The 121,896-nt window shown below is 67.7% G+C and overlaps 6 protein-coding genes across 7 annotated transcripts; 2 read left to right on the top strand and 4 right to left on the bottom strand.

Annotated features, from left to right (window-relative positions):
• The first annotated feature begins 6,175 nt into the window (after positions 1 to 6,175).
• On the top strand, positions 6,176 to 21,859 carry PEAR1 (platelet endothelial aggregation receptor 1). Its single transcript, XM_075724401.1, is given in 24 exon segments — positions 6,176 to 6,267; positions 6,356 to 6,460; positions 7,385 to 7,485; positions 7,565 to 7,657; positions 8,672 to 8,918; positions 9,002 to 9,116; positions 9,197 to 9,292; positions 9,294 to 9,334; positions 10,850 to 11,062; positions 12,984 to 13,158; positions 14,246 to 14,366; positions 14,439 to 14,602; positions 14,681 to 14,783; positions 14,859 to 15,005; positions 15,122 to 15,192; positions 15,194 to 15,251; positions 17,230 to 17,279; positions 17,281 to 17,359; positions 17,439 to 17,654; positions 17,728 to 17,843; positions 19,000 to 19,105; positions 19,244 to 19,297; positions 20,073 to 20,258; positions 21,708 to 21,859. Coding segments are annotated over 24 exon segments (2,901 nt in total).
• Positions 21,860 to 23,843: 1,984 nt separating this feature from the next.
• LRRC71 (leucine rich repeat containing 71) lies at positions 23,844 to 27,372 on the top strand. Its single transcript, XM_075724545.1, has 14 exons — positions 23,844 to 23,946; positions 24,020 to 24,136; positions 24,244 to 24,375; positions 24,598 to 24,673; positions 24,767 to 24,841; positions 24,938 to 25,006; positions 25,122 to 25,281; positions 25,360 to 25,443; positions 25,526 to 25,615; positions 25,708 to 25,818; positions 26,131 to 26,170; positions 26,262 to 26,513; positions 26,591 to 26,703; positions 27,259 to 27,372. Exons 1-14 carry the CDS (start codon positions 23,844 to 23,846, stop codon positions 27,370 to 27,372), a joined length of 1,536 nt encoding a protein of 511 aa, XP_075580660.1.
• A 694-nt stretch (positions 27,373 to 28,066) lies between these two features.
• On the bottom strand, positions 28,067 to 54,309 carry ARHGEF11 (Rho guanine nucleotide exchange factor 11). Its single transcript, XM_075724626.1, has 42 exons — positions 54,278 to 54,309; positions 47,092 to 47,127; positions 45,754 to 45,845; positions 45,124 to 45,222; positions 43,802 to 43,851; positions 43,646 to 43,703; positions 42,904 to 43,082; positions 42,716 to 42,787; positions 42,371 to 42,490; positions 42,070 to 42,124; positions 41,914 to 41,990; positions 41,304 to 41,441; positions 41,052 to 41,126; positions 40,667 to 40,768; positions 40,114 to 40,212; positions 39,502 to 39,544; positions 38,791 to 38,887; positions 38,588 to 38,710; positions 38,254 to 38,277; positions 37,673 to 37,817; positions 37,300 to 37,420; positions 36,780 to 36,809; positions 36,242 to 36,371; positions 35,923 to 36,102; positions 35,444 to 35,491; positions 34,747 to 34,934; positions 34,492 to 34,638; positions 33,938 to 34,017; positions 33,612 to 33,737; positions 33,408 to 33,525; positions 32,879 to 33,057; positions 32,714 to 32,789; positions 32,313 to 32,480; positions 32,061 to 32,148; positions 31,844 to 31,945; positions 31,489 to 31,571; positions 31,167 to 31,400; positions 30,787 to 31,056; positions 29,860 to 29,952; positions 28,562 to 28,776; positions 28,228 to 28,414; positions 28,067 to 28,116 (listed from the first exon to the last, which is right to left on the bottom strand). Exons 1-42 carry the CDS (start codon positions 54,307 to 54,309, stop codon positions 28,067 to 28,069), a joined length of 4,629 nt encoding a protein of 1,542 aa, XP_075580741.1.
• Positions 54,310 to 73,701: 19,392 nt separating this feature from the next.
• Positions 73,702 to 81,044, bottom strand: LOC104027177 (ETS variant transcription factor 3). Of its 2 annotated transcripts, none has more exons than XM_009477837.2 (4): positions 80,968 to 81,044; positions 79,735 to 79,972; positions 77,414 to 77,529; positions 73,702 to 74,885 (listed from the first exon to the last, which is right to left on the bottom strand). In XM_009477837.2, the coding sequence occupies exons 1-4, from the start codon at positions 81,011 to 81,013 to the stop codon at positions 73,702 to 73,704; spliced, it is 1,584 nt and encodes a 527-aa protein (XP_009476112.2). In that variant the 5' UTR covers positions 81,014 to 81,044. The 2 variants fall into 2 exon arrangements, with proteins under 2 accessions (XP_009476112.2, XP_075580563.1); XM_075724448.1 differs by lacking the exon at positions 73,702 to 74,885 and adding an exon at positions 75,115 to 75,568 and having other exon boundaries at positions 80,968 to 81,028.
• Positions 81,045 to 90,347: 9,303 nt separating this feature from the next.
• LOC142595738 (SLAM family member 8-like) lies at positions 90,348 to 95,221 on the bottom strand. The gene is made up of 6 exons (XM_075724572.1): positions 95,149 to 95,221; positions 91,963 to 92,304; positions 91,345 to 91,659; positions 91,111 to 91,230; positions 90,912 to 91,003; positions 90,348 to 90,464 (listed from the first exon to the last, which is right to left on the bottom strand). Exons 1-6 carry the CDS (start codon positions 95,219 to 95,221, stop codon positions 90,348 to 90,350), a joined length of 1,059 nt encoding a protein of 352 aa, XP_075580687.1.
• Positions 95,222 to 105,567: 10,346 nt separating this feature from the next.
• Positions 105,568 to 112,735, bottom strand: KIRREL1 (kirre like nephrin family adhesion molecule 1). Its single transcript, XM_075724625.1, has 14 exons — positions 112,501 to 112,735; positions 111,318 to 111,467; positions 109,761 to 109,918; positions 109,501 to 109,651; positions 108,181 to 108,288; positions 107,896 to 108,042; positions 107,669 to 107,796; positions 107,453 to 107,579; positions 107,203 to 107,303; positions 106,900 to 107,098; positions 106,687 to 106,794; positions 106,407 to 106,546; positions 106,218 to 106,295; positions 105,568 to 106,038 (listed from the first exon to the last, which is right to left on the bottom strand). Exons 1-14 carry the CDS (start codon positions 112,733 to 112,735, stop codon positions 105,568 to 105,570), a joined length of 2,301 nt encoding a protein of 766 aa, XP_075580740.1.
• Between the last annotated feature and the right edge of the window lie 9,161 nt (positions 112,736 to 121,896).

Here is a 121,896-nt window from a genome sequence, read left to right as displayed (position 1 = left end):
TGCCTTGGTAATGGTTGAGCCCTGGATCCGACCGTAATGGAGCTGAATTGATTTCATCTGGCTAATTAGGCAGCGCACGCAGGGCCCTGCAGCTCCTTTGTTACCCACCCTGACCTGAGATAAGCAGGGGGAACGCGGGGTCGCGGGGGAAACTGAGGCACAGGGCAAGGTGGGAGCGGCCGGGGGTCCGCGGCGGGTGCCGAGGGGCTCGGGGCCGGCACGGCGCGTGGCTGGGCCAGGAGCCCGGGGCTGGATGCGGCACGCCGAGAGCTGGAGGAAACCGGAGCCGTCCCCAGCGCCCTGCGGCTCCCAGCCTGTAACCCATCCCCAGACCCCACGGTGGGGCCGGACGCAGCCCGGGGCTCCGGTCCCTCCGCCTGGCCCCAAATCTCTGCCAAGGGCCCAGCCTCAGGATGCGGGGAGCTGGGGTGGGCAGGATCCGGCCCCGCTCGAGTGCAGCCCGGCTGGCAGAGCCTCCTTGGGGTCTCTCTAATCGCTGCCCGCGCTGATTTATGGCCTTTTTCCCTCTTATCTAATTTGAGGAAGGAACAAGATTACAACCTTGAGCTTTTCCAGCCCCGCGCCGCAGATTGCCGCAGAGCAAAGCCCCAGAAGGGACCGCGTGCGGCGGTGACACCCCCCGAGCAGGGTGGGCATCTCCGCAGCCGTGCCTCAGTTTCCCCCACGGGGCGGCCGTGCCTCGGGTTCCCCCGTAGGGTGGTCAGGGAAGGGTTAAGCCCCCCCCCCAGCCCCTCTCCCTGAAGAGTTCAGCCCTGATTGATTTTATCCCCCCGCTCCTGCCGCGGTTTCTCCATTTCACCCGCTCCGGTGGGAGCCGTAATGGACTCTGGCAATGAGGTAATTAACGGCTCCGCTCCCCGGCAAAGCTGCGCGCCCCAGCGGCACCGCGGCCGGGCCCCGCTCACAAGGGTTAATGAGGGGTGGGGGTCCCGGGCCTGACTCTGCTTCCCGCATCCTATGGTGCTGGTGCATCCCGCTGGTGGTCCGCAGCCGCCCCCTGCACCGGGGGGTCCCGCCCCGGCCGAGCCGCCCTCCTGCTCCCCAGTGCGGCCAGCTCAGACCCCGGCGGGGCTGCGGCGGCTCCCTGGGGGTCCCAGCCCACCCCAGCCGTCCCTAAGGGACCCCAGGTCCCCCCTAAGGGGACCAGCCGTGTGTTTTGGGGGTCCCCCCCCAAGGACGGCGTGGATGGTTTGGGGGGCATTGGGGCTGGGGGTGAGCTGCGTCCTGGCACCGTGGCTCCCGGTGGGGCTGAGCGCCGGCCGGAGCCTACGCAGCCCCCGGCCCCTAACTGCGCTTGGGGGTCCCCGTCCCCTCCGGCCGGAGCCTACGCGGCCCCCGGCCCCTAACTGCGCTTGGGGGTCCCCGTCCCCTCCGGCCGGAGCCTACGCGGCCCCCGGCCCCTAACTGCGCTTGGGGGTCCCCGTCCCCTCCGGCCGGAGCCTACGCGGCCCCCGGCCCCTAACTGCGCTTGGGGGTCCCCGTCCCCTCCGGCGCTGGGAGCCCCGGGGGGGCTGCAGAGGCATCTCGGCGCTGAGGCGCAGCTGACGTGCCGCGGAAGGGTCCCCGAGCAATATTTCCCCGCCACCCTGGGGACGCCTTATCTAAGAGCAGCGGCGTGGCGGGCGTCACTTCCACACCGGGTCCCCGGCTCCCGATGTCCCCGGCTTGTCCCGATGTCCCCAGCTCCCGATGTCCCCAGCTCCCGATGTCCCCAGCTCCTGATGTCCCCAGCTCCTGATGTCCCCGGCTCCCGATGTCCCCAGCTCCTGATGTCCCCAGCTCCCGATGTCCCCAGCTCCCGATGTCCCCGGCTCCCAATGTCCCCGGCCGGGACCCTCCGCGCCCTCGGTGCCCAGCCCTGCTCCGGGAAGCGCCGTTTTGGGGCGGCCACAGCAGACCCCTGGCTGCGGGTGGGCTGGATCCTAATGGAGCCCCCGGAGCAGGGGGGGCAGCCGAGCCACCCTGGGACGTGAAAATCGTTAGGAGTGATTAGCGCTGTTACTGTAACGAGGAGAGGCAATTAACGGTGCCTTGACATCAGTCCAGTCGGCTAATGCACGTGTGCGCGCTGGGAGCGGGGTCGGCCGGGCGGGGGGGCAACGTGGGGCTGAGCTGCCTGGCCCGCAGTCCCGGGATAGGGGTGGCACATGGCTGGGGATGCCGGGATGAAGGTGGGATGCATGGTCAGGAGCCCGGGATGCAGGTTGGTAGTGTGATATATGGCTGGGGATCCCGGGATGAAGGTGGGATGCATGGTCAGGAGCCCGGGATGCAGGTTGGTAGTGTGATATATGGCTGGGGATGCCGGGATGAAGGTGGGATGCATGGTCAGGAGCCCGGGATGCAGGTTGGTAGTGTGATATATGGCTGGGGATGCCGGGATGAAGGTGGGATATAGGGTCAGGAGCCCGGGATGCAGGCTGGTAGTGTGATATATGGCTGGGGATGCCGGGATGAAGGTGGGATGCATGGTCAGGAGCCCGGGATGCAGGCCGGTAGTGTGATATATGGCTGGGGATGCCGGGATGAAGGTGGGATGCATGGTCAGGAGCCCGGGATGCAGGTTGGTAGTGTGATATATGGCTGGGGATCCCGGGATGAAGGTGGGATATAGGGTCAGGAGCCCGGGATGCAGGCCGGTAGTGTGATATATGGCTGGGGATGCCGGGATGAAGGTGGGATATAGGGTCAGGAGCCCGGGATGCAGGTTGGTAGTGTGATATATGGCTGGGGATCCCGGGATGAAGGTGGGATATAGGGTCAGGAGCCCGGGATGCAGGTTGGTAGGTGTGATATATGGCTGGGGATCCCAGGATGAAGGGACAATATGTGGCCAGGATCGCAGGGGGGTAGGGGTGATGGATGGCTGGGGATCCCAGGATACAGGGGCGATGCAAGGCCAGGGATCCCAGGATATGGGAATGATGTATGGCCGAGGATCCTGGGACGTAGGGTTGGCGTGTCTGGGATGCCGAGAGGCAGGGACAATGTGTGCCTGGGATGCAGGGATGATGTGTGCCCGGATTCCTGGGATGCAGAGACTATGTGTGCCTGGGATCCCAGGATGCAGGGATGATGTGTGCCTGGGATCCCGGGATGCAGGGATGATGTGTGCCCAGGATCCTGGGACCCTGCGATGCAGGAATGATGTGTGTCCAGGATCCTGGGATGCAGGGACCATGGGATGACGTGTGCCCGGGATGCCGGGATGCAGGGATCATGGGATGATGTGTGTCTGGGATCCCGGGATGCCGGGACCATGGGATGACGTGTGCCTGGGATGCCGGGATGCAGAGATCATGGGATGACGTGTGCCTGGGATGCAGGGATCATGGGATGACGTGTGTCCGGGATCCCGGGATGCAGGGATCATGGGATGACGTGTGCCCAGGATGCTGGGATGCAGGGATCATGGGATGATGTGTGCCCAGGATTCCGGGATGCAGGGATCATGGGATGCCGTGTGTCCGGGATCCTGGGATGCAGGGATCATGGGATGACGTGTGCCTGGGATGCCGGGATGCAGAGATCATGGGATGACGTGTGCCCGGGATGCAGGGATCATGGGATGACGTGTGCCCGGGATGCTGGGATGCAGGGATCATGGGATGACGTGTGCCCAGGATCCCGGGATGCAGGGATCATGGGATGACGTGTGCCCGGGATGCTGGGATGCAGGGATCATGGGATGACGTGTGTCCGGGATCCTGGGATGCAGGGATCATGGGATGACGTGTGCCCAGGATCCCGGGATGCAGGGATCATGGGATGACGTGTGCCCAGGATTCCGGGATGCCGGGACCATGGGATGCCGTGTGCCCGGGATGCCGGGCACCGGGTCCCGTCTCCGCTCCGCGCTGCCACCAGACGCTGCCGTTAAGCCGAAGGAAGCCCCCGTCCCCGCTGCCCCTCAGCACGGAGCAGCATCCCCTCGGGATCGAGCCGGGATCGAGGCCTGCACCCAGGGGTGCCAGCGCTGGCGGGACCTGCAGGGAGGGGAGGCCGGGGTGGGCACGGAGCCGCCTGCCCGCAGCGGAGCCACGCGCTCCGTCCGCTCCGGCGCAGTCCCGCGGCCACCGGCCGTGGTGCGGGCAGGGCTGGCGCCGTGGGTGCCCGCAGAGCCCTCGGGGGCCAGGGACTGCGCTGCCAGGACGCGGGGCCACGCCAGGGCGTCCCCACGGACCCCTCCCCACCCAGCGCCGCGTGCGAGCCGCCCCGGCGATGTTCTTCCAACACCCGCTAGTTTCTGGCCAGAAAAAAAAAATAAATAAAACTAAGGGGTTTTTTTTATTTTTTTCCCTTTTCCGTAGTCGTCTCAGCATCCAAACTTCCTGACAGCGGCTCTGGCCCTCCCTCCGCTTCCGACGGCCGCGCTGCGCCGTCCCGGCCCCGAGCCCGCCGGCCAGCCAGCCCCCCGGGGCCGTCGCACCCCGAGCCTGCCGGCCGCCGCGGCCCCGGCCAGGTGAGCGCCGCCATCGCCGGCCCGGGCACCCCGCGGCCTGGCAGCGGGTCTGGGGGCTGCGCCGTGCCCCGACGGGGAGCAGCCGGAGGGGACGGTGCCCAGCGCCGTGGTGGGGGGCTTAGGGGCGCCGCGGGTTCCCGCGGGCGAGGCGAGGGCGGCGGGGGCACAGCGCGTGGGGCGGGGACGGTGCTGCGACGCCCCGGGGCGACCCCGCTGCTGACCCTAACCCCGACCCTGACCCTGACCTTCACCCGCGCCTCCCCCAGCCCCGTCCCTGTGGGTTCGCGGCCCCCGGAGGAAACGCGTCGGCCCCGGGGCTGCGGCAGAGGAAGCGCGGGGGCAGAGATAGCGGCTCCGGGGGGGCCCCGGCACCACGTCCCCCACGGGCACGGGGCAGGGCGGCCCCCCTGCCCTCACCGCAGCCACCACCCCTCCCGCTCTGTGCCTTGTCACCGGTGGGCGATGCTCCCTGTCCCGCTCGGGGGGTGCTCGGGGCACCCGTGGGGTGGGGAGCGCCCGTTCTTGGCGGGGGTCTTCGCCGCTATAGCAGCTTTGGGGGGGGGGGGGCTCTTCCCCGCGGCCGGGCCTTCCAGCAAGGAGCAGATGGGGCCCGCCGGCGTGTTTTGATGACTCCTCGCTTTTCCTGCCAGCATCTCCCAGCGATTCCTGTTGTTCACAGCAGCGCTGGGACCCCCCAGCCCCCCCCCCATTGCTGGAGCAGGGGATGGGGCCGGCAGCGGGGCCATGGGGAGGGCTGGGGGGGTCCCTGTGGCTCTACCTCCCGCTCCAGGGGAGGGAATTTCTCCTGTGGATGAGCAATTAATTTCTCCCCGCCGGGAGCCGAAGGGAAACGGGGGGCGGGAAACTTTCCCACTAAACGGTTTTTCCACCCGAAAGCGGCTGCTCCAGGACGAGAGGGGGTCGCTTCCTCCCTCCGCCCCCTTGTTTGGCCCCAAATCGCAGCACGGACCCGGGCGAGGGGAAGGACAGACTTGGGGGGCTGCCGGGGACGGCACCTTTGGGGTGTCCGTGGCTGGAGCAGCACGGAAGCGGCCGTAAATCCAGCTGTGCCAACCAGGAAACCTCTGTTTCCTCCCCCGGCACATGGGTGTTTAGCCGTAAAATACGTGTCCCGGTAAACACGGCACCGCGGGCTCGGGGGGCTTGCCGTCCCCCCGCCCCGGCCCCCAGGCTGGCGGTGATCCTGGAGCCGTCCCGGCAAAGCCAGACCCTCGCTGGGTTGAGCAAGAAGCCAACGGATCCAGGAAACGCAACTGGGAATAAACACGAAGCGGGTTGAAACGGGGCCACGCGGCGCCGTGCCAGGGCCAGGAGCTGCTGTGCCGAGCTCCCCCCCGGCACCCCGGGTACCCCCCGGCAGCATCCCGCACCGGGACGGGGCGCGGCGGGAGAGGGCGCGGCGACGGCAGCGCGCAGCCCCGGGGTGCCTCGGGATGTTGGGATGAGGCTGCGCGTGGCCACCGCGGCGGCCGTGCCTCAGTTTCCCCTTGGCACAGGCCGGTGCTGGGGGAGCAGCGGGGGCCGGGGCTGGGGCTGTTCCTCCGGACGGAGGAATGCAAACTCAGCCCCGCGGGGAGGCCGGATCCTGCGCCGAAGCCGGGGCCGGGGGCGGTGGGTGGGGAGCGGGAATGCGGCGAGGCGGAGGGCGAAGCCGTCGTCTCCCCGTGCAGGATGGTGCTGCGGGCTGCGGCGCTGGCGATGCACGCCTGCCTCCTGGCCGCCCTCCGCCCCAGCGACCCCAACGTCTGCAGCTACTGGGAGAGGTAGGACTGGGGGGGCTGGGGGGGTGGCTCGTGCGTGGCGGCGGGCCCCCCCGGACCTGCCGTCACCCCGCGTCCCCTCCTTCGGCAGCTTCACGGCGGTGGTGAAGGAGTCCTACACCAAACCCCACGTCGTGTCCTCCACCGAGCCCTGCCCCGGCGCGCTGGGCTCCCCCCTGCCCTGTCTGCAGCAGAGGTGGGAGCAGCCCCGGCCCCCCGCAGCGACTGCAGGGTGTCCCCAGGGGCATGGGGGGCTGCCCCACTGCAGGGTGTCCCCAGGGGCATGGGGGGCTGGAGAGGGGCTGCCCCACTGCAGGCTGTCCCCAGGGGCATGGGGGGCTGGAGAGGGGCTGCCCCACTGCAGGGTGTCCCCAGGGGCATGGGGGGCCAGAGCGGGGCTGCCCCACTGCAGGGTGTCCCCAGGGGCATGGGGGGCCAGAGCGGGGCTGCCCCACTGCAGGGTGTCCCCAGGGGCATGGGGGGCTGCCCCACTGCAGGGTGTCCCCAGGGGCATGGGGGGCTGGAGCGGGGCTGCCCCACTGCAGGGTGTCCCCAGGGGCATGGGGGGCTGCCCCACTGCAGGGTGTCCCCAGGGGCATGGGGGGCTGGAGCGGTGCTGCCCCACTGCAGGGTGTCCCCAGGGGCATGGGGGGCTGCCCCACTGCAGGGTGTCCCCACGGCCATGGGGGGCTGGAGAGGGGCTGCCCCACTGCAGGGTGTCCCCAGGGGCATGGGGGGCCGGAGCAGGGCTGCCCCACTGCAGGGTGTCCCCAGGGGGATGGGGGGCTGGAGAGGGGCTGCCCCACTGCAGGGTGTCCCCAGGGGCATGGGGGGCCGGAGCAGGGCTGCCCCACTGCAGGGTGTCCCCAGGGGGATGGGGGGCTGGAGAGGGGCTGCCCCACTGCAGGCTGTCCCCAGGGGCATGGGGGTCGGAGCGGGGCTGCCCCACTGCAGGCTGTCCCCACGGCCATGGGGGGCCGGAGCGGGGCTGCCCCACTGCAGGGTGTCCCCAGGGGCATGGGGGGCTGGAGCGGGGCTGCCCCACTGCAGGCTGTCCCCACGGCCATGGGGGGCCGGAGTGGGGCTGGCCCCATCCTGACTGCGCTGGTGCGGGGCGCAGGATCGTGTACCGCACCGAGTACCGGCAGGCGGTCCGGACGGACTACCGGAGGCGCTACCAGTGCTGCCTGGGCTACTACGAGAGCCGGGATGCCTGCGTCCGTGAGTGGGGCGAGCGGGGGAGCGGGGTGGCCCCGGGAGCCGCACCCGGCTCAGCCCCCGCCCCGGCCGTGCCCCGCAGCTCACTGCACCCAGGAGTGCGTCCATGGCCGGTGCGTGGCTCCCGACCGCTGCCAGTGCGAGCCGGGCTGGCGCGGCTCCGACTGCTCCAGCGGTGAGGGACGGGTGTGGGGGTGCTGGGGGGCACGGAGCTAGGGACCCCCAGCTGGGGGTGGCGGGGGGCAGCCGGCGGTGGGATGGCCCAGCGGTTAATTGGGAGGGGGACGGGGATGAAGACTGGGATGGGACGGGGATGGGGATGGGATATAGGTGAGGTTCGGGATGGGGATGGAGAATAGAATGGGGACAGAGAATGGGATTGGGATGGAATACGCATGGGATGGGGATGGAGATTGGGATTGGGACGGGACATGCATGGGATGGGGATGGAGATTGGGATGGGATGGGATATGCATGGGGCGGGGATGGAGATTGGGATGGGGATGGAATTGCGATGGAATTGGGATGGACATAAAATGGTGATGGAGACGGTGGGGATGGACAGGGATGGGGATGGACGGACGGGGATGGATGGACCGGGATGGATGGACGGGGATGGGGATGGACAGGGATGGGGATGGGGGGGGGATGGATGGGGATGGGGATGGATGGACCGGGATGGGGATGGATGGATGGGGATGGATGGATGGGGATGGGGATGGATGGATGGAGATGGATGGATGGGGATGGGGATGGGGATGGATGGACAGGGATGGGGGTGGATGGGGATGGACGGGGATGGGGGCGGATGGGGATGGACGGGGATGGGGGTGGATGGATGGGGATGGATGGATGGAGATGGATGGATGGGGATGGGGGTGGATGGACGGGGATGGGGGTGGATGGATGGGGATGGATGGATGGAGATGGATGGATGGGGATGGGGGTGGATGGACGGGGATGGGGGTGGATGGGGATGGACGCGGATGGGGGTGGATGGATGGGGATGGGGATGGGGGTGGATGGACGGGGATGGGGGTGGATGGGGATGGACGGGGATGGGGGTGGATGGACGGGGATGGGGATGGGGGTGGATGGATGGGGATGGGGATGGGGGTGGATGGATGGGGATGGGGATGGGGGTGGATGGATGGGGATGGGGGGGGTACCGGCTGTTTCCCCCGTACAGCGTGTGACGAGCAGTCGTGGGGGCCGGGCTGTGAGCGCCGCTGTGACTGCCACCACGGGGCCCCCTGCGACCCCCTGAGCGGGGCCTGCTCCTGCCCCCCCGGCTTTGCCGACCAGCTGTGCCGCCAGCCGTGCCCGCCCAGCACCTACGGCCAGGGCTGCCGCCTGCCCTGCCCCTGCCAGCACCGGGCCCCCTGCAACGCCTCCACGGGCGCCTGCCTCTGCCCCCCGGGGCTGGCCGGCCCCCTGTGAGTAGGGGCTCCTCGCCCTGCACCCCCCACCCCAGCCCCCCAAGGTGGGGGGTCCCGCTCACCCCTGCTCCCCCCCGCAGCTGCGAGGTGCCCTGCCCCGAGGGGACGCCCTGTGGCAGCCCCTGCCCCTGCCAGAACGGGGGCATCTGCCACCCCCCCGGCACCAGCACCTGTGTCTGCCCCCACGGATGGATGGTAGGTGGGCTGCGACCCCCCCCCCCCCCAACACAGTCCCTGCCTCAGTTTCCCCTGCCGACCCCTGCGCTCCTTCACAGGGGGAGATCTGCTCCGTGCCGTGCCCCCCCGGCCGCTTCGGCCCCGGCTGCCAGGGCGAGTGCCGCTGCCACAACGGGGGCCGCTGCGACCCCCGGGGGGGGGCAGTGCCAGTGTGCCCCCGGCTTCACCGGAGAGCAGTGAGGAGGGCACGGGGGGGCGGGGGGATGTGGCACATGGGGACAGGGGACTTTGGGGTGGGGGTGCATGGGGCTGGGGGCACGGGGAGGGGGCACGGGGAGGGGGCACAGCGGGCTGGGGGCTGGGTTAGGGGTTGGGGCTGGGGTTGGGGATAGGGTTAGGCTGGGGGCAAACGGGGCTGGGGTGCGCAGGGATGGGGCACACAGGGCTGGGGGCTGGGTTAGGGTTAGGGCTGGGGTTAGGGTTAGGCTGGGGGCAGACGGGGCTGGGGGTGCGCAGGGAGGGGGCACATGGGGCTGGGTTAGGGGTTGGGGTTGGGGTTAGGGTTAGGCTGGGAGCAGACGGGGCTGGGGGTGCGCAGGGAGGGGGCACAGGGGGCTGGGGGCTGGGTTAGGGTTAGGGCTGGGGTTAGGGTTAGGCTGGGAGCAGACGGGGCTGGGGGTGCGCAGGGAGGGGGCACATGGGGCTGGGGGCTGGGTTAGGGATTGGGTTGGGGTTGGGGTTAGGGTTGGGGTTATGGTTAGGGTTGGGGGCAGATGGGGCTGGGGTTGCACAGGGAGGGGGCACAGGGGGCTGGGGGCTGGGTTAGGGGTTGGGGTTGGGGTTAGGGTTGGGGTTAGGGTTAGGCTGGGGGCAAACGGGGCTGGGGTTGCGCAGGGAGGGGGCACATGGGTCTGGGGGCTGGGTTAGGGGTTGGGGTTGGGGTTAGGGTTAGGGTTAGGGTTAGGCTGGGGGCAGACGGGGCTGGGGGTGCGCAGGGAGAGGGCACAGGGGGCTGGGGGCTGGGTTAGGGGTTGGGGTTGGGGTTAGGGTTAGGGTTAGGCTGGGGGCAGACGGGGCTGGGGGTGTGCAGGGAGGGGGCACAGGGGGCTGGGGGCTGGGTTAGGGGTTAGGGTTGGGGTTAGGGTTAGGCTGGGGGTGCGCAGGGAGGGGGCACAGGGGGCTGGGGGCTGGGTTAGGGGTTAGGGTTAGGGTTGGGGTTAGGGTTAGGCTGGGGGTGCGCAGGGAGGGGGCACAGGGGGCTGGGGGCTGGGTTAGGGGTTGGGGTTGGGGTTAGGGTTAGGGTTAGGGTTAGGCTGGGGGTGCGCAGGGAGGGGGAACAGGGGGCTGGGGGCTGGGTTAGGGGTTAGGGTTAGGGTTGGGGTTAGGGTTAGGCTGGGGGTGCGCAGGGAGGGGGCACATGGGTCTGGGGGCTGGGTTAGGGGTTGGGGTTGGGGTTAGGGTTAGGGTTAAGTTGGGGGCAGACGGGGCTGGGGGTGTGCAGGGAGGGGGCACAGGGGGCTGGGGGCTGGGTTAGGGGTTAGGGTTAGGGTTGGGGTTAGGGTTAGGCTGGGGGTGCGCAGGGAGGGGGCACAGGGGGACCGGGCGCCGGGGCACGATGGATGGCTGGGGGTGCAGGGGGGCGAGGCAGACGGGGACGGCGCCCGGTCTGGCATGCAATGAGCCGGGCGGCCTCAGCCCGGGGCGGCGGGAGCGGGGCCGGTGGGGCCGTGTCACCCCCCTGGCCCCCGCAGGTGCCGGGAGAGGTGCCCGGTGGGCCGCTACGGGCAGGACTGCCAGGAGCGCTGCGACTGCGCCAACGGGGGCCAGTGCTTCCACGTGGACGGGGGCTGCCTGTGCGAGGCCGGCTTCCAGGGCAGCCGCTGCGAGGAGCGCCAGTGCCTGCCCGGCCTCTACGGCCTGCGCTGCCAGAGCCGCTGCCTCTGCCACCCCCAGCACAGCCAGAGGTAGCACCCCCCGCCCCGGCTCCCCGCAGCAGCCCCCCTCCGCACGGCACCCGCGCCCCTGCCCAGCGTCCCTGCCTGCACCCCAGCACCCTCACCCCTCCACGGCACCCCCACCTCCCCCCAGCACCCTCCCCTCCGCCCAATGCCCAGCGTCCCTGGCTGCACCCCCCCAGCACCCTCCCCTGCACCCAAATGTCCCTGTCTCCCCCAGCACCCTCCCCTCTGCCCAATGTCCAATGTCCCTGCCTGCACCCCAGCACCCTCGCCCCTCCACGGCACCCCCACCTCCCCCCAGCACCCTCGCCTCCACCCAATGTCCCTGTCTGCACCCCCCCAGCACCCTTCCCTCCACCCAAATGTCCCTGTCTCCCCCAGCACCCTCACCTCTGCCCAATGTCCCTGCCTGCACCCCAGCACCCTCACCCCTCCACGGCACCCCCACCTCCCACCAGCACCTTCCCCTCTACCAAATGTCCCTGTCTGCACCCCAGCACCCTCACCCCTCCACGGCACCCCCACCTCGCCCCAGCACCCTCGCCTCCACCCAATGTCCCTGTCTGCACCCCCCCAGCACCCTTGCCTCCCCCCAGCACCCTCCCCTCCACCAAATGTCCCTGTCTCCCCCCCAGCACCCTCCCCTCCGCCCAATGCCCAATGTCCCTGTCTGCACCCCCCCAGCACCCTCCCCTCCACCCAAATGTCCCTGTCTCCCCCAGCACCCTCACCTCTGCCCAATGTCCCTGCCTGCACCCCAGCACCCTCGCCCCTCCGTGGCACCCCCACCTCTCCCCAGCACCCTCCCCTCCGCCCAATGCCCAATGTCCCTGTCTCCACCCCCCAGCACCCTTGCCTGCCCCCAGCACCCTCCCCTCCGCCCAAATGTCCCTGTCTCCCCCTGCCCCCCAGCACCCCCACCCCTCCATGGCACCCCCACCTCTCCCCAGCACCCTCCCCTCCACCCAAATGTCCCTGTCACCCCCCCCCCAGCACCCCTACCTCCCCCCAGCACCCTCCCCTCCGCCCAAATGTCCCTGTCTCCCCCTGCCCCCCAGCACCCTCGCCCCTCCATGGCACCCCCACCTCCCCCCAGCACCCTCGCCCCTGCCCAATGTCCCTGTCACCCCCCCCAGCACCCTCGCCTCCCCCCTGCATCCTCCCCTCCTCCCAATGTCCCTGTCACCCCCCCCCAGCACCCTCGCCTCCCCCCCAGCACCCTCACCCCCCCCATGGCACCCCTGCCTCCCCCCGCACCCTCGCCCCCACCCCACCTCCTTGCCAACGAGCTGGGATGCTGGCTGCATGGCCAGGAGCAGGTTAACCCCCCCGCCCCCCCGCCCCGGGGCAGGTGGTCTGTGCCCCCCCCCCCCCGTCTGCAAAGCGCCCTCCCGGCAGGCCCAGTGCCCCCCCCGGAGCGCTGGGTGCTGAGCGGGTGCCCCCAGCTGCCACCCCCTGCTCGGGGGGTGCTCGTGCCCCCCGGGAGCCCCCAGCTGCCACCCCCTGCTCGGGGGGTGCTCGTGCCCCCCAGGAGCCCCCAGCTGCCACCCCCTGCTTGGGGGGTGCTCGTGCCCCCCGGGTGCCCCCAGCTGCCACCCCCTGCTCGGGGGGTGCTCGTGCCCCCCCTGGGAGCGCTGGGTGCTGAGCGGGTGCCCCCAGCTGCCACCCCCTGCTCGGGGGGTGCTCGTGCCCCCCCTGGGAGCGCTGGGTGCTGAGCGGGTGCCCCCAGCTGCCACCCCCTGCCACCCCCTGCTCGGGGGGTGCTCGTGCCCCCCGGGAGCCCCCAGCTGCCACCCCCTGCTCGGGGGGTGCTCATGCCCCCCCCGGGAGCGCTGGGTGCTGAGCAGGTGCCCCCAGCTGCCACCCCCTGCTCGGGGGGTGCTCGTGCCCCCCCTGGGAGCGCTGGGTGCTGAGCGGGTGCCCCCAGCTGCCACCCCCTGCTCGGGGGGTGCTCCTGCCGCCCCGGCTGGGCCGGGCTCTTCTGCAACGAGAGCTGCACCCCGGGCACCTTCGGGCCCGGCTGCCTCCAGCGCTGCCTCTGCCTGCACGGGGGGGCCTGCGACGGGACCACCGGCCACTGCCGCTGCCCGCCCGGCTACACGGTGCGCGGGCACGGGGGCACGGGGAGTATGGGGGTATGGGGGGTATGGTGGGCACGGGGGGTATGGGGAGCATGGGGGGCATGGGGGGTATGGGGAGCATGGGGGGCATGGGGGGTATGGTGTGCACGGGGGGCACGGGGGGCACGGGGGGCATGGGGGGTATGGGGAGCATGGGGGGCATGGGGGGTATGGTGTGCACGGGGGGCATGGGGGGCATGGGGGGCATGGGGGGCATGGAGGGCACGGGGGGCACGGGGGCCGTGGTGTGCACGGGGGGCTGGTGGTCCTGGAGCAGCATGTGGAGGGGGTCTGGGCATCCTTAGGGGCAGCGTGGGGGTCTGGGTGGTCCTGGGGGGAGCGTGGGGGTCTGGGTGGTCCTGGGGGGAGTGTGGGGGTCTGGGTGGTCCTGGGGGGAGCATGGGGGTGTGGGTGGTCCTGGGGGGAGCATGGGGGTCTGGGTGGTCCTGGGGGGAGCGTGGGGGTCAGGGTGGTCCTGGGGGGGGAGCGTGGGGGTCTGGGTGGTCCTGGGGGGAGCGTGGGGGTGTGGGGGCATCCTTAGGGGGAGCGTGGGGGTCTGGGTGGTCCTGGGGGGGAGTGTGGGGGTCTGGGTGGTCCTGGGGGGAGCATGGGGGTCTGGGTGGTCGTGGGGGGAGCGTGGGGGTCTGAGTGGTCGTGGGGGGAGCGTGGGGGTGTGGGGGCATCCTTAGGGGGAACATGGGAGTCTGGGTGGTCCTGGGGGGAGTGTGGGGGTCTGGGTGGTCCTGGGGGGGGAGCGTGGGGGCTCAGCATCCCTGCGGGAAGCACAGGGGCCTGGGCATCCTTAGGCATGGGTCAGGGCTCTTGCTCTGGGGGCAGTTTTGGGGTCTGGGCATTCCTGGGCCGGGGGGGGCACGGGCATGTGGGCATCCCTGGGGGGCAGCTCGGGGGTCCCGGCAACCCTGGGGGCAGCGGGGGGTTCCCAGGGGAGGAAGGGGTTTTGGGGCTGCCCACTCTCCCACCGGGGAGGGCCAGGGCGTTCCCCAGGCCCCTGGGGCCTTTCCCCAGCCCGGGCGGGGGTCCCGGCTGCTCTGAAGTCTCCCCCCCCCAGGACGAGCACTGCTCCTCCCTGTGCCCCCCCGACACTTTCGGGGTGAACTGCTCGGGGCGCTGCTCCTGCCAGCACGCCCTGGCCTGCTCCCCCCTCGACGGCTCCTGCCTCTGCAAGGAAGGTGGGTGAACGCCGGGGCGGGGGTCCCGCTCCCCATCCCCGCGCCCACCGCGCCGCCCCCCTCGTCCCGCAGGCTGGCACGGGCCCGACTGCTCGACGCCGTGTCCCGCCGGCACGTGGGGTCCCGGCTGCAACCGGAGCTGCGAGTGCGCCCAGGGGGCCGCCTGCGACCCCCAGAGCGGGACCTGCCGCTGCCCGCCGGGCTGGCGGGACCCCCGCTGCCTGCAGCCCTGCCCGGTGAGTGCCGGCCGTGCCTGCGCCGGGGGGCCGTGCCCCGGCCCCCGCGCTGACCCCCGACCTGTGCCCGTACCCCAGAACGGGACGTTCGGGGCGGGCTGCGGGCAGCGGTGCGACTGCGCCCACGCCGACGGCTGCGACCCGCTGACGGGAGAGTGCCGCTGCCTGCCCGGCTGGACAGGTGAGGGCGGACCGGGGGGGCGCAGACCCCGCTGCCCGCCCGGCCCTCGGCCTTCATCGCTCATCCTCCTCGCAGGGCCGCAGTGCAAGCAGGCCTGCGCCCGCGGCTTCTGGGGCCGGGGCTGCCGCGCGCCCTGCTCCTGCCGCAACGGGGCCGCGTGCTCGCCCCAGGATGGATCCTGCACCTGCGCCCCAGGCTTCCGCGGCCCCACCTGCCAGCGCCGTGAGTGCCACCCCCCCCCCCCAAAAAAAAAACCCAAAAAACCAACATTTGCGGGGCGCTCTTAACGCGCCCCGCCGACCCCCAAGCTGAGACCGGGCGCGCTCGTCTCACCCCAGCCTGCCCGCCCGGCCGCTACGGCAAGCGCTGCTCCCTGAGCTGCCCCTGCGCCAGCGGCTCCTCCTGCCACCCCCGCCAACGGCTCCTGCCTCTGCGCCCCGGGCTGGCGCGGGCCCCGCTGCTCCCAGCGTGAGTGGGGGGCCGGGGGGGCCGGGGGGGCAGCGGGGAGCGGGGCTGACCCCTGTCCCTCGCCCCCCCCCCCCTCCAGCCTGCGCCCCCGGCTCCTGGGGGGACGCCTGCGCCCAGCCCTGCCTGTGCCGCCACGGGGGGACGTGCCACCCCGCCGAGGGGACCTGCCGCTGCCCCGCCGGCTGGACCGGGACGCTCTGCGGAGAAGGTAGAGCCTGGCACGGAGCCCCCCGCCCGGGGTCTGCGCCCCCCGCCCGGGGTCTGCGCCCCCCGGGCCCGGCCGGGGGTCCCACGGGTGGGCAGGAGAGGGAACGGCCGGGGCCGTAGGGGCCCCCCCAGCTCCCTCCTGGGCGGCGTGGGGGGCCCCGCGCGGAGCTGTGCGGTCGCGGGCAGCGGGGCTGTACGGACCCCAGTGCGGAGCTGCAACTGCGTAGGGGGCCGTACGGGCCCGGGCCGTATGGGGCTATACGGTCCTGGTATGGAGCCATAGGGCCCGGGCGGTATGGTGCTATACGGTCCTGGTATGGAGCCATAGGGCCCGGGCGGTATGGTGCTATACGGTCCTGGTATGGAGCCATAGGGCCCGGGCCATATGGGGCTATACGGTCCTGGTATGGAGCCATAGGGCCCTGGGCGGTATGGGGCTATATGGTCCTGGTATGGAGCCATAGGGCCTGGGCGGTATGGGGCTATATGGTCCTGGTATGGAGCCATAGGGCCTGGGCGGTATGGGGCTATATGGTCCTGGTATGGAGCCATAGGGCCCTGCGCAGTATGGGGTTATATGGTCCTGGTACGGAGCCATAGGGCCCAGGCGGTATGAGGCTATACAGTCCTGGTATGGAGCCATAGGGCCCCGGGCGGTATGGGGCTATACGATCCTGGTATGGAGCCATAGGGCCCCGGGCGGTATGGGGCTATATGGTCCTAGCATGGAGCTATACGGTCCCGGGCACTATGGGGCTATACGGCCCGCTATGGAGCAATATGGTCCCCATATGGAGCCATATGGCCGCAGGCAGTATGGAGCTATATGGTCCTGCTATGGAGCTATATTGTCCTGGACAGTATGGAGCTCTATGGTCCCCATACAGAGCCACACAGCCCCGGGCAGTATGGAGCTATATGGACCCCATATGGAGCTGTACAGCCCTGGGCAGTATGGAGCTATATGGTCCCCATACGGAGCTATATGGTCCTGGGTAGTATGGAGCTCTATGGTCCCCATACGGAGCCGTACGGCCCCAGGCAGTATGGAGCTCTATGGTCCCCATATGGAGCTCTATGGCCCCGGGCAGTACGGAGCTCTATGGTCCCCATATGGAGCCGTACGGCCCCAGGCAGTATGGAGCTCTATGGTCCCCATACGGAGCCGTACGGCCCCAGGCAGTACGGAGCTCTATGGTCCCCATACGGAGCCGTACGGCCCCAGGCAGTACGGAGCTCTATGGTCCCCATACGGAGCCGTACGGCCCCAGGCAGTACGGAGCTCTATGGTCCCCATACGGAGCCGTACGGCCCCAGGCAGTACGGAGCTCTATGGTCCCCATACGGAGCCGTACGGCCCCGGGCAGTACGGAGCTCTATGGTCCCCATACGGAGCCGTACGGCCCCGGGCAGTACGGAGCTCTATGGACCACATATGGAGCTCTATGGCCCCGGGCAGTACGGAGCTCTATGGTCCCCATATGGAGCCGTACGGCCCCGGGCAGTACGGAGCTCTATGGACCACATATGGAGCTCTATGGCCCCGGGCAGTACGGAGCTCTATGGTCCCCATATGGAGCCGTACGGCCCCGGGCAGTACGGAGCTCTATGGACCACATATGGAGCTCTATGGCCCCGGGCAGTACGGAGCTCTATGGACCACATATGGAGCTCTATGGCCCCGGGCAGTACGGAGCTCTATGGTCCCCATATGGAGCCGTACGGCCCCGGGCAGTACGGAGCTCTATGGCTGCCCCCCCCGTGCCCCCAGCCTGCCCCCCCGGGACCTTCGGGCTCCAGTGCCAGCAGCTCTGCCGCTGCCCCCCGCAACGCCACCTGCCACCCGGCCAGCGGGACGTGCCCCTGCGCCCCGGGCAGCATCGGGCTCCACTGCGAGGCCGGTGAGTGGGCGCAGAGCGGGGGGGGCCCCGCCGGGGTCCTGGCCCCCCACTAAGGACCCCCTGCCCCCCCACCCCATAGGGACCCCCGAGCAGCCCTACACCATCGTGCCGGCCGCCCCCGCAGCCTACGGCTCCCTGGGCGTGGTGCTCAGCCTGGTGGCCCTGGTGGCATTGCTGGCGGCCGTGGCGGCCGCGGCCCTGTGCTACCGCCACCGGCAGAAGGGCAAGGAGAGCCGGCACCTGGCCGTGGCCTACACGGCGGCACAGACGGACACCTCCGACTACGTGGTGCCAGGTGAGCCCGGCGCCGGGGACGTGGCCACGGCCCCGCTGGCCCCGCTGCGCCCGGCTGACTCCTGTCCCCCCAGACGTGCCGCCGAGCCACCACGCGCACTACTACTCCAACCCCAGCTACCACACGCTGTCCCAGTGCACGCTGCCGGCCCCCGGCCCCGGCGCCCAGGACAGAGCCAGCTTCCTCAAGGTACGGCACGGCACAGTGCAGCACGGCACGGCGCGGCACGGCACGGTGCATCATGGCACGGTGCATCACAGCACGGTGCGGCATGGCACGGTGCATCACGGCACGGTGCGGCACGGCACAGTGCGGCATGGCACGGTGTGGCACGGCACGGTGCATCACAGCACGGTGTGGCACAGCACGGTGCATCACGGCATGGTGCATCATGGCATGGTGCATCACAGCATGGTGCATCACGGCACAGTGTGGCACGGTGCATCACGGCACGGTGCATCACAGCACGGTGTGGCACGGCACGGTGCATCACGGCATGGTGCATCATGGCATGGTGCATCACGGCATGGTGCATCACAGCACGGTGCATCACGGCACGGTGCGGCACGGCACGGTGCATCATGGCATGGTGCATCACGGCATGGTGCATCACGGCACAGTGTGGCACGGTGCATCACAGCACGGTGCATCATGGCACAGTGCGGCACGGCATGGTGCATCATGGCACGGTGCATCACAGCATGGTGCGGCACGGCACAGTGCGGCATGGCACAGTGTGGCACGGCACGGTGCATCACAGCACGGTGTGGTATGGCACGGTGCATCACGGCATGGTGCATCATGGCATGGTGCATCACGGCATGGTGCATCACGGCACGGTGCATCACGGCACAGTGTGGCACGGTGCATCACGGCACGGTGCATCACGGCACGGTGCGGCACGGCACGGTGCATCATGGCATGGTGCATCACAGCACGGTGCATCATGGCACGGTGCATCACGGCACGGTGTGGCACGGCATGGTGCGGCATGGCACGGTGCAGCACAGTGTTGAATGGCGCACCATGGTGTTGCACAGTGCACTGTGGCATTGCATGGTGCAGCACGGTGTTGCGTGGCGCAGTGTGGTGTTGCGTGATGCACTGTGGTGTTGCACGGTGCAGCACAGTGTTGCATGCTGCAGCACGGTGTTGCACGGTGCAGCACGGTGTGCCATGCTGCAGCATGGTGTTCCATGGTGCAGCACGGTGTTGCATGGTGCACCGTGGCGTTGCATGCTGCACCGGTGTTTCACGGTGCGCTGTGGTGTTGCGCGGCGCAGCACGGCACGGCATGGTGCTGCTGCTGGGAGTTTGTGGCCAACCCATCCCTTTTTGGGTGCAGGTGCCCGGCACCCAGCTCTTCCCCGGCGTGGAGAGACCCCACGGCCCCGACGGCAACGCCACGCTGCCCCCCGACTGGAGGCACCTGGGGGCCCCGGGCCCCAGGGGTAAGGGGGGGGCAGCACCGGGGGGCCTCGGCCAGAGCGGGGTGGACACGCGGGTCCCCTCCCGGCTCAGGATCCACAGGGAAGGTGCTGGGGGGGGTTGGGCGGAGCAGGGGGGACCCCAAACCTGTCCCCTTGCAGGGGGGCAGCTGGACCGGAGCTACAGCTGCAGCCTGGGGAAGTCCTACGGGAAAGGTACGGGGTGGGATGGGATGGGATGGGAATGGGATGGGGAAAGGACAGGGATGGGATGGGATGGGATGGGATGGGATGGGATGGGATGGGATGGGATGGGATGGGATGGGATGGGAATGGGGTGGGGAAAGGACAGGGATGGGATGGGATGGGATGGGATGGGATGGGATGGGATGGGATGGGATGGGATGGGATGGGAATGGGGTGGGGAAAGGACAGGGATGGGATGGGATGGGATGGGATGGGATGGGATGGGATGGGAATGGGGTGGGGAAAGGACAGGGATGGGATGGGATGGGATGGGATGGGAATGGGGTGGGGAAAGGACAGGGATGGGATGGGATGGGATGGGATGGGATGGGATGGGATGGGATGGGAATGGAGTGGGGAAAGGACAGGGATGGGATGGGATGGGATGGGAATGGGGTGGAGAAAGGAGAGGGATGGGATGGGAGTGGGAAGACACAGGGATGATGTGGGGAAGGGATGGGGATGGGACAGGGGTGGGATGGGGAAGGGCTGGGCTGGGATGGAAAAAGGATGGGGGTGGGATGGGATAGGGCTGGAATGGGGTGTGGATGGGAATGGGGAAAAGAGAGGGATGGGGTGGGGAAGGGACAGGGAGGGGATGGGATGGGATGGGAAAGGTCTGGGATGAGATGGGGATGAGATGTGGCTGGGCTGGGGCTGGGACTTGCCTGGGACGCAGCCGGACACGGCGCTCCCTCTCCCCTGCCCTCCCTGCTGTGGGGACCCCCCAACTCCTTCCCCCCAGATGAGCCCCCGGAGGGGCTGGGAGCCAGCGCCAGCTCCCTGGCCAGCGAGAACCCCTATGCCACCATCAAGGAGCCGCCCCCGGCCCCCGCCAAGGCCCCCGAGGGCAGCTACATGGAGATGAAATCCCCGGTCCGGCGGGAGATGGCCGCCGAGATCGGGCTCCTGGAGGAGCCGCCCCAGGACGGTACGGCTGGGGGGTCCCCTGGCCCCGGTGAGCCTGGCTGGGGGGGCACGGCCCCGGTGATGGGGTCTGCACGGCCCTGGGGGGGGGGGGGGGGAACACAGCCCTGGGGATGGGGTCTGCATGGCCCTGGGGGGGTCACGGCACTGGGGATGGGGTCTGCATGGCCCTGGGGGGGCACGGCACTGGGGATGGGGTCTGCATGGCCCTGGGGGGGGGTCACGGCACTGGGGATGGGGTCTGCACGGCCTGGGGGGGGGTCACAGCACTGGGGATGGGGTCTGCATGGCCCTGGGGGGGCACGGCCCTGGGGATGGGGTCTGCACGGCCTGGGGGGGGGTCACGGCACTGGGGATGGGGTCTGCATGGCCCTGGGGGGGTCACGGCACTGGGGATGGGGTCTGCATGGCCCCGGGGGGGCACGGCACTGGGGATGGGGTCTGCACGGCCTGGGGGGGGGTCACGGCCCTGGGAATGGGGTCTGCATGGCCCCGGGGGGGTCACGGCCCTGGGGATGGGGTCTGCACGGCCTGGGGGGGGGACACGGCACTGGGGATGGGGTCTGCACGGCCCTGGGGGGGACACAGCCCTGGGGATGGGGTCTGCATGGCCCCGGGGGGTCACAGCACTGGGGATGGGGTCTGCATGGCCCTGGGGGGGCACGGCCCTGGGGATGGGGTCTGCATGGCCCTGGGGGGGCACGGCCCTGGGGATGGGGTCTGCACGGCCTGGGGGGGGGACACGGCCCTGGGGATGGGGTCTGCATGGCCCCGGGGGGGACACAGCCCTGGGGATGGGGTCTGCACGGCCCCGGGGGGGACACAGCCCTGGGGATGGGGTCTGCATGGCCCCGGGGGGTCACGGCACTGGGGATGGGGTCTGCATGGCCCTGGGGGGGCACGGCCCTGGGGATGGGGTCTGCATGGCCCTGGGGGGGCACGGCCCTGGGGATGGGGTCTGCATGGCCCTGGGGGGGTCACGGCCCTGGGGATGGGGTCTGCACGGCCTGGGGGGGGGTCACGGCACTGGGGATGGGGTCTGCATGGCCCTGGGGGGGTCACGGCACTGGGGATGGGGTCTGCATGGCCCCGGGGGGGCACGGCACTGGGGATGGGGTCTGCACGGCCTGGGGGGGGGGTCACGGCCCTGGGGATGGGGTCTGCATGGCCCTGGGGGGGCACGGCCCTGGGGATGGGGTCTGCATGGCCCTGGGGGGGGTCACGGCCCTGGGGATGGGGTCTGCATGGCCCTGGGGGGTCACGGCCCTGGGGATGGGGTCTGCATGGCCCTGGGGGGGTCACGGCCCTGGGGATGGGGTCTGCACGGCCTGGGGGGGGGACACAGCCCTGGGGATGGGGTCTGCATGGCCCCGGGGGGGTCATGGCCCTGGGGATGGGGTCTGCATGGCCCCGGGGGGGTCACGGCCCCTTGCAGCCTCCCCTTTCCCCGCAGAGAGCTGCCCCAGAGGGGCCGAAGGCCTCACCCCCGCGGCCCCCCCCAGCCATTACGACTCCCCCAAGAACAGCCACATCCCCAGCCACTACGACGTGCCCCCCGCCCGCCACTACCCGCCGTCCCCGCCGCTGCGCAGGAAGGACCGCTGAGGGACGGGCACCGGCGCGGGGGGCACCGGGGTGCGACGGGCACCGGGGCGGGGGGCACCGGGGTGGGGGGGCCCGGCGGGTGCCCCGGAGCGGCCCCGTCCCAGGCGCGGGCGCTGAATAAAGGGGTCGGTGCCGTGCGAGCCAGGGCTGCCTGTGGCCGCGGGCCCGGGGGGCTGGCGCCGGGGAGCGGGACGGGCCCCATGGCACCGGGGGCAGGCGTGGGGCCGGGCGTGGGGCCGGGCGTGGGGCTGGTACAGCAATGGGAGAAGAAATGGACCAGCAAGGGCCCAGTGGTGCTCCAGTAAGGGCCCAGTGAAGGGCTAATGGTGGCCCCAGTAAAGGCCCAGTAAAGGCCCAGTGGTGGCCCCAGTAAGGGCCCAGTAAAGGGCTAATGCTGGCCCCAGTGAAGGGCTAATGCTGGCCCCAGTAAGGGCCCAGTGAAGGGCCCAGTGGTGGCCCCAGTAAGGGCCCAGTGGTGGCCCCAGTAAGGGCCCAGTGAAGGGCTAATGCTGGCCCCAGTAAGGGCCCAGTGGTGCCCCAGTAAGGGCCCAGTGAAGGGCTAATGCTAGCCCCAGTAAGGGCCCAGTGGTGCCCCAGTAAGGGCCCAGTGAAGGGCTAATGCTGGCCCCAGTAAGGGCCCAGTGAAGGCCCAGTGAAGGCCCAGTGGTGGTTCCAGTAAGGGCCCAGTGAAGGCCCAGTGGTGGCCCCAGTAAGGACCCAGTAAAGGGCTAGTGCTGGCCCCAGTAAGGACCCAGTAAAGGGCTAGTGCTGGCCCCAGTAAGGGCCCAGTGAAGGGCTAGTGCTGGCCCCCGCGATGGTCCGGTGGGGCCCCAGTAAAGACCCGGTGATGGTCGCAGGGCAGGCCCAGCGCTGGGCCCAGTAAGGGCCCAGTCACGGCCCAGTGCTCCCAGTGCCGCTGCCCAGCGCCCGGCCCCTCCGGCGGCCCCGCCCCTTTCCGCACTGACCCCGCCCCTCCTGCACCGGCCCCGCCCCCAGCCCTGGCCCCGCCCCCTCGGGCCGGCCCCGCCCCGCGCAGGCGCCGCAGCGCCCGAGGCCCCGCCCCTCGCGGCCGGCAGCGGCAGAGGCCGCGGAGCGAGGTTACAGCGGGCCCGGGCCCGGGCCCCCGCCCCCACCGGGCCCCGCCCCCACCGGGCCCCCGGGGAGACCCCCATGGGGCCCCCCCCCAGCCTTGGGACCCCCCAGCCCTGGGCCCCCCGGGGGAGGCCGCCGTAGGGACCCACCTGGGGCCCACCCAACCCTGGGGCCTTCCCCCACCCTCCACAGAGCCCCCTGCCACTGGGACCCCCCCTTTCCCCTTGCAGGGACCCCCATAGGGACCCCACAGCCAAGAGACACCCCCCCCATAGGGCCCCTTGTCCCTGGGACCCCCCCTCACCCGCACAGGGACCCCCATAGCCACCCCCCGCTCTGAGATCCCCCCAGGGAGTCCTCCATAGGGTCCTGGGACCCCCCTGCCCCCCTGTAGAGCCAACAGACCTGGGACCCCCCCCCAGGGTGGCCTCCACAGGGACCCCCAAGGGACCCACCCGACCCTACAAAGACCTCCATGGAGACCCCCACAGGGCCCCCTGTCCCTGGGACCCCCCTCACCCACATAGAGACCCCCATAGGGCCCTGGGACCCCCCTCACCTACACAGGGACCCCCACAGGGCCCTGGGACCCCCCTCCCCCACATAGGGACCCCCATAGGGCCCTGGGACCCCCCTCACCTACACAGGGACCACCATAGGGCCCTGGGACCCCCCCCCCACCCACATAGGGACCCCCACAGGGCCCTGGGACCCCCCTCCCCCACATAAGGACCCCCACAGGGCCCTGGGACCCCCCTCCCCCACACAGGGACCCCACTGGGACCCCCTGGCTCCGGGATGTGGGGGGTGCGGGTGCCAGGCAGGGCCAGCCCCGGGGCCGGTGGGTGCCAGGGGCCGCTGAGCCCCCCCCGGTGCCCCCCAGCTGTGGGCCATGAGGCGGCGGGGGGAGCGGGCGCCCAGGGAGAAGGCGGCGGCGGCAGCGGCCGCGGAGGAGGAGACGAAGAGCGCAGGGAGGAAGGCCGAGCAGGGCGCAGGTGAGCCCCCGGCCCTGGCAGGGGTGGGGGGGCCGCAGGGGTCCCCCTCATGTGCCCCGCGCCCTGCCCGCAGAGGGGTACCAGTGCACCGGGCTGCTGGAGCAGGACTTGCCCGAGCTCTGCGCCCGGGCTGGCATCGCCGGCGTCCCCAGAGTCACCCCCCGGCCGGCCCCGAGCTTCCCCGCCGAAGGTGAGCGGGGCCGGGGGCCGGCGAGGGGCCGCGTGTCCGCAGGGTCCCTGCCCGGGGAGCGGGGGGCTGCTGGCGGCACCCCCACCCGCCCCCTCGCCGTCCCGCAGAGGAGCCCACCCAGCCGACGCTGGCCGAGGTCCTTGCCCGCATCGAGCGCAAGTACGGCTACTTCCAGCCCTGCGTCCAGGTGGAGAGGGACCACGAGGACCCCCGGAGCGTCCACGCCGTCTTCCTGCGGGGTGGGTCCTGGGGACCCCCGCGGTGCCCCCCGGCACCCAGGGATGAGGAGCTCCTGGAAATCAGCCTGCGGGATCCCCCCAGCCGTGCCAGCGCCTCCCGGGCACTCGGGAGGGGAACAGCCGCATTTGGGGGCTCTTCCCCCCATCCCATCCCATCCCATCCCATCCCATCCCATCCCATCCCATCCCATCCCGCGGCCTTGACCTCCCTGTCTCCGGCAGGCTGGAAGATCGAGGAGGACATGCTGGGGGTCCTGAGCCAGTGCCTGCCCGCCGTGGCCGGGCTGCGGGCAGTGCAGTGAGTGCGGGCAGGGAGGGGGGTCCCGGCAGCCCCCGCGAGACGCCGGGGGTCCCCATCAGCGGCTCCTGATGCCACTTTGTCCTCCCGCAGCCTCTGGAAGGTCGGGCTGACGGAGCGGCTGCTCCCGGCGCTGGCGGCGCTGCTGGCGCGCTGCCCCTGCCTCCGGTACGTGGCCGGTCGCGGGGCGCTCCCTCGTTAGGGGTAACGGAGCGGGGGTCCCGGGGAGGATCGCTCACACCGGCCGGGGGGGCTCCTCCACAGGACGCTCAGCCTGGAGGGGAACCCCCTGCCCGAGCCCGCCTTCCACACGCTGATGGGGAGCGACAGCACGTGAGTCGGAGCCGGATCGAGCCGCGCTCGTCCCCCCCGCCCCGCTCGGCTGGGACCCCCGCGGGACCCCTCCCCGCTGGCAGCAATGCCCAGGCCGCCGCTGCCCGCCCCGCAGGCTGGCCCACCTCTCGCTGCGCAACAACGGCATCGGCGACGCGGCCGCCCGGCTCATCGGGCAGAGCCTTTCCACCCCGAGCTCCGCCAACCGCAGCCTGCTCTCGCTCGTCCTCAGCTTCAACCGCATCTCGGACCGGGGAGCCGGCTACATCGCCACGGTGGGCAGCGGGAGGGCGCGGGGGGCAGCCGGGCGCCCCGGCGCACCCGGCACCGACCCCGTCCCTTGGCTCTGCCAGGGCTTGCGCTTGAACCGCTCCCTGCTGTCCCTGTCCCTGGCGAACAACGACATCGGCGACGCGGGGGCCGTCAGGCTCGCCGAGGTGGGTGCCCCCCGACTCCACGGGATCGGGGCACGCGGCTCGGGCCGGACCCTGCCCCGACCCCGGCCCCGCTGCCTGCCAGGTGCTGGGGCCGTTCGCGCTGACGCACGCCGAAGCAGTGGAGCGGAGGAGGCTGCTCTTGGCAGAGGTGCAGCGAGACCCCCGCCCCCCTGTTTTGCGGGGGGGCACGTTCCCTCCCCGGCTCCGGGAAAGGCTGGAGGCTCCCGGGGGGCTGCTGGCCCCCTGAGCATCCCTCTCCCCCAGACCCCAAGAGAGACCGAGGGCCAGAGCGAGTGCTCCTCCAACCTGCGCGGCAGCGCGGCCCCTGACAAGGTGCCCCCGGCCAAGCCCGGCAAAACCCCCGCCAAGAAGAAGGTGAGGAGGCGGTGGGCGGCGTGGGGAGGCGGTGGGCAGCGTGGGGAGGCGGTGGGCGGCGTGGGGATGGGGGTGGGCGGCGGGGGGCTCATCGGGGCGGGCGGCGGGGGGATGGGGGTGGGTGGCAGGGGGCTCATCAGGGCGGGCAGGGGAAGCCCAGCAGGCAGCTGCCAGGTATCCCCCGTCTCCCCCAGCTTTGGGGGCAGGCGCTGCCCCAGCTGTGCCTCAGTTTCCCCGCTTCCAGCTCTGCGGGGCAAGGGCAGGGGGAGGTGGGGGCTGCCCAAGCTGCTGCCCGCTGCCCCGTCGTTGCAGGAGCCGCTGCGGAAGGAGGAGGCCAGGCAGCCCAAGAGGCGTGAGTGAGGGTGCAGGGGGCCGGGGGGGCCGGGGGAGCACCGGGGGGGCCGCGCCTGCCTCAGCTCCCTCCCCGCTCTCCCTCCCGGCAGCGCCGGAGCCCAGAGCCGCCCGCGGCAGAGACGCGAAACCGAGCGGCCAGGAGAAGCTGAGCCCGGAGGTGGGGGACGCCGGGGGGACGGGGTGGGGAGGGGGTGCCCGACCCTGGGGTCCCACACTCCCTCACGGCCCCCGCCACGTCCAGGTGCCGGAGCGGGCTGAACCGCTGCTGGAGGAGGCCAGGCAGCAGCAGGGCAGCGTCGTGCTGCCGGGGAACCGGGCGCTCCTCAACCTCAACCTGACCCGTGAGTGAGGCCGGGGGGGCGGCGGGTCCCCAGCGAGCCCCCCGCCGCCCGTCCCCGACCCCCCTCTCCCTCTGCAGACAACCGCGTCACCGAGCGCGGCCTCGGCGCCTTCCTGGCAGCGCTGGAGGAGCAGCAGCGGGAGAAGCCAAAGGTGCCGGGGCAGCAGGGGCTGCTCTGCTTGTCCCTGGAGGTGAGCAGGGTGGGCGGCTGGCACCGCCGTGGGGCTGGCACCACCATGGGGCCGGCATCACCACGGAGCCAGCACCGCCATGGGGCTGGCACCACCATGGGGCTGGCACCGCCATGGGGCCGGCATCACCACGGAGCCGGTACTGCCATGGGGCTGGCACCACCATGGGGCTGGCATCACCATGGAGCCAGCATCGGCATGGGGCTGGCACTGCCGTGGGGCCAGCACTGCTGTGGGGCCGGCATCGCCATGGGGCTGGCATCACCATGGAGCCAGCACCGTTGTGGGGCTGGCACCACCGTGGGGCTGGCATCGCCGTGGAGCTGGCATCGGCGTGGGGCTGGCACCGCTGTGGGGCCAGCATCACCATGGAGACGGTACTGCCGTGGGGCCGGCTTCACCATGGAGCTGGCATCGCCACGGAGCCAGCATCGCCATGGGGCTGGCATCACCATGGAGCCAGCACCGCCGTGGGGCTGGCATCACCACGGAGCCGGCATCGCCATGGGGCCGGCACTGCCGCGGGGCAGGGCCTGACGCCGCGTTTCCCCGCAGAGGAACCGCATCCCTGCCACCAGCCCGGCCTTTGCGCGGCTGCAGGAGCTGCTGCCGCAGGACCCCCTCCCCAAAGCCCGGGGCCAGGAGGAGGAGCAGGAACGGGGCGCCTAGGCCGGCCCCGAGGAGCCGCGCGCCCACCTGCGGGCGAACAGAGTTCGCTTCTTGCCTTTTCTTTAAAAAAACCAAAAGAAATCAAAACCTTTACGATGGAAAGGAAGAAAATAAACCAGATTATAGAGCGCTGAACAGCAACTGGTCAATCGTGGCTCTATTATATATAATATATATATCGGACACCCCCAGCGCTGGCCTCGCCGCGGCACCTGGGAGGGGGAGAAGGGATGGGGGCAGCGGAGGTGGGACGCGCCCCGGCCCCCCCGGCCGCCCCGTGGGTCACCGATTGTCACCGGCGGCAGCCGGGGAAGCGCCCGGTGCTCGGGGCCTCCCCGCTGTCCCCCGGCTGCCGGCTGGGGGGGCTGGTGGTGGTTATTTACAGAGGGGAGCACGTACGTACATATTTATAGGCGGCGGGGAGCGGGCGGGGGGCCGCAGCACGGAGAGGAACAGAACAAAGTGCATTTATACAGACCAGATCCAGCTCTCACGGCCGGGGGGGCGCAGGGGGGCCGAGCCGGGGCTGCCATGCGAGGGGGTGAGGGGGGCCCGGCCGCCGGCCCCGCCGGATCGCGCTCCCTCCCTCGGGCCGAAGCCCCCGGCAGTCTGGGGGGAGGCGCGGGGGGGGCTGTCAGGCAGCGCCCCAGCTTTCAGCGACTCTGGGGGGGTAGACCCCCCCTCCCCACTGCGGCTAAAGGCCGGTGTTGCGAGCGGGGTCCTCGGCGAGGGGGGCTCTGGAGCCTGGAAGAGATGGGGAAAAGGGGGTGAGGGGACGGGGGGTGAGGGGCCAGGGGGGGTGAGGGGACGGGGGGGTGGGGCCGGGGGCGAGCACGGCGCGGCGCTGGCTCTTACCTGGGGCGTTGGCGCCAGGGCCCTGCAGGCTCCGGAGGGCGAGGGACAGGGGGCTGTCGCCGTCGGGGCTGGGGGGCTGCTGGGACCACCCCTCGCCCTCTGGGGCTGAGCCCCCCGGGGGGGTGGCGTCGGCTGAGGAGCCGCGCCCCAGCGACCGCAGCAGCTCCCGGTGCGCTGCTTCGACAGCCTGGAGGGTGCCCGGGAGGGAGGGTGCCAGGTCAGAGGGGTGGGCGCCGCTTTGGGGCCCAGTCCCCCCATGACACCCCCCCCCCCCCGCACTCCCCCACCCCACCGGGACCCCCCGCCCCAGCTCTCCCCACTTCGGGGGGCTCACTTTCAGCCTGTTGAGCTTCAGCGTCAGCTGCTCGATGGTGCGGAAGATGAGGTCCACGTCACGGAGGGGAGCCGGGGGGTCCGGGGACCCCTCGGCGGGGCTGGGACGGGTGGGTGCCTCCGGTGGGGACCCCCGCGGGGGGCTGGGGGGCGGCGCGGGGTGCGGGGCGGCAGGCTGGGGGAGGCCGGTGGGCATGCTGACGTAGAAGTAGTTGCCTGAAGAGGGGACGAGCGGCGTCAGGGGCCTGCGCGGGCGGGGGGCCGCCGGCCGCCGGCGGGTTTGGCGCTGGTGGGCCCGCGAGCGAGGGGCGGGCGCAGCCATGGCGCTACCGCACAGGTCACGCGTGCACGTGAAACTGCACGCAAGCAAGCCAAGCGGCTCGAGCCCCTCGGGCTGTTATTACTGTATTGCTGTTATTACTACTATTTTCCTTCATTTTATCTCAATTATTGAACTGTGCCTATCTCAGCCCAGGAGTTTTCTCACTCTCACGCCTCCCGCTCCCCCACCCCGCCGGGGCAGGGGCAGCGAGCGAGCGGCCGCGCGGTGCGGAGCTGCCGGCCGGGGTGAAAGCGCGACGGGCCTGGGGGTGCGGAGCTGCCGGCCAGGGTGAAAGCGCGACGGGCCTGGGGGTGCGGAGCTGCCGGCCGGGGTGAAAGCGCGACGGGCCTGGGGGTGCGGAGCTGCCGGCCGGGGTGAAAGCGCGACGGGCCTGGGGGTGCGGAGCTGCCGGCCGGGGTGAAAGCGCGACGGGCCTGGGGGTGCCCAGCGTGGGGCCGAAATCGCCCCCTCGCAGCAGGAGCGGCCACAGACCCGTCCCCAGCTGGGTCACGGCGTCCGGGCTGGGGCTGCGATGGCACCGGCTGCGCTGGGCACGGGGCTCAGGGACGTGGGGGGTGTCCCCCGGGACAGGGGGTGCCCCCCCCCGGGACACGGTGTCCCCCCACCAGGGACACGGGGTGCCCCCCCCGAGGGACACAGGGTGTCCCCCCCCAGGACACGGTGCCCCCCCCCAGGGACACAGGGTGTCCCCTCCCAGGACACAGTGTCCCCCCCGGGACAGGAGGTGTCCCCCCCAAGGACACAGTGTCCCCCCAGGACAGGGGGTGTCCCCCCCAGGGACACGGTGTCCCCCCCGGCACACGTCCTCCCGAGTGACACCGGCTGGGACACGGCTCCCCGCGGGGACGCGGGGGGGTCCCCTTCGTGGGGGAAGGGGACGTGGCCCTCCTGGGGACACGGGGACAACGGGGGGCTCTGGGGAGGGGACGGGGGGGGTCTGGGGGGGGTCTCTTTACCATCTACATTAGCTCCGCCTCCTTCCTGCAGCTCAGTTTCTGATTGGCTGCCGCCTGGCGAGGGCGTGGCCTCCTTAGCACCCCCTGCCTGGGCTGCGCACCCCGAAAGAGCGCGGGGAGGGAGAGGGAAGGGGTGAGCAGGACCCGCCACCGGCACCCGGCACCGGCACCCGGCACCGGCACCCACCACCAGCACCCACCACCAGCACCCCAATACCAGCACCCACCGGCACCCACCACCAGCACCCACCACCAGCACCCCAATACCAGCACCCACCGGCACCCCAATATTGGCACCCACCACCAGCACCCCAATACCGGCACCCATCACCAGCACCCACCAGCACCCACCACCAGCACCCCAATACCAGCATCCACCGGCACCCACCACCAGCACCCACCACCGGCACCACCGGCACCCACCACCAGCACCCCAATACCAGTACCCATCACCAACACCCACCAGCACCCACCACCAGCACCCCAATACCAGCATCCACCAGCACCCCAGCACTGGCACCCAGCACCAGCACCCCAATACCGGCATCCATCAGCACCCATCACCAGTGCCCACCACCAGCACCAACCAGCACCCACCACCGGCACCCCAATACTGGCACCCATCAGCACCCAGCACCCCAATACCAGCATCCACCAGCACCCACCACCGGCACCCACCACCAGCACCCCAAAACCGGCACCCATCGGAGCCCCCACACCCCTGGGGTGCGTGCAGGAGAAGGGGGGTTCACCCGCACCCCCCGTCCCCCCGTGCGAGCCCCCAGCTCCGCTCCAGCGAAGCTCGCGCAGCCAAGCAGGGAGGGAGACCCCAAATCCCAGCGAGGGGCCGGGCAGGGAGAGGAGAGGGGTCCCCGGCGCCCGCCTCCCGCCCCGCGCGGCCGAGGGCCCTCGCCGCCACCCCTCTACCTTTCCGGACGACTTTGTAGCCGCTCGGCTCCTCGGCGGCCGGACCCGTCTCGTTCGTCTCCTCCCGGCTCGACCGCGGCTTGGCGTCCTCGGCGGCGCGCGGGGGCTCTGCCAGCACCTCCTGCGAGGCCGAATCCTGGCCGGAGAGCACCGAGTCCCAGGCCTGGCCGGCACCCCCCATGACCGACGGCGTGGGCGTCAGGTCGTCCTCGGGCTCCGCGTACCGGCTGGGCAGGAGCCTCCGCAGGATCAGCAGCCGCAGGTTCTCCACTGGTACGGGGCGCGGGGAGGGGGGAAGAGGCGGTTTTGGACTGCGGCTCCCCGGGGGGACGCTGGCACCGGGGGGAGGCCTCCCCGCCGCAGCCCCCCGCGCCACTCACCATCCTCCAGCGCCGCCTCGGCCAGACCCTCCGCGCCGACGGGTCCCGGCAGCGGCAGGCATGCGGGGGGCCCCGGCCGCTCGGCCGGGAGGGTCTCGGCCGCCTCCACGCCGGCCCCCGCGGGCAGGGAGGCTGCGGGCAGCTCTTCCTCCCCTTCCTCCACCTCGCTGCTCACCGGCTCCTCCAGCAGCGCCGGGGGCTTCTCCCTGCCCAGGAGCGCTGCGGGGCTGTCGTCTGCCGCGGGGAGAAGGGGAGAGCTCAGCCCCGCGTCCCGTCCCTGAAAGACGGGCAGGGAGCGGCGGGAGGGCCGGGGGGAACTCACCTGAGGAACAGTCCCCTGCCCCTGCCCCGGAGCCGGCGCCTCGGGACAGGACGGGCGAGACGTCGGGGTCCGGCAACACCAGGCTGCGGGGACGCAGAAGGGGCATTAGCCAAGGGGCAGGAGCCAGCGGCTCCGGCGCGGCACTGACGCCGGGGCCGACGCTGCCGAAGCCCCCACACAAGGAGCCAGGAGCCCTGGCAGCCACCCCCAGCTCCCCAGTGACCAGGGAGGACCCCCGCCCCCATCCCAACCGCCCTGCGGAGAGAGCCGGCAGCGGGCCGGCCTCACGCCCCCGCGCCCGCCAGCACGGGACCACGCCAGGACCCCGCGTCCCCGCACGGGCCGGGCTGCTCACCCGGAGGGTGCTGCGCGGGTGGGCTCCGGCGTCCGGCGCTTGGGGGGGAAGGTGGCGTTCCTCGTGGCACTCTGCACCGCCTCCTCCAGCAGCTCCATCCACCTGCCCAGCCCAGAGCCCCTTCTCAGCTCCCCGGGGGGCTGCTGCCCCCGGGAGAAGCCCCCGGCCCGGGCAAGCTCTGCCCATCGCCGCCGGGACCCGTCCCCGCCGGCCTTACGTGTTTTTCTCGGAGGACGTCAGCGCCACCAGCTCGTAGATCTGGGGTCCCAGTTCTGACGTGCAGATGATGAAGAGGGCTCGTTTATCTGCGCGGGGCGACCGGGAGCGATGAGGAAGGCCGGAGCACAGCGAGGGCTTTAACCCGAGCCGCTGGCACGGCTGTCACCAGCACGGCCGCAGCGGGACACGGCTGGGGGACACGGTGGTCCTTGCCGCCAGCCCCCACGGCTTCTCCCTGGCCTCTCCCCACCTGTGGCCACGGAGCGGATGAGCACCGAGTTGAGCTTGAGGACGGGGCTGAAGGTCTGCTTGTTGTCCGAAGAGCCCAGCGCTGTCTTGCTGTGGCACTTCAGCACCAGTTTCTCGTCCTGCTTCTGCAGCAGCACCAAGAGGTCCTCGAGGAGCAGCACGTGCAGGTCTGGGCGGGAGAGAAGACCGAGAGCGGAGGCTCAGCCAGGGATGCGCTCGCAAACCGGGTGGGAATTGCAGCCAGGGGGGATGATGGCCCGGCGGGCACGGCAAAGGGGGGCTAAGGGGATCCCTGTCATGCTGTTGGGGCTGGAGGTAAAACGCCCAAGTCCTGGGAATGCCGAGGGTGCGGGGGGAGGTCTCCCCGCGCTCCCGGTACCAGGCGGCGGGGCAGGTCCGTACCCACGGTCTTGTCCTTGCCGATGCGCCAGGTGAGCGGCCCTTCGTGGATCATGCGCCGGGAGGTGAGGTCCAGGCTCTGCGGGAAGCCGAGGGTGGTGGGTGAGCGCGGGCCAGGCCCAGGCGGCCCCCGGCAGCCCCCCGCTGCCGCCCGGGAGCTGGAGCTACCTTGAACTCGGCAGCCAGCGGGTTGCTGGTCCTCTCCAGCGAGGTGGCATCCAGGCGTTTCTGGTAGCCTTCCAGCCGGTGCCGGTTCTCCGCTCGCTTCACCGCCTCGTTGACGTACTTGAGGATGTCCCGGCACTGGTCCCGGGCTCGGCACAGCTTGTCGTGCTCCGAGGTGCCCGCTGGCAGGGCAGAGAGGTGAGAGCGGGCAGCAGCACCCAGACGGGGCCGTCCCCGTCCCGCTGCGACAGGCTCCCAGCCGCATCCCCGGCACAGAACGCTGCTGGCCCAGAGCTCCCCGCTGACAAGAGGGGGACTCTCCCACCCCCCGGACCCCCCGGCCCGGCTCTTTCTGCTGGGAAGGCAGCATGCGCTCCCCACCACCCTGGGATTTTGCTCTGGATGGTAACAGAGAGGCACAAACCCCGCAGCAGAAAGCGATCGCCTCCGGCCGGCCGAAGGACGTGCTGGAGACGGGAGCACGCAGCCGAGCGACCCTGGGGACGAGCCCCCGGTGCCCCCCAGCCCCTACCCTCGGTGTGCTTGATGATGTTCTCCAGCAGCAGCGGGTACTTGGTCAGGCGCTGCATTTCAGAGATGATCAAGTCCTTGAGCTGCAGGCGCCGGCACTGCGGATTGCTTTCTGCTTCCTAGGGCGGAGGGAAGAGGGTGGAGGCGCCGAGGTGGGATCAGGGGAAGCCAGGGGAGCACGGAACGGCCCGGGAGAGGGACAAACCTGCATGAAGATCTGGAAGCGGGTCTCCTTGCGCTGCTTCGTTTTGATCAGCTCCAGGGCGATGGATTGGTAAGAGCAGAAGTCAGCAGCGACCTGCTGGATCTCCTCTTTGGCCAGGCCGTCAAACTGGGGGGGTGCAGGGGAAAAGCGGGCTCAGGCACCCCCAGACTTGGCCCCGAGCCCCGAGCCTGTCGGCTCCGAGCGCAGGCAGGGCCAGAGGACAGCGTGACGGTGGGGTCACCTCCACCTCCCCTTCACGATGCCAACCCCTCCAGGCTGGAGGACAAGGTGTCCCCGGGGGCTCTACCACCCCTGTCCCCCCTTACCCGAGACAGCATGAGATCCCCAATTTCTTTGATGATTGGTCCTTCTTCCCGGAGCTTCTTCATGGATTCGGAGAGAGAATCTGGACGAGGATGCGAGAGACGGGACTGAAATGAGCGGGGTGCCGGGGCCGCCCACCACTCGTCTGTGCAAGCACCCACCGCGCTGCCTGCCCCAGGGGGTCCCTGCCGGTTCTCCGGCATGGGTGCAGGCAGGAGGGGCCGGGAGCCGAAGGGGCTGCCGTCAGGGACGCAGCGCGTCAAGGAGCGTGACACCGAAAGTGTGTCCTGAAAGCGTGCTACGCCAAGGGCTGGGTACAGACCAGGCATCCCAGACACGGGCATCGGCAGAGCCCGGAAAAAACACAGGCTCCGCTTCGCTCCCAGGGGAGGGAAAGGAGAGGCCGGAGCGGTGAGACGGCACGATGCCGTCAGCAGGGCCGGTCCGAACGGTGGGTGACAACACCGGAGCACCGGGCAGCTGTGGGCCACCCCCTGCTCCCACTGCAGGGGGGCGTTTCCAGGGGAGAGCGGGATCCAAGCGCGGAGAGGCTTACTGTGGATTTCTATCAGGTCGGGGAGGTTGGGGAAGAGGAGTGCCAGCTCTTCCCGGGACAGCAGGCTCTCCTTCTTCATTCGCTGGTAGAAGAGGAGGTCAAGGACTCGGAGGATGCGGAGGTGAGACCCTTCGGTGGCGAAGAGCTCTGTGCGAAAGGCACGACGGGGGTGGAGAAGTGCCCGGGGGAGCCCCGCGGTGCTGGGGTGCGCTGCTGGGGGTCCCTCGCGTCCCCGGGGTGCCCGGTGCTCCTTACCATTGATGACCTCTTGCCGGTCAATCTCCTTCTGCGGCAGGTTGGCCACCAGCTCCCGGCTGACCGTGTGCTGCCAGTTCTGGGAGTCCAGCTCGGGCTCCAGGTCGGAGAGCTGGCCCTGCTCATCCTCCAGCAGATGAGGCAGGAAGGGGTCCACGCCGAAACCCAGGTTGGGCGACTCGATGCTCCTGGGAGGGTGAAAGGCGGCGGTGGGAGTACTCTGCAGCCACCTGCATCCAGCCAGCCCACCCCGCAGCGCTCCCAGTACAGCCAATATCTACCTGGGCCCTATTTCGGCTTGAACCCGGGGCCTTCAGCACAAGAAGTACAAGCCTCTGACTCTTGAGCTAAAAGACTAGGTCCCCCAGCAGACATCTACATAGGTCCTTTAAGCTCCTGCGTGAGACACAAGGGAACAGAGGTGCCCCCTCGCCCCAGGAGGATGGAGAACTAACGGGGGACTCCCTCCCGGGGCAGCCCTGGCCATCACCTCCCCTTGTGCTCTGTCAAGGCTCGCTTACGGGGAGGGAGAAGCTAGGAAGGCACGGATGGAGCCCCCCTGGCCCCCAACACGGGGGCACAGCCCCGGCACACCCCTACAGTGACCCTCCTGCTCTGAAGGAAAACTGGCCCCGGGGACCCCGGCTGGCTCGGGGCGCGCGGTACAGGCGGCAGAGGCCGAGGCTGGGCCACTCACCTGCGTCCCATCTTTGGCGTGTACGGCGGGGTGGGGTTTTCCAGCGACCTGGGGAGGAATGGGAGAGTCACCCTCGTGTCCTGACATCCCAGCCCCTCTCCTCCCATTGCTGCGCCCCGTGGGGCAGCAACCAGCGGCGTTTCCGTAAGCCCCTCCGGGCGTGCGTCCGGTGCTACCGGCTGCGAGAGGCGTTTGGGGCACAAATGGGAATTAAAGCCCAATTCTCTCTCTTTTCCCCTGGCAAACGTCGGCCAGGAGGCCCTGGAGACAGCTGGGCGCTGCGGGGCCGGGGCCGCCCCGTCTGCATGGCTGGGGCTCGGCCTTGACCCGAGGCTTAGCAAAAGCCTTCCCAAGAGACAGCGTCTCAGCCCGAGGCGTTCAGCTTTCAGACCCCCGGCCATCCCAGCTCCCCTTTGAAGCCAAACATGCCCGGGGGAGCCCACGTCCTCCCTGCCCGGGGCTCCGACAGCGTCTCCCACCTTGTGGACAGGCTGGAAGCGGAAGACGACGCCGACTGGTGAAGCCTCGTGGCCTCGGCTGCGGCATCCATGTCCACATCGCTACGGGACCGAGGCACGTTTTCTGCTTTCCGTGATTTCTTCATCTCCTCCCGGCCTTTCAAGCTCTCCGAGCGGCCCAGCTTGACCTCGGTGCGGGAACTGCAGCGGGGAGACAAAGCCGAGAACAGGCTGAGCCGGGTGGGACAGGCAGGGACGTCCCCGCGCACGCAAACCGGCCAAAATCTGCCGTGGGACCCCCGAGAGCACTGGCTGCCCCGCACGCATCCCCCTGCCCTACCCGTCCGACTCCAGCAGGTCCTCGGGGAAGCTGCCGGTGGAGAGACGCTGGCTGCCGGGCTCCTGGCTCTCGTAATGCTGGTTGTTCTCAAAGTGCTGGATGATGTTCCTCACATTGCCGGGTTTGACTGCTGGGGCGAAAGCAAGGAAGCGACCCCGGTGAGAGCGGGCTGCGCGCGGCTGGGCAGGAGATGCCCGTGCTGCCGCCCACCCCTCGGCACCGCGGCCTCGGCCGTCTGTGCGGCGGAGCCCCGTCCAGCTCGGGCTGCGGAGGCACCGATGGCACCGCGACTGCTCTCCCGGGGGCTTCCCTGAGGCCGGCTGCCAGCTTCCTCGGGGAGACGTGCCGAGCGGGCGGCCGGCACGCCCGAGCGCTGGATGGGAACAGCCGGCCGCCGCGGGCAGCCCTCCTCCCGGACCCCACGGCATCTGTCCAAGCCCACCCCAATGCCCGGTGCAACGATGCTGAGGTACCTCGGGGGGAGAAAATAAAACTAAGCACATGAGGTGAATGGCAAACAAAAGAAGAGGCCTTTTACCTTCAACAGGGGACAAAGGGACATGAAATGCTGAAAGGAAAAACAAAAATGAGATGTCAAATCAATCCCGCATTTCAGCAACGAAGGAGGCAAAGAGGGAACACGTGAGCTAACAACATGAGAACTCAAAGCAGAAGGGGAGGAACACAGGCACGCATGCGTGTGCGCACACGTTTACACGCACGCACACGTGCACACACTTGCTCTCCACCACCTCAGCCCCCCCAGGAGCTGTGGCACTTCCAAGACACAGCGAGCAGCCTGCAGGATGGGTACGTAAGATAAATCTGGGGGGAGAGCTCGGCTCTGCTCCCTTCCCGCTCCCTCAGAGCCAGGTGGGAGCACGGACAGTTGAGACAACGGGTTTCCCATGAGGAGGGCAGAGGGTGGCTGATGCGAAGCGAGCAGCAGTCCCACGGGTGCCAAAGGCCGCTGACGGCCGCGGGCACGCAGACGGCTGCGGATCTCCAGGCAGCCGGAGGCCGGTGGGTACGGCACCCCAGAAGGTGCCAATACTCACTGCTCTGGGAGGAGATTTTGGGCTTCCCAATGTACTTGAGGATGGGGTTGCGCTTCTTGTCTTCCATGGCATCCTTGTCCTTCTTCGTGCCGCTGCTCTGTTGGGACATCCGAGAGGAGCACTGGTAAAGACACAGGTCACCGCGCGGGCCCCGAGGCTGACCCAACCTTCGCCGCGCTGGCTGAACGCCGTGGCACGAGCCGTCGGGAAAGGGACGGGGCCAGGGTCCGGCTCTGCCCTGGCGCCAAGTGGCTCTCCGAGGCATGGGGGGGAGATGGGGGTCTCTGCAGAACCCCGTCCCGGGTCGCCTCAAAAGATCCAGAAGCAAGAGCCTGGCCCCAGGGCAGCGGAGCGGCTGCAGCAAGCCACCCACCTTCTTGGTCTTGGGGAAGAAGGGCAGCCACTTGTCCCTGTCCGGGAGGGACTGGGCCTTCTCACCGGTGCCGGCCGCCCGGGGCTCCCGGCTGCGGATGCCTGTGTGGTTCATATAGGTGCTGAGGGCAAAGGCCATGGGGGAGCTGGAAGAGAGGAGAGCGTGAGGCTGGAGATCCAACACCGGGACAGGGCACCGCAGGCCGGGGCAGGCAACGGGGAGGCCGGGACATCCCGCGGGGGTCTGCGGGGCGAGAGGGTCCGTGCCTCCGCAGGCAGGAGAGGACGCCCGGGCGGGGACGCAGGCGAGTGAGAAGGGAGGAAAGGCGAGAAGCGGTTCAAGCGGGCGAGCTGGGGGGGTAGGGGTCTGCACCCGGCGCAGCAGGGCCCCGAGGCCAGCGTTCGCCCTTCCCCGGGGCCAGTCCGAGCGCCCGCGGCGATACGCCTGGCACGGGGAGAGGCTGCCAGAGGCCGGCACGGGCAGGGGATGCTCCTGCAACTCCTCTCCTTTTGCCTTCTCAGCTAACAACTGCAAGGCAGTCGCATCTGGACGCGCTCCCCCTGTGCCCCAGGGCCACTCACCTCCTGTCCTCTTCATACTTTGACCTGGAGAGAGAGATGGGGAGGGATAAAAGAGCTTGTTTGGAACGGGCTCCTCTGCTCAGCCCCCAGGCAGGGCGCTCGCAGCACCGAGCCCTCCATCCCGCCGTGCCCCCCGCCCCTCACCGCGCCCAGCGCCTGCTCCAAACTCTCCTTCCCACCTCCAGCGGCAAATGTGTGGGTCACGCAGGATGACGGAGCAGAGCTAAGCCTGTGCCTGACCCCCTTCCCCACGTCCTCGCCCCAAATCCAGGCAGGGAGGCAGGTGCTCCCCCACGCGCAGGGCAGGGAGCCTCTGCGGCAGCCCGGCACTCACAGTATGTCGCCCAGTTGGGCCAGCTGCTTCTCCGCCACTTGCCGCTCCTTCTGGGGGTCCCCATCCAGGTCCAAGAGGTCGTTCTCCCCGTACAGACTCCCCAGGCCCATGGTGCGCTTTGTTCTGCGGCAGACAAGGGTCAGGGCCACGAGCCCAGGCAGGAGCCCGTCGAGCTCTGCGGGGCACCGGGGCAGCTGCATCACCTGTAGTCCTGGATCTGCTCCTGTATCTCGGGCATCACCATCTCCTGCGCTTCAAAGAGGGCAGCTCGGACATCGTCCCCATTCCGCAGGCGAGCCTCTGGGGATGGGAGAGGAGAGTCGGTGTCACCAACCACGCTCAGCATGCAAGGAAGGGCACGAGGCATCTTCCAGCAGCCTCAGGCCCTTGGACAGAGCAGGGCAGGCAGGGAGACCGCAGAGCCTCTGCTGGCCTCCCCCCGCCAGAGCGCAGCCCCCTTGCTAGCTGGTTTCCAGGCTGGGACAACCTCTCTCCCATTTTGCACGCCCAGGCTGAGACATCAGCCCATAACAAGACCCCCGGGACTACTGGGACCACTGGGACTGAGCTGGGGAAAAGCTCAGGAGCCCCAATCCCAAACCTCAGCACATCCCCTCTAAGAGGGCAACAGACAGAACCCTGCAGAAGTCCTTTGGGATCCTGACTTGCATCCTAATGAACAGCCCTTGCTGAGGGCGAAGTGCCGGCGACGCCAGCCATGCAGACCGCGGCGCTGGCCACGCAGACCATGGGCGCCGGCCATGCAGACCGCGGGCGCCGGCCACGCAGACCATGGGTGCTGGCCATGCAGACTGTGGACACCGGCCATGCAGACCGCGGGCGCCGGCCACGCAGACCGCGGGCGCTGCGCAGGCCCTGGGCCGCGGCACATGACCTGGGAGCCCCTCACTCACCGATCTCAGCCAGGAGCTGCTCAGACACTTTCACTCGGAGAGGCTGGGGAGGGAAGGCAGAACAGAAGAATGGCTCGGCACCGGTTCACTTTCCCCATGCAGCAAGCGGGGCTAGACGGAGCTGGGGATACGGCGCGCACGCCAGACCCACGCTCAAGCCAGGGCGAAGAGGGTGCCCTGCGCTCCTGCACCATCGCCCGTGGCAATTTCTGCAGCCGGAGAGGCGGGAGCTGGGGATCTCGCCCTCCAAGCGCCCAGCAGCCAACACACAACGCCCTCCAGAGCAGCGCAATGGGACCCTGCTCCCTCCGCTGGGCCCCACAACGGGAGCGCCTGCAGCCCCATCCTCGCTGCCAGGACCCTCCTCTCCTGCCTGTGCCCAGCTTTCGGGCACTGGGGCAGCTGCAGTTTTGCAACGTGTGGCTACACGCCTTATGCAACCGCTTGCACCGATGCGGAGGAACCAGCAGCAACAAAGCAATGTCAGTGGCAAAAACACCATTAAAAAAGCGTCCCCATGCAAGGGCCACGACACCCACCGCCGGCTTTCCAGCGGATCCCCTGCAGGGACAAGGGCTCCTGCGCAGGCTCACAGCTGGGTCCTGCCCTTACCGCGTTCCTGTCCAAGAAGATGTTCCAGATGTCCTTCCCCAAGACCCGGGAATCCTTGGCGGTCGTCTGCTGGCAAACGTCCGCGCATAAGTAGAAGAGCTGCAAGGAGGGGAGAGCGGAGGTGGGCAGTGAAGGAGGGGGAAGGTTTAGAAGCAGGGAGGCGAAAGGCTCAGCCCTGCGGTGCCCGTGCTGCCATGAAACAGGAAACGATCGCGGGGCGCCGGGGAGGGCAGCACCCCACCGTGCCACGCCTGGGAGGAAGGGGAGGAAGTGTAACCCTACGCTGCGCTTCCCTCTCCCGTGCACACACAGCGCAGGGAACCGCTGGCTGGCAGCTGCCTGCAGCAGGCAGCCGGAGCCCAGGCGGGTGCAGGCAGCTGCCTTAGCCTCCAGCAGCCTCCGGCACAAGGGCAACACAGAGCCTCGCGGACGGGTTCGGCAAACCGGCAGCACCCTACGCTCAGCCGGAGGAGGGGACACTGCCAAATACGCCGCCCCGTCCGCATCCCCCGCGCCGCCCTGCCTGCGTCGGTGACGCCGTCGGGTCCCTTACCAGGGGGCTGGGATCTGCCTGGGAGAAGATGTAGCGCAAGAAGACCCCCAGATGCGCCGGCCGGGATTTCAGCTTGCCCAGGTCCTGGAAGAGGGAGTCACACTGCGCAGGGAAGGGACCAGAGGAGAAAGAGCCGGTTAGGAAGGAAAGGAATTAACCCCTCTGGATCAGGCCCGTCCCGCCGCTCAGCACCAGGGTAAACCTCCAGCTCCCACACCCCGTTCCTCAGCCGAGCCGGGCCCCTGCCTCCCCCGGACCAGCGTGTCCCGATGTCCCCTGGGCAGGATTTCTAAATGCCACCAGGTAGAGGGACCCACGTGGGAGGGGGACAGCCCTGTCGCTAAGGAGAGGGGTCAAAAGCCAAGAATACTTTGGACACAGTTACCTCGTTATTGAAATACCCTGGGTCATAATCCTCCTCTGGACCGATGATGAGGGGTTGTCCTGTCCGGTCCAACCCCTGCCAGGGAGAGGGGACAGAATTAGGAGCCAGGTGCCCAGCTTTGGGGGGGACACCTTCGCCCTCCCCGCAGCACCCACCCCGCCAGCTCCCGAGGGAGGCTTGGACCACGTCCGAGCGGGTCGAGCGCCCATCAGACACCCTGGCCACGCGGCGGGACCCCCGCCCGGCCCCCACCTGCTCGGCCGCAGGGGCGAAGGCGGTGTCGGAGCCGTGCCGGCGATGGTGCTGGAAGAAGCGGGCGGTGATGACCGGGGAGGTTCGCGGGCTGTCCAGGCCGTGGTCGGAGAGGACGGAGTTGCGGTTCAGGGAGATCTGCTCGGGACGGCAGCGAGGGCGTCGGGGGACGCGGGCACGGCCAGGCTCCACGCCGCGGGCCGCCGCCGCCACCACCCACCCCACAGAGGCACTTGGGGCCGTCTTGAGAGCAGTTTCCAGGTCAGAGAGCGTAAAGGGAGTCAGGCCCAGGGAGCTTGGAAACCACAAAAACCCTCCAGGGCCATCAGAGAAACTTTTAAGATTAGGACCACGAGCCAGAAACTCTGGGGTACCCTTCATTTTGGGGCAGTCGTGCCAGGCTAAGCACTACAAGCCCAAGAAATTCAGAGGCAAGACCGCATTACAAGAAATTCAGCTTCTTCAGATGGCAAACGAATAACCGCAATTGCAACAGCAGGTCCTCGGCTCTTACAGAGGCTGACCCATCCATCTGGGCTTTCCTCCCCACTCCCAGGGCCCGGCAGGAGTTGGGGTGGGCTCCCCATGGCCGCAGTAACCCCACTCTCACCTCGCTCACGGAGGGGAACCGCTCCGTCCCGGACTCCAGCCCGCTGTCACCATCCTGCGAGTCTAGGGAGAGGCGCCCTGGGAGCAGAGGAGAGACTGACCCGCGCGTCCAGGAGACGGGGACGCAGGGATGGCCCGAGCCGCCAGCGCAACTCACCTTCCGTCACCCTGAAAGCGGCCAAGCCGGAGTCGCCGCACAGCCGCCCCGAATCCTGCAACACAAGGAGGTGCGTTGGACCGGTGGGACGCTCCCCAGCACGCGTGGACACACGGGCGTGGGGCCAGGGACGGGACGGCCGCAGCGGCTCCCACTGCAGCAGGTTTTGGAAACCAGGGATGTCTCCACTGCTGCGCCCACCGCCTTGGGAGGGTCTCCCCAGGCTCCAGCCAGGCTCAGAGGGAGCCGGGAGGATGGCAGGACCCCCAAATTAGGGGATAAGCCCCCTAATTTCACATACCACAGAGCCACCGGTCTCCTGGAGGATTTTGAGCTGCAGCTGGCTGACCCGCCGGCGCGCTCCCTCAATCTGCTCCTCCACCATGCTGGCAGGGTTTCGGCTGTACGCCTCGCAGAAGCGCTGAGCAGAGAGACGAGAGGGAATGCTCATGCCGGCCCCAACCCCGTAAGCCCTGTCCCACCGCCGCCGGGGAAATGGGGCTGAGCAGGCCGGCGGGATGACGGGCTGAAGCGTGCACAGGTCACCGTGCGCTGCAAGGGCCGGGAAGCCGGGACAGCACCAGGGCAGCACTGAGGGCTGCTCCGCTGCGGCTCCGCAGAAGGAAAGAGCCGTGCGCTGCCGTACCTGTAACTCGGCCTCCTCCTGCCGCAGCATGTTCCAGAGAATCTGCGTCGCATGCTTCTGGACTTCGGGGTCCTGCGGTTTCAGATGGACGCAAAGAGGGCTGAGCTTTGCCTCCCTCCTGCCCACCGCGCCGGGCAGAGCAGGGCGGCAGCGTGGAGGGCTGGGTGGCAGCGCCGCGGGTTTGCTACCTGCAGGGGCTTGGGGTCGGTGATGCGCTGCGGCAGCGGCGGCGGCGGCGGGGGAGGCGGCGGGGGGCAGGCGGGGGCGATGCGGGGACCCCCCGCCACGCTCACATCTTGCTGACAACTGGAGAGCCCCACCGAAGGAGGGGGAGAGCCCAGGAGGGTCAGAGCGACGTAGGCACCGGCTGGAAAAATTTGGGAGTGGGAAAGGGTGGGTGAGAAAGACTTCCATTATCGACTCTCTCAGCCTAAACCATGCGATGGGCACCATGGCATCGGGGTGGGCACGGCCCTGTCCCTGTAAGCAGTGGGGCCGGCTCTGCCATGGCAGGCGCTACCCTGGCCCACCCCGCACTCGCTGGGAGGACCGAGACAGGCTTTCCCAAGAATCAAGACCTGCCCTTGGGTGGGATCCCGTGGCCTTCCGCGCTGGGAAGGAACGAGTGCCCCTCTCCGCACCGCAAGGTTCACGACCGAGGCTGTAAACACCAATTTGTCTTTTTAGGACCCTGCTACAGGGCAGACCGTCACCCCGGGGTGCAAGAGGTGGGGGCCGGCTGCCACGGATCTCCCCAACAGCCCAATGGAAACGTGGTCCCGCGCACCCGCGCTGCCTCCTCCCGTTTCACGCGCAGCAGCCCGGGCACGGCGGAGGGGGCGGCTCGGCAGAGCAGCCGGCCGGCGGGGAGCAGGGCTGCCGGTCAGCCAGGGTGAGAAGGAGCCACCGCAGCTCCCTGGCCATACTCACACTTGATTAACTTCACCACTTCGAGGTGAGAGCTGTTGGTCACCATCGTGCCGTTCACCTGGGAGAGGAGAGCGGGGGTCAGACGGGCTGGCGGAGGGGAGCGGGGCACGCAGCCCCGCGTGGAGAAGCAGCGGGGGAACGGCCGGGGATGCTCACCTTGACTATCCGGTCCCCCTCCTGCACCCCGGCTCTCATGGCCGCCCCCCCTGCGAGACGGGGAGGAGACAGGCATCAGGACGGCCGGAGGGGCAGCAGGCAGAGCCAGGGGCTCCCCTCGCGCCCGCCCCAGCTCGCCCCGGCACGGTGTGCGCAGCAATCGTCCTGCCCGGGGGGGCATGGGGACCGCCAGGCACGCATTCCCTGCAGGACGAGGCTGCTGACCGAGCCTTGGGTGCTTGAGGCACAACACCCAGCGCACGTTCAGCTCGCACCTCACCCAGACCAGCCCTCTGCTGCTCGCCCAGACCCCAGCCTTCTGCATCCGCCTCGGATCTAGAGAGCCACCACATGCCTGGATCTAAAGGCAGGAGCGGGGCCCAGGAAGAGCAGCGCTGCTCTACCTCCTCTCCCCCTGCCTGCTCTTTAACAAAGCTGCCGAGGTTGGAATACATGAAAAATTAGCTTTTCCTAAAGCCAAAACCAAGAGGAAAATGTTTCCATTAGGTTTAACTCCAAGCCAAGGGCCTGAGACACGGCAGCAAGCTCCGAGAGTGGAAAGTACGTCGGATTGTTCGGATTCTTTTGGCTTTAACGGTCTCGTTATTGGCAAACGAATGTGTGGGGACAGGGGGGACAGGGCTCCGGGCTGTCCTGCACCTGGGGACCTCACCCCAATCCCCGCAGGCAGCCCCGGGGTGAGGGGGCCGACGCGGGGGCTGCCCACACAGCTCCAGTTGCAGGAGAGAGGCACTCCAGCGCCAACCTGCCCTTGAAACTCGCAGCGTTTTCCCTTTCCTATATTCTCATTTTTCCTGGCTTTCGGGCTAGAGGGGGGAAGGGGGAGGAGGTGGGAACATCCGCTGTAAAATAAGCAGCTCATTGTCTATTTAAATTGCTGCTCCAAGCCCTGCCACCCCGCAAAGTCATTATACAGCAAAACCAGCAGCGTCTCCTGCAGCACAGTGCCAAGAGCGGCGAGCTGCTGAGTCCGTGTTTACCCAGGGCTACAAAAGGGAATTCCCCACCCACCCACTGTCAGCAGCTCCCCGGGTTGCAGAAGGAGTGGGGAGAGCACGGCAGTTTTGGGGAGCTTCCCCAGAACACTCCCCCCAAAAACGCCTGCCTTCCCCCCAGCACTAGTGTCCTGTCCACCCCGGCCAGTGCTGCAGCGAGACCCCAAGCCAGCAACGCTCAGGAAGGAAAACCCCTTTCTCCCTCATTTTCTGACGAGGGACATGGCGCTGAGTGGGTGAGGGGAGCCCGGAGGCATCTCCTGCCCCCATCCTCGCCCTGCCAGTGCCGGCGCCGGCCCCTCTCACCTGGCCGCACCGACTGCACCAGGACAACGCGGTCCCCGCTGACGGTGAAGCCGAAGCCATGCTGGTCCTTCTGGATGATGACGCAGCGCTGGACCAGACCTGGGGAGGGAGAGGAGGGAGAACCAGTGAGACTCCAAGCCTGGGACGCGGGCTTGGCTTCTGGGAACCCCCCACCGCTCTCAGCTCCTACCGGCTCTCCCGAGCCAGAGCCCGGTGCAGAGCCCCCGGAGTCAGCCACGCTGCCGCCAGACCCCACAGGCACAGCTAATTCGTCCTCACCCTACGAGCCCTTCGCGTGGTGTCCCTGCTCGGACCCTTCCTCCTGAAAACAGGGTGCCCCGGCGAGCACGGGCAGGGTGGGAAGAGCTCCCGGCTGCGAGCAGCTGCAGCATCGTCCCGGCCCCGCTGGGCTGCTTCGCCGGCAGCCGAGGAAGGGTCCTGCCCTCCGCAGGCACAGCAGCCTCGGCCAGGTGACCGCGGGTGCCGCGAAGGGGCACAGCAGCCCTGTCCCCAGGTGCGCTGCAAGGCCTGAGGCAGGTGGCAACGTGCCACGAAGCTCCCTGGGCGGACGGGGCACTAAATGCAGTCCTCAAGCGCAAGAGAAGCAGAGGAGGGGGCAGAAAAACCTACCTGTGGTTTCGGAGGAGTCGGAGGGCTGGCGGTGGTGCCCGGGAGACCTCCGCTCTGAAGACGAATCACCCAGGGAAGACAGGCTGCTTAACCTGCGGAGGAGGAGCAGAGGTCAGGGAGGGGGACGGCCGGACGGAGCCATTCTCCAGCCACAGCCCCTTCTCGGGCTTGGGAAAAACAAATGCACAGAGCTGGAAGGCGACGGCAGCCAGCACAGGCGAGTGCTGCCCGTCCCTCCACTTGCCCGTCCCCAAACCGCCTTGGGAAAAGGCTCCTCTCCCTGCACCGTCCAGGGCTCCGGGGAGAGCCCCCGAAGAGACCCCGCTCGGGGCCAGGACCCCGAGGCCTCGCGTTTGCCAGCAGGAAGGAGCGGCGGGCGCTGCCCGGGGCAAGCGGGGCTCGGGGAGAGCAGCGGAGGCGGCGGGCGAGGGGCTCGGGGCGTCGCGCAGCGCAGACAGGGTGGAGCTCGGCGGCAGGTCTCTACCAGCTGCCGTGGGGCGGACGGGCGGCGAGACACGAGGCAGCGAAGGATGGGTGAGAGAAAGACGGACAGCGCACAGCTACCGTACGCTCCGACCCTCTTGCTGAGCCTCGCTCGTCCCGCAGCAAGGCTCTGGACGCGGGATGGGCGCGTGGGCTGGGGCTTTCCATGCAGGAAAGGGGCACAGCACGTCCCCTCACTGCCGTGCTTCCAGCGATAGGAAGCGATAGGAAGCGGGGGCTCGGCCCCATGGCTCTTTTCAGCCCTGGCTTTTATTCTCCAGCTAACGGGGGTCTGGAGAAGTCAAGGCTGGGCAGCCGTCCCTGCGAACGCCGCTTGAGCACGGTGCTGGCAGGCTTGGGGTGCGGGCAGGAGACCCACAAGCTGCGGCCAGAGGGAACAGCGTGCCAGAGCAGCCCCCAGCCCTCACCCCTCCTCGGGGGCCTGACTCTGCCTCCAAACCCGGCTCCATCCACAAAACGAGGGCCATGGAGCACTGCCTCCCCTTCCCCGTGCCCCTCCGTGATCCCACGCCATCCCAGGGATGAAAGCCGGGCTCTGCTGTCCTGTCTGCTCCTCCCAACCAAACCAGCCACCGCTCTCCCCCGCCGGGGCAGGGCCAGAGGGGTTGGAAAGCAACGGGAAGAGCGAGAAAACGAAGGCGCTGCCGGCGGGACGCGCAGCCGGGGTCTGCCTCGCAGCCTGAAGGCTGCGGTGAAGTGAGGGTGCGGGACGAGAGCAGGAGCCGCCCCGCCTGGGCCCCGCTTACCTGGGCAGGTGAGGCTGCCTCCCGCCGCCCCGGGCCCCGCTTACCTGGGCAGGTGAGGCTGCTTCTCGCCGCCCCGGGCCCCGCTTACCTGGGCAGGTGAGGCTGCCTCCCGCCGCCCGCTCGGCTGCCAGGGAGGACAGGGACGGGGCGGCGGCGGTGAGAGGTGGTGCGGGGAGGGCAGCGGTGCGGGGAGGGGGGAAAGGGGAGACAGACAGATCGAGAGGCAGAGCTGTGGCCCACGGCACAGCGGCAGCACGCCTGCAGCCCTCGGGGAGGGCGGCGGGACCCAAAAACACCTCCCTGCGCCCGGCACGGCCTCGCAGCACCCGCCAGGCGCGGGGCAGGATTTGCCTTCGTCGGTGCAAACCCTCCTCCCGGTTGTGTGCCTTCCTCTGGGCAATGGGGAGGGGGAGGCATGGACCCCCAGCACCACCGGCGCTGTCCCTCGGGCGGGCTGGGGGAGCTCGGGGGGGCGAGCATCCCCCCCGGCAAGCCCCCACCTGCCTAAAACAACGCCCGCAGCGACCCCAGCCCCGTTTCACCGCAGGGCCGCGAAGCTGGGTGAGACTCTCAGCCCTCCGTGGCAGGGCCGAGCAAGGGGGTCTCCCCCCAAAACCGCCGCGGGGGGACGCAAAGCCGGAGCCCACAGCGGCGTAAGCCCGACGGCCCCGCTGCCGCAGCCGGCGCCCGAGGCGCAACAGCTCCCCAGCTCCTTCCCCGCTCCAGGAGACGAAGATTAGGAAACACCTCATCGAAGGCTGCCGGGACAACCTTAACCCAGACCCGGCCTGCACCGCCGCTACGCCACAGCCTCCAATTTGCTCGATGACAGCCCTCGCTGGCTGAGGCGCAGGATAAACCGGGACCTCGGTGCGAAGGAGCCCGGGCACGGATGCGGCGCGGGATGGGGGCTGCGGAAGGGGGGACGTGGCCGAAGCGTCCCAAGGGCCTCCCCAGGAGCTGGGGGCAGGGGTGGGACCGGGCCCCCCCGTTGCAGAGGCAATCCAAGACGGGGGCTGGCGCCTTTGCGGGTCGAAGGGTGGGTGCAGGATTAACCCCACGGGATTACCCGGCAGCCAGGCGGAGGGTGCTCGGGGCAGGTCAGGCCTGCCGCTTATCCAGGCCAAGGGAGGATCGGCTCCTCCTTCCGCATCGCCCCGCACGCCAGGACTTAAGGCACGGCTGCGCAGCAGGACGGTCGTTACGCCTCTTCGTTAAGGGAAGCTCCCCGGTGCCCGACGGTGCCCGGCCCACGCGCGGCCGAGCCCCCGGCCCGGCCAGGAGCCACCAGTCCGACGCCGTCTCCACGGGGAGATGCCAGCCCCTGCCCGTGGCAGGAGCCCCTTTCCATCCCGCTCGAAGGAGCCGGGCCAGCGCTGGCTTACTGCCGTCTAAAAGAGTCGTTTAATTCGGCTTTGCATAAGCTCCTTCCTAATTGACTTACAGACAGCCAAAACATGCCATTTTAAACCAAACGCTGCCAGCTCGACGGAGACCTGACCCCGGCGCCTGTTTCCAGCCCGGGAAGCTCCTCTCGGTGCCCTGAAAGACCAGCCCTCCGGTTTTCCTAAAAATTGTAACTCCGGAGCCCTTCACGATGCCCGAATCCTGCAGCCGCCCTTGCCTCACCCAGGCCCCGCGCTGGTGCCAATCCCTGAACCAGCGCCTGCAGCCCCATCCCGCGCGCCGCCCTCAGACGTTTCTGCTCTGAGGGTATTTTCCCCGATTTTGGCTACTCGCAGTTAAACCACGGCTATTTGCTTTTCACGAACGCACGACAGGAGCGAGGCGCCCTGCCTCGCCTGCCTGCGACAGGCGGAGCTGGGCACGGCCAAGGGAGCGAAGGAAAGCCAAGGGGGAAAGATTAAGAGAGCAACAGGATCAAATCCTCAAAGCGGGTCAGCCTCCAGCCGGAGCTTTGCAAAACGCTGTCTCCGAGGCCGGGAGCTTTATTTTTTTTCCCCTCCCAGGTCTCCAAACGGCTGCTCCCTGCGATCCCAGCTCCGGGGAAGAGAAAACGGATTGCAAACAGCCGGGGCCCGCGCTGGTGTGCCGGCAAACCCGCTGCCTTCTGAGGTGAGCGGGAAGGCAGGTGGGGCCAGCGCTGGCCCGTCAGGCGGAAAAGTTCCAAAAAAATCGAAATACATACGGAAAAAAAGAAAAAAAAAAAAAACCCAACAAAAAAACAACTTGAAAAGGGAAATCAGTGTCTTGGTGGGATGCCTCTTGCGATTGAGTCATTGCTTCCACCGCAGCCCGACGATATGGTCGGCGCTGCTGGTAGCACCAGGATTACCCAACATCTCCCATGCCAAACCCTGCCGCCGGCCGCTCTCCCGGGCCACAGCCCCACAGACGGTTTCACATACTGGTATTCTGGGGACAGGAAGGAAGGAATTTCAGCTAAAAAAAAAAAAAAAGATTCAGCTTCCTCCCCTTCCCCCTCCCCGCAGCATGGCAGAGGGAAAACGCGTTTGCCCGGCTGCATCCAGCCCCGATGCTCCTCTCGCTGGAGCGGTGCCAGCCTTGCAGCGGAAAGCCGGCCGTGCCGAGGATGCGCACCTCCCCGGGGGGTCCTCCGCATCCCCCCGGGCATCCTCCGCATCCCCCCGGGCGTCCTCCGCATCCCCCCAGGGCATCCTCCGCATCCCCCCAGGGCATCCTCCGCATCCCCCCGGGGGGTCCTCTGCGTCCCCCTGGGGGGTCCTCTGCGTCCCCCCGGGGGGTCCTCCGCGTCCCCCTGGGCGTCCTCCGCATCCCCCCGGGCATCCTCCGCATCCCCCCGGGCGTCCTCCGCATCCCCCCAGGCATCCTCCGCATCCCCCCGGGCATCCTCCGCATCCCCCCGGGCATCCTCCGCATCCCCCCGGGCGTCCTCTGCATCCCCCCAGGGCATCCTCCGCATCCCCCGGGGGGTCCTCTGCATCCCCCCGGGTGTCCTCCACATCCCCCCCTGGGCATCCTCCACATCCCCCTGGGCGTCCTCCACATCCCCCCAGGGCGTCCTCCACATCCCCCCAGGAGCGGGGTGCCCGTCCCCCGGGAATGCTCGCCGCCGCTCGCTGGGGTCGGGGGGGCTGAGGTGCAAGGCTGCCCGCCGCTGCTGGTCCGCGGCCGACCCATCGACTGCTGCACGATGACGCATCGGGGAAGCTTGTAATTATGCGTCTGCGCCTAAGTTTGCACGGCAAGGCAGATTTAAACCTTGCTAGGGTGTTGCTAGCAAATGAAAGAAAGAGGGGGGAAGAAAAAAAAATCATTTCTCGACATTTTTGGCCGCCTGCAGACGCAGCTTGCGACGACACCCCCCCGTCCCCAAGGAGATCTGGTTTTCTTCTCATCTTTTCCCACACGAGAGCACACAACAGGTTTCCGACTCCCAGCTGGCAAAGCACACCGCAGCCCGCCTGAGGTGCGGGACGAGAGCAGCGCTCCGGGGACTTTTGGCCAGTGGTGGATCAAGACCCGGTGCCTCCGTCCGCGCCGAGCCGACCCCGGCACCTTTGCAGGCTGCGACCCAGCTCCTTCGTCCCGGCAGCAGAGCCGGGACCGCCAGCGCGCTGCCAAGCCCGGGGGTTCGGCAGGGCCGGGGCAGCGCTGCCGGCAACACGGCAGCCGGCTGAGATCCGGCGCGTCCCCGCGGCACGCAGGCTACGTGCGACTGCCAAGCCACCCTGCAGCTGCTGCCCGGCCGCCCGCAAATCCACAAGGCTGGAGTCATCCCGGATCCATCTGGGGTTTATGCACCAAAGCTTCTTCCTTCTCTCCCTGCTTTTTTTTTGTTTTGTTTTGGTTTGGTTTTGCCAAGGGAGAAAAGCAAAGCGAAGCCTCAGCCCTCAGGAGGCGGCTGGTAGCAAATTTCATTTTGCAAATCAGATGCAAAGTCCCGTGTACACGCCACAGCAAACTGAATTTAAATCCCCGCGTTCCTCCAGCAACTTTGCTGCGGCAGACAGGGGATTCTGCAAAAGCTTTGTTTAAATTAGGACTTTTAATTAAATGGGGAAAAAAAAAAATTAACACGATGAGCGCAGCAGCCCTGGCTGTTTAATGGCGCAGCAGACTCCATTCCCCACATTTCTAATTGTCTGTGTGCTGCAAATTTTTGCAATGCCTATTCCCCACGGGGAGGAACGGAGGCTGAGCGCGGGGACAGCTGTGATTTCGGGCAGCCAGTCGGTTACGCAAAATTTGTTGGGTTTCGCAGCCGCGACGCCCGCCCGGCTCGCTGGGCCGGGGTCCTCCTGCACCGCTCCCTCCCGAAAGGGCCCTGCCAGCCCTGCGAGGGGGCAGCCGCGGAAGGGGACCCCAAGCTCCGCTCCCAGAGGCGGCTGTGGGAGCTCCCGGGCGGGACCAGACCCAAAAAGGGATGGAGGCCGGAGCGCTCTGCCTGGCCGAGAACAGCAAGAGCCGGGGAAGAGCACGGAGGGGCGGCGGGAGCCCAGCCGGGCGGCGAGGAAGGGCTGAGCAAGTATTTACGTCTTAATTAGATAACGTTTGCAAAGGACTTTGCGCACGCACTGCGCTACACAAATGTTAAGCATCGTGACCGCTACCAGCAAACTTAGGCCAGGCCAGCAGCCGTCCTGCACACCGAAAGCCCTTTCTTCCCACAAAAATTTGTTTTAAAAAGTGTGTGCCATCCTCCCCCTCCCCGCGTGCAAGAAAACCACGGCACGAGAGCGCGGAGGCAGTCCGGCGGGGCAAGCGGAGCCAGGATCCCAATTCCCCCCCAGGGAAGACACGGTTCACGCGCCGCGCGGGGCCCAGCTTTCCCGGCGCGTGCAGTACGACGGGCAAGGACCGCGAGCGGCTCCAAATCGCTCCCAAGCTCTCCCCGTGCCGGGCAGTGTAATCATTAACGGTGCCACTCATCTCCTGGAAAACGCAGACTGGCAGATCTGGTTTGTCCGGCACCGACGGCGCTTTTGGGGTGCGAGATTTGTAGCAGCGAGCGAGATACGGAACAACCTACCCCGAAGGGACGCTTTCTCCCCGACCTTCCTCCCAAATACACACCGCGCGCCCCGCGGCGGGGATGAACGCGCCTCTGATTCTGTGATTTCTTGCCCCCAGCGCAGCTCGGGAGCGGCTGCTCTCGAAAGCCTTTCCTCCAGCCTCCCCGCGGGCTCCTGCGATGAGCGCCGTGGCGATACAAGAGGCCGGAGAGCGGCGACGGAACCCACGGACAAGTGACGTCCCCGCGGCCGGCCGGCGACGCGCAGCTCCTTCTGCACCTCCGAAGACCGGAGGAGGAAGCTGACGGCGGTCTGCTGGCTCCGCGCCCCCGTGGGAGCCTGCCTGGGGCCGCTCCCCTGCTCGCCGCGGGGCTGCTGGCCGCGGCCGGGCCGCGGGGGCCAGCGGGCAGGAGCCCCGTGCCCACCCCACAGCCACCGTTCGCTTGGTGCTGGCCGGAGGGCAGGGGCTGCTGGGCTGACTGCGGCAGGGAAAGTTTAACCCGTTGTCATTAACCCATTTTCGAGGCATTTTTATTGCCGAAGAGCCGTGCCACCCAGCACCGGGTGACACCCGGCTGGGCCAGGGCACGTCAGGCACCTGACCTTAAAGAGCGGAGGAGACCGCAGCTATTTAAAGAGCAGGGAGAAGTCTTAAGCCCGGTAATGACGTCCCGCAGCTCCCCAAGGTGGGGAAGTTGGGCGGCGAGGCTCGCGCGGCGCGTCCCCGCTCCGACACGCCACCGGGACCCGATCCTGCTGCTTCCCCGCCCGGGATGCGAGCGAAATCCAACCGCTCCTTAATTTCTGCTCCGGAGGGGCTGGCTGTGAGCAGGCAGAGCCTCGCCGCTGGCCTCGTGGCCGGCTTCTCCGGCTAATTAACGAGTTACACCGAGGGAAAGCATGGCGGGGTGCTTCTGAGCTCCGCCCCAGCCCCTGCCCCGCGCGCACACGCTCCTTCCCCCAAACCACGACAAAGCCGCGAAAAGAGCTCGTCGGTGGAAACGCGCCGCCCGCCCTGCCCACGAGCGCACCACGGCCCTTCCGGCACCGCCGCGTGCGCCGACGCGCCGGGAGCCCGCGTCGAGCATCTTCGACGCCGCCGGCCAGGGATGCCGCCGGCGGACGCGGCTGCCCTGAACTGGCTTCTTCCAGGGCACGGGGAGCGAAAAGAAAACCTTGTTTTCGGCAGAAACCACGCCGGCGGCGTGAAGGGCGAGATGCGTGTGGAACAGACGCCGTCGCATCCCTGCGGATGGGCCGGGGGTCCCGGCCCGCAAGCGCGGCTGTGCCAGGGATACGGGGAAGCTCCTCGCCGCGAGACAGGGCAGTCACGATCCGCCTCCATCCCTCAAGTCACCCCAAAAGCAAAGGGTTGTTTTTTTTTTTTCCGGGGCTTATTCCACCGGCTTGCATCCCTCTGCCGCGCCGGTCTCCTCGGGCCCCGCATGCGGATGCCAGGAGGGGTCGGAGCTGGCTGCCGAGGAGCGAGGTGCCCGCTTCCAGCCCCCGAACGTGCAGGACCTGCACCCTCCCGCGCACGGAGCGGGGCGGACGCGGGCAGCGCGGGGACCACGGTGTCCGGAGACGGGGGGCAACGACGAGCTGGACCCGCACCGGCTGCTCGCCCCCCGTTCCCAGGGCAGAAGACGAACGCACCCCACTGGGGTTTAACGAGCTTAATTGCCTGCGGAACCGGACCCTGGCGAGGAGCAGGCCAAGGCAGCGGCGCGGCCCCCACCCCAAAAGCCCACCCGAAGCCCCCCCCCCGAAGCCCCCCCCAAAAGCCCACCCGAAGGCTCCCGCTCCCCCCGGGAGGGCGTTGGGCAGCGCGGGCGCGACCCCGGCCCTCGCCCCATTTCTCCCTTTGGCCGCCCCTTCCAGCGCCCGGGCGTGCGTCGCTTCTGGGGGGGGGGGGGGGGTGTCGTTTTGGGGGGCACCCCCACGCGCAGCCTGGCCCGAGCATCGCAGCGGGACGGGGCCACCCTGGGGCCATGCAGGGATGGGGCTGGGGGCAGCGGGGCCGAGCCCCCCCAGCAGCCGGCGAGGCGGCGGCCTGGCCCCCCCCCCCCCCGCGCCCCAAACCGCTTAGCCCCCCCCCAGAGCAGGGGGGGCCCCTCCGGTTGGGGGGGGGGGTCCCTCCCCGCCGCCCCGGCCCCGCCGCCCCCGCTGACAGCGGCCCCGAGCCCGCAGAGGGCTGCGCCCCCCGCCCGGCCCCGCCGCCCCCCCCCGGGCCCCCCCGCCGCCCCCGGCCCCGCCGCTCCCGGCCCCTCCCGGCCCCGCCGCCCCCCGCCCCGGCCCCCCCGCCGCCCCCCGTACCTGTCGAGGGCCTGCGGAGGCCGCACGCTCATGGTGCCTCGCCGCGGCCCCTCGGCGCTCAGGGCGCGGGCAGCCGCCGCCCCGCTCCGGCCGCCACCATCCCCGGCGCCCGGCGGCGGCCTCGGCGGCCTCGGCGGCGGCGGGGCCCGACCCCCCCGGCTCCGGCGCGGCTCCCGGCCCGGCCCGGCTCGGCGCGGCGGCGCGGCCACCCCCCCCCGACCCGCCCGGCGGCGCTGGGGGCCGGGCCGAGGGAGAGGCCTGCGCCCGCTCCCAATCCCCGGGCTCGCCCGGCCCCCGCCGCCGCCGAGGGGGCAGCGCCGGCGGGGGCGGCCGGGGGGGGCCCGCGGGGGGGACCGGCGTGGGGGGGGCCCGCGGGGACAGCGTGGGTTGGGGGGGCCCCCGGGGAGACCCGGGGGGGGGGGGACACCCACGGGGGGATCCGGCGTGGGGGACCCATGGGGAGACCCGGGGGGGGGGGGGGGGCGAGGGGAAACCCGGTGTGGGGGCACCCGAGGGGAGACCGGGGTGTGGGGGGGACCCACGGGGAGACCTGGGTATGGGGGACCCACAGGGAGACCGGGGTGTGGGGGGACCCACGGGGGGACCCGGGGTTGGGGGGACCCATGGGGACAGCATGGATTGGGGGGGCCCCCGGGGAGACCCGGGGGGGGGGGGACACCCACGGGGGGATCCGGCGTGGGGGACCCATGGGGAGACCCGGGGCGGGGGGCACCCGAGGGGAGACCGGGGTGTGGGGGGGACCCACGGGGACAGCGTGGATTCGGGGGACCCACGGGGAGACCTGGGTATGGGGGACCCACGGGGAGACTCGGGGGAGGGGGGGACCCACAGGGAGACCTGGGGTGTGGGGGGCACCCACGGGGACAGCGTGGATTGGGGGGGCCCACGGGGAGACCCTAGGTGGAGGGATCCACGGGGACAGCGTGGATTTGGGGGGCCCACGGGAAGACCCGGTGTGGGGGCACCCGAGGGGAGACCGGGGTGTGGGGGGGACCCACGGGGACAGCGTGGATTGGGGGGGGCCCACGGGGGGACCCGGTGTGGGGGGACCCACGGAGACAGCATGGATGTAGGGGACCCATGGGGAAACCCGGTGTGGGGGCACCCGAGGGGAGACCGGGGTGTGGGGGGACCCACGGGGACAGCGTGGATTCGGGGGACCCATGGGGAGACCTGGGTAGGGGGGACCCACGGGGAGACCCGGGGTAGGGGGGACCCACGGGGGGACCCGGGGTTGGGGGGACCCACGGGGACAGCATGGATTGGGGGGGCCCACGGGGGGACCCGGTGTGGGGAACCCAGAGGGACAGCACGGATGTGGGGGACCCACAGGGACAGCGTAGATGGGGGGGGGACCCACGAGGGGATTCAGGTGTTGGGGGAACACACAGGGAGACCCGGGGGGGGGATGGGACCCCATGGGGACAGCTGGGTATGGGGGACCCCCAGGGTGACCCAGCTGTGGGGGACCATGAGGACAGCATGGATGCGGGGGGACCCCCGGGGACGCCCGGGTGTGGGGGACCCCCGGGGACACGCAGGTGGGGGGGGGACCCACGGACACAGCCCAGGTGGGGGGGACCCACAGAGGTATGGGGGGACCCACAAACGCAGCCTGGTTGTAGGGGTCCCACCTGTACCCCAGGTATGGGGGGGCCCTGAGCCGCAGCCGGGATTTGGGGGTCACCAGGCTTCGGAGGGGAAGTGGGGCCTCACCCCCCAGCACCCCGCCCAGGGGGGCCCCGTGAGCCGCCCCCCCAAACCCTCGCCACCCCTTGAGGCCCCAGAGGTGCCCTGTGCCCCGAGGGGAGGACAGAGGGGGTCCCCAAAAAGGAGGGAACGCGCTTTGCCCCGCTCCCGCCCCTGCAGGTTGCCCAGCGTGGAAAACATGGAAAAGTGAAAATGAAAACGAGCCGTTTTCCGGGAATCCCTGGGAGAGAGCGGCAGCCGCCGGGGTCCCCTCCCCGCACCCCAAACCCGGGACCCCCACCAGCTCCTGGCCTCCCACTGCCCCCCGGGGCCAAACCGGCTTTTTGGGGGCCAGCCCGTCCCGCCTGCGTCCCCCCGCCCCCCAAAATCCCCTTCGCGCGCCCGCGGCGGGGTTGGGGTCGTGGACATGGCCTCCCCTCCACGGTGCCGGTGGCTTTGGGGTGCCACCGGATTTGGGGTGCCAGCTGGAGCGAGAGCAGCCGGACCCCTCTCTGCAAACCGGTTTCTTTGGGGCGGGGGGCCGGTTCCTGCCCTCGGTGCGGGCAGGGCGAGCCCAGCAGCTGCCTGCGGGCAGGGACCTGGTGGCCGGGGGGCAAAGGGCTGAGCCGGGGGGCGCGGGGCACCCCAGACCCCGCGCAGGGCTCGGCCGGGCCCCAGGGCTGGGGATGTCGCCCGCGTCGCGGGGTGCTGCGGCGTTGGGGTGGGGGGGGACGAGCGGGGGCTGTGGCTGCCCCCCGCGACGCGCGGCCCACCCTAGGGCGGCCGGAGGGGCGCGAAGCTGCTGGTGGGGGGCACCCCGCTTCTGCCGCCCCCCCTGCCTTCGGCCTCCAGCTTCACCGCAAGGCAGCTCCGTGCGGTGCTGGCCCCTCGCTGGCCTTCCTCCTCCTCCTCTTCCTCCTGCTTGCCTTTCTGCCCCGGCGGGCATGGCGGGGGCTCCGGCACCGGCCCCCCGGCCGCGAGCGGGACCCCAGGGAAGGCTGCGGGGGGGAAGGCGGGGTGCAGGACCACCGAGGCGGGGAGTCCCGCGTGGCTGGGGACCCCCGACGGCGGCGGCGGGGGGCGGCCGGGGGTGGCCAGGACGTGGCCGGGGAAGGTGGCCCAGGCCTGTGCTGGGGGGCCCGTGGCCAGCAGCGGCGGGGGGAAGGCAGCCAGGGGGGGAGGCTCCTCCGGGACCCCCAGATGGCAGCAGGAGCCCCCCGGGCACGGGGGGGACACGGAGCCCAGGCCTGCGGGCAGCGAGAGACGGGAAGCGCCGTCAGCGTGGCCAGGCCGGGGCGGCGGCGAGGGGCGAGGGGCGAGGGGCGCGGGCAGCACCCCCGGGCAGCCCCCTCGGCCTCGGCACCCCGGGGTGGGCGCCCCCTCCTCTCTGCCAGCCGCAGCCGCTGGGTGCTGCTGTGGGACCGGCAACGCCGGCGCCGGCCTGCGCGGGGGCTGCACCCAGGACCCCGCTGCCTGCACCCAGGACCCCGCTGCCTGCACCCAGGACCCCGGCCCCGCCACGGCCCGCACCCGCAAAGGCCCCGGCACACACTGCCCCCCACCGCCGGCAGCCCCCCGCCCTGCCTGCAGCCCCCTGCCCTGCCCGGACCCCCCCGCCCTGCCCGCAGCCCCCCGCCCTGCCCGGACCCCCCTGCCCTGCCCACACCCACTGCTCCCCACTGCCCGGCAGCCCCCCATCCTGCCCGCACCCCCTGCCCTGCCTGCACCCCCGGCAGCCCCCCGCCCTGCCCGCACCCACTGCTCCCCACTGCCCGGCAGCCCCCTGTCCTGCCTGCAGCCCCCTGCCGTGCCTGCACCCCCCATCCTGCCCACAGCCCCCCGCCCTGCCTGCAGCCCCCTGCCCTGCCTGCACCCCCCATCCTGCCTGCAGCCCCCTGCCCTGCCCACACCCACTGCTCCCCACCCCCGGCAGCCCCCCGCCCTGCCCACAGCCCCCTGCCCTGCCCGCGGCCCCCCACCCTGCCCACGGCCCCCCGCCCTGCCCGCAGCCCCCTGCCCTGCCCACACCCACTGCTCCCCACCGCCTGGCAGCCCCCTGCCCTGCCCGCAGCCCCCCATCCTGCCCGCAGCCCCCCGCCCTGCCTGCAGCCCCCCACCCTGCCCGCAGCCCCCCACCCTGCCTGTCCCTGATGCATCCCCTGCCTGTGCAGGCAGCAGCGTGCTGGGTGCCGGCGCTGGCCATCCCTGCTGGCCCCACACTTACGGGTCCCAGCGGTGGCCGCCCTCTCCTCCAGCATGTCGGGGTGCCAGGGGTCCCGGTGCCAGGCCAGCAGCTCCGCCAGCACCCACCGGCTCAGCAGCGCGCTCGGCACTAGCTGCGGGGATGAAAGGGGACGTGGCAGCACCGGGGAAGGGCAGCCTGTCCCCAGGGATGTCCCCAACCGGGCTGGGCCCCCCCAGATCCCCTACCTGGCCTGGCATGCCGGCGGGCACGGCGGGGCGGTGGCAGACGCCGCCGGCGCCCGGCAGCGAGAACGGGCAGCGGGCATCCCAGAGCGGGCAGTTGAGGAAGATGAGTTTGCTGAAGTTGAACTTGTAGGTGAAGCGCTTGCCCTTGGTCTTGTGCAGGATGCGCTTGTTGTAGTAGTACCTGGGGGGCAGTGGGGGTGTTAATGGGTGGACGGACGGACGGACGGACGGGCACCCCCGGCGAGGGCTGGGAACAGGGCAGTGCCCCCCGTCCCCTGCTCACCTGAGCGCCCGGCTCAGCTTGTCGTAGTTCATCTGGGGTTTGCATTTCCTCTGACCCCACAGCCGGGCCACCTCCTCGGGGTCCTTGATGACAAACTCCCCGTACTCGCCCTGCTGCCAGGCGATGACATGGCGGAACTCCTCCTTCTGCAGCAGCTCCAGGATGAAATGCCATAACTGGATCTGCCGGGAGCCGGGGCTGGACTCGGCTTTGTAGGCCCAGTCGGGGAAGGCCAGCCCTGCGGAGCGAGCGGGGCACGCTTAGGGCTCTCGGGGGGCCGGGGGACATCACCCCAAGGCCTCCGCTCCCCGCCCCAGGGTGGCTGTGTTTTAGCTCCGGGGAGGATGGTGACGAGGTCCGTGCCCCATCCCGCAGCGGCTGCGGGTCTGCAGAGCGGGGCCAACCCGGGCGCGGGCAGGGAGGGAAGCGGGGGGTGCGGGTGGGCCCTCAGCATCCCTCCCCGGGGCTCTGCCCGCTCAGCGCTCACCTGGAACCCAGGAGGGGCCGGGCAGGCCAGGCAGCCCCTGCCACAGGCAGCAGCACTGCATCTTCCAGCCTGCGAGCAAGAGGAGAGGGGCCCTGCGGTCAGCACCCAGCACCGGGACGTGCCCAGCACCGGGGGGATGCACCCAGCACCGAGGGGATGCACCCAGCACCGGGATGCGCCCAGCACCGAGGGGATGCACCCAGCACCCAGGATGTGCCCAGCACCGGGGGGATGCAGCCAGCACCCGGGATGCACCCAGCACTGGGGGGATGCACCCAGCACCCAGGATGTGCCCAGCACCGGGATGTGCCCAGCACCAGGGGGATGCACCCAGCACCCGGGATGCAGCCAGCACCAGGGGGATGCGCCCAGCACCAGGGGGATGCAGCCAGCACCCAGGATGCGCCCAGCACCAGGGGGATGCACGCAGCACCGGGATGTGCCCAGCACCGGGGGGATGCACCTGGGACGCGCCCAGCACCAGGGGGATGCACCCAGCACCAGGGGGATGCACCCAGCACCGGGGGGATGCACCCAGCACCCAGGATGTGCCCAGCACCAGGGGGATGCACCCAGCACCCGGGATGCGCCCAGCACTGGGGGGATGCACCCAGCACCGGGATGCGCCCAGCACCAGGGGGATGCACCCAGCACCGAGGGGATGCACCCCACACCGGGGGGATGCAGCCAGCACCCAGGATGTGCCCAGCACCAGGGGGATGCACCCAGCACCGGGGGGATGCACCCAGCACCGGGATGTGCCCAGCACCGGGGTATGCACCCAGCACCGGGATGTGCCCAGCACCGGGGGGATGCAGCCAGCACCCAGGATGTGCCCAGCACCAGGGGGATGCACCCAGCACCGGGGGGATGCACCCAGCACCGGGATGTGCCCAGCACCGGGGGGATGCACCCAGCACCGGGATGTGCCCAGCACCGGGGGGATGCACCCAGCACCGAGGGGATGCACCCAGCACCGGGATGTGCCCAGCACCGGGGTATGCACCCAGCACCGGGATGTGCCCAGCACCGGGGGGATGCACCCAGCACCGAGGGGATGCACCCAGCACCGGGATGCGCCCAGCGCCAGGGGGATGCACCCAGCACCGAGGGGATGCACCCCACACCGGGGGGATGCAGCCAGCACCCAGGATGTGCCCAGCACCAGGGGGATGCACCCAGCACCGGGGTATGCACCCAGCACCGGGATGCGCCCAGCACCAGGGGGATGCACCCAGCACCGAGGGGATGCACCCAGCACCGGGATGTGCCCAGCACCAGGGGGATGCACCCAGCACCGAGGGGATGCACCCCGCACCGGAGGATGCTGCTGCGGCGGTACCCGACCTCCCCGGCACGGCTGACACAGGCCACGCCGCTGCAGCTCATGGGGACGGTCACATCCTCGCTTGCATGGAGTTTGGCATTGCCAAAAAAACCAAACCCCACCATCCCCGACCGCTTCCCGTGGGGTCCTGGGTGGGTGCCCCACTCACCGCGGCCCCACTGGGTTGGGGTCTCCCCGGGTGGGAGCTGCTGGGCGGGAGAAATGCTCTGAGGGTCTTAGGGAGCATCACCGGGGTATATAAAGGGAGGGGACGGGTTACGCGTAAATCTGCTTACACCCCGGCAGGGAGGAGGGGGAGCGCGAAATGGCTGGGAAGGAGAGGGGGGAGCGGGGGGTCGGGGTGCAGGGGGGAGGTTTGGGGGTCCCTGCCCCGTGGCGGCGAAGCGCTGCTGAAACCCTGACCGGTTCACGGCCCCTGGGCTGCAGGTGCCCGGAGGTGGGTGCCCCCCATGCGCCCCCCGTTTTATCTGAGCGTGATTCCAGATTCAGCCAAAAAAACAGGAAAGAAAAAGAAAAAAAGATGGGAGTGATGGGACAGGGCGATGGCAGCCTCGCCCCCTCCCCACTCCCTCCTCTCCCTCGCCCGAGCAGCTGCGGCGCTTCGCTGGCCCCGCGTCCCGGCCGGGTAAATACAAACGGGGCAATTTGGGATATTTGGATTGGAGCAGGAAGGCAAACAGAGCCCGGGAGCAGCGGATCCAAAGGGCAGGAGGCTGCGAACTCCCCGCGGGCTCGGGCAGCGGTGGAAAGGCTTCGTGCCCGGTTTTTCCCCCTCTCCGAATGTGCTTTCCTCTCCTCGTTTATTCTCCATCTCGTTAGCGAGGGCCTCGATGCCTCTTTCAAGTCCCTGGGGCAGGGTGGGGGGCTGGGGTCCCCGTGAGCCCCGGCGGTGTTTTCCCAGGTGCCCCGACCCTGGGTGAGGGTCCCCCCCGGATTGGGGGGAGAGGAGCCGAGTGGGGCCCCAGCCCTGGGGGGGGGGGCTCCAGATCGGGGCGGGGGGGCCGTGCTGTGGGGGTGGGCAGGGAGCCAGGACGCCTGGGTCCCCCCAGGATGGGGGGAGCAGCCGGGGGGAGCAGCCGGGGGGTGCAGGGGAGCATTTGGGGCTGCTCCGCAGGGCCGGCTGTCCCGGCTGGGATTGGGCCGGCTTCCCGCCCCTTCATCTCTCCCAAATCCCACTGCAATCTCCTTAGGCAGCCCCCCCCGCCCTGGGGGGCACGGCCCCCCGGGCAGGCAGAGGTGAAGGGCCTCTTTGTTTCAAAGCATTTAATGCTATTAAAACAAGCGGATTAGGGAGCATCGGAACAGGCAGGAGCCGGGAGGGGACCCCAGCGGGGCCGGGGGGGCAGATCTGGGGCTCATCCCAGCCATGGGCCAGGGGATGGAGGGAAGGGAGCGGAGCATCACCGCAGCCGCCCTCGGTGGCACGTCACCCCCCGCTTCCTGGGGCCGGGAGCCCCCCAAGCCGTGGGGTCCGGCCCCGCACCCCGGCGGGGAGCCCCATCCCGGGCTCGGAGCATCCCCCGATGCTCACGGCGGTTTCCCCCTTCCCTCCCCGGCCCCGCTCATTCCCGTCCTTCAGTCTCCTGGGACCGTGGGATTTAAAAGGTTTCAAACAGAAACCCTAACCGGGCTGGGGGGAGGATGACAAGGGGATGAAGGTCACATCAGAAAGTCACAGGGCTGGGAACATAGAGGCGAGGGGCTGAGGGGGTCCCCGGGGCTGGGCTGGTCCCCGGGCACGCCACGTCCTGGGACGGTGGCATCGTCTGTCCCCGGCTCGGTCCCCTCCTGTATCCCAGGGCTGGATACGTCCATCCCGGGGCTCCATGCACCCATCCCGGGGCTCCATGCATCCACCCTGGGGCTCCATGCACCCACCCTGGGGCTCCATGCATCCATCCCAGGGCTCCATGCACCCACCCCGGGGCTCCATGCATCCATCCCAGGGCTCCATGCACCCACCCCGGGGCTCCATGCATCCACCCCGGGGCTCCATGCACCCACCCCGGGGCTCCATGCATCCACCCTGGGGCTCCATGCACCCATCCCGGGGCTCCATGCACCCACCCCAGGGCTCCATGCATCCACCCTGGGGCTCCATGCACCTACTCCAGGGCTCCATGCACCCACTCCAGGGCTCCATGCATCCATCCCAGGGCTCCATGCACCCACCCCGGGGCTCCATGCACCCACCCCGGGGCTCCATGCATCCACCCCGGGGCTCCATGCACCCACCCTGGGGCTCCATGCACCCACCCCGGGGCTGGTTACGGCCATCCTGGGGCCGGCCGTGCTGGGGGGGAGGGGGGCACTGGATCCGGCTCCTGACCGTGGAGCTCTTACGGCTGCTGTGAGGAGCGGGGCCGGGATTTGGGCTGGCATATCATCAGCTTCATCCCCCGAGACCAGCCCTAATCCTCAAAGCTCTCTGGGGTTTTCCCTCGCTGCCCAAATCCTCTTCAGAGCTGGCAGCAAGGGGGGGACGGGCGCAGGGGCACCGATCCGAGCGAACGGGGAAACCATGCCCTTGATTTGATGAAACTGGTGAAAATGGAAAACCAGACCCATTCCTGCCTGCGCCAAACCCTGCCCGTGCCGAACCCTGCCCGTGCCGAACCCTGCCTGCACCGAACCCTGCCTGCACCGAACCCTGCCTGCAGTGAACCCTGCCCATGCCGAACCCTGCCCGTGCCGAACCCTGCCCGTGCCGAACCCTGCCCGTGCTGAACCCTGCCTGCGCCGAACCCTGCCTGCAGTGAACTCTGCCTGCAGTGAACCCTGCCCATGCCGAACCCTGCCCGTGCCGAACCCTGCCCGTGCCGAACCCTGCCCGTGCTGAACCCTGCCTGCGCCGAACCCTGCCTGCAGTGAACTCTGCCTGCGCCAAACCCTGCCTGCAGTGAACTCTGCCTGCACTGAATGCGGCCTGCAGTGAACCCTGCCCGTGCCAAACCCTGCCCACGCCAAACCCTGCCTGTGCCGAACCCTGCCCGCGCCAAACCCTGCCTGTGCCGAACCCTGCCTGTGCCGAACCCTGCCCATGCCGAACCCTGCCCGTGCCGAACCCTGCCTGTGCCGAACCCTGCCCGCAGTGAACCCTGCCTGCAGTGAACCCTGCCTGCACTGAACGCTGCCTGCAGTGAACCCTGCCCGTGCCAAACCCTGCCCGTGCCAAACCCTGCCTGCAGTGAACCCTGCCTGTGCCAAATGCTGCCTGCAGTGAACCCTGCCCGTGCCGAACCCTGCCCGTGCCGAACCCTGCCCGTGCCAAACCCTGCCCGCACCAAACCCTGCCCGCATCAAACCCTGCCCGTGCCGAACCCTGCCTGTGCCGAACCCTGCCTGTGCTGAACCCTGCATGCAGTGAACCCTGCCCGTGCCAAACCCTGCCTGTGCCGAACGCTGCCTGTGCCGAACCCTGCATGCAGTGAACCCTGCCCGTGCCGAACCCTGCCTGTGCCGAACGCTGCCTGTGCCGAACCCTGCCTGCAGTGAACCCTGCCTGTGCTGAACGCTGCCTGTGCCGAACGGTGCCTGCAGTGATCCCCGCCTGTGCCGAATGCTGCCTGCAGTGATCCCCGCCTGCAGTGAACCCCTCCTGTGCCAAACCCTGCCCATGCCGAACCCCGCCCGCAGTGATCCCCGCCTGCAGGCAGAGGTGGAGGCACGGAGCAGCCTCGGCAGCACGAGGCCGGCACGGTGGCCCCGAGCGCCCACCAAGGGACGTCCCAGCGCGTGGGTGGGAGCCGTGGGGGGAATTGGGGGAATTGGGGTGTCGGGGGCACCCAGCTGTGCCCTGCGCCCGCTCCGGTGTCATCGCGGTGGGCATCCAACCCGCACCAGGAGCGAGCGCGGCTCCGGGGGTGCTGGGAGCCCCGGGGCGCTGCCAGGGAAGGGCTGGCGGTGCCTCTCCCAGTGTCCGCGCCGGATCGCTCGGGGGTCTCCTACCTCCCGCCGGCGCCCGGTGTCCGTCTCGCCTGCCCGCTGCCCGCCTCCGGCGCACCTGCCCTGATGCATTTCACCATGTTAGGGTCACTTAAAATGAAAACCCAGTCCTGCTGCGCTCGCTCCGGGGAGGGCGGCTGTGGCTGCACAGACGATTGCGTTAACCCCTCACCAGCCGCGGGCTGCCCACCGCTGCCGTCGCCATCCTCCTCCTCCTCTTCCTCGCATCCAGTCCTGGCGAGGGATGGGGATGCAGCTCCCTGCGCACCGGGGCACCGGGGTCCCACCGCAGAAGCGGGGTCTGGCAGGGACGTTTTGGCCACGCTGGGGTCTCACCAGCCCCGGAGGCCTCCAGAAAACCCTCCCGGAGCCACGCACGAAGCCCAGAGGCACCAAGAGGGCCGGCAGCCCATCCCTGCCTGCGCTGCCCATCCCCGTGATCCGGGAGGAGCGGGTGATGCCCGGCAGCCGGAAAGGTGACGGAACCCTCTCCAATTTATCTCCTCCAGCGGCGCAGGGTCGCATCCGAGCCGGGAGGGATTTGGCCATGGGAAAAAGCCGGGAGCCGGAGGGGAAGGCTGGGCGAGGAGGGGCTGGGGCACGGAGCTGTGGGGACCAGCCGCGCTCAGCTCCGCCATCCCGGGAAGCCGGCGGTGACAGAGGGGAGCAGCATCCCTCCCTGTGCATCCCGCTCTGCCTGGTGCCGTGGAATTAAATCCCAGGGCTGTTTGCTGGTGAAATCAAGCGAGGCTAACGCGATGGAAAGCAATACAGGCCGGGGGTGACTGATGGATGGCGTGGGAGAGCCAGGGGTGTGCGAGATGGGTGCGGGGCGTCCCGCGTGCGTGCTCATCCCCTCGGGAGTCCCAGGGATGCTGCAGATTTGAGTTGTCTGGGTCCAGAGCGCCCAGGGCATCAGGGCTGGAGTGAAAACCTCCCGGCTCCCCGTGCCGCATCCGTCTCCCGACCACCGGAGAGCTTGGCCGGTGCCCAGAGCCCCCGCCCCAGGCACCCGTCCGTCTCCCTGCCTGGCTCCCACTGGGAAGCAAGCCCACGGCACGCCGCGGCAGGAAGCACGGCCGTGCTCACCGGGACGCCCCCACCGCGGGCAGCAGCACGGTGCCCACGGCACCTCCCCGGCGCTCGGGCTGGGCTTTGCCCGCTCCCAGCCGGCACAGCTCCGCCGGCAGCACTCCTGCCTGCGGCCCGAGCCCAGCCGGAGCCAGCCAGGCGCGCCCTGGCAGCGCGGAGGCCGGGTGGAGCCGGCAAATGTTTCTTGCCGATCCAGGAGCTCGCTGCGAATCCCGCAGGGTGTAGCCGGCTTGCGGCTGCCCACCCATTGCGACACCGTCAGCCGTGGTGGCGCGGTGCCAGGGCCCCGAGCGCCAAGCGCTTTGCCTACCAAAGCGCCGGGCAAGTTCCCGCTCCTTTGCTTTCCCTCCTCGTAATTGGGAGGAAGGGCCCGGGCAGCTCGCTATCTGTTCAGACTTGAACACCTGGAGCACGCCGGGAGCGAGCGGGACGGGGAGGCAGCGGTGCCGGTGCCGGACCACCGACCCGCCGTGCCCTGGCCCCCGCACACCGCTTCCCCCGCCCCGTGCACCGGCGCAGAGCCGGGGGATGCTCCCGGCGCAGAGCCGGGGGATGCTCCCGGTGCAGAGCCGGGGGATGCTCCCAGCCCAGCCCCGGCGCCTCGCCCAACCCAGCCGCCGGCAGCCCACCAAGGCGTCCCCACCTGCCCCTGATGGAGCCACAAGGCGCGAGCCGGGCTCACTAAGCCATTTCTCATGGGTTAATGAGCTCCCCCCGCCGGGAGACCTCGCAAATTAAAATAATAATAAGATGAGGTGGGGTGGGAAGGGGGGAAAAGCAAGAGGTGGGTCGGGAGTGGGCAGCCCAGCCAGGGATGGCCATGGACGTCGGCAGCCGAGCCGAGGGGTCGGGGTGGAGGGGAGCGGCCGGTCCTGGGGAGCAAGGGGGAGAAATAAAGAAAAAGGGAGAAGCAGGATGAAAAGGGGAGGAGGGAGGAGACAAGCGGAGGGGGCTGATCTGAGACGAGGGACGGGGCGAGGGGGGAGACGAAGAGCAAGAGGACGCGGTGAACTGGAGGTGGGGAGAGAGGAGGAAAGGCAGAATTGGCAGAAAACGATGAAAGAGCCAGCAGAGGAAAGGAAAAGGGAGGAAAGAGGCAGGAGGCAGGGCAGGCGGTGCTGGGGCACCGTGGCGGGAGCAGGATGAGGCCAGCACGCGGGCGCAGCCCCGCTCCGGTTCCCAAAGCCCCTTCAGGTCCCATTAGCGGGGATGGAAGGTGACAGCTGCCGATCGATAGCAATCGCGCCGACAGACTCCCGGTAATAAACCCATTTCGCTCACGTTTTCGCACGCCCCAGCCCCCTCCAGCACCCCCCCGTCTGCCGCAGCGTGAGCCCCCCCAGCCCACGGCCGCCTCCAGGCCCCTTTTTGGCCGCGGCCGACGTCGTGCAAAGCCCACGCGCCGGGCAGGATGAGGCCCCGGGGCTTCGCAGAGCCGGGACAGCGAGGCTCATCCCTCCGGCCAGCCGGGCGGGAGAGCTCGCTCTGCCTCTCGGAGGTGCCTGTTGGGTGCCAAGGGAGGATTAACAGCACCCCAGGCAGGAGTGGGGCTGGAGGTGGTTTTAATTGCCATTAAGAGGAGGCTGGGGCTGGATGAAAGAGCTCTGGGCTTTTATTGCACCTGTGAATTCGGGAGGTTCCAAGAGCAGCAGGCTCCTGCTGAGCCGGGGGGTGCTCCCGGCCAGCTCCCCATGGGGAGCAGAGACCCCGGGGATAAATTTGGGGGTGGGGGTGCCAAGAAGAGACCCCGGGGGAGCTGTGAGCGTGGAGCGGAGAGGGCACGGGGAAATCCCCAGTGGGGCCGCAGCTCCCGGCCCTCGGGGCGGGGACCTCCCACGCGCCCAGCTGCACGCGAGCGTCCCCCCGCCCTGCCGAGCCGGGCATCCATCCCCGGAAAGGCTTTGGAAAGTCCCGGAGAGGTTTCCCCCCACCGTGCCGCATCACCCAGCCCGCCGTGACCCCGGTAGCGTGGCGCTCCGGCATCGGGGAGACGCTTGGCCACGGTGCGACGCTGCGGGGCGCGGTCGGGGAGCAGCTCCGGGGCTGTCTGTGCCAGCCCGGCTCCCCCCGCAGCCTCGGCCCCCTCTTCCCGTTTCACCTCCGCAGCCTGCGAGCAAGAGCACGGGCACAGCGGCGATCCCGGCGGGGCGTGGAGCGAGTTGGGGACAGGGGGACCCCCGACCCGGCCCTGCCCCAGACCCCGCTGCGGCTCCTGCGCCTCCGAGGGAGAAGGGGAGACCCCGTGGGGTTGTTTCTTAAACCCGTTTTTCCTTTTCCAGGGCTCCGATTGACGCCCTGCGGGGCTGGAGCCGCAGCAGCCGGCAGCGGTGCCGGCGCCTGGGAGCTGGGTGCCGAGGGGCGCGGTGGGGACACGGTGGGGACACGGTGCCGCCATCCGCGGATCTCCTCGCCCCAAACCTGCCGGGATGGAGCAGGCGCGGCGCAGCCGGGGGCACGGTCGGAGGCGCAGGGCTGGCCGCCAGCTGCTCCGGGGAGGCCGGGCTCTGCTCCCGTCACGTCGCGGTGGATGCCGTGGGCTTGGCGTAACCGCGGGGGTCTTGGCTTGGGGGACACGGGGGCTGATGCCGGGAGAAAGAGATGACGGCACGTGGCCCCCGGCGCGGGTTTTGGGCCCCCCCGGGAGATGGCCACGAGCTGGAGCAAGCGCGGAGGCCAAATGGGAGAGAAAGCAATTACCTGATGGATGCGGGCGAGACGGAGGAGCGGCACGGAGTAGTGCCGGCAGCCTCCCCCCGCCCGGCAGGCGAGGAGGAAGGGGGAAAAGGGGGATGAAGGAGGGAAGATGAAGAGGAGGCACAGAGGGAGATGCAGCTCACGTCCCGCTTCACCCTCCACCCTGCTCCCCAAAGGGACTCACTCCCAGGGCTGGGATGAGGATGGGGAGCCCCGAATCGCAGCCTGCGCCCCAAAAACCTCTGCCCCGAGAGGCTGCGGGATCCCCCCGGAGCCAGCGCAGCTCTGGCGAAGGGAGCGACGAGCGGCAATGGAAGAGGAAGGGCACGGGGGGGCTTTCCCGGCCCCCGGCTCCGAACTCGGCTCTTGGCCGGGCGGCGTTCGGGAGGGGAGCACCTGGCTGGGAGCGCGGCCCCGGCTCCGAACTCTTCATCAGCTTTGCCATCGGCTCCCGGCACGAGCTGCCGGGGCCGCTTCAGAAAATTCATCCCGCTTGGATGTTGCTGGAAATTTCTAAAGATTAAGCTTCAGTTTTCCAGTTCGGGCTCAAATCTCGCTTATTTTTCCCTGGAAAGCAGACAGCGTTCCGCTCCAGAGGAATCCTCAGCGGGGCTGGAAGGGGGTTTGTCTTCATCACAAAATTGGACGAGCATTTGCAGCTTTCCCTTTTAATCAAGAAGCTGGAAAAGCATCTGCAAAAGTGTGGTTTTTCCCCGTATTTTCCTGGCCGCTCTCTCCCCAGGAGGGGCCTGATCCCGCGCAGGGGCCGGCAGCACCCCCGGGGCAGGGACGACTCCGGCTCCTGCACTCGCTGCCTCGTTGCACAACGGGATTTTTTTTTGCAATGATCATTTTGCAAACTTCCAAACAGGACCTTTCCCAAAAATGTCTCAGATCTGCCCCCCCCCCCCCCCCCCCGCCCAAGACTGGCCTGGGAGCACCGCCAAAGCCACCGCACTCGGCACAGCCACCGGCAACAGCAAAACCAGGGTCTTGAATCACACCTAATTGATAAGTAGCGATTGATAAATAAAAAAAAATATCCACCATGAGGATTAGCCGGCTGTCAGGACCCTAGCGCCTGTGTCCTTGGAATTAATGGGTGTTTAATTAAATATACTTGCTATTAGATTAATTGTGTGACCGAGGAAGGGAGCGGAAAGCTCTCGCCGGGCAGCTCCGTCCCTCCAAGAGCGCGGCGCAGACGGGAGGGCGCTGGGGGGCTGCCGGGCTCAAGCTGCCCCGTGCCCGGTGCCGCTGCCCCAGCCGTGCCCCTGCCATTTGCGAGAGAATAACAAGAATAGTTAATAATAATATATTAATAAGAAAGGGCCGGAAAGGGGGCGGCCGCAGAGCAGAGCCCCGCCGCGTAAGCACAGGGCTGAGTCAGGAGCTCCATCCCCTAATCCTCTCCTGACACAGATCCCTTCCTGTGCTCAGAAATAAAATAAAAAGGAAATAAAAAGCAAGCCCTGAGCTGCCGTCCCAGCCCGCGCGGGGTCCCCCACGCCAGCACCTCCCCGTCCCAGCCCCTTTCCACTGGAGAAATCCCAAAAGCCAGGCAGGGCTGGCCGCGGGCCCGGCCAGGGGAAGGCGCCGCCGGCCTCGGAGCAGGGATTTGAGCCGGGTCTCGCCGCGTTTAAACCCGACTTTACAAGAGCGCGGCCGGGGCTGGCCCAGCCCCGCATCCCCGCATCCCGCCCGGCGGCACTCGGGGTCTTCCCAACCCGCAGCCGTGGGCAGAGCTCCGTCCATCCCCGGGCAGAGCCGCCCCGGGCCGCGGGGCTGCGGGAATTGGGATCGCCGGAGGCTTTGCCAGCAGCGGTGCCGCGTTCCGGGGGGCTGGGGTGGCGATTACCTGGGGAAAACCCCTGCGGGGTTTCGGATGCTGCGACAGGAGCAGGGACGGCAGCAGCCGGAGCGCGGGGGTCGAGGGCAGAGCCGCGGGTCACCGGGACGCTCCTCTCCGGAATCGAGCTGGGAGCATCTTGATCCGCGGTGGATCCGGACGCGGCCTCGTCGCTAGGAAAGACTCAGAGAGACGGCGGTCAAGCGGCATCAGCCCCGGCCCCAGAGCGAAACCCCCCAAGAACCGAGCTACCAGCAGAAATGCTTATTTAAAAGGTTTATTTAACTTTTTAATTTGAGGTAAAATACTTTTTTTTTTTCTTTCAACTTCCATAACAAAATACAGAGCTATCAGATACCCCTGGAAAAAATATGTATATTATACATATATTTCTATAACATTACATCATATATATATAATATATATATGCAAACTTTTTTTTTTTGAAGACTTTATAGAAAGTGGAACGTCTAAAGGCACTGCACAATGGAGTATTTAAAGACTACTTTACATTGTTATGTACATATACACACACGTTCAATCCTGCTCTCCGTGGACAGACAGCTCAAGCTAACCACGTCCCCGCCGTACGTGTATGCATCCACACTAATCCCTGCTGAATCAATTCTAGTAAAGTCAAAGAACATGCCTCAGGAAAAGTGATTTGTTTTTTAGGAAAAAAAAAAAACAAAACAAAACAACAACTTGCTATCAGTAAATACTTTCTCCTTAAAAGCACTCTAAAAATCGAACTTTTTTTTTTTTTTTAAACAATCTGATTACGATTATTTCAAACCAAAAGAAGATATTCATATTTTTAAACCCACCAGGATCCATAAGACAAAAAGAGAGAGAGAGAAAAAAAAAGTTACTTTAAAAACAAAAACATAATTATGGAATAAATAAAAACAAGGGACAACCGAGCAACGGGTGGAACCTCCCGCAGGCCAGGCGGGCGACGCGATCGGCCGCCGAGGTTAATGCTTCTGGAGAGGGGCTCTTCCTCCTCCTCCTCCTCCTCCTCCCCGGGATTCGGGGAGGGGACGGGCACGGCAGCCCCAGCCCGGGGCTCGTGTCGGCTCTGCAGCTCGTTAAGTTCCGCCACGCTCGCCGCCGCGGGGAGACGCGTGGCCAATCCTCCCTGCCCCGTCTTGATCGCCCCCCCCCCCCCCCCCCAAAATCTTGGCTCACTGCTGGTTGTCCGATTAAAGTCTCTTTCCTACAGATTCTCTACGACTAAACAAAGCAAAAATGGTTTAAACATTAACATGCTCTTGATTAATTAATACAGGTGGACGTTGAGATCTCAACCATTTAAACTTTACAAGTTTAAATATTTTGGCACATCGGAATATATATAATTTTCTTTTTAATTATTTAAAATGTATTTATAAGCGCCCTCCTCTGAGGCTGCTGCCAGGCAAGGTGAAGTCTGGTCGGGAGGAGCCCCCGCCTCGCACCGAGGTGACCCTGAGCCGGCGGGGACGCGGGGGACGCTGCCGGCGGCGGGGGGGCCCGGCTGCCCCCCGCCCTCCGAAGCGGAGCCCGGCACCCGCAGCCGGTCACTGGTCCGTTGTCCTGAGAACCTGAGTCCTTTATCCCTGAACGCGGAGCTCCCGGTTTGCAGTGCAATGGCTATGAAGACGACGACACCCCCTCCCTCCCCTCCCCAGAACCGATTACAAACTTTTAAAGCCAAACAGTTCAACTTTATCTTTTTTTTTTTCTTTTTTTTTTTGCCTCAAATGACGGGCGAGAAGGGCAGCTCCCCCCCGCCCCGGCCCCCTCCCCAGTCGGGAGCGGCACCCGCGGGCTCGGGCACTTGGGCGCAAAGGGGGCGACGATATGCATCGATATGCATCGCTGCTGGGAAAGGCCTCGTGTTTCTAATTCCTGAGTTCGCTCGCTGACCCCCTCTCCGGGGCCGGGGGTCCGGATCGAGGGGCTCCTTCCCCCTTTCCTCCGCGCCGGCCGTGGAGGTAAATCCAGGTGCCGGGGGTCTGGGGAGCCAGGCTCGCCCAGGTAAGCGGATTACAGCCCCCGCGTCCCCCGGCACCGCTCCGGGTACCACGCACGGCACCGCGTTTCAGCGGGGCCCCACCAGCCCCGTCTACCTGCCTAATAGCGTTTGCAAATAATCTTGTGCTCACACACGCTCCCTCCTACAACAGTTACTGAGTCCTCGACTGGAGAAATCTGCCCGCGCACGCCTCTCGCCTACGACCGCGTGAATAATCAGCCGCTCTCTGGATACAGCTCTATCCCTGCGGAGATCGGTTGTTTCCAAGCTCCTTTCAAGGAATTGTTAGGGATTCGTCCTGACGCAGTGGGAGACAAGCGCGTTCCTCGGTGTAATCCGGAGCCTAAGTTAATCAGCCTAACAAGAAACGCAGCTGCGTAGGGAAATAGCAGATTTATAGCAAAAATACAGCGAGATTTACACCGCGACCCCCGCCTCGACCCAGCCTGCGGAGACGGAGCCCGGCAGGCACGGCCGCCCCTCCGCTCCCGCAACCACCACGCTCTCCGCCGCTCCTCCATCATCAGGCAAAATCCAAAACCTCCGCAAAACCCAACCTCAGCCAAACGCATCTGGCTCCCGCACCGGCTGCTTCTGTCAATAGACCCTGCTCGCATAAAGTGTACACGTAGTTAAGGCATGAGTCAAAGTGATAGGGGAACCAAACAAAGGAAATAAGATTTAACAAAGCTCCTGTCATTCCTTCTCTATGAACTCACCACAATCATTTCAGTGTTAATCTTCCAATCACTCCCAACTCCACCCATACAATTAGGAAGAAAAAAAAAAAACCACCTAGGGTACATTTTAATGCGTATATTAAAGGCATTAGGTTATTCTTTTTTCCCACCCCACTCCCTTCCCTGAAAGATTTTTTTTTTTTTTTTAATATTTTGCTCATGGCTTCTGCAGTATTTCAGAAAGGCGAAAAGGACGACTAACGTATCCTGAAGCACTACCGAGATCCGCTCGCCGGGAACGCGGCTCCCTCTCCAGCAGCGTCCCACCTTGCCGGCGCAGCGGCGACTTTCCAAGTTGTGTCATTCTGCAACCTTCCCCGCTCCGCAGACAGTGCAATATTCCCTCGCCCCGGCCCCCGGCACCCCCCAAAATACAGACGGCTTCCGAGGCTGACGCACGGCACGTCTCGAACGGGCAGGAAATCCTCTCCCACCATCGCGCCAGGCTCCATATATAAAAAAAAATAAAAAGGGGAACTAGATGAATTCATAGATTCCTGCTTCTATAAATACTAGAGCGTATATAAAATAGACCGTGTCCGGAGTTCCTCCGTCCCGGTGGAGGCCTCAACCCCGCTGGAGTTCGTGCAAGGTCTGAAGCTCGCGCACAAGGGCGGCCGGCTTCCCTCGCCTCTCCTAATCGGAGCAAGACAACCGCGTCTCACCTGCAATTCAACAATGAAAACAAAGAACACAAAACCCCTAGTTTCTAGAATTACCAAACCAGGCTAGCCCCAGCCCCCCGCCCGCCCCCCACACTCTGCAACCTTGCTACATAAATACACAGATGTTTTCAGCGCAGACGGACTGCGAGGCTCCCCCGGGCTTAGGTGTCAGAGGCAGCCGTGGCCGTCACGGCCTTGGGACCGGCCGTGAGGTGCGGGCTGCCCAGCGCCCCGTTCCAGTGGACGCGGCCGTTCTGGCGCTCCTCAGGGACGTCCGCCTGCCGGTCACCGTTCCAGCGGCGCTTGAGACGCAGCTTTGGAGGCATCAGGGCATCCTCTCTCTTCTCCTGCACCCCCGGTTCTCCGGCAGACTCTCGGGATGACTTCTCCCCGCTGCTCTCCCCTTGCTCCTGGGGTTCTTCAGCCGAGAAGGCGGCCTGGGTGGCTGCCGGTGGGGCTGGGTGCCACGACGGGGCAGCTGGTCTGGCGAACACAGGCCCTTTCTCCTCTTCCAGGCTGGCTGCGGCGCCAGGGCCTTCCTCTCTCTCGCTTCTGTCTTTTCCTTTCGCCGGTGGCTCTTCGGACTCTGCCTCCCTGTCCATTGCGGGCTCGACCTTGACCCTGGGAGGAGGAGTAGCTAGCTGGGGGGCTGCCGGCTCCTCAGCGCTTTCCAGTCTCTCCCTGTTTTTGCGCCCCACGGGGGGAGGCTGTAGCTTGATGGGGAACTGGGGCTGCTCCTCGAGGGGCATTTGGCACTGTAGTGGTGGCACCATGAGCGGATAGCGGGGGAAAGTCCGCGGACTCAGGTGGTAGTTGAAGACGGAGCAAGCTTGCGAATGCAGGTAGTGTTTCATTTCCTCGGGGTTAAAAGAGAAGCAGCTGCTACCTGTGAAGGGGCTGAGGCCCGGAGAGGGGCTGTAGGAGAAAAGGGTGGGAGTCAGGGACAACGCAGGAGAGATCGGGACGTTTAGGACCCCGCCGCGCCCCGGCAGAGGGGACACGGCAAAGGGGCTGTGAGGATCCGGGTAGATCCCGGGCCTGGTGAAGAGAGGGAGCATAATATCGGGCTTGCGCTTCTGGTGGTTGACGCTACCAGCGCCCACGGCGTTGCGCGAGGCCATGAGATCCACGCCACGGCGCCAATCCGAGGAGCCGTCCTCCAGCTCCGGCATGTCCGGCTTCCTCTCGCCGCCGTCACCCAACGCTTCTGGGTTGGATGGGACCAGGGACCCACCGGAGAACCGACTGGGCTGGGCATCTTCAGTGGGAGAGTGGCTGTCCAGCGGTGGGAAATGGAAGCGGGACGAAGCCGTGGGGACAGGAGGAGCGCTCTGTGGCACGACACCTGGGACGGAGGGGGGAAGAGAAAGAGTACAGGAGAGAGTTAAGAGCGCAGTTGCCGAGGGAGTTAAATCACAGGTAAAGAGCTGCTTTTGGGGCTGCACCCGCGGGCATTTGGAAGAGTAACACAAAAATACCACGCGCTATCAACAATGCAGCAGACGATTAGATGGGAGGTGCCTTTCCCATCTGCTCCCTTCCCCTGCATAGCTCCAGTCTCCCCTGCCCACCTCAAAACCTCGCCACGGCTGGGGATGAATCTTCTCATCTCTCCGCCCCGGCTGAGGTTTCGTGAACCTCCAGTGCCACTGAAATAACTTCCACTTTCAGACGCCCTCCCCTGACCTTCTCACTCTGGTTTAACCAGAAAACGTCTCGACGACAGTGCGTTAGGAGCACAGTTAAGCAATCGTGCTCGAACGCCACCGGCAGAAGCGCTGCTGGTAAACCTCAAGCTCTCCGGGCTGACTGAAAGTCACTGATTTGTGCTTTTCTGGGAAGACGTCTTCTCTCCGACGCTTCTGCCAGTAAAGCTGCCAGCTCGCGCTGGCTCCGCTTCCACTGCCGTGCCTACAGAGCCGCCTGTCTACGACTTACTCGTGCCATAACGAGCCATATTCAGGCAAATTCTTCCACCCGCTTTCTCACCTCCACAACGCGCCTGTTGATTCTCCCTTCCCTTCAAAACTGCGCGAGTGAGAGCCGAGAGAAGAAACCTGATCCCAGTGCCCCAAACAGGTTTGATATCCCAACCCCCATCCCAGCCAGAAGGAAAGAAAACAGGTTGTAATTAGACAAGTGCATTCCAGTTCTCCAAACTTCTTTTTTTAAATGCATGCCCCAGAGATAGGAGGGAGTGGCTGCAAACAGGGAAAAGGAACAGCAGTGAGCAATATTGAGCTGGAACTGCCCAGACTCGTTGCTGCAAGTAATTACAGATTTGCAGTGCAGCTTCATACTACATCTTACACCCCCATGCTTTGGCTAGGGACTCCTGGAGAATACATTTCCTTCTCCCCGCTGCCATAAAGGCAGTGTGTCCCACACAGGTGAGGCAGAACGCCTTTATGAATATTTCTACTCTCCCGGCCCCGTTTTGGGGTTACTGTTTGCTTAGCAGACAATGCCTTGGAATCACATTTGTGCTCGCGCCCAGCTGGGACTCCCCAGGGGTGGGGAGGGATGCAGGTCGCTTCGACTGCCAAGATCAACGAGCAGTCACCGCCGTACGTAGGCACAGGCTACACGAGCGCCGATGAGAAATACTCTTGCCCACACGTAACCTGTTTTTCTCAGCCGCTGGGGTTTCAGAGTCAACATTCAATCCCCACTTTCCCCTGCTCTCTCCCTGCTAGACGAATCTTCAAGGCTTCCCCTGGGGCACTCTTCATGAGGTGAGAACTGAGCACACAGTGCTGTGAGAAAGGCTGATTCAGGCGCCTCTGCGTTCGCGCTTTCTTTGCTGCGGAGAGTTTGCAGTCTCGGGCCTCGCCGTAATGACTTCCAGAAGGTTGGGTTTTTTTTTTTGATGGACTCGATGGCCACTAATTTCCCTGGTTGCGTGGTGGCTGCGCAGTTATGCAGGCAATCACCCCAGCTGTAGAAATCTAGCTATGGGGGGACTTAACTCCACCAAAAAGGATCTTGTGAACAAAGGACGACCCTCTTCCAGAGAAACCACAGTAGGACTGCTGACTCTGGGACAAACCCAAAGTGAACTCCTGCTACTGCTCCTGGCAATAGACTCAAAGGCCTTTTAGGATGAGCAGGGAACAATTACGCTCCCTTCCCAAACTCTTTTTCGTTATCCTGAATGTCAGCACGCTGTTCTGCCACAGGGAGAATCGAGAAATACTTGTGATTTTAGTCAAACTCAGAAGAGTTACTACTCTGCTCCGGAAACTGCTCTGCGCTTGCTATTACGTTCCTCTGAACTCTAGATAGAAGCTGGTTAAGAAAAGTTCCTTTTGATACAAAAGGAGCAGAACAGAAGCAAACAAGGGGCCTTTGCAGAAGCAGGGAGGAGAGCAAACTGGAGTTAAGCCGCGAACTTTCAGATAGCGCTCACATGCATGCCTCGCCATGCACCTCTAAGCTCCTTGTCAAGAAGGGTCACATTTATATGGCACCATAAACTTACGTTACAAGCATGTGAGTGAGGCAAGGTCCCTGCAACAGAACTAAAACCCTCTTATCCCAAGGACACCCGCCCCCGACAGCAAAGCAAAGCAAACCCGTGGCACCCATAAAGACAGTCCAGCAAGCAAGCTCAAATAGGAAACCAAAATGCCTCCAGTCTCCCCTGAAGACAACCGCAGATGCGTCTGTGACAAACCCGAGGGAAAGAGCGCTCCAGATAAGGCTTTATCAACGTCCAGACATTCCCACCACAGCAGCGCTGATTGCCCCGGCAGTCTTTCGGGCGTAGATGACCGAGAGGTGATCTGCAGAGCCTGCGGGGTCGATCCCGGCCCCGTTCCACACGCCAGGAGCGGGGACAGTTAAAAGCAGCAGCCCCGACCCCGCACTCACCGTTAGGCCGAATGTTAATGAACGGGTAGTTGGGCATCACCAGCTTGTTGAAGTTGAACTTGTAGGTAAACCTTTTGCCTTTTGTCTTGTGGAGAATCCTCTTGTTGTAATAGTATCTGTTAACGAAAGTTAAAGAGATTGATCAAAGCACGTGGTGGTGGGTTTAAAGATCTCATTTCTTTTACTGCCATCAACATCCACGCGACGTACCTACAAAAATGAAGCTGCCCAGAGAATTTATGTTGTTAGTGCAAGAAAATATTAGTCAATCGGGAAGCTTCCAAACGACACCCATTCCTTTGACACATTCTTTAGCAGTAGGTTTCAAACTGTTTTACAGGTCATTGTGCTCCTTAGAACATGTGGGAAAAGATGAGACCCCGAAGGGAAGCGAAAGCTGAACAACAGGCCAAGCCTGTACATGCTGTTCTCACCCCTGTCCAAACCGGGACCAGCGCCATGGGCTGGGGGGGTCTCGTACGAGCATCCCACGCGGCGCTGGCACTACCTCCCTATTCCCATCCACGCGCGTGCCCCGCAGCCAGCGAAACACGCGCGGTCACTCCACGTGGGCTGTGACTGTCGGGGGAACGTTACAGGACCCAGAGCAGGAGGGGAAAATTCAGGGCTAAGACACAGAACCTGCAAGAGGGGAACGTGTACCTGGGCTGGGGCGGAACAAAACTCAGTGCAACGACGGAGCTGAGGAAAAGGGACCAAATTACCCAGACAGCCTCAGATTTGTTTTTTATTCCTGCAATCTTCAAGGCCCAGGGTATTGTAACAGCGTACAGGCATCAAGCTGGAAATCGGGAGGGTTGGTTTCTGCTGCTCTCATGCCCGTGAGCAAGTTGCTTCCCTTCTGTTCACCCGTTCGCACCTTCGGATTAAAACCACCCCCTCGCCTTTGCAGGCAGCGTTGATCAGGGCTGCGGAGTGCAGGCACTCAAAGCCAGCCCCGATCGCCGGCCAGCCTCCCTTCCTCACCTTCGCGGCACCAAACGAAGGCAGAACTCGGCCAGAGAGACAGCGGGTATAATCCCCACCGCAGCCTCCTCCCCACTTACACCACCGCTGTTTGTCCTCAGCCTCCTCATACTGGTGTACAAACAAAGCTGCTACACGCAGGTCATCGCCACCGCTCTTCTTAGCAGGCAGATTGACACACGGCGCCTGTTGCCACAGCACGCACCAAACAAAGCAGGGCCAGCTCCGAGCAGGAGCGGGGAAGGAGCCACGGGTCCCAAATTGAAGCGGCTGCTGATACCCACAGTGCTCTCACCCCACTGCTGTCACGCTCGGCATCAAGATGCCAAGACATGATCAGTGTTGGCAGGTGGAGGCTATTTTCCACTCCCATGCACCAATTACAGCCTTGGTGCCATTCGATTTATTGTTTCCTTCCTGTTCCAGTACCAGACTCTTGTGTTTGCTGCCTTGTTTGTCTTTGTCAGCTCCACCCAGGAGGTATCAGAGGGCATAAGGCAGCGAAGTCCACGTTACAGATTGATAATGCCAGAACCTGTCAGGAACCCAGCCGCTCCTGCAGGTCACAGGCTTGAAATGCTGAAATACTTCAGAGCGTCACGCAAGTTTTCCACTGTCTGACTTCAAAACACACAGTGATAACTGAAAAAAACCCAAACCCTATGGAAGGCTCTAAATAAGAGGGCAAAGTTGTACTGGAGGCTTTGGAGTTGTGAAGCGCAAAGTGAGGAACACGCAGCCCCCGCCTCACACATGAGGACGCTGGTGGCCAGAGCGTGTCCTTAAGGACATCAGGGCTCGGGAAACACCCAGTGCAGGCCCTCGCCGTGGGACTGGCACCGAACCTCTCCCTCGCACGGATATAGCAGTAAAGAGGCAGGTACAAGTTATGTTAGAAAGGGGAGTTGCTTTCTCTGAAACCGTACCCTTGATGGTGTGATAATAGAGTAACACCTCTGGTTTCCTCCCACACCTTCATTGCTCAAGCCAGTAGCGGCAATGGAAGCTGAGAAAAGAGACAGAAAAGCTCCCCCGAAGGAAGCCATCCTGATAATAACAACCTGAACCAGAGGTGCAAATTTGCACCGTGACGCAGAACACGGCACGGTGAACCAGGGACTCCCTCCCCTGTGCCTCTGATCACACCCAAGTCAGCCAGACCTACCCAAGCAATCTGGCATCCCAGAACTCAGAGTTTCATTCAAACCTCCCAGAAATGCAGGTGCCACCGAACCACGGGCTGAGTATTTACAGTCAGCTGCACAAGTGAGGCAGGGAAGGACAGAAGGAGGGCTCGTTACCAGCCCCTCACCTCCACGGAAACTTCTGCTCACCTGAGCGCCCGGCTCAGCTTGTCGTAGTTCATCTGGGGTTTGCATTTTCTTCTGCCCCACAGCCGGGCCACTTCGTCAGGGTCCTTGATGACAAACTCCCCGTACTCGCCCTGCTGCCAGGCGATGACATGGCGGAACTCCTCCTTCTGCAGCAGCTCCAGGATGAAATGCCATAACTGGATCTGCCGGGAGCCGGGGCTGGACTCAGTCTTGTAAGCCCACTCTGGGAAATGATAACCTTGGAAAGGGCCAAAAGGGGAAAAAAAAAAAAAGAAAAAAGAAAAAAGAAAAAAAAGTCATTCAGACAGCAACACGAGCTCACAACTGCCAAGCTCTATTGCATATTTATCATGTTTTCTCCAGAGCAAGACCACAGAGCATCGCTGGGGGCTGTAATTCTATTAAACATTCAATGTGGAAGCAGAGAAACCCGGCTCTCCTACTCTACTGCTCATTTTTTCACTCGTTTTAGCCCCCTCTCCTTGGAGAATCCCTAAACACCACAAAAAAAAAGGGTAAAACTGAAAGGGACATACGAGTAAGAATCAGTGGAAAGGAGCCCAAGAGCTTTAGACATTGCTACAATTTGGACTCCAGGTGGCTGAAATAAGGCAAATAATCCAATCGGAGCATTTGGTGCGCTGATGTTGATGGGGGGTGAGGGCGGCGAGCTCTCAGGGACTCCAGCTCCCCCTTATTTCAGAGCACGGCAGCCCGCTCCAGCTTTGACTGCGCCGGCAGATGTTTCTGAGCGACTGCCAAGTTCGGCTTTCTCAGAATAGTTTCCCAGCACAACTACTAACGCGAAGGCTTTTGGGTTTTTTTTTTGTTGGTTCCCCCCCCCCCCCCCAAATCATCGTGGCCACAATTTCAGGCTCCGGCAGCGTGGAAGAAGTCGCATCACGCTCCAACGCCACCTACACCATTATCACAGGCTGCGACGGAGACAAAAACAGGCACGAGCTGTACCAGACCGGAGGGAATCCACCTTAGAGATCCCAAATCCTTACAAATAAAACATCTCCGGGAAGATTTATTTGCATATTAAACCCGGCGCTCTTAAAAACTTGCCGACAGCCCATCGAGCAGACGTCTGATCAATCCTCACTCACACACGGCTTTTGCCCACGTATGAGAGCTTTTAGGAGAGGTGGAATTAATCTCGCCTGAGCTCCTTTATCCTGGGAAAAGAATTCGTAACAGCTGAACAACTCAGCCTTTAGACTTCCTTACCTCCTCCTCCTTCTGGCTTATCCACAATGCTGCAGCCTGCTTTCATTTTCTCCCTCCTGCTGACTGCAAAACAGAAAGAAATCGGCATCAGCGACACCGACATGCCATTATCGCGGGCGGCACTTGAAATTTCTCCGGAGAGGCCACCTCGAGCCGCAACCCTGCCCAGCCCCAAAGACGCGGCCTGGGGTCTCCCTGACCATAATCATCCCCATCTGTCTTTCCGCCCCGCCGCAAAAAGCTGACGTTTAATCCCTGCCTCCCTCCCGCCCTGCCGTTAAAGCCCGCGAACGAAACGCGGCGGCACGGCGGGGCCGTCAGACAGACAAAACAAGCCAAACACAGTTTGTCTTCTGTTACTAGACGGGCTCCGCTGCCAAAATACACAAGCTGCTGAGCTCGCCCAGATGTACCAGCGAGGGAAAAGGGAGGGGGGGGAATAAAATCCCAGCTCCCGCTCCCCGTCGCAGACGGCACATCTGATTCCAATCGCTTTAGGTGGGCTCGGCTGGAAGCGCTACCTGCCAGCGCCTCGGAAATCAGGCGTTGTGCGTCCCACCCCCCGGTAAAACGGGCTCCGGGGAGCAACAGCAGCGACAGCCGCCGGCTCCGGGGCAGCCCCCCCAGCCCGCGGCCAGACAAGCCCCCGGCAGGCACCGTCCCCGCCGGGCTCTGCTGCTTTGAAATGTTCAAAGTATGTAAATGGCTGCCAGGAGGAGCCGAGGCGCCGCGGCGGCGGCCGGGCCCGGGCAGCCGGCCTCCCGTTACAGGCACCGCCGCCGCCGCCCCCTCCGCTCCCTGCCGCCGGCCTGCCCCGGCCTGCCCGCCCGCCGCGCCGCTCCCTCCCCTGCCCCGGGCGGGGCAGCGACGGCTCCGCCGCCTCCCCCCTCCGCCCCCCGGACGCGGCAGCCCCGGGAAGGGCCCAGGCCGCCGCCGCCGCCTCCCCGTCTCCGCTACCCCCCCACCCCCCCGGGCCCAGCCGCCTGCGAGCCGCCCCCCCGCCCCGGCCGGGCCCTCCCGCCTACCGGGGCCCACCCTCCCCGCGGCCGCCGGCAACCGCACGCCCCCGCCGGCCTCCTACGTGCCGAGGGGCCCGGGTACCGGGAGCCTCCCCCCCCCCCGCCTCGGCTCTCCGCAGCCGGGCACCGTTCCCGCGGCCCCTCCCGCCCAGCGGCCCCGCTCACCGGGGGCTCCCCGCTTACCCCCGCCAAGGCCCCCAGCAGGCGCCTCCCCCCGCCCGCCCCCCGCGCCGCCGCCGAGGGCCTCCGCCTCGCCGAGGGCCTCCCGGCGGCACCCGCGCCCCGTCCCCGCCCCGCTCCGGTAACCGGGTCCCTCGGCCCCTCCTCGCCGAGGCCCCGGCAGCAGCCGGTCCCGCGGGCGCCAGCGCGACCCAGCCCGCGCGTACGGGGCGGCCCCGCCGGCGGCCGGGAGGCGGCGGTGGCGGCGGCTCGGCCGCGCCCGGCACCGGGACCCACCTGCGGGGGCGGCGCGGGCCGGGCCGGGTCCGGCGGGTGGAGCGGGTGCGGTGGGGCGGCGGAGCGCGCCCGGGCCGCGGTGCCGATGCGGGGTGCGTGCCGCTCGCCTCGCTGCTGCCGCCGCCGCCGCCGCTGCCTCCCCCGCACGGCCGCCGGAACCGGAACCGCCGCCACCGCCCACACACTTCCGGGCACGCTCCCACGCGCTTCCGCTTCCGGCCCGGGCGGCGGGGCGGGCGCGCGCACGCACGCACGCACGCACGCAGGGCCCCGCCTCCCCGCCCCGCCCCGGCGCTGCGACGGGTGGCGGCGAGGGACAAACGAGCGCGGAAAGCGAAGGGCCCGGCGCTGCGAGGGGTCCCGCCGGGCCGGCACCGGGCTGCGGGGATCGGGGTGCGGGGATCGGGGGGTGCGGGGATCCGGGGGTGCGGGGATCGGGGTGCACGGGAGTGTGGCTGTATGCGGACCCAGCTGTGCAGGGATCCAGCTGTGCAGGGCTGTGACTGGACGAGGATCCAGCTGTGCAGGGATCCAGCTGTGCAGGGCTGTGACTGGACGAGGATCCAGCTGTGCAAGGATCCCTCTGAGCGGGGATCCAGCTGTGCAGGCACATGACTGTGTAAGGATCCGGCTGCATGGGGATCCAGCTGTGCATGGACCTTGGTATCTGGGGCCCAGCTGTGCAGGGCTCCTACTTCACTGGGATCCAGCTGTGTAGACCTGCGACTGTATGGGGCTCCAGCTGTGCAGGGATCCAGCTGTGCAAGGGAGTGGCTGGATGAGGATCCAGCGGTGCAGGGGTCCCACTGTGCGGGGCTCCAGCTGTGCAGGGATCCACCTGTGCAAGGGAGTAGCTGGATGAGGATCCAGCGGTGCAGGGGTCCCACTGTGCGGGGCTCCAGCTGTGCAGGGATCCAGCTGTGCAAGGGAGTGGCTGGATGAGGATCCAGCGGTGCAGGGGTCCCACTGTGCGGGGCTCCAGCTGTGCAGGCGTATGACTGCATCAGGATCCAGCTGTGCGGGGCTCCAGCTGTGCAGGGATCCTGCTGTACCTGGGTCCCCCTTCACCGGGATCCAGCTGTGCGGGGATCCAGCTGTGCAGGATCCTGGCTGTACGGGGCCGGGGCCGTATGGGGGCACCCAGTGGTGCAGGATGCGGCCCTGGGGCGCGGGTAGCCAGGGGCTGTTCCCTCCACCCCCTCCCCGGGTGCTGCCCCCCCCCCCCCCCTTACTGCAGCTCCTGGGGGCCGCTTTGGGACGGGGCCCCACCCGGTGCCAGCCCCAGCCCTGAGCACCGCCCCGGGCCCCCCCAGCTTGGACACTCGCACACGTGTCCCCCCCCCATCACCCCGAGCCCCCGCCCCGCGGCAGGGGGGCAGCCCGGGACCCCCACCAGGCTGCAGAGCCCCCACGTCCCTGGATGCCCCGGGGGGGGGGCTTTGGCCCCCATGAATCCACCCACAAATTGCCTTCAGCCACCTTTATTGTGGTCACCAGTGAGCCAAGGGGTTGGGGGGAGGTTTGGGCCCCCCCTCCAGCCCATCCTGCACCCCCATCCCCGCTGGGCTGCTCTTGGGGTTGGGGAAAGGGGATGGGGCAGTCCCCAGGGACGCTGCTCAGCGCCCCGAGTCCCGCTCTGCTCCCGCGGCAGAGAGGGGGGGACATGGGGCAGGGAGCGGGCAGGAGGAGACGTCATGGTGGGGACACGAGCGTCCGTCTGTCCATGGCGGGGACACGAGCGTCCATCCGTCCATGGCACCGTGCGGTGGCTGCTCCTGCCCGCTGTCACAGGGGCTCGGTGGTCCCGGTCCTGCCGCTCCGTCCTGCTCGGGGACAAATTGGGGACAGGCAGTGCAGGGACAGAGCTGGGTCCCTCCTGGGGTGGTGGGACGGGGACGGAGCCCCCCCGGCGCTGGCACGGACAAGGTGCCAGCGGCACTCACCGGCCGCGGCAGGTTAGGCGAACGCCTCGGCCTGGCTGCCCGCGCCTGCCTGCACCTGGCTGTAGATGGTGGTGGGGTGGTCTCGCTGCTCGGGGCCAAAAAACAGGGAGAACCCCCCTGAGCCGGCAGCCCGTGGGCGGGGGGACGATCACGGCCGCTCCCCAGCCGGGACAAGCCCCCGGGGACGTGGCGGCCCTGGAAAGCGCCCTTCAATGTCCCCCCGGGGCACCTCCCTGCCCACCCCCCGGGTGCGGCACGAGGAGCTTTGGGGCGATGCTGGGAGCTGCTTGCAGGGCGGTGGGGCTGAGGAAGGGGCTGTGACCCCCGGCTCAGGGGACTCCGGGGACAGGGAGGGACCCTCAGCCCCAGCAGGGAAGGGCTGGAAGCTGGAGCCCAGCCCTGGCATGAGCCAAATTCAGCCCTGGCACCGCTGTGCCATGGGTCAGGAGCCGAATTCGGCCCCGGCCCCTCAGCCTCACCAGCTGCTCCATCTCTGGGGGGGTTCTCCTCTGGATCTCGGCGTACGCCGGCTCCGCCGGAGCATCCTCGCTGGAGCGGGAGGTGGGGGCGGCTATGGAGAGAGGAACAGGCGGGGATGAGCTGAGGGGGGCCGGGGGGAGCGGGGGTGCGGGGAAGGGGGGGATGGAGCCGCCCTGGTCCAGGCAGGGCAGGGCAGGCAGAGCCGCAGCAAAGGAAAAAGCCGGTTCCCTCTTTCCCAGCTGTTTGCCGAGGGATCCCGGCTGCGAGGACACAGCCTCAACCTGGCAGCGCCCACCTTCCTTGGCTGCTTTCTTCCTCCTCTTCTTCCTCCACAGCCAGGCGATGCCAAGCAGGGCTCCCGCGCTCATGGCCAGCAGCACCAGGCACACGGGCCACTCCGCTGAGCCACGCGTCTCTGCGGGGACAAGCCGTGGTGGGTGCCAGGACCCCCCCGGCCGGGTTGGGGACTGGGTGCGGGGCGGGGGGTTACCCTGCTGCCGGCACAGGGTGCCCAGGCGGATGGAGACGTTCCGCTCCTGGATGGGATTTCGGGCCACACAGGTGTAGCCGGAGTTGAAGGCGCTGGCAGGCAGGACCAGGCACAGATCCTGGCCATCATTGTCCCTGCAGAGCTGTTCCCAGGGCATCCCGAGGGAGCTGCCGAGCTGCCAGGCGACCTTGGCATCGCTGCCGGCCGGCACCCGGCACCGCAGGGTGACATTGCACGCTTGGGCGGTGCGGGAGAGCAGCTCGTGCTGGATCTCCGGCACTGGCACCTGCCCTGTTTAAGGTGCAAACAAACGCTGTCACAGGACCTAGCCTGCCCGGGAACACCCCAAGGACACCCTGGGGACACTGGGGACACCCTCGGTCACCCAGGGAGGGCAACCTGGGCTGGAGGGGCAGCGGGAGGGCGTGGGAAGGGGAAGCACGGCTGGGGGTGGATCGCAGTTAGTCATAAACCCAGGAAAAACCCTGTGGCAGATGCTCAGCGGCGAGAGCAATTTCTCTTCCCCTTTCCCGGGTGGTAATAACTCCGGGTGCGGAAGGGTTTTATCACCTCTCCCGTGGGCTGGTACCACTGGGGCTATAAACCCGTCTCCTCCATCTGCCACTTTGCAGCCGCTCACCGTAGACAGAGAGGCTGAAGGACTGATCGTCCACCAGCGCCGGGTGCAGTTTAATCCGAGCCCCGTAGACCCCGCTGTCGCCCCGCTCCAGGGCCCTGATCTTCAGCGCCGTCTCGTTGAACATCTCCAGCCGGTCCTTGAACCGGTCCTCGGGGTCTGGGCGCTTGAAGCCGCTGGGGCCAAACTCTGCCACTTGAATGGTGGCACCGGCGCCGGCTGAGAAGCTCCACTCGATCTCCTTCACCGTCTTGTTGTGGGGCAGAGCCGGGGAGAGCAGCACGGACCCCCCCAGGACGCCGGTCACCTCCCGGGGCTGGGCGGGCACAGCGCCTGGCCAGGACAGGGACAGTCTGGAGGATGGGGACCTCCAGCAGACCCCCCCCATTCCTGCCCGCAGCCCCCACCCCGGGTACCCGTGGGCACCTGCCCGCCCGTGCCTGTGTCATGAGAGCACGGCGCCCGCCTGAGATGATTCATTTCATCCTCCACCCATCACCTCCCCTGCCAGCACCCCCAGCAGCCGGGTACCACGCGTGGGGCTGGGGGGACGCCGGGTGCTCGCGGTGCCTTCCCAGCATCGTCCTGCGTTGTCCCAGTGTCACCCCGTGTCGCCCCATGTCGCCCCGTGTCGCCCCACGCTGTGCATGGGTCATGCCCATGACAGGGACCGGCCAGGGCTTCACGGAGAGGACGGGGATGCTCTCCCCACCGCGCCTGCGCCCAATGGGGCTCAAACCGGGGCAGGTTGGAGGTTAAACCTTCAGGAAATGTCCCCACGGGTCCCGGTGGGGACAGGGACCCTCCATCCAGGGCTGAGGGGCAGCTCAGTGCTGAGCTTTTGGGGTGCAGCCTCCCCATTCCTGGGCTGACAGCGAGATGCTCCCAGCAGCAGAGCCGCCCACGCTGCGGGACGTGGCTCCGAGATGCCAAACGCTGCGAGAAGCCGATGCAGCCTCCCTGAGGCGGGGGATGGCCGGACAGACAGCCGTGTCCCCACACCGCAGGGCCCGTCCTGCACCCCAGCTGGCGGGCTGCTTGCTTCCTGCACGCTTCGGGGCCGGCTCTGGCTCTCGCCCGGCGCTCTGCAGCCGCTTTGGTTTGCAAAGCGAGGCGAGGCGAACCGCGCGGCTGGCCCGTAGCCAGCAAACCGCACGCACCGGCGCAGCGCTGTGGGGGTTCATCGCCCCATCGCGCAGGCACGGCTGTGGGACACCCCCCCCCCCCCCCCGCCCCGGCTCAGGGGATGCGCTCCCCCCCGGGAGCGGAGCACAGGGGGATTCATTCGGGTACCACCGCCTCGGGTGCTGGCAGGATGCTGCGTGCGGTTCAGCAGCCGCGCGCGGCCATGGGGGGCAAGACCGCAGCACTGGCGCGCCCCGGCCGTCCCCAGGGCACCCGGCCGGTGGTGGTTAAACGCCGGGCAGCACCCAGCCCCTGCCCACTCGTTGCACCCATGGGGTGTTTTCCAGGTGCCCCCAACAGCTGCAGGACGCAGCCCCTGCCCTGAGGAAGCGGGTGCGTAGCGGCGATGCCGCGGCACGGCCGGAGCAGCCTGGGGCCAAGCCATCCTTCAGCCTCCCTCCTCCTCCTCGCAGAAACACACAGGCAAGCAACGAGGGGGGATCGCTGCTCCTTGCCTTCCTCTGCAACTTGCCAAAATCACTTTTCCCTTTTCCTATTGCCGGTTGGCCCAGCCGAGCGTGCCCAGCAGCAGCCACGGAGCAGAAGGAGCAAACAGCCCCAGGTGCCGGCCGCGGGGTCCCAGCCCCGCCAGGGACTGTAAACCTCTCTGGAGCTGATTTATGCCGGCGGTAAAGCGAGGAGGGGAGGCTAAGCACCACCCTGCATCGTTTTCCCCCATCGGCTGGAAGCACGCAGCTCCGGCTTGTCCCAGCTCTCCCCGCCGAGGAACCGCCGGTGCCCTGGTGCGTCGTTCCCAGCTCCTTCACAGCGGGAAATCCTCTTCCCACCCCTAATATTTCACACGTTTTCTAACCACCCCCAGGGCTAGCGTTCATTTTGCAACTGGGACCCAAAGCCGTGCTCCCCAGCTCTCGCCCACTGCCACCCGGTTGCTAAAAAAATGGGGGTCGCTACTAAATGGGGGAGGCAAGTGTTGGAAGAACCGCGGCCCCCTCCCAGCACCGCTGCCGCCCTCCCCTCCTGCCTACCTGCCGCCACGAGGAGCGGGGCCAGCACCCACAGAACGCGGGGACGTGGGCAGCCGGGTGACAGCCCCATCGCTTCAACGCTGCAAACTCGAAACCTTGATCTCAGCTTTTGTACCAGCTTGGAGGGAGTGATCATGCAAATCTACACACATAGAGCACCTCACCTTCCCAGGGGAGTGGCGATGGAAGGACAGCACGGGGACATCACGGGGACATCACGGGGGTGTCGCTGAGCCCCGGCCACGGCTTGCGGCCGGTGGGATCTCTCCCTCCCGCTGCACCAAGGGTTTGGGGCCGGTCCCCAAAGCCCCCGGGCTGGTCCCCGACGCCCCCAGGCTGGTGCCCGCTGCCCAGCCCTTGTTTTCCCCCTAGGAACCAGGTGCAATAAATAGAGGAAGGAGCTGGATGCTGCCTGCTGCTGCCTGCTGCTGGGTAAATAACGCCAGCTGGGCTGGCTGCCCGCATGGAGCCCAGCACAGCCAGCGCAAGGACGCGCCCTTGGTCCCCGCGTGGGGCCAAGCTGAGGTGGCTGCTCCTCCCGAGGAGGGTTCGCCTGGCTTTAAATAGAGGGGAGGGGGTCCCTGTCAGCTTGGAAGTGTGCTGGTCGGGCTGCCGGCACCCGGGGTGTCCCGTCCCCGCACCCGGGATCTCCCGTCCCCCGCGTTTCCCGCAGGGGCTCGGCCGGTCTCTCCCCACGAGCAGCAAAGGCTTTGCTTGAGAAGCTCCCGCTGAACCAGAACCCCCACAGCGGCAGGAGGAGACGGAGGAGACGTGTAGAAGAGGAGCGGGTCCCTGGGGACAGCCCGGCCCCATCCCCACGCCGGCTGTCGTCCCCCGGGGCTCCCGCCGTGTCCTGGCTGCGGTGGGGAGCCGGGCTGTGAGAGCCCCCCGGGTTTTGGGGGGGCTGCGGGGGCCGGGCAGAGGTCACGCCACCGCCGCTGCTGCCTTTCCAAAAACGGAAGCAAGAGGCGGCCGCGTCCCTGCCCTGCGCACGGGGGGCCGGGCTGGGGTTTCTCGGGGTGCAGCCCCAAACCCGGGCGGTTTGCACGGCCCCGGGGTGCTTTTACTGCAACGGCTCCGTGTGCGGATGCACAAAGAGAAACAGGTGTGCCCCTGCGTGCACACGCACGCACACGCGTGCACATGCATGCACGCCCACGTCCACGCACGCCCGCTCCGCTGCCAGCTCTCCCCTGTGATCTCACCAACATTTATTTGCTGTTTTGACAACGGCGGGAGGTCTGGCCGAGCGAGGGGCCCCGTGACAGTAGGTGCTGGACACACAGGCAGTGAGACCCCCCCCATCGCGACGGTGCACGGGCTAGACGGGCAACAGCTATGGCGGGGGGCAAGGGGGGTGCTTCTCGGTGGATCTGCGCGGGCGACGGTCCCTCTGCATCCCTCCGTGGCCCCGGAGATGCCACCCGGCTCTGCTCCGGTGCGGCCGCGTGGGACGGGGCTGGGGGCACACCCCGGTGTCCCCCGCAGCAGCAGCGAAGCGGGTGGGCATCCACACCCCGTGTGGGCATCTCCCCACAGAGGGTCCCTGCGAGGCCCCGGGGGAAGCTGGCGGCTGCGGGGGGAGCTGGGAAGGGGCTGGGGGGGGTCTGTCTGCCCCAAGGGGTCTCATCCTGGACCCGCAGTGCCACGCCGAAGCGGCACGGCACGGCCGGCACCTGGATGTGCCCCTGCCCTCCCCAGTGCCCCCAGCCCCGGCCAAGCCCGGCAGCGGCGGCACGTGGGAGGTGAATGCTGGGGTCCCCCCCATCCCGGAGCATCCCGGGGCATCCGGAGACCACAGAGGGTCCCCCGGCTTCGCCGCCGCTGCCGCTCGTCTCCGCGCCGGCCCGGGGTCCCGCTCCCCAAACAGTCTCGGAAGGCGTCAGACAAGGAGGTTGGAGAGAAACCGGAGGTGGGGGGGAAGCGTCCGTCCGGCTATCGCCCCGAGATGGTGCCTCCCATCCCCGGAGCCGAAACGGGGGCTGGAGGGTTCGGATTTGGCACACAACGCACTTTACAGCCCTTCCGGGAAATCCCGATGCTCCGGCTCTGCGGGTGCCTGCGGGAGAGGGGAGCCCTTCAGCCTCCGCGGCGTGCGGCAACGGAGGTTGCGGGGGTCCCCACGTGCAGACCCCCCGGCCCCGGTCCCCTTTTGGGGGTGGCTCCCCCGCACCTGAGGGCCTATGTCACCTCCTCGGCCGTGTCCTCTGGCACCCGGCGGATCTGCGCGTAGATGGTGGTGACTGCTCCTTCCTGCGGCACGCTCCGCTCCTGGTTATTTTCAGGGTGACCCAGGCCCTGCAGCAGAAATTGGGGGGCTGGTGAGGGACCCCCCAGCCCTGCTCCCCTCCGCGGCCCCGGGGAGCCCCCGTGGGATGCTCTGCCCGGCGCGGAGCCCAGCCTGCACCCATGGGTGTCCTGTGGGGCCGGGACCCCGATGGGGCTGGGACCCTGATGCGGGCAGGACCCCCAGTGCTGCCATGACCCCAGTGTGGCTGGGACCCCCAGTGTGGCTGGGACCCCCAGTGTGGCTGGGACCCCAGCATGGCGGGGACTCCCGGAGTTGTTGGGACTCAAGCATGGCCAGGACCCCAGCGTGGCCATGACCTTGGTGTGGCTGGGACCCCCGTGCATCCAGGCCCCGACACGGCTGTGACCGCAGTGTGGCCGGGACCCCCAGCACGGCTGGGACCCCCCGGCACAGCCCTCCCCGGCTGGCAGCCACCAGAGCCCCGGGGGTCTCACCTGGTCATTACCTTCCGGGGGGCTCCGGCGCACGATCTCGGTGTACTGGGGGTCTGAGGGGGTCTCCTCGGCGGGCACCGTGGGGGTGGCAGCTGCAGGGGTGCGGGGCATCAAGGGGGGCTGGGAGACACCCACCCTCCCCCCCCGCTCCCCCAGCCCCCCCAAAGCCGTGCCAGCTCTCGGGGGGGGCTTCACTTGCCTGGGTCTGCCGCCTTCTCGCTATTCATCCGCCAGCACCAGAAGGCTCCCCCCAAACTCACCGCCAGCAGGATGAGGGTCAGGACGATGTACCCCGACTTCGAGAAGGACGTCTGTCCCCCTGGGAGGGCAGAGAGCGGCTCTGGGCGGTGCCACCCCCCCCGGGGCTGAGCCCACCCCGTGCCAAGCCAGCACGGTGTCGGACCCCCGAGCGTCCTTGGGGCGAGGGTCTCACCTCCGCTTTGGCAGATGGCTTGCAGGTCGAAGACGACGACCTTCTGGTCGGCGGGGTTGCTGACGGTGCAGGCGTAGGTGACGTTGGTGGCGGTGGGTGGCAGGGCCAGCCGTAGGGTGGTCCCGTCCGCGGAGAGCTGGTGGCGGTCGGAGGCCAGGTCCCGGGTGACGTTGTCCCTCTCCCGGGTGACGTTGTCCCTCTTCCAGGTGACGTTGACGGCGCCTTTGCCGGCTCCCTGGCACTGCAGCGTCAGGTTGCACCACTCCAGGGTGCTGGCCAGGAGCTGGCTGCGGGTCCGGGGGCTCGGCACCGACTCTGCGTCCAATGCGGGGCACGGATCAGTGCGGGACGGCAAGGATTTCTCCACCCTGCTCATCCCCACAATCATGCTTGTCCCCAGCGGGGCACGGCTGCAGGGTGACAGGATTTGGCCTTTTGCAGAGATTGAGGGGCTGCAGGCGCTGGGCTGCTAAAGTTGGGGTCTAACCAAACCCTGTTAAACCCCATCATTGCTCCGTGCCTCGGTTTCCCCACCTGTAGAGGGCTTAGGACTCGCACTCGGCACTTTCTTTTTTTGCCCCCAGCGCCTCTGCCAAACCCCAGCATGCAGCCGCTCACCGTAGACAGAGAGGCTGAAGGACTGATCGTCCACCAGCGCCGGGTGCAGTTTAATCCGAGCCCCGTAGACCCCGCTGTCGCCCCGCTCCAGGGCCCTGATCTTCAGCGCCGTCTCGTTGAACATCTCCAGCCGGTCCTTGAACCGGTCCTTGGGGTCTGGGCGCTCGAAGCCGCTGGGGCCGAACTCTGCCACTTGAATGGTGGCACCGGCGCCGGCTGAGAAGCTCCACTCGATCTCCTTCACCGTCTTGTTGTGGGGCAGAGCCGGGGAGAGCAGCACGGACCCCCCCAGGACGCCATTCACCTGCTGGGGCTGCGCCCGGGCTTGGCCGAAGAGGAGCTCTGCGGACAAGGCAGAAAGTCACCGGGCGTGCGGGGACAAGACGGGGGCAGCGGGGACAAGATGGGAACAGAAGGCCCCTCGGGGACGGGTCCCTTTTCAGGGGGAAGAAGCGGCATCTCCCTGCCCTGACACCGCTGCCTGGTCTCCTCTCCGCCGGCCGGTCCCTCTCTGGGCTGAGGATGGGGATGTCTCCCCCAAAAGACCCCGTATCCTGATGGAGCCGCCTCCTGCTCCGGCAGGGAGGGAAGGATGCCGGGCTTGGAGACTGGTTGCCAAAAAAAATTAAAGCATCTCCTGGTTCAGATGCAGGTGCCCCATCTGAACGCGGCCGTCCCCGGGGCTGCAGCCGGGCTCTCACCAGAACAACGCTCCAAGAGGGTCTGGGAGGAGTTCCCAGCCAGCATCTGCAAAACCTCACTGTCCGCCTTAAAACGCGCCTCGGCCAAGATGCCTGCGAAAGATCGACAAGGGTTAAGGTGACGGGGGAGAGCGGGGCTGGCTGCGGGGGTCCCCGCACGGGGGGATGCTGGGCCCAGGCGGGATGGAGCCACCGCCGAGGTGCGGGACCGGGGCGATTCCCGCGGGGACGCCGTTTGCCGCCGCATCCCGGGCAGCCCCCCAGCCCAGGGGCAGGTTTCAGCCCCTCCATCTGAGCCTCCGCCACGGGTTTTTTTTGGCAGCATCGACAGCTCTCTGCAAAATCATGCCGGGAGCTGCTCGGTACCACCTCCCTCACTCCTGGCAGCTCCCGCCTACCTACAAGCTGTCGCCTCTGCCGCCCCGGCCCCCGCAGCCCCCCACGCCCCTCTGCCACCGGGATAACAGCCCCCCCGCCCCGCCCCGGTCCCACGCAGGGACCGCGATGCCCAGCACTGGGACGGCGAGGCCAGGGCGAGCGGCTTTGCCCCCGTCCCGGCGGGGATGGGACCCCACGACAGCCGGGGTGACGGGTCCTGCGTCACCTCGGTGCACCCCCTGCCACCACCCCTCGGCGTCCCTGCCTGCGGGAGCAGCTGGGCTTGAATATTAAAGCAGATTAAACACAGACATCCCAGTGTTTACTTTATATAAAACCCTCCAGCAGCCCCAAATTACAAGCTGCCTCTGCTTTGCTTTTTAAGAAGTGCTCCGCGTCGCTGGAGCTTTTGTTGCTCTGATCCCGCTTATCCCAGGCTTGATTCCCGTTCTTCCAGCCGAATCTAAAACCCGACCAGATCTCTGACACTTCCCCGGGTGACCGTGAAGTTTTCGGGGCCCCGTGAAGCCGCCCCGGCTGCGGGCGCTGTCACCGCGCGGCTCTTGCCGAGGGAGGATGCTGAGCCCGTGCGTGGGAGCGGGGGGCCGTGGGGGGATGAGTGGGATGGGGAGGGGGGAGCTGGGGGTCCTGAAGCACCGGGCTTGGGCTCCAGGGTGGGGACAGGAGGGGACAGCCAGCACCCCGAGCGGCAGAAAGGAGCTGGGGGGGCCCTGCAGAAGCTCAGCCGGCTTCTTATGGAGGAGCTCGGGCAGATGCTCTTCCCCCAGCCCTCGCTGCAGCCGTGCGAAGGCTGAGGGTGCACGTGTGCCCCGTCTGCCCGCTGTCCGTCTGTCCGTCGGCCGTGCTCCCTGCCGCGTTTAAACCAGGGGCTGCTCACCCAGGGCGCCGCGCAGGCAGCAGAACAGGCAGCAGCAGGGACACGGGCACCCTCCCTGCATTTTCCACCCTCCCGCCGCACATCCGCTGGCCGCAGCTCTCCGGGGGGGTCCCTGCCGGCCGCCCCCGCGCTATTGTATGTGCGGCTGAAGGAAATGACGGCTGGGAAAAGCTGGCTGGTGCCAGGCCTCTGCGGAGCACAGCCGCCGCCTCACCTCCCCGGCATCCTCCCGGCTCATCCTGTTTACGCCGGGATTTGGGGAACCTGAGTCGCCGCAGCCCCGACCCCGTGGCAGGATCTGGCGGGCGAGGGAGGGGGACAAACGCGTCGATGCTCGATGCAGCGCGATGCGTTCGGCACCCAGATCGGTCCAGCTCGGGTCTCAATCAGACCCTAAAAAATAGAGCTGCGGGGCTGCTTTTAGCCCAGGGTTTATCCACCACGAGCTCAGGTTTTGCTCTTTCTCATCACACACACCCCCCCTCCCCGCCCCCAATATCAAATAATTTTGATCAAAGAAAGCAGCTGGAAAACTCCGAAGCATCATTAACAGCCTATTTTCCATCTAGCTGGGTCAGATATTTGTCATCAGCGTGGCAGGGCTGGCACCTCGTGCCGCAGCCCTCCTGCCCGATGGTCGGCGACAGCCCGTCTTGCTCCTGAAGCCAATTAATCGCTAGGAAGATAACCCCCCCCCACCGCTAATCTGCCTGTACTATTAGATGCTTTCGGTAGGAATGGGAGGTTTTATGGGAATTATTAAACGTGTGGATTAGCACGCTGGGAATTAAGGGGATTCCTCGCTCCTGCTTTACATAAGGAGCCGCTTCGCAGCTGGGTCTGGCACGGCCCCGGGGGGGGTTAAAGGGCTTCGTGGGGCAACAACAGCACCCGGCAGAAGCCACATTAGGGGCGAGGGGACCCTTGTGGGGGCATGGAGCTGGGGGCTCCGCGGCCGCCACCTCGTTACAAAACCTCTCGTTAAGGCTGGACCGCTGAGCCAGCGTTCCAGAAACGATCTCGTGCCTGGCCGGGAGCGCGGAGGGATGGAGGGGCAGCGGCGTCGGGGTGGGCTGCGATCCGCCGGCAGCAGGCAGGGAGGAGGCAGGATGGGGTCAGCATCCCTGCCCGCAGCCCACCCCGCCGCCAGCCCCCTGCCACGAGGCTCCCGCGGGACGAGGGCTCGGCGGCGGCCGCCCGCGCACTCACCTGGCCCGAGGCCGAGCAACGCCAGGAGCAGCGAGGGCAGCCGGGCTTTGCTCCTGGCCAATTCCCCCTCCATTTCTCCTCCTCGGCTCTTCGTGCTGCTCAGTGGGCAGAGTCAGCGGCAGGAGAGACGGGGAGGAGCAAAGCCGCCTCTCGCTGCAACCCGTAGGAAGCCGAGCATCGCGGGGCACAGCCAGCTTATTAATTAGCTCGCCAGAAATGATTAGGTGGCTGGGGGAAGCGCGCAGGACCGCCGAGGATGGCGGGGGCTGCCGGTGACCCCCGACCCCGCGGCATCCCTCGTCAGCTGGGTTCTGTGCCCGGATTAACGCCGGCGATGCCCGGGACAGCCCTGCCAGGTCTCCCGCCGGCCCTGGGGATGACCAAAGCCTCACTGAAATTGGGCTTCCCAGTCTCAGGAGCACTTCCCTGGTGACACCCAGCGGGAGCATCCCGGAGCCGGGCAGCGGGAGCACCCCCAGCGCCGCTCCCGGGGGGAGGTACGGGGGTCCCCGAGCACCCTTGGGCGCACAAAACTGCACGGGAGGGGATGTCCCCCAGCGGATGCGGGGGCTTGGCTGAATCGCCGGGGACGCGCCTGGGGAATAGATGCCCTGGCAGGGTCCGGCAGTGATGCCAAGGCAGCTGTGGGCCTGCCCAAATGTCCCTGTGGGCTGCCCCGGTCCCTGACGCACCTCTCCCCCCTCGGGGGGCTGCAGAAAAGCCCCCCTGAGCCCTCCCAGCCACCATTTACGAGTCCTGAGTTGCTGCGGGGGCAGCGGCTGGAAGGAAGCACTTTCCATTAGCAGCACAGAAAGCTTATTTTTTATTTAAAACCTCCAGTAACTGGAAGCGGAAAACAGGGAGGAGGAAAGCAGCCTCCGCAGCCGGGCTGCTCTCCCTGCAGCAGGACAGAGCGGTGGGGACGGCGTTTGCCACTCCCCACCTACGAGCAAAACCCTTACCCTGCGCCCGGGGGAGCAGCGACTCCAGCCCTTCTCCCGGGGCACCTCCAAACGAGGATCCTCAAAGCGCCGGGGAAACTGAGGCTGGCGTGGGGAGGGACAGGGGCTCTTTGTAGCCAGTGAATGCCCCAAAAGTGCCCGTCAGGGTCCCCCCAAGGGGAGCGCGCAGCTGAGCAGGGCTGGACACACTGCCCGCCTCTGCCAGTTCCTCCCACGGCTCTCGAGGGCAGAGGGGAAATGAAAGTCGCTGAATCGAAGTTTCCAGCTAACGGGGAAAACCAGCTGGCCCTCTGAGAGCCAAGGAAGAGGGGAACAACGCAGCTGGATGACACGAAGGCCGTCCATCCGGAGATGGGGCTCCGCAGCAGGCACTCACCAGGGACGACGCCGGCTCTTCTGCAAGGCGGGGGCTTCCTCCTGCCAAATCCTCCTGCCTGCGCGCTGGCGCTTAGGGCTTTCACGGGCTGGGACATCCCCGGTGAGGTGAAGCATCGCTGCGCTGGACATCCCCTGTGGTCCCTGCGTGATGGGGAGACGGGCAGCATCTCGCCCGGCGTCCGTCTGGCCGGGTGGGCTGAGGGCGTTGGGCACTGACTCAGGACTTTGGGAAACACCGAGCAGAGCCGCTGGGTCCGTCCTTCCCCCACCATCGCACTGGGAAATGCCACCGGCGCGGTCCTCTGCAGGGACGTTGGGGTGTCAGCGGGACCCAGGGGAAGGACACGGGATCGGTCCCAAGGCTGTCGTTCCCGCTGGCACGTGCTGCTGCCTGCAGCTGGGACCGCCCGGCCACGGGAGCGGGCTGTGGTTCTTGGCACGTGACGGCGAGGGATGTCCCCACGGCACGGGGAGCCAGCCCAAAGGGGCAGCCGGGCAGCACCAATGCCAAGCTGAGACCGTCGGCGAAGGCGGGCATGGCGGTCTGAGCCATCACCGCGTCCCTCTTCATCAGGGACGGTGCTGCAGAGGGAATTCCAGAAACTCCAGCGTGACGGCGTAGGCTGCCAGGAGCACCGCGGCGGTCACCACGGTGCAGCAGCCGGGCCCGACGCCATCCCCTGCGGTGGGGAAAGGACCACAGTGAGGGGATGCCCGGCTGCTGAAACAGCCCTTTGCAGGGCAGGAGGGAGCTCGTGGGTGCCTGGAGATACCAGGAGACCCCCGCACGACCCTCACCCTCCCCTCTGGCCCCTCCATGCCGCCCTCGCCTGCGCTCCGGCACATGCTGGCCAGGTCTACGGATCGGCTCCTCTCCTCCCGGGCATGCCGGGCCCGGAGGGTGCTGCTGGGGTGGCTGGGCTGCACCCTAACGTGGAGCACCCCGCTGCAGAGGGGATGCACCCCACACCCCCGGTCGCCCTGGGGTTTCATCCGGGTGATGGCATCTCCAGTCCCGCTGGGTACGTAGTGCTTCAGCATGAGCTGGCAGCACGCAGGGCTCTTTGAAAGCAGCCGGCTCTGGATTTCGGGATCCGGCAGCGGCTCTGCAATGGGAGGGGATTACACACACCAGCAAAAGCGGACCCTCCCCGCTGCCCTCCTGTCCCGGGGGGCTCAGGGGCGACCCAAAGGTTGGGCAGAGGCTGGGAGCAGCCGGGACGCGGCCCAACACGCACCGTGGCCGCGGGGACCGGCCGCACGCACCGCGCTGCGGCCGGCTGCCAGAGCCGATTAGCTCAAGCCCGGCATGGCCGCAGCATGTCAGAGCCAGGAGGTTGGGAAACGGCGTGGGGAACTCAAGAGCCGGAGCTGCCTACGTGCTCCCCGCCTCGGCTCGGCGGCTGCCGTGCGGCGGACGAGGAGCCCTGAGCGCCTGCGTGCTGTGTGGGGGGAGCGCGGTGCGCGGCCCATGCCAAGCCGTGCCGAGCCCCGGGCGGGCGGGGTCAGGGACCGCGCTTGTTTGCAGCCAGGAAAACCACATAATTTGCTGATACCTCAGCTCGGCGTGACTGTAAATCGTCACTTTGCACACGCAGAGGGAGAGGGACACGGGGGCGAATCCGTTCCCAGGGCTGGAAACATCCCTGGTGCACCAGCAGAGGGGCCGCGGGCGCTGGCGTTCGGTGCTGAAGCGAGAGGATTTCTGTCATCTCCATCCCCCGCTTTGCAGCCGCTCACCGTAGACAGAGAGGCTGAAGGACTGATCGTCCACCAGCGCCGGGTGCAGTTTAATCCGAGCCCCGTAGACCCCGCTGTCGCCCCGCTCCAGGGCCCTGATCTTCAGCGCCGTCTCGTTGAACATCTCCAGCCGGTCCTTGAACCGGTCCTTGGGGTCTGGGCGCTCGAAGCCGCTGGGGCCGAACTCTGCCACTTGAATGGTGGCACCGGCGCCGGCTGAGAAGCTCCACTCGATCTCCTTCACCGTCTTGTTGTGGGGCAGAGCCGGGGAGAGCAGCACGGACCCCCCCAGGACGCCATTCACCTGCTGGGGCTGCGCCCAGGCTTGGGGTAATTGAGCATCAGAAACACGGCGTGGAAGAGAAGTCAAGGGAGCTCCCATGAGCTGCCCCATCCCCAGGGCTGCAGGGTGATGGGGGACCCCAAAACCACCTGCAGCGGGGGATCTGGCTGCTGGGGCAGGAGAAGCTGGCCGCAGCCCGGTGGGACGCTGCAGCTGACCCGAGCCCCCCGTCCCCCTCGCAGGCACCTCCGCCCTCGCCCTTCACCCACCTGCAAAGCCGACGGCTGCAGCCAGCAAAGCCCCCCCGAGAAGGCCGACGCGGCGCCTGCCTGTGCTTCGATCCTCACTGCGTTCTCGCACAGTGGGAAATGAAAGCGCAAAGCTGGGGGGTTCCGCGTTCACACCCGGCGCCTCTAGAAGAGCAGCCCCGCCACAATTTCACACCTTGCTCACCTCCGCCAGCCCGCAGCTCAGCAAGCCCTTCCTTCACCTCCTGCCTCACGACCTGTGCCGCTGTCCCCGCGTTAGCGGGGTCAGAGCGACAAGGAGGGGACGCTGCGTTGCCACCCGCCGTGCCCCCCTGCCGCCGTGCCCCCCAGGCGTGGACCCTGTCAGACAGGGAAGGGGGGGAGCGGCGACTCGGGCTGAGAAGGGACGTCCCCGCGCCAGAACCGGGCGAGCCCCGTAGCTCTGGGGATGCCAAGCTGGTGTCACCCCCCCCTCAGCCAGGCCTCGGCAGCGTGGGTGAGCGAGGGGGGTCCTGGGCGTTGCCGTCCCAGCGGCGATGACGAAGCCTGCTCGGAGCGCAGGCTCGGCTCAGCCCTGCAAGCAGCATTGTATCCTGGGGGGGGACAGCTCAGGGCCGGATCCAGCCTGCCATGCCCCAGCCTCTCCCGGCTGCCAGGCAGCCACGTTCAGGCCGCCCGGTGTCACCTCGCGGCCGGTGGACCCCAGCCAGCGGTGCCGGCAGCTGCCAGACTCTACGCGCCCTGGGCTCGGCTGGCAGGCGAGGAGCAGGAGCTGTGCCCGGTCAGGCTGCACCCCTCGCTTCAGCTCCCAAAACGGGTGTGAAGGCGTCGCGGCCGAGGCACTGCTGCACGTTTTCCTTGCCCAGCATGCGGTTGTTTGTCTCCCTGCAGGTGAGAACCCGAGGACAGAGGGGTGCAGGGGTTTCCCCACTGCTCCCAGTAAATCACATCCCCTGGATGCAGAAGGATGCGCCCGTGTGGCCTTCCAGCAGAGGGAAGTGTGGCCTCAGGAAAAGACCCAGCGACAGACACGGCTACTCGTCACCCGCCGCAGACAGAAAACACATTATTTTGTAGGGCTCTTGCAGGTCCCACGGGGCTGCACCAGCCCGGGGCCTCGCCTTCAGCCCCCACTCCATGGGGAACCCCCCTTGCAGCCGCCCCGTTACCACCCTGCCCCAGTGCAGGGTAGGGATCTCACCCCACACACCCGGGACCAGCCCCAGCGCTGCCATCTCACGCTCCCGTGGGACACTGATCCCCCCCGCAAGCTGACGCCAGCTCCCGTTGCCCTCCAGCACACGCTGGTGACCGAAAAACCCCCATTTAAACCAGAAGGGCCTCAGCAGGCAGCATAAACCAGGGGTGCCCAGGCCTCCCACAGCCACGGCCTGGGCTCAACCTGCCAGTGCCGGGGCCGAGTCCTGATTTTGATGCTCTGCAAGGGGCAGAGGCAGCCAAACTCACAGTAGTTAAGACCCTTTTGCTCCTCAGAAAAAGAGCTGCCGACACTGTTAAAGCACCAAGGGCTGCTGAGGGTACCTCCTGCACGCAGCAAGTGCCCCTGCCGCGAAAGCGCGTGCTATGAAATAGGCCACTGCTCCTGAAACGGCTGCTAGAGGGGGCGGAGAATGCAGGGAAAAGAGAAAAATGGTGTTTTATTATTTATCACCAACGGTTAGGGACAGGGATTCACTCTTACGGAGCGCTCCCTCCCGGGGCCAGGCCCGCAGTAACACCATTTAGCACTTTGCGAGCAGTTTCTTCCCCGGGAAAACCCCACAGCGCCCGGCAAACCCCATCCCGCCCCTCCCTGCCTCTGCTCCCACGGCTCTGGGGCGCGGGCCCGGCTGCTGGGGGCTCAGCCGTGCCCTCGGGGCTGCCCTCGCCGGGGCTGCGCGGCACCGCGCCGGGAGGAGACCCCGGGCCGGGAGGAGACCCCCGGGCCGGGGGCATGCGGGGTGCGTGTGGGTGAGGCTGCAGATGGGGGGGCCCCTGCTCTGGCTGCTGCCCCCCCCAGCCAGGGAGCGGAACAGGCTTACGGGGGTAGCAGCCCCCCCAGTGCCCCCCAGCCTTGGGTCCCCGCAGCGGCCCCGGGCTCAGGCCCCAACCCCCGCCCCCAGCCCCAGGCCTCCCCTCCGAGCCCCGGGGCCCAGCCCTGCCTGGGCCCCCCAGCACCCCGGGGGCCTCCGGCCCCCCCGGCCCGTGCCCTCAGGCCCCACCAAGGGCCCCTCCACCCCCAGCTCCACGCCCCCCCCGGCCCCAGACTCCCGGGGCCCCCCGGGACCCCCCACCGCCCCCCACGGCCTGGCTGCCGCCGGGCGCCGACTGATGACGCACGAAGCGGCGCCACGCTCGGCAAAGCCGCGCCTCGTTCTCACCTGCAGGCGCCACCACCCAAATCTCGCGGGATTCCCGAGGCTATAAATAGCCCCGCTGTGGGGCAGGGCCCTCAGTGCCCGCCCAGGCCGGGGCGCGGCGGGGCGGGGGCGTGGCGGGCCAGGCCTGGGCTAAAGGTCCGGGGGCTAAAGGTCCCGGGGCGGCTCGGGAGAGCCAGGGCAGTTGCCCTGAAAGGGCAAGGCCGAGGCCTGTGAGGGCTGAGCCGTGCTCGTGAGGCCTGTGAAGGCCAAGGCCTGGTGCTGAGACCTGCTCCTGAGGCCTGCTCCTGCGGCCTGCGAGGGCCGAGGCCTGGCGCCGAGGCCTGTGGGGGCTGAGGCCTGTGAAGGCCAAGGCCTGGCACCGAGGCCTGCTCCTGAGGCCTGCGAGGGCCGAGGCCTGGCGCCGAGGCGGCAGTCCCAGCCCCTCGTACCTCCTCTCTGCTCCAAGCAGCCGTCCTGCTCGGGGCAGGCCCGGTGGGGTGCTGCTGTGTCAGGCTGTCCCGCGCTCGCTGCCCTCGTGATTCGCCCCTGGGGCCGGCCAGGGCCGCCCTGGCCCTGCGAGAGCCCGGGGCAGGTGGGGAACTGGGGCCTGTAGGCAGCACCTGCCTGTCCCCTGCCTGTAACCTGGGCTTTGCTTCGCCGCTTCCTGCGTCTGCCCGCTCCGGGGGCGGCTGCTGATGCCAAGCGCCGGGCTGGGGTGCTGGGGTTAACTCCCGCTTTCCTGTCCTTCTGCTGTGCCGGCAAATTCAGGGAAACCTCAGCCCTCCGTCTTTTTTCTCTCCAAGAGCTCGTGATTTATTAGGAACAAAACCAAATTATATTTTATCACCAGCCTGGGTAACAGAGGGCTGAAAGATTAAATTCCAGCATGACAGCCGGCGGCGAGGGAAGGGACGGGAATCGTATCTCTGGTTACAGCGTGTTATTATCGGGCGCTGGGCTCTGAGAGACAAATTACGGTTTTCTTGAGGGAATCTTTCCCTTTTTTTTTTGGAACCTTCTGCAGCTGTCAGGGTGACTTGGAGTTAAATTGCGGCTGCCCGTACCCCCAGGTCATCGAGCTCCAGGCTGTGGGGTTGTTTCTCCGCCTGCCCGGCCATTTTGCTGGCAGGGGGTGGATTTTGGAGAAAATCCTGGTACCCGAGGGTGGGTACCAGAGGGTGGGTACGTGGTGGTCCCTGGGGGTTCCTCCCGCCCCCAAATGCGGGGACGAGGGCCCTGCCGAGGCCGCGAGGGAAGGGAAGCGGGGGGGAAGAACAAGGCGAGAGATTTCTGTGCCGCTGCGAGGAGGCGGCGAGCCTGCCGCCGTCCTGGGGAATAAATTAGAATACATCTCGGGAATAAATTAGCCGGATGGCGAGGAGGGGAGATTTGTTTCCTGGGGAAAGGAGGCCGCCGCCGTAGCAAGGTAGAGGCACCTCCGGGGCTGGGAGCTGGGGGCTGAGCCGGTCTCTTTGAAGCTGCCTGGCTTGGCTCGTGCGCGCGGCGACGTTCCAGTCAGAGGGGTTACGGACGGAGAAGAAACTTAATGTCTCTCCCTTCCTCCGTGTCCATCCATCCGTCTATCCGTGCTTCCATCTCCCCGCTCCTCGCTCCAGCAAAAGCCATTAAGAATGACAAAGCACCTTTTTTGTTTTAAAGATGGGTCCCCGGGAGCAGCAGGCAAATTGCTTGGTTCATGCATAATAAACCAGGCGTGGAAACGCACCAAGTAATAGGCTACATTTGTAGGGAAACAAAATCGTTAAGCGAGCCTGTTTGCAGGGTTTTCTGGAAAAAAAAAAAATATAAAATAACGCCAGGCTGGGTGTGGAGGGGCTGGCAAACCTCCCCGGCCCCTCCTGGCATCGGCTCCGGCTAAAAGCTTTGGCGAAAGAGGTCACGGAGCCCGGCGCGCATCCTGCCGACCCCTCGGTCGGGGTCTGCGGGGCCGGTGGGACCCCCAGCCCGCTGCCCCGTGGCCACACCGGGGCTGGGAGCCGGGGCAAACGCCACCAAGGTTCGAGTGCTGCCCTGCGCTGGGCACGGGGAAGGGGCTCGGCCCTGCCCGGGCAGCGGCAGCGCCCGCGTCCCAAACCCGCTGGCCCTGCCAGTGCCGGGTCCCCCAACCGGGTCCCCCAAGACCCCTGCCAGCTCCAGGTCCCCCAACCGTGTCCCCCAAGACCCCTGCCAGCGCCGGGTCGCCCCAGGCCTTGCAGACCCCCCCCGCCCCAAGCTGCTCTGTCCCACGGGGGGTGGCTTGCATCCGCCCCGTCAGGGTGCTCCTGCAGAACAAAAGGCGACCCGCAGCCCCTTTTTTAACATTTATATTTATATATATATATATAAAAAAATTAAATATATATAATATATCGTGTTTAAGACTAAAAATATAGTACATAATATTTAAAAAAAAAAAAGGAAAATGAAAAATAAAAAATGGGAGGGATCACAGATACGTGTCTCTAGGGGTCTAAAACAGCCTGTGCCAAGGAAGGGACCCGCTCGCCCGGTGCCGGGGGGCTCAGCCGTGGCCTGGGGGGCCCCGTTCCCACCCCGGGGGGGGGCAGTTTTAATTTAAAGCTTCGGCTTTGCTTCGCGGCACTGGGGATGGCTGGGGCGGGACGCCCAGCCCGCGCTGCCGCGGTGGCTATTGCTATCGAGGTGGGGGTGCAGCACCTGGGGCAGGAGCCCCCCACCCCGAGATGGGGCTGTCCCCGGGACGGGGGGGCACGGGGCGAGGAGGGGGTGTCGGGGTGGGGGGCACATCAGGCACCGTTGCGAGAAATGGCACAGTCCCGCGGTCGGAGGCTCAGGCTGGGCGCGGGCTCAGCACCTTCCAGGGTTTGGCCCATCCTGACAGTACCTTTGGGGGGGCCAGGGGGAAGGGAGGGGGGCGTGGGACCCCCCCCGGCCCTGCCGCCGGGGCTGCGTTGGCTGCGCGGCTCTGCCAGCCCCTTCCCAAACCCTCCCGGCAGCCCTTGCAAATCGTACCTGCTCGCGACAGGGCCGGAGCAGCCCGCCGGGATGGGGACCCCAGCACGCGTCCCCCTCCCTGGGGCAGGCCCCGCGGGCTGGGCGCACGCGGGAGGCATTTCGTACCGAATCCCGGGGGGCACCGGGACAGCAACGTGGCCGGGAAGGGCTCCCCAGCCAAAACCCACCCTCCAAAACTCATCGCACCCCAGTGAGACCCCCGTCCCCCAGCTCCTGAGCCAGCGTCCGGGTGAGCGTGATCGCTGCGGGCAGCAAAACCGGGACCCCCATCGCCCCGGCTGCCCAGTGCTCCCAGTGCTCCCAGTCCCCGGAGCCGGGGGCACCGGCCGAGCTCCGGCTCCCGGCTGGTTTGGTTTACAGCGGCTCAAAACATTCTCCAAACCCTCGGAGCCTGGGTGGGAGCGTGCTGGGGATGGCGGAGCGGTCACGCTTGCTGGTGGCTGGGGGGGTGCTCGCACCCCCTATATTCACCGTTATATACATTCATGAGAGGGACCCCACACCCCCACGCCGGCAGCGGTGGTGGGATGGAGCCGGCCGGTCCGACGAGGTGTTGCTCGGGGTGTTGCTCGGGGTCAGGCTGACGACAGCGGGACGGACGCCCACCACTGCCTGGCCCGCCGGTACGAGTGTGCGTATGGGGGGGGACATGCGGATGCCGGGGGTCTGCTGCTCGCCGGGCCCGATCCTCTGGGACCCCCGGGGCACCCCCGGCTCTGAGGGTGGGCGCGGGGGCTGTCGGCAGGTGGGACGGATGGGGAAAGGGGGGAGCCGGCCCCGAGCGGGGGCTGTCCCCGAAGTCAAGGCATAGGGAATGGGAACGGGCTGGGACGGGGCTTTTTTTGGGCGAAAAATGAAACGGGGCGTTGCGTATATGTATGTACATACAGACACGTATATACGCACATATAGCACCTCCCTGCTGCCTCGCACAGGGGTCTGGACGGGATGGGGGGGGTCTGGGGGCAGCTCGTGTGCAGCCCCTCGCTCCTGCAGAGGGAGGGAGAGGCGGGTGCTGGCTCGGGCGCGCTGGGGACCCATCGGGGAGGGACCCGGCCCCGCGGCGCTCGAGGCGGGGATCCGGAGCGGCGGGAGAGCGGCGGCTGCAGAGCCGGCCCCCGACAGCCGCGCGGGCCCGCACGCACCCGCTGAGGCGGGGCGGGATGGGGGGGACGGGGCGGGCACGGCGGGGGGGACGCCCCCCAACCCTCTCCCTCCCCCGGGAAGGTACCGGAGAGAACGAACGGAACGCATGGAAGCTCGAAGAGGCTCGGGGCACGTCGCCAGCGAAGCCCGGTGGGGTGGCACGGCACGTGGAGTCCAGCCGCCGGAGGAGAAGCGGGGCAGGAGGGTCAGGATGAGCCCCTGAATATCAGGGGACAGTTGTGAGGTACCTGCGGACCCCCGCTGCCTGCGCCCCCCTCCTCCGGCGCCGCCGCCAGCCCCTGCCCGCCCTAGACGTGCGTCTGCATCCGCTGCTGGAAGCGCTGCCCGTAGTCCGAGTGCTGGGAGGTGTAGGAGAAGCGGGTGGCACTGGCGTACTTGCCCATGGGGTCGTAGGCGTCGTAGGGCGCCCGGTCCAGGCTGGGGGGCTGGCCGTACCCCAGGCGGTACGTGGCATAACCGGCGCCGGCCGGGAAGGCGGCGTGACCCCCGTAGTTCTCGTAGGAGAGCTGGCTCGCCGTCTCGCCGCCCGCCGTGCCGGGAGGGGGTCCGGGACCCGGCGCCGCCTCGGCGTTGTAGTCGGACGCGGGGCCGCGGCTGTAGGTGTTGAGCTGAGCGTAGCCGCTGGAGTGGGAGAGGCGGGAGGGCGGGCGGGTGTCGTAGCGCGCCGGGCCGGGGTTGCGGTAGTCGGCGTAGAGGACGGTGCGGGAGGACGGGCGGTCCTCGTGGGCGCGGACGTTGTAGTAGCCATTAGTGGGGTCCTGCGAGGAGAGGGGGGCAGTGGGGGGGATGCGCTGAGCCTGGCGGGGCTCCGCAAGGAGAGGGCCCATGGGTCCCAGCCCTGTCCCCTCTGCTGAGCATCCCGCAGCCGCCCGGCTCGGGACAAAGCCGGGACCTGCCCCTCTTTTACGCCCCACGCGCCCCGGCACCGTCACCGGACCTTGAGCTCGTACTCCTCGCGGGTGTCGATGGTGTCACAGCGAAGGTCCTGCTTCAAGTCCACGTCGTCCTTGAACGACTGCAGGAGACGGGGGGAGAGACGGGCTCATTCCTCTCAGGTCCGACCCATCCCGGCGCGGGGTGGGGAAGGATGCTGCGGGGTGACCCCCCGGCGCGGGGCGTCCCTTACCGAGTAGATGGCTTTCATGACGCGGGTGGCCGTGGAGACGCTGGCCGTGTCCTCCTCACGATCCGCGTGCAGCGTCAGGGGCTCCCTGTTCACCGTCTCCACCTTGATGTCCAGCTTGCGCAGGGTGACGTCCTTGCGGCCTGGGGACAGGCGGGACCGGGGATGGAGGTGCCCACCGGCAGCATCCTCCCCGTCCTGCCCCGTGGGTGCCATACCCACCGTGGGTAGCACCCACGTGCCCCTCTGCCATGGCTGCAGACCCCCCGTGCCCCCCACTCACTTCCTTTCCGGCGCCGGTAGAGGAAGCAGGCGAGCGCCACGAGGAAGCTGATGACGAGGATGCTGGCCCCAATGGTGGCACCGGCGATGATGCCCACGGGCAGGACCTCTACAGGAGACGGGGAGATGTTAGCTGGGGACAGGGGACGGGGACACTGCCAGGAGGCGGCCGTGACGGGAGGGCCGCCCGGCTGCGGTGCCGTGTCGGCGCTACCTTTCTCCTCCAGCTGGATGATGGCGGTGCCCGGCCCGAAGCTGTTCCAGGCTGTGCAGTTGTAGCGGGTCTGGAAGTCGGCGTCCATGACGTTGTTGATGGTGAGGGTGGAGAGGACCCCGCTGCCTGTGTTAGTCCGCTCCACCGTGTACCGCTCCAGCGTCCCTGCCTCCAAAATGTTCTCCTTCCAGGCCCACGCCTGGCCCCGCCGGGGTGGGGGAGAGGGGGCTGCGTCAGCACCCGCAGCTCGGCGTCGTCCCCAGCACCCCCCCGGCAGCCCTGGCCCCCCGCCGCGGCACTCACGATGCGGTCCGGGTGCGGCGTGCTGCCGATGAAACACTCCACCTTGCCGCGGTCCCCGCGCACCGCGTACTGCACGGCCTCGCTGGAGATGATGGGGGGTCCTGCGGGAGGCGAGGCGGGGCTTGACCAAAACCCCAGGTAGCGGGGGGGGGGGCACGCCGCGCCGCAGGTACCGCTCGTCACGGGCATCGCAACCGCGCCAACCCACCCGTGTCCTGGGGCAGGGTCTGGCGCGGGGCGCGGCACTCACCGTTGACCAAAAGGGTGACCTCACGCTCGCCCACGCCGATGCGGGGGACGATGGCTTTGCAGATGTACTGCCCTGCGTCGGCTTGCGTGACGGACTTCAGGTACAGCTGGTTGCTGTTGCTCAGGACCTGGGTGCAAGCACCACGGGGGCATCAGGGAGGGGGCACGAGACCCCCCCCCCCGGACCACCCCCCGCAGCCCGGCCGCCAGACCCTACCATGTTGGACTCCTTTTTGGTCCAGGTGAGGGTCAGCGGCGGGTTGCCGGACCACACGCACGTCAGCGTCACGTCGGAGCCGATGTCCGTGACGGTGGGTTTGGGGTCCACCACGATCCGAGGGGCAACTAGAGAGGTGGGGGAGAGGGTGAGGAGCAGAGTCGCGGAGGGGCCGGCAGCCGCCCGGGCGTGCTGGGGGGGCTTGGGCCGGGGGCTGCTCCACTCACAGTGCACGTCCACCAGCGTGCTGACGTTGGTGCTGCCGATGTCGTTGTGCACCTCGCAGGAGACGGGCTCCGTGAAGAAGGTGTAATCCACCTGCGTGTCGTACTTGTTCTCCTTGGCGTCCTCGATGATCACCCCCCCCCTTGGCCCACCTGGTGGGGGGCAGAGACCCGAGGCGGGCGCGTTCAGGGGGTGCAGGACCCCCATGGCCCCGTCTGCCCCCCCCGTCCCCATACGATGGCAAAGCCAAGCCAGGGGAGCGACCTCCCGGGGTCCCCGCGCCCCTCACCTGTAGCCTTTGATCTCGGGGTTGGCGGTTGCCATGCAGGTGAACACGACCCTCTCGCCCTCCTGCACCGTCTGGGGCTGGATGGACAGGGTGACAGTCGGGGGATCTGCGGGAGGGCGGACGGAGCCGTCACCGGTGCTGGCACGGGGGCAGCGTGGCAGAGGGAGCGGGGACGAAGGGCCAATCCCCCTGCCCAGCGCTGCCCGGGCTGCCTGCATCGCCCCCTCCCCACGCTGCCACCCAGGGCATGGCCCGCGGTGCGGGAGATCCCAAAAGTTCTGGTGCTTGCTGTGGGCACCCAGCATCCCTGCCTGGCCTGGGTGCTCGCTGTGGGTGCCCTGCATCCCTGCCTGGCCTGGGTGCTCACTGTGGGTGCCAGCATCCCTGCCTGGTGTGGGTGCTCACTGTGGGTGCCAGCATCCCTGCCTGGTGTGGGTGCTCGCTGTGGGTACCCTGCATCCCTTCTCGGTGTGGGTGCTCGCTGTGGGTGCCAGCATCCCTGCCTGGTGTGGGTGCTCATCATGGGTGCCCAGCATCCCTGCCTGGTGTGGATGCTCACCATGGGTGCCCAGCATCCCTGCCTGGTGTGGGTGCTCACCATGGGTGCCCAGCATCCCTGCCTGGTGTGGGTGCTCGCTGTGGGCACCCACATCCCCGCCCGGCGTGGGTGCCAGTGGTGGATGCTGGCATGGGTGCCGGCGTGGGTGCCGGCGGTGGGTGCCAGTGGTGGGTGCCGACGGTGGGTGCCGGTGGTGGGTGCCGGCGTGGGTGCTGGCGTGGGTGCCGACGGTGGGTGCCGGCGGTGGGTGCTGTGGTGGGTGCCAGTGGTGGGTGCCGGCGTGGGTGCCGGCGGTGGGTGCCGACGGTGGGTGCCGGCGGTGGGTGCTGTGGTGGGTGCCAGTGGTGGGTGCCGGTGGTGGGTGCCGATGGTGGGTGCCGGTGGTGGGTGCCGGCGTGGGTGCCGGCGGTGGGTGCCGTGGTGGGTGCCGTGGTGGGTGCCAGCGGTGGGTGCCGGCGTGGGTGCCAGGCCCCGCAGGGCAGAGCCTTCCCGCGGCAGCCACTGGAGGTCGGTGTTCACCACCGAGTCCCAGCCCGGCCTCCCACCTCCAGCCTGGCACCGGCCGGGTGGGAGTGGGCGAATCCCCCCATGGGCACGGCCCCTCTGCAGCCACCTGGCCACAGCCACGGGGCTGGGCTCCCCCGGGCACCCCACCATGCCCCGGTACCCCGAGAACTCGCCCTCAGCTCCCTGCCCCGGCTACACCCCGGCACCGCCGACGCGCAGGGAACGTCCCTCCCGCCTCCGGCCCCGACTCACGGTGAACGTTGAGCTTGACGAAGGTCTCCTTGCCTGCCGGGATGGCATCGTTGGCGCTGCGGCAGGAGAACACCCGCCCGATGTCGAGGTCGGTTGGGTTGATGGCGAGCTGGCTGGTGGTTGTCTCCCGCTTGCCGTCGGGCAACACCTCCTGCGGGGGAGAGGGGATGGTCCCGGTCGGCTCCCCGCGCCGCGCTGGCACGCTGAGGCACGGCGCGGGGCAGAGGGGATGGGCGCGGGGTCCCGGCGTGTCCCCGTACCGTGCTGGTGACGGCTCCGTCCTGCTGGAGCCCGTCCCGGTACCAGACGATGGTGGCCGCCGGCTTGGCGCTGCGTGCCCGGCAAGTCAGGTTGTACGGCGTGCCCGCGCGCAGCAGGATCTCGGGTGCTCCGTCGATGGTGGGGTCCTCGGGGGGGACTGCGGAGGGGAGAGGGAACGCGGGGTGGGTGCCGGCTGCCTGGAGCCAGACCCTGCTCTGGGCCACGTGATGCTGAAAAATTGATGCTGAAAAATTGATGCTGAAAAATCGATGCTGCCCTGATAAAGGGAGGATGATCCCGGGCAGCGGAGGCAGCCCTCCTCCCCGCTGCCTGCAACGGCAGGCAGCATTTGACAGCGCCGCGTCAACCAGGCCGGTGCCGCCTGGGCATTAATCCCCTTTTAGATCAGGAGCGAAAGCCCCGCTACTGATTTACGAGGGCTGGGCCCTCGGGGAGAGGTAAAGGCACCGTTTGGCACCGGGATGGAAACCCTGTGGCGGCAGAAGCCAGGGCAGGAGGCTGGGGGGGGCTTGGGGAGGGGGGCTCGGGGGGGTGGTTCGTGCCAGTGTGCAGGGATGGATGCACTGGAACGGCCTCGGCTGGTGGCGAAGCGCCCCGGGAGCTGGCGGTAACGGTGGGAATGGGGACTGGGTGCCTGGCAGGGGAGTGTGGTTGTAGGACGGGCAGAGACAGGGGGTCCCCCCTGTATGAGGACCCCAATACCCACAGGAGCCTCCTCTGCCCGGGGACCCCCATGCTGGGGGGGACCCCCCTTCCCAGAGAACCCTCATGCCTGGGGACCCCTCTGCCTGGGGACCCCCATGCTGGGGGACCCCCTTCCCGGAGAACCCCCTGCCCGGGGACCCCCTGCGCTGCCCCAGCTGATCGCCACCCTGCGCAGGGGATGTGGGGGGACCCCGCTGAGCTTGGCAGGGGGTGGAGGAGCCCCTGGGTACCCCCGGCCTCGGCAGTGCCACCCCAAAGACCCCAGGGCAGGGCTGTTCCCACCGGCTCACGGCCCCCCAGGCCAAGCGCGGCCCCTTTGGGCTGGGGGTCCCTGGGGCCCGTCCCTGCCTGGGGGCGGGGGGAGATGCTCCAGCGGCCGCGGCGCGGGGAGAGCCACGCCGCTCGGTACCCCAGCCACATCTCCTGCTCACGCGCCTTTTATCTCTCGTCTTTCTAATGGGAATTTCAATGCCAGGGGAAGAAGGAGAAAGAGGGAAAAAAAAAATTAAGAAAAGCAAGAAATCCGTCCCAAAACCCCATTCATGCAACATTTCCGCTGCGGCTCCGGCATCTTCTTTGCTTTTTTTTTTTTTTTTACAAGACACAAAAGTCAGGGAAATCAAAGTTACTGCACTCGTAGGTCCCGTAACTCAGCCACGGTGTGAATATAGATTAAGGCATTAAAGATAATGGCACATCCAGGCTGCCGGAGGGAAGGGGGAGGGCGGCAGCGCAGGCAGCGACAGCCTTTCCCGCGCCTGCGAGCTGCCTGCGATGGCTCGGGGGACGCGGGGCGCGGCGGGGGGCGCGGTGGGGGGCTGCTTCCTTACTCAGCACGGTGAGCTTGGCCCGGCGGGACCGCAGCGCGGCCTCGGTGGCCTGGCACTCGTACACGGCGTCATCGGAGAGCTCGGCGTCGGTGATCTCCAGGTTGTACTGGCCCGAGTCGGCCGTGCCCACGATGCGGTAGCGCGGCCAGGCTGCGGGGACAGCACAGCGGGGTCAGCACGGAGGGGCCGGGGTTCACCCAAATTCTCCAGGGCCAGGGGGATGCTCCAGGGCCCCTTTTTCAGGGAGGAGAGGCCGGTGGGGAAGGGAACCCCCCGTTCACGGAGGGGTCCTGTCCCTTGGATACGGCCCGGGCAGACTGGGGGCTGCCAGCTTGCGGGCAGGTCTCTGCCTGCACCCCGTGCCAGCCCCAGCGGGGACACGGGCAGCTAGTGGGGACCGGGCGCACGCGGGATCCCTGCTGCACGCGGGATTGCCGGCACACGCAGGATCCCTGCTGCACGCGGGATCGCTGGCACACGCAGGATCCCTGCTGCATACAGGATCGCTGGGACATGCGGGATCCCTGCTGCACGCGGGATCGCCAGCACGTGCGGGATCCCTGCTGCACACGGGATCGCCGGCGCATGCGGGATCCCTGCTGCACACAGGATCACTGGCACATGCGGGATCCCTGCTGCACGCGGGATCGCCAGCACACGCGGGATCCCTGGCACACGCGGGATCCCTGGCACACGCGGGATCGCCGGCACACGCGGGATCCCTGCTGCACACGGGATCGCCGGCACACGCGGGATCCCTGCTGCACACGGGATCGCCGGCACACGCGGGTTCCCTGCTGCACACGGGATCGCCGGCACACGCGGGATCCCTGCTGCACACGGGATCGCCGGCACATGCGGGTTCCCTGCTGCACGCGGGATCCCATGTGCACATGGTGTGCTCAGTGCGTGCAGGGACCCCGGTGTGCGCAGGGACCCCGCTGCGTGCAGGGACCCCAGTGCACGCGGGAAGGAGCAGAGCGCGGGCACCTGGCCCCAGCCGGTGCTTCGGTGCTGGGGCACATGGCACCGGCTGTGGGAACGCTGCACAGAGCTGGGAAACGTGGCGGGGGGACGCGGCACTGCAGGGGATGTAGCACCAACAGCCGAGAGCCTCCCGCGCAGTGACAGCCCCTGCCCCGTGCGGTGATGCCCCCAGAGCCGCCCACCGCCCCGCGGGTACCTTTGAGCCCCTGCCCCATCCCCAGGGCGAGGCCGTCTTTGGTCCATTGCACGATCCCCGAGTAGTTGAGCACCACGCAGGAGAGGACGATCCTCTGGCCGGCCACCACCGTCTGGTCCTCCGGCTCCTCCACGAACCGCGTCTGCGCCGCTGGGGACAGAGGAGGGGGATCGACCAGGGCCCGGGACGCCCCGCAGGCCGGCAGCTGTGCCGGCAGCACCCGGTGCTCCGTCATGCTGGCGGCTCCAGCGCTGTGGAGCTGCCTCCAGCACGGCCACGCTGGGGCCCCCCAGGAGCTGCCCGCGGTCCCCGGAGATTTCAGAGGGGCTGCCAGGGATGCGGGCCCCCCCAGACCGGGCTCTGCCGTGCCCCCAAGCCCCCGCCCCGCGCAGCAGCCGGGATTGATCTCCGTGCCCCGGCACGGCTCCCGTCACGGGCCAGTGGGTATCGACCAGGACGCGGCGGGGGGGACGTGTGGGGTGTGCCAGCACGGGCGTCCCAGACACGTGTGTGTGCTGCTGGCACCGGGGCAGGGGATGGGGACCAGGACCCCGGGAGGGCGGCAGGCAGAGGGGCATCTTGGCGGAGGAGCTGCCTATCCCCCGGTGGTTTCCCCCCTTAAAAGCCTTTTTTCTAAAATATTCAAATTATTTCCGCCATGGCGCGGGAGAGGGGAAGGCAGAAATCCCTTCTGGGGATGAGCGAGCTGCGGATAACGAAGCCGCTAAGTCCCCAGCATGGCCTCCGCCTGCGTGGCCCGGCTGGGCCTGGCATGGCACAGCACGGCACGGCACAGCACGGCACGGCCGTGCTGCTCACGGGCTGCCCCATGCCCTTGCCACAGCCGTGCCGGGCACAGCCACAGCTCGGGCACCCCAACCCGCTCGGGTTTGTCCCCAGTTTGTGCTGCATCCCCAGAGAGCCGGGGGCTCCGGGCTCCCTCCTGCCTTTGATCCTGCAAACAAAAGCCCCTGACAGCTCCCGAAATCCCTGCACGGCGGCCAGGGCTGCTGCCTCCCTTCCCGGCAGCCCCCGCTCACGCCGGCCCCGAGGACGCTGCGGGGCCGAGGCGCAGCCGGGCTGCCTGTCCCCACCAAGGGGGTCGGGACGCGCTGGCGCTCGGCACCCTCCTTGCCGTGCCCGGCGCAGGGGATCGATCCGGCACCGGCGCCCCGGCGCCTGCCTGTGGCTCCTGGCGCGGGGTGGGGTGCAGCGATCCGCAGGGTCTTGAGCTGAGACCCCACCGCCCGCGTGCGGCATCCCCCGGTGCCAGGCTGTGCCGACAGCTACGCCCGAACAGTCAGCAGCAGGCACCCCAAAACCCCAGGACGGGGCACCCCAGTATCCCTGGGACCTGGTACCCTGGGATCGCCAGGACATGGCACCCACAATCCCCGGGATGGGGTACCCCTGGATCCCTGGGACATGGCATCTCAGGATCCCCTGGATGTGGTACCCAGGGATCCTTGGGATGGGGTACCCCTGGATCAGGCACCCCAGGATCCCCAGGATGGGGTACCCCCAGGATTCCTGGGACAGGGCACCCCAGGATCCCCGGGATGTGGTACCCAGGCATCCCTGGGATCAGACACCCCCAGATCAGGCACCCCGGGATCCCCGGGATGGGGTACCCTGGGATCAGACAACCCTGGATCAGGCACCCCGGGATCCCCGGGATGGGGTACCCTGGGATCAGACAACCCTGGATCAGGCACCCTGGGATCCCCGGGATGGGGTACCCTGGGATCAGACAACCCTGGATCAGGCACCCCGGGATCCCTGGGATGGGGTACCCTGGGGTCAGACACCCCGGGATCCCTGCGACGGGGCACCCCAGCACAACGGGGTGCAGCAAACAGGCCTCACGGCGCTGCTGGCCATGCACCAGGGACCTGCAGCCCGCAGCGGTGCTGTGGGGACGGTCACTGCTCCTGGCCCCCCCGGGGTGAGCCCCCGCCACCGCCCCGGCCCCAGCCCGCGCCCGCCGGCCCCGTGGTCCCCCGGGAGCAGAGACAGCAGGGATGCAGGGATGCAGGGATGCGGGCAGGGAGGGAGATAAAGGGAAGGAGAGAGCGGGAGAGGCGGGGGAAGGAGGGGAGGGATGGAGGAGGGATGGGGGGGCTGAGGGGAGGGGGAAATGAAAAGCAGAGCGGAGATCAAAGAGGAAGGTGCCTGGAGAGAGGTGGGCGTGAGGGAAGATCAGAGCCGGGGAAGGGGGAGCGAGGCAGGTGGGAGGCGGCGCAGGCGGCGGCGGCCGCCTGCCAGACAGCGCGGGGGGACCCGCAGCCCCTCTGCCTGCCCGACGGCCCCCGGCACGGCACGGGGCTGGCACGGGGCTGGCGCGGCACAGCGCGGGTGATGTTTTCGGCAGATGAAGGTGACAACTGCAGGCAGCGAGGAGCTGCCCGCTCTGGATGCTCTGCCCTCCGCCAGCATCCCCGGTGCAGGGGATGCTGCCCCGGCCCAGCCCCGGCTCTGGCAAACTCCAACTCGGCTGCTAATCCTGGCAGCAGAAAATCGGCTGCCGCGGGCATTTTGGCTGCGAGCTCCCCAGGCAGCAGCTCCCACTTCCCCGGCAGGACGAGGGCACCGCCGCAGCGGGGACGCCCCGTGGTACCCACCCGGTGCGGAGGGGACGCGACTGCCACCGGCCCCCCGTGCCCATCACCGCGCGGTTGCCCCCAGTCACCGCAACACCCATCGACGGGACCCTCCTGCACCCCAGCGCCCGACGCAGCGGTTCCCTGGGGCCGGGACCGGCGGGTGCCGGTGCCACCCGCCCCGTGCCAGCCGCGGTGGCAGGTCGCCAGCGGCTGCTGGCAGCGGTTGTCAGTGCGGGAGCCGTCAGCATGCGATGCGCGCCGGCTTGCAGCGGGCTTCTGCCTCCTTCCCTTGTCCTCGCCCCGACGACGGGGCTTTGCCGGGAGCCCCAAGGGACCGGGGTGGGGGGCCCTGAATGTCTCCCCCCGTCAAGCAGCCCCCCCGCGCTGCCCGTCCTGCCGGGCAAAGGGCTGTTTAGTCTGGAGGAGGGCGATACGGGGCCGGCGGGCGCGGGGGAGGTGGCACGCCGAGCGATTGCCACGGCACGGCGAGCGCTGAAAGGCTTTCCATGTCGCGGGGCCTTGACGTGCCGAGGAGACGGGCGGCTTCCCAAAGGCTGGGGGCTTAAAAGGCAAGGGGTGCCCCCCTCGCCGCCGTGCCCCCCTCGCTGCCGTGCCCCCCTCGCCTCGCCGCCGTGCCCCCCTCGCGAAGCACCGGCACCTCGGCACAGCTGATCCCACCCGCTCCTCACCCTGCGGCAGGCACGGCGGGGGGATCATGGCACGGTGGCCCTGAGCTCTGAGCGTGCATGCACACGTGTGTGCGTGGGTACACATGCAGGTGTGCATGGGAATGTGCATGGGAACATACCTGTGTGTACGAGAACATGTATGTGTGTATGAAAACACACATGTGTGCAGGGGAATACACACATGTGCATGGGAACGTGCTGGTGTGCATGAAAACACATGCATGCATGCATGGGAATGTGCGTGTGTGCATGGGAACGCATGCATGCGTGCATGGGAGTGTGCGTGTGTGCATGGGAACACATGCATGCGTGCATGGGAATGTGCGTGTGTGCATGGGAACACATGCATGCGTGCATGGGAATGTGCGTGTGCGCATGGCAACGCATCCGTGTGCACGCAAATACGCAGGTGTGCACGGGAGCGTGTGCCCACCCGCCTGGGAACATGCCTGCGTGCACGGGAACGTGGCTGGGTGTGCAGGAGCACACGCGTGTGCACGGGCGGAGGCGGGCGCACGGGGTCGCCCCAGGGCTCTCCCGTGCCCGGTGCAGGCCCACGCGTGGCTGCTGCTGGCCCCCGCTGCGGGGCAGGGCTGCGGTGCAGGGCTGCAGCCCCCGGTGCGGGGCAGGGCTGCGGCGCAGGGCTGCGGGGGGGCCGGGGAGCCCCGCTCCCGGCCCTGTCTCCCTCTGTTTATCAAATGAAGGGCTGATTAAGCCCTGGGGCTGCTGCTCCAATCTCCCTCTCTCTCCTCTCGCTATTAAACTCAGGGTTCAAAGAAAAGCTTTTTATTCGCGCTGACAGCTTTCAGATGGAGCTAAATCTCCGTGCTAGAGGTTTTTTTTTTTTTTTATATTATTTTATCTCTCTCCCTACTCCCCTTCCTCTTCTCACTGCTTTTAAATTTAAGCCTTTCCCCCTTCCTCTTCCCAAGTTGTTCGCTTCTATTTATATTGAAAAAAAAAATAGACAGGGAGGGGAAAAAAAAAAAACCCAAACCCTCCACTGGTTTTATTCTGTGGGAGAGAAAAGAGGATTTGGCTTCTCTGTGGCCCTGCCCGGCGGAGCGGAAAGGGAGAGAGGGCAGGGTGAGGCCGCGGCTGGATGCTGCGGATGGGGCATCGCTCCTGTTGCCGTCGCCGTCCCCCCTCCGCCGTCCCCGTGCTGTCACGGCCCCGGCGCTAGCGCCCCGAGCCACTCGGCACCTGGCGCGAGGCAACGGTACGGAAAAAAAAAAGGCGCAAGCGCTGCAGCCAGTGCTGAAATAACCCAACGGGAGCCGGCGACGGAGGGGACCCCGCGGACCCCTCGCCTGCCACCGCCTGCGTGGGGAAACTGAGGCGCGGAAGGGGGCTGAGCTCAGCGCCGGCCGGCAGCGCCCGCGGCCCGCTGGCGGATCCCACCGGGAACGCGGCCCCCCGCGGGGGTCCCATCCTGCCGGGCGCTGGCAGAGCGGTGCCGTGCCTCGCCGGGGGGACGCGCCGGCGCGGAGACGTGATCGGCCCTGGCACATCCCCGCGCTCCCCCCGCCTCCGCCTGGCATCGGGGGCTATTTCGGGCTCCGGCAGCGTGGCCGCGTCGGGGGGCAGGGGCGCGGGTGGGCTGGCGGCGATGGCTGCCAGGCCGGTGACCTCCCGCCCGGGGGTGCCGGGTGCCAGCGGGGCCCCATCCTGACCCCCGGGACGGCGAGCGGGGCTGGGACAAGGCTCCGGCGAGGTTCCCCGGGGAGGGGTACCTCACTTCGGGGATGCCCCCGACCCCCTCCCGCAGCATTCCCAGGCCAGCGCTGGCCCCCGCAGGATGGGGGCTTCACCCGCGGCCGCCCGAGCCGGCAGCACGCTCGCCCGCAGCTCCCAGCCAGCAAATTGATATTTGCTCGAGAGGGTCCCTGTTGCCATCAACAATTTATGAGGCTCCTTCGCCGTGATCACCCCGGCACGACAGCGCTGGCTGGGAACGGGCCGAGCCGCGCGCTCTGAAAGCAGCTTGGCAGGAGAAGCCGCTTCCGCTCCTTGTTCGAAGTCACTCAATGCCCTCTTCTATTTTCTTCTCTTTCCTCTTGGCTTTTTAACGCTAACGTGGCTGGATGGCGGGTGGCAAAGCCGGAGCAGCTCCGGGGAGGACCCTGGGGTGCTGATGCCGGGGGTGCCAGCAGCCGGGGTCCCATCCTGGTGCCGGCCGCGCCATTTGGGGGTCAAAGCTCTGTCCCCCGCCCCGGCTTCGTTAGCAGCCCCCGGCGCATCCTCGTCACACAGGCACCGACCCCATCTGACCAAATCTCCCTCCTATAATCCCGCTCTGATTGACATTAATTGAATATTACTATCCTTTAATTCCGCATTAATTGAATCCTGCGGCCGCTGCGCCGTGATGTGCGGGGAGCTGGCAGCATCCCTGCCGTGCCAGCACCCTCGGCGGCCAGTTGTCCCTGTCCCTGTCCCCGTCCCTGCCGTGCCAGCACCCTCAGTGGCCGGTTGTCCCTGTCCCTGTCCCCGTCCCCATCCCTGCCGTGCCAGCACCCTCAGTGGACGGTTGTCCCTGTCCCCGTCCCCATCCCTGCCATTGCCAGCACCCTCGGCGGCCGGTTGTCCCTGTCCCCGTCCCCATCCCTGCCGTGCCAGCACCCTCAGTGGACGGTTGTCCCTGTCCCTGTCCCCATCCCTGTCCCCATCCCTGCCATGCCAGCACCCTCGGCGGCCGTTGTCCCTGTCCCTGTCCTCGTCCCTGTCCCCGTCCCCGCCGTGCCAGCACCCTCGGCGGCTGCTCGTCCCCATCCCCGTCTCCATCCTGGCTGCCTCCGGACCCTGCGCCCTGGCTCCGCTCCCGGCGCTGGCGGGTCCTCCCCGTCCCGGCAGGAACGGAAAGTATTTCAACACCATCATATGACGCCAGCGCATCGCTGGCGAGTGCCCAGCGCCCGGGCTCGGGAGGCACTGGGATGGGGCCGCATCCAGCCCCCCCCCCCCGCCCCCACCTCGGGGGGCATCGCTTCGCCCAGCCGAGCGTCCACGGCTGCCGCTGCATGTGACCCCGTTATTTCTGCATGTGGCGGTGGCAGAACCGGGGCTGGTTTAATCCACCCCCCACCCTCAGCAGAGAAAACCGGGCGCGGGGGGCGTGGGAGCCCCTGCAGACTGCCCACCGACGCCCCACGGCCGCGCCGTGCCTCAGTTTCCCCCGGGGCCGCGCACCCCTCCCTGGCAGGGGGCTGGCGGGGGCCGCTCCGTGCCTCCCCCACCTCCCGACGCTGGTGGTAGCGAAGCTCTCCGGGGAAAGGATGCTCCAGTTATTTTCATTTTTTAAAAGGCAAAATTATAAAAACAAATGAGGAGGAGATTGGCTCCCCTCCCCCGGCCCCGCCGCCCCTCCTCCCCACCCGCTTTTGGCAGCGCTGGGTCCCCACCGCCTCCCCGCACCCCGGCCGGGGTCACCTTGGCCGTGCCGCCCCGGCACAGCACCCCCGGCGCACCGGGACGCGGGACGGGCGCCCATAGGGAGCGGGGCTCCCCATCCCCGCCGTGCCATCCAAGCGCCCGTAGGGAGCGGGGCTCCCCATCCCCGCCGTGCCGTCCAAGCGCCCGTAGGGAGCGGGGCTCCCCATCCCCGCCGTGCCATCCAAGCACCCGTAGGGACCAGAGCTCCCCATCCCCGCCGTGCCATCCAAGCGCCCATAGGGACCAGAGCTCCCCATCCCCGCCGTGCCGTCCAAGTGCCCATAGGGAGCGGGGCTCCCCATCCCCGCCGTGCCATCCAAGCACCCGTAGGGACCAGAGCTCCCCATCCCCGCCGTGCCATCCAAGCGCCCATAGGGACCAGAGCTCCCCATCCCCGCCGTGCCATCCAAGCGCCCATAGGGAGCGGGGCTCCCCATCCCCGCCGTGCCATCCAAGCGCCCATAGGGAGCGGGGCTCCCCATCCCCGCCGTGCTGTCCAAGCGCCCGTAGGGACCAGAGCTCCCCATCCCCGCCGTGCCATCCAAGCACCCGTAGGGACCAGAGCTCCTCATCCCCGCCGTGCCGTCCAAGTGCCCATAGGGAGCGGGGCTCCCCATCCCCGCCGTGCCATCCAAGCGCCTGTAGGGAGCGGGGCTCCCCATCCCCGCCGTGCTGTCCAAGCGCCCGTAGGGACCCAGAGCTCCTCATCCCCGCCGTGCCATCCAAGCACCCGTAGGGACCAGAGCTCCTCATCCCCGCCGTGCCGTCCAAGCGCCCGTAGGGAGCGGGGCTCCCCATCCCCGCTGTGCCGTCCAAGCGCCCGCGGTGACCCCGGCTCCGCCATCCCTCCACGTCCCCAGCAAACCGGCACTCGGCGTCCCCCCGCCGCGGCGCCTGCCTCTCCCGTAACCTCCCCATTTCTCATTTCCCAGCCCGGCCGCCGTCGCTGGCGACACCGATCTCACAAACCGAGCAGCTCGTTTCCCGACCCATCAAATCCACCTCGATTATTCCCTGGGCAGGGAGACGGGCGCTGCCGCGCCGCGCCGGCACCCCCACGTCGCCCCATCCGCAGCCCGGCGGGAGGATGCCCGCAGGTAGCCCGGGTGCCGCTCCCCCGGCAGCCTCCGCCGTGGCCACCATCCCCGGGAGCTGCTGGCCGGCCTCACGGGGAAACTGAGGCACGGGGAAGGGAGAGCCCGAGGGGAGAGGGGGGCCAGCCGCCCAAGGACAGCCCTGTCCCCTCCGCGCCCGCACCGCCCCGCGCGCCTCTTCCCGACCCACCCCCGAATTTGCCACCCCCGAATTTGCCACCCCCATCTCCTGCCTTTTACAAGCAGCCAGGGTGCGCGGCGGGGGAAGATGGGCCGAGGCCCCGGGGCGCCGTCGGAGGCAGGGTAAAAATATGCAACGCGGGGACCATGCAAAACAATTTTCAATTAAAATCTCGTTGGGAAGAGGCATAAATACCGGGGGAGATGACGTGGTGGAATTGGGTTCTATTTTTCCTTCCTGAGGAGCCTTAAATATTCCCCACCTAATAATAATAATATAAAAAAAAATGAACTCCCGACTTACGAAACAACATATAAATTCCCCTCGTAATTACATTACTTTCAGCGCTGCAAAGATGCCAATAAAATATAAACCAGCGCCGGGCAGAGAGAGAAAATATAGATGAAAATAAATGAATTGCCTTAGTGCGTTACGGCAAACGAGCCAGGCCGGGGGGGCGGAACCGGGGGGGGGGCCGGACCCCCCATTGCTGCCCCATGGGAGCCCCACGGGGATGCCACTGCTGCCCCACGGCGCTCGGCCCCAGGGGCGCAGGCGGGGGCCCAGGGTGGGTGCAGCCCCCCCGAGGAGGGCCAGGGCTCGTCCCACGGGGACCCTGGTTTGGGGGTGCCGGCAGGAATCCCTGCACCCCCACACCCCGCTCCTGCCCCCCAGCAGGCAGAGCCTGGGGGGGCCGGGGGTCTTTGTCTCCCTTCCCCCTGCCCCGCGCCAGGGAAGGACCCATCGGCTGCCCAAAGTTGGTGGAAAAACTCGGCCCCTTTCTCCTGCCGCTGCCGCCGGTGAAAGGGGGCAGCCAGGCAGAAAGACAAAGGGCTCGGCCGCGGGTGGGCGATGCGGGGGGCACGGGGGATGCGGGGGGCACGGGGGGTGCAGGGGGCACAGGGGTGCCAGGGGCACGGGAGGTGCGGGGGGGCACGGGGGCTGCGGGGGGCACGGGGGTGCCGGGCAGGGCCAGCGGGCGAGGGCTACGGGGGGCCGGAGTGGGGCAGTGCGGGGGGCAGGCACCGGCCGTGTGCTTGCATGGAGCGTGTGTGCACGTGTGTGCATGCGCCAGCTGTGTGCTTGCACGGGAATGCGTGTGCATGCATGTGTGTGCATGCACCAGCTGCATGCTTGCATGAGAACGCGGGTGTGTGTGCACATGCACCAGCTGCATGCTTGCACGGGAGCATGTGTGTGCACACCAGCTGTGTCCTTGCAGTGGGGGGTGTGTGTGTGCGTGCACTGGTTGTGCACTTGCACGGGAGCACGCGTGTGTGTGTGCACACCAGCTGCGTGCCCGCAATGGAATGCATGTGCACGTGCGTGTGCGTGCACGCAGCCGCTGCGTGCTTGCACGGGAATATCTGTGTCTGTAAGAGCTGGGAGCGTGAGCG

This window comes from Pelecanus crispus, chromosome 22 (genome assembly GCF_030463565.1).
Source record: "Pelecanus crispus isolate bPelCri1 chromosome 22, bPelCri1.pri, whole genome shotgun sequence".
Lineage (NCBI taxonomy): Eukaryota > Metazoa > Chordata > Aves > Pelecaniformes > Pelecanidae > Pelecanus > Pelecanus crispus.
The sequence above is the reverse complement of the archived record's forward strand: the minus strand, read 5'-3'. Positions and strand labels throughout refer to the sequence as shown.

Bases quoted from the DNA above. Each gene is read 5' to 3' on its own strand.
- LRRC71 (XM_075724545.1), top strand. From the start codon at position 23,844: ATGAGGCGGCGGGGGGAGCGGGCGCCCAGGGAGAAGGCGGCGGCGGCA. The intron at 24,842-24,937 runs GTACGTGGCCGG...GCTCCTCCACAG, and splicing joins GCGCGCTGCCCCTGCCTCCG to GACGCTCAGCCTGGAGGGGA. The intron at 25,616-25,707 runs GTTTTGCGGGGG...CCTCTCCCCCAG, and splicing joins AGCGAGACCCCCGCCCCCCT to ACCCCAAGAGAGACCGAGGG.
- ARHGEF11 (XM_075724626.1), bottom strand. From the start codon at position 54,309: ATGAGCGTGCGGCCTCCGCAGGCCCTCGACAG. The intron at 31,401-31,488 runs GTGAGTTCCCCC...TCCCCGCGGCAG, and splicing joins GGCAGGGGACTGTTCCTCAG to ACGACAGCCCCGCAGCGCTC. The intron at 28,415-28,561 runs GTGAGCCCCCCG...GGCACCCTCCAG, and splicing joins TGAAGCTCAACAGGCTGAAA to GCTGTCGAAGCAGCGCACCG.
- LOC104027177 (XM_009477837.2), bottom strand. From the start codon at position 81,013: ATGAAAGCAGGCTGCAGCATTGTGGATAAGCCAGAAGGAGGAGGAG. The intron at 79,973-80,967 runs GTAAGGAAGTCT...GCCCTTTCCAAG, and splicing joins TAAGCCAGAAGGAGGAGGAG to GTTATCATTTCCCAGAGTGG. The intron at 77,530-79,734 runs GTGAGCAGAAGT...TTTCGTTAACAG, and splicing joins AAGCTGAGCCGGGCGCTCAG to ATACTATTACAACAAGAGGA.
- LOC142595738 (XM_075724572.1), bottom strand. From the start codon at position 95,221: ATGGAGGGGGAATTGGCCAGGAGCAAAGCCCGGCTGCCCTCGCTGCTC. The intron at 91,004-91,110 runs GCAAGTGAAGCC...GCACCCCTGCAG, and splicing joins CGAGAAGGCGGCAGACCCAG to CTGCCACCCCCACGGTGCCC. The intron at 90,465-90,911 runs GTGAGACCCCCG...TTTCTGCTGCAG, and splicing joins CCCCGGAAGGTAATGACCAG to GGCCTGGGTCACCCTGAAAA.
- KIRREL1 (XM_075724625.1), bottom strand. From the start codon at position 112,735: ATGACGGAGCACCGGGTGCTGCCGGCACAGCTGCCGGCCTGCGGGGCG. The intron at 108,289-109,500 runs GTGAGTCGGGGC...GCCCTCCCGCAG, and splicing joins CGTCAAGCTCAACGTTCACC to ATCCCCCGACTGTCACCCTG. The intron at 106,795-106,899 runs GTAGCGCCGACA...CGTCTCCTGTAG, and splicing joins CATCCAGCTGGAGGAGAAAG to AGGTCCTGCCCGTGGGCATC.